This window comes from Amphiura filiformis, chromosome 16, assembly GCF_039555335.1.
Source record: "Amphiura filiformis chromosome 16, Afil_fr2py, whole genome shotgun sequence".
Taxonomy (NCBI): Eukaryota; Metazoa; Echinodermata; class Ophiuroidea; order Amphilepidida; family Amphiuridae; genus Amphiura; species Amphiura filiformis.
The window spans coordinates 17,727,015-17,871,193 of NC_092643.1; the positions used below are offsets into that span (position 1 = coordinate 17,727,015).

A 144,179-nucleotide genomic window follows, 5' to 3' on the forward strand; every position below is an offset into this window, starting at 1 on the left:
GACTAATAATATAGGCACAAAGAAATTGATTTTCATTATCAAGAAATCAGAGCCGTAATATGACAAAATTTGACTGTATTGTTATGATGAATTGGAAAAACAAAACCTGTTATTAAAATTGTCAATCAAAAGCAGCCTACCATGTACAAAAAAGTGAGAAGTTAATCACTTAAATTACGTACTTTCCTCTAAATTTGTACTTCTTCATTTGTCTTCAGTATTCTTCTCCTCGTCCCTTCCCCATTTCTCTTCAGGCTTCCCTTTCTTTTAGTTTCCTCATGTTCTTTTGGCATTTACTTCTTTCTTTGCCATTTCTAACTCCATCTTCTTCTACCATGTCTGGTCTTCTTTCCTTCTTCATATTCTTTAATTCATTCCCCTTTCTTATACTCCTTCCCCCTTCCATTAGTTATTTTGCTTTAATTCCCCTATGCTAAATGCGTTTGTTTTCACTCGAGTTGTCTTCTTCCCCCTCTTTTTCCTCTTTCGTTCCCCTTCCCGCTTTATGCATCCCTTTGTGTTTATTCAGTTCCCTTTCTCTCTCTTGTGTTTACAGCAAATGCGGTTACGCGGGTTTGTGATCTCTCTGCGCTTGCTTTCTGCGGATTCCGTTTTGCGGGTTTGTGATCTTTGTACGCTCGTTTGATGCCAATCAGGCGTAGCAAGCGGGGGGACAGGGTGAACGAAGTCCATGGGCTCGAGGGTTCAGGGGCCCAAGCACAAAAGCGAAAATTAAATAAGGGCTGATAAAGGAGAACAGGGTCTGATTTACAATTGGGCAAAATTGCCCTATGCATCTTTCTTTTAACCCCAATAATAGCATGTTTTTTGGCCCAAATAGGGTAAAATTGTAAAATTGTCCGTGCTTCGCGCGCATTCAAATAGCAAAATTCATGTTGATCTGGGGCAAAATAGTCGGACATTTTTTTTTTTCGCGTGCTTTGCGCGCAAATGTGCTAGTAACATCGGAACAAAATACGGTATGTTAGCCCCTCTATATTATACGTAAACCAAAACTTGGCCACTGACTTGAATGCATATGCCCGCGGCACATGAGTTAGGGGCCTCCAAATTTTGGCCTGGCCCAGGGCCACCTTAAGGTAAATCCCGTACTGCTCCTTGTCCATGGACCCCTGATGGTCTTGCTACGCCCCCGATGCCAATGTGTTGGTTCGCGTTAGTTACCATTTCGCGGGTTTGCGATCTTTCTGCGCTCTTTTGCGGCGGATGCTGTTTCGCGGGTTTGCGATCTTTTTGTGCTCGTTCACGGCGGATGTCGTTTCGCAGTTTGCAATCTTTCTGCGCTCTTTTGCGGCGGTTGCTGTTTCGCGAGTTTGCGATCTTTCTGTGCTCGTTCGTGGCGGGTGCCGTTTCGCGGGTTTGTGATCTTTATGTGCTCGTTCGCGGCGGATGCCGTTTCGCGGGTTTGTGATATTTCTGCGCAATTTTGATTTTCAAATTATCATAATTCAAGAACGGAGTTTCGAAATTAAAAACGTAGCCTAATTATTATGTGGCTGCTTAATTGCTCAATTGTGGCATTAAAATTATTTAATAACTAAATGCGGTACAGTTCTTTCAGAAACATCATACATGTATCTTGGTTGTTAAGAGCGACTGAATCATACTACACAGTACCGTATCCAAGCCGGCTTCGTAGTGCATAGTGCATGTTCGTGACATGGAAAGGGTAGGCTATACTATAGCCTATACAGCGTACTGTGTACATAACGCCAAAGACAGAACAGAATCGGCTAATATTTTGCTAATTAGACAGCAAACCGTGTCCTTACCTTAAAATTTAACAAAAATATTACACACAAAGATTTCCACATGTATATATGACTGACGCATTGTGGAGTTGTGATGCATGACAAGATGGTATATTTTAATTACAATTATGTAAAATTAAAAAGTGCAGGTAATTTACATAACAGATGTAATAATTACACAACCCGTATAAACAAATCTTGTTACATTTAAATAATGTTTACATAATGGTTGGTAAAGTTTTTGACATAATATTGTGTAAACATAATATTATTTTACGTGAAATTTATCTGTGTGTACACCGGATACTTTATCAAAGGAGATCCCTGTCGCGAAAAAAAAACTATCCGTTAGATTTTGGAGCGCTCATGTTTCCTCTTCTCCACTACGGTTCAATTTAATAGTCTTGTCCAGGCATCCAAAGCCTTTCGTACTAATTCACATGCTTACTTCTTTTCTTATTTTCAACCTCGGACCCACAAACCTTCTTTTGCACTTCGCTACGAATCTGATATTAGATTCGAAGTGCATCGTTCAAAAAACAAGCTGGCGATCGTGCCTTTTCAACTACGGTGCCGCACCACCGTCCGTGGCCATGGTGGCCAAGAAAATGTTATCACCTTCAAGAATAAGACCAAGCTCTTTTCCACCGATTAGCTCTTTTACCTTTCTATAGCGCCTTGCCTACTTTGTAAAACTAGGTTTAGAAGTCTTATAGTTTATGTTTATGTTTATATATGAGTACCTCCAGTAAGGAGGAAATATAGCTGGCACACTTTGACACAAATGCTTGATGAGAAGAAGGCCTACAAACCTTAGCCTTTGCCCTTCCTTTCTTCATTAATTCCCTCTCAATCAATGTTGGGGAGAAAGAAAAACCCAATGTTAAGAATGCTTTCATCAATTGCTAAAAGTAGTTGTTTATTTATCTTATGCCAACATTATTTTCCTTGATTGGAGCTCAAGCTCGAGGTACGGTTTACCGTGTCATTCAGACGTATGACACTATCAGCCGACGTACATACCGTACGACTATACAGCTATAACGTTTTACAGGATACACAAACGGCTGATTCAACGGGAATTTCACTTTCATTCAAAGTGTCTGCCGGGCTCTAATAGCACGAGCAAACGCATTTTACATCCATGTTGAGCCTGATGTATCACTTCGTGAGAGACACTCTTTTGTTTTCCTTCGTACCAATAAACCGCAACAGCAGCAATAAGCAATACTTTTGAGATGCATACGAAATGAAGGCCCAGCTAAAGTATACAGATACGGATTAAAACTACTGTTGATGAACATCAATACATTCGCCACTGTATGGAGCTCTATATACAATGGAGTCTGCGAGGTAACAACTGGATCAAACGCCATCCACAAATGGACCACATGAATCGGTAACCACATCAGAATGTAAAATAACACTACGACGAAAACCCATTTGATCGTCTTTTTACGCTGTGCTAAACGTTTAGAATCCTCATTCTGAGTGGCCGAAGTTTTCTTGGTCATGCTAATAGCAATGCCTGTATAGCATGGAATGATTACGATGAGAGGAATGATATACAGAGTAACAGTGGCGTATGTGAAGAATAGACTTTCTCCCCAGGGTTGGCCGAACTCGTTACAACCGGTTTCAGGCGACACTGCGGGCACAAATGCTGTTGGGATCTGTATCACAAATGAAGCTGCAGAAAGAAGAAAACAATTATCATACTTCATCAGATTAAAATAATTAAACCTTGATTAGCGCGATAAAAGGTACAAGTTTTGAGTCAAATATATGATATTCTGTGTTTCGCGCCATTTTAATAACCCAGTCTCTGACGCAATTTCAAGTTAACGATGCACTGGTCTTTTCCTTCAATTCCCAGTGATCGAGTGCGTGTGACAAACTTGTCCGACGGCGCACTACAAATATTACTGTATCCAAATGCTTGTTAAATTACTCGCGCATGCTCCAGCCGCTTGACCAATCACAGTCGACTCAGCGAGTTTCTGCCGATGTTTGCCGAATGACCAGCCGAACTTTTAATCTTCGTGTGTTCGGCACGGGGATTTTAGAAAGGTCTTTGAGGGTTGAATAATGTTTTGAATCTGACAACTTTCTACTCCCATTTAGACAAAATGGCAATCTAAGCGAAGTTTTTTAAACCTTGAAAATCGGTGAAGAGAAAATAATGACATTTTTCAGGGCACGTGTTTTTGATCAACGGAATTTTTAGGCAAGTTGACAATTCTGAAACATTTTGATGTATAAATTTCATCGCAAGATTCACAATTTCTTGGATTTTTTCGATGAATACTTTGATTTTTTTCATTTTTTTTTAACTACACAGTATAACACTGTGCTAGTTTTAACGTGTTACATTTTCGATTTTTGTGTTACATTTAGGCCAAAGTTGGACCAAATTTGAGTAATATTTCGGATTTTCCTGTTTCTACTGCACGGAAGATCATAAGGCCGAATAAAAATAAAACATGTTTCTCGTCCCCTTCCGCTTCCTTTTTTGAGGCCGCTTCAAATTTATTTTCAGTTTTTTAAAATTCAGTCAAAACTTTGGAAGAAAGATGTCTTGGAAGTTGAGATGTTTTCTATAGCCTTGCTAATATGCAAGAAACAATTCTGGATGGTTTTGTGATCACTAGCGGGGGCGTACCTACCAGAACAATAAAATAAAAAGGGCCTCACGCCCCTCTTCCTCCTTTTTTAAACCCGGACGAGAAACATGTTTTTATTTTTACTGGTTAAATCATCCTCAGACACGCTCCAGATAATATTCAAATGCATGGAGTACAATACCAATCACCTGGTATTGATCAAAGTATTTTTTGTACTCCATGCATTAGCATATCTTATGGAGCGTGTCTGGAGGATGATTTGATTCACGGCGGAAGTGCAGGGCAGCATGAGTGAACACGGGTCACTGAATTAGCATAAAGGTCACACAAAACAGCTTCCGCGCAAGCGTGGTAACCTCACAGTGAAAAGTTTGACCTTACAAAGCTGTCGAGTATTTAGATACAGCAGTATATAGTGTGTAAGTTCGTAGTGCGGCGAGCATACTGCAGTTACTGTCCGTTTTCCTATACACAATACACAGTGCTCTTTCCCATTGACGCGTGACCTCTACAAATAGCCCTACGTTAAAAGTATGGGGATATGACTAGTTAACGTCGCTGTGTGAAAAATAACCGGCCAATATTAAAAGTACTCTTCTAAAGTTCTAGAAAATATAGTTTTTAACATGTCCTAAATTTTTAGCTAATTTAGATGTTTGGAAATATTCGTACTTTGGTGTTTTAGTTAATGTTAAAGGTAATAGTACATTGCCTAGTTAACGTCGCTGTGTGAAAAATAACCGGCCAATATTAAAAGTACTCTTCTAAAATTCTAGACAATATAGTTTTGTAACATGTCCTAAATTTTTAGCTAATTTAGGTGTTTGGAGAGGGTCGCACTTTTGTGTTTTAGGAAGGATATGTAAACGACAGATAACACCAAAAATATGAAGAAATTATTTCCAAACCGTGTTAAGTCAACAATCATTATGTTGCTCATTTTCAAGAATGCTGGTTTACAAAAAGCACGCCATTGTCTCATTTCGTGAACAAAGGTACACATACCATTGTTTCCTTTCGTTTCCTTTATAATCGGTTACCCAACTGAAGCTATAATACCAGCTTTATTGCGATATCGCACATGAAAACAGACACTTGTGCACAACCAGAGAAGATCCGATTTAATCAGTTGAGCTGTTTCAATGAGTGTTATCTTGGTTTAATAGCTTTTAATGGGGTTAAGTCCTGCAAAGGTCGAGATGAATTCTACTGTAGACATGACTGCATCATGGCCAGTTAAAAACTTATTAATCACGTGCATGTGAGCAGTTGGTAGAGTATTAACAATAAGTTGAAATCGCAATATAAATGTTTAAAGTCTAATTCGTACTTTGAAACTGATTTGCTCAAAGGTTAACGTTGAAAATTACAACTCAAGTTGTGACAAGTAATAATTGTTTATCTCTAGTATTTCAAAGTTGAAATTCAACGTCTAAAAATTCAAAGTCTAAGCATAGACTATAATGAGTATAGGTTACGAGTTAGTTTATAATTTTCATATTTTATGTTTATTATGAAAAGATTAGAAAGTGCGTTCTCAAATAGAATGTGTAACGTATTAGTCTTGGAACAAGTCTTTTGGATTGATTGTCATAGCATACTACAAAAAAACACCCTTAAAACATTCGTTTTTTGGCCTTTATTTCCAAAAATTGACCAAATATTTAAGTTTGACTATCATTGCCAGTTAGAACTAACCAACATTACATTCCAAGAATCAGCAATCCTGATATAATGTCCACACGTTTATAGTCGTGCTATAGCCAAGGCCTTTTTTTGTCACATCATTTTGGTTACTACGTTGCTGGCTATTCATGTTCACTCAACCTGTACAGTCGAAGGCCGCCCACTTTCATAAACAGTAAGAATCAGTGAGTTTACCGAAGCAAATCATGAGGAATCTAACAAATTGAGGTAGATGTTACTCAAATTCATACACATGATTGTCATTTGGAATTGTATTTGCCATGGTAACATCAAGTTACATCACAGCTACCAATTTGGACTTTCATTTGATCATCAACAGAAAGGGCTGAACGTGTAAGATATTCTAATGTCAAAACAGTAGAAATATAAGCATGTTTGACAACATTATTGCCAGTTCTAATGACTTTACGATGTTAATAGTTTCATGTTGTCTAGTCCGTTCAGGTCTCGCTGAAATTACATGACAAAACGTGAATAAAATAAGTGCGAAACGCATAAAAACAGCCAAGTAGAAAATGTCACAATTCAATAAATTCGACGTAACTTCCAATAATATTTCAAATGTTTAAAGCAGTTTTCTTCGCAAATTTTGTATACAGTATTATACAAAACAGACTTAAAATAACATAATTTGCGAGTGTAGCGAGCAAGAAAAAAATCGGATTTTTTTTTACATCTGTACATCTCAGTACAAGTGCATTATTTTGTACCATTTCTCGAGCAACAAGTGATATACGCATTCATTTATTAACTTCATACACGGAGAACCGCCAAATTCCCGAGATTTTTGCTATTTTTATTACAAAATTGTCACCAAATATGTTGGAAAATGCAAGCAAATATAAATGCATCCACCCGCAAGAAAAATGAACGCATCCGAACGCACCCCCGTACTACGCGGAGTGCGTGGCCTTACAATTGTACAATTATGCACACCTCGTATTTCAGTAACGTTTGCTCTGATTAGTTCTCACTATCTAGGAGTGTATGAATTAATTTTAAGGAATGTAGACATAAATGGTTAAAGATGTTATATATAATATAGAAGAAAGAATTAATTTAGGTCTCAGCTAATATTCTCAGTTTTAGCTTAGATTAACGTATAGCTGCCCTATGAGATTAGTCAACCAGTTGTGATCCTGATACACAATTTGCGGAGGAAATACCGCGATACAAATTACTTTTTAAGCGAGTCATTACCTATCCATATCAAAAACATAATCAAGTAGATTTGCTTGGATGATCTAGTGCTCAAGGATTGAAGTGGCTTCACGATTAGACGGTATCTATCCCATGACAGGAATGCCAACGTCAAGCTAGTTACTTCGGCTACCACCTAAATAAAATGGATAGATAACAAATGAAAACCAAATTAGATAAGTAAAATAGAGATAAAAAAACAAACCTAGATTAATATTTTTATTATGTTTTCAACTTTATCTGTAGTAATTCGAAATTCCTACAAACATTCCTTGAAATCAGAACCATACTAATACGTTTCATAATACTAAAAGCAGTTAGTGTCATTATCAGAAAATAAAGGTAATGTTTTTAGCCGCTGCCGTGCATCTATCGTCTCATATAACACGAGTGACATCAATATTTTAAGTAAAACACCGAGGCGAAGCCGAGTTGTTTTACGCCAAAAATAATGATGTCGTTCGTGTTATATGAGACGATAGATGCACGACAGCGGCTAAAAGCAATACATTTACAAACACTTCAATTCAAATAAAAGTATTAATTATAAGTATACCAAATTTTAATCAAATCCGACATTTTACCTTGGGCTTAGAATCGACCAGTCCCATTGTTTTATGCACCTTATCGCGTCAACCCACACGCTCTGAACCGTGTAATATCGTATCATATCACACGGCTAAGAACCAATAAGGAAGTGTGTAAGAGTATATTATTAAGGCGATCAGACTGACATTGACCTAGCATTGTTGGTACTCAAATATTGAGAAAACTGTTACTAGTTTTGTGTTTTTAGTTTGATACTTTGGATACTTAGGGTGAGTTTTTATGGTGGACCGGAAAAAAAAATGGCATGGGAAATCAAATTTGGGCAGTAATCTGCCGTGCTAGTTGGATTCCTTGCATCATATCCTTTCTGAAAAGGTATACTTTTATGTACTTATCCTCATTACTTTTAAAGATACAGTACAAAACAATGTCTAAAATGGAGTCAAGTTAAGTTTATTACGCACTGAAAGCACCCTGCGGACTAATTCCCCTCTAATAAGGTTGTCATATTTATTCACGCGTAGATCCTTTTTTGTCTGATATCCGGTCACTGAATCAGTTATTCACAAACTGAATTAACTATCCAGCTCATGCAGTCAAGATGTATTTGTTAACCTCACAAGTAATCAATTATGTGGCAAAACATTTTAATGTGAATGTCCTTTTGGGATCCTAATTTAAAAGTAGTATAAATTTTTTGTTACTGGATATTGTCTATGTGGAGTCCTTTTTGTTGTTGTTGTATTCCGTAAAATGTGTCGTTTATTTAGGGATTCGATCATGTTTCACCGTTGTTCATCACCGTTTAACAACGATGCGGCCGCGTCGTCTGCGTGGTTTACTTCGCGAGGGCAGCCCGAGCGAAGTAAACCACGCAGACGCGCCGGACGCGAGTTGTTAAACGGTGATGAACAACGGTGAAACATGATCGAATCCCTTTCAACAACGAAAAGAAGCTAAAGATCGTAAATTCACATGATTATTTTTATGAGGAGTGTCAGTTAATCATTGCCACTCAGCCTTGCAAAGACGTCGATGATTTCACTGTTGATATCCGCAATAAAACCACAGAATAAAACTGCAATGTTTAGCCGCTACCTGAAAAATGAATGAATTCAACTTGTAAAGCTTGCGTACGCACACAGGTTCCAGGCATGACGAATTTTACGCGCTCTCGCGTAACGCGTAGTCTCGCTCGCGTTCGCGTATACGCTACAGTAAAAGTGTGGGTTCATCACGGATTAACAACGGTTGACTCCTGTACAAAGGTATAGGAGGAGTTGTTGAATATTGAATTAGTGTTATTAGGAGATCAAGGACAAGGGGAGATGCTATTTAATGAGACATGTTTTACTGCGAAGTCCTATGGTGGCCACAACATGCTATTTATGCAAAACTCTATGCATTTAACGGAACGCGAAAGACGGGTGATCTCCTAATAACACTAATTCAATAATAAACGACACATTTTATGGAATACAACCACTTGTATCGTTTTAGCGCATTTATCAACAAATTAAGTCGACATACTTTTCGACAGTATTTTTTGTGGGACATGAGAGCACATCAGACATATCGAATTGCATTCTGAATACGAGGAATGTCCATCTGATATCAAATAATTTTGTTTTGTTTTTTAAATTCGCGATATAATACAAATTTTATGACAAATTATTAAAATTTGATATTTTTAAAATTTTTGATATTTAACAGTCCTCGACGTAAACTTTATAAATCTAATGATATGTACTGAAAGTGTATGTAGCTGGGATCAAAAGCCGACGATCAATTGAACATTTTGACCTTTCATATTATTGATATACATTTTTTTTCAAAAAGACCTAATTTTTTTTTTGGTGTTTTGGGGAAAAAATTCCATATCTTCAATACGATAGGTCAACATTTTCAATTGATCGTCGGTATTTCTTCCCAGCTACATGACTTCAAGGACATATCATTAGATTTATAAAAGTTCACTTCGAGGACTGTTAAATATCAAAAATATCATTTTTTAATCATTTACCATAAAATGCGTATTATATCGCGAATTTCAAAAAATCCAAATTATTTGTTATCAGAAGGACATTCTTCGTGTTCAGAATGCAATTCGATATGCCTGATGTGCTCTCATATCCCACAAAAAATACTGTCCAAAAGTCCATACCCCATCCCTTAACGGAACGCGAAAGACGGGTGATCTCCTAATAACACTAATGTAAATAATAAACGACACATTTTATGGAATGCAACCACTTGTATCTTTTTAGCGCATTTATCAACAAATTAAGTCGACATTTTAGGTTTTGTAGGAGCAATAATGTGTTTCATTCGTTTCATTTTACTCAACAAAGTAGTTTCAAACATAGGCGTACTTTCACGACCTTGATAATCACGTTATCTTTCCAGAAATACATTTTTTATCATTTGATGCTCGAAACGTATGTTCAAGAATGAACCAAGCAATTTACCAGCGATAAGTGGTGCTGGTCTTAAAATTCGCTCTCAAGTACATAATTCAGAAGAACGTGCGTATCTTAAAAGTCGTGTGCTTACGATGAAGACCTTGGAAAAGCTTTTATCAAGATTTATTATCACATATTTCAGAACCTTTTCCCATATTCTACTTTGTAATTTGAGATGGTCAAACGTCACAAAGTAGTATTTAATATACACTGCAATACAAAAGTGTAGTGGTCATATTTTGAGCATACAGCGTTTTCGAAGTTATAGCCAATTAAGGGGGTACTACACCCATTGCATTTTTTTTTTTTTTTTTTTGCATTTTGTGAAGAAATGAGAAAAAGAAATTGGACAAAGTGGTATGCAAAATGAAGGGCAAATCTTCTCGTTCAATTGGTGGCATCAGTATCAATGAAGCGTACATGCTTCTAATGATATAAGCCAAAAGGTGGTACATCACTGATGTTTTAAATTCACTTCATTTTGGAAAGCTTACTATCAACGGATTTCGTTAAAATTTTGGATATGTGTTGCTGAAATATTGTTGATATGTAAAATGGGAATAAGCGGTCCCTGATTTCTTTTATGACTTCATGAACTTGGTGCTCCACAACTATCAAAAAAGAACCGGTTAAAATGCTTCTATTTTCAATGTTGAGCTATATTTTGTATTTTGAACTTGCGACACTATTTCACTGACACTTAATTAAGCCATAGGTAACAGGTTACCACAACCACACTACAGCAATGTTGAAAAAGATTGTATTTTTTGTCACCCATACCACCATATTAGGTAGTTTTCCGTAAGCTTCATTTTTGTGATTTTGGTAACTATTTTATATTTATTTGCCCAATTCATCTCAACTAGGCAATCTAAATTGTACTCACCATTTACATCCCAAGGTATTTTAGTATATCCACCTCACATATTTCCATTATATATCCAGTAACAGACAAAATATCAAAATTGATGCCTCATTATGACATGTATGATATCACAGACTACCACATGTTGATGCCTAAATTTGACCTGAACCAATTGACCTATAACCTGACCTTTGATGACCTTATAGCCTTTTTAATCTCTTTTCCTAACACCACCTTATAGAAGATAAGTACATGGTGTAGTACTTATTAAATTGTCTATGTGGAAGAGATTAGGCCTATTTAATTTATTCAGTGTTATAATCAGGGAGTACATTTCTATAGATGGTATAACAAAGGATTTAATGTATTCTATTCATGCCCCCTACTTGAACATGTTGAAAAGAATATATTATGGTTTGTTATGAAACACCATCTAAGTTACCAGGATACATGTAAACAAAAAATATATAGGGCTAAAATGACTTACTATACAATGGTTTAAAAGCACCTTTTTTTATTATTATTTTATTTTTTTCTTTATTTCACATGATCCGTGCATATCGCCTAGCTATAAATGAAAAAATATTTTTTTAGACCAATCAAACCAATACATGGGTGTAGTACGCCCTTAAGGTTCTATTCTCGAAACTTGTGGTCTCTTGTTACACATTAGTCACCCGACCTTAAGTATTGTCATCGTTATCATGTACACTTACACAAACTCAATTACCCATTTTAGAGTCTGTTTTCAGGGTTGATTAATCACTTTTAGATTTGGGTGATCCCCTCTCAACCCGGGGCAACGGCTAAGTTACAAACAGATTCACATGATCTATTGCGCAACCATCTTCGGCTTATGTGAACAAATCCGTAGAAAGCCGGGGTAGAAAGCCACCGAATTGCGTACATACAGAACAGAAATGGTCCGTGCAAGTAATATTCACGTCACGTAATTGGATGAATGAAATCTGAATTGGTAGAAATTGGTTTGTAATTTTGCATTCATCACATCGTCCATGTCTTAACGCATGCAATGAAATGTCAAGAAGAAATAATTATCCTCAACGTTATTGCTTCCCATACTTTGAAGTGTTAAACGAACAGGCATCAAATTGTATTTGGCTTTGTTTGCCATTAAACATTGTTATAAGTAAGAGATCTGTAATGCTTGATCTGTCTGAACGCACGGTTGTGACAGTTGTTCCCAACAAAACCATAAACATGTCAACATTTAGCTTTTTGATATTTTTACAAAGCTGTAAAGTTATCAAATGTTGACAGCTAGTTGCAGTAACAGGTATTGCGTTCCCTGTGTATGCTTGTGTGATATTAAGTTCGCACCAAATAGTCTGGCGATAGACTCTTGTTATGCTCACCTGTGTACAAACGACCTTGAGCACATACAATAGGGAAATGTTTGAGCATATAACACAGAGCAAGCCCCGAAATTCAATGTTATAGCCACGGGGCGTTAAATTTCTCCTTTGCATAACAAATAACAACTTTAATAGAGCCAACGCCCTTTTGAGCAAGAATTGATACCTGGTTTCTCATTTTCATGCTGAAAGCATTTTATGGCCATAGTATGGTTGAATCAGTTATTAACCTCCTACACCTTTTCAGCTATTAAAGATTTTTTAAATAGTGTTTGAGGAGTTATTAGCGTAATCATTTAATGGTATACATTATACCATAATCTAAATTCTACATCTGCCAATATATCCCGGATTTTGTGGGAAGGATAAAGGATAAATAATGCTGGTCACGAATAAGAGCCACACGTCATAGGAATGCATGCTTATGTAATCTTTATCTTCGGGTAATACATACTTTGCTTTCATTTTCCCATTTTACGACTTACAACAGCCGTATACATACAAACTCCTCACGTAAGACATGATTGAAATGGTAATGGCCATTCACTTTGGCGAACTAATTCGGGATACTGTTGAGCAAACCCTTTTAAGGGTTTGCTCAACAGTATCCCGAATTAGGACGTGCAAGTTGTTAAAACAACTTGCACGTAAGCATGGGATATAGTGATAGATGTGAACTACAAGAACTTCCAAAGATCAAACAGTACGACAAGTGCCTTTGATGATAAAATGATTATGATGATGGTCTTGATTTTGGCGACGAAATTCGGGAAAAATACTAAACAAACACAAAAATACAACCTGAGACGAATATTCCAAATTCGTCCCAGATATACGCATGTAAGAGTTATTAGCATAGAAAACTGCAAGACCTAAGATTTCTCCTAGAAATGATGATGATGATGATGATGATGATGATGATGATGCTGATGATGATGATGATGATGATGATGATGATAACGATGATGATGATAACGGTAGTAACGTCAATGAGGAATGCCGAGAACAACATTTGACATTTTTATAAGAACGTTGACACCGGTTTCTCTTTTACCACTAGAAACATATTTCTGCGATTGAACGTAGAATTTATATCAAGTACATTTTAATCTGTGTGTATTTGAATAAAGGTAAAGTGGATCGCTAACTCACTTGACCTCACGGTATTTGTAAATAAAGAATTTTTGTTCAATCGACCATTCCATTTAAGATCAAAATATTGCGCGAGCAACATCTTTCTAAATAAAGTGATGAGTTTCCGACATCGGGTTACAATTTATATCCATTATGGCATAGAAATGTCAATATTGCATAAGCTGTATGCAAAATAAAGACTCCTTACTTTGGGATGGCTTCTTTGTAAAGAAGTAACCAAAATTGCATAACATTTCCCAACATTAAAGCCATAATGTACGATTTCAGTCCGATTATAATTTTGTTATTCTGAAATAATATTAGTAATAACTGTCGGGAAGAGTTTCTGTCCATTTAAGGGTAGACGAGGTATTGTTGGTCGAAGCAGCCAAGAAATCGATTTTCATTATCTAAATCAATATATTATTGAAAATAACACTTCGATGTTTTGCAAAAGTTCATTCTACAAGTCATATACTTAAACTACTTGCTTGATTTGTTGTTGTTAATGATTTATGTACGTTTTGTTGTTGTCTCCGCCCTCTTTACAACATAACTCAAGAACCACAGGACCTACAAAAGTATACCTGTGATATTTGAATTCTTCTACACACTCGCTATGAAATGATCAATGCAATTTTTTTTTTTTTCACTACCATTCGCAAGATGCTGTGAACTACCAAATCGCAACAGTTAAAAATAGTTGCTAACATTAAGCCGACATAACGAGGTAAAATGAACGAAATCCACTGGCTATTCGAGTGGTCGTGGTACCCTAGGGATTAATGTGGATGGCTATTCCAGTTTCCGTATGAATGCCCTGTAATTCTGAAGGCTGATGCTTGACTCAAAATGTTATAATCTACCCTTTGCAGCTCAGAAGAATTGAATTAGTATCAGCCTCAGGAACTCCTTTTGCGAGGTATAAGCGCATGTGCATGTATTCTAAATTTGGGGATCCGAATGGCTCTAAGAAATCATGGGCCAAAATTCTCACCGTAGACATTTCGCCTAATACTCGTAATCAATTTTGGTTTGGGGTTTATTTGAGAAGAAATGTACCTCGAGTACATCATTGAAAGATCATCATTGAAGGAAATTGAAAAAGTTCAGGATTCAGGGCCAAACACTAAGGATTGTTCGAAGGAAGAAGTATTGAGAAGGATAAAAGCAGGACGGAGTTGCTTTGGAAGACATAAAGAAATCTTATGCAACAAAAATATACCCATGTCACTCAGAAGGAAAATATATAATCAATGCAATGTGTCCTTTCAACAATGATGTATGGCTCTGAAACATGGTCATTAACTAAATACTTAGAAACTAAACTACAATCCGCTCAATGAGCAATGGAACGGCAAATGTTAAACATCTCACTGCGAGACAAAGTAAGGTGCTCAACCATCAGACAGCTGACCGGTGTTGCAGATATTTTGAGAAAAATCAAATAATCAAAATGGAGATGAAAGAAGAAATGATAACAGATGGACAGAGAGATTGTTAGAATGGCAACCAAGAATGGGAAAAAGAAGAAGAGGTAGACAGAATAGAAGAGGAGGTGGAGAGATCATATAACATCATATATTGGTGCAACATGGGCGAGAGTAGCAGTAGATGAAAATGTATGGAGTGATCATGAGGAGGGCTACATCCAACAGTGGATTGACATAGCCTAGATCGAATATATAGGTAGTACCTAGACTATGCCATAGTCGATTTTTGATAAATAAAAGCATGTTATTAATGTTAATCATGATGAAAGCATCCAGTTGAACTCGAAATTATACTGATATTTATTACATCAAAATACTAGTTTATATAATTATATTAGCGACAGTAAAAGTAAAGTGTACGTAGGCTTATATTATTGAATACAGCATAATTGTATAGGCACTTCAATACTGAACAATTCGACTATGGACTTTCAATTTTAAACGGGATTTTGAACGGGCAACGTCCCTAACACTCATACTGTCAATCATACTTGTTTATCAATCAAATTTAACCGCAAGCAAATACAAGACGTGCTCATGCACTTACTGACGCGTTCATGCAATTACACAACACAAGGGCCGCATACTTGTGTACCATGTAGTTATTAATGGTAATGACAGGTATCCGGAGGATTTAAACCATAACGAGATCTGGGCGACCAATCACAAGCCAGATCCATTTAAAGATGCATTACATCATGGCCAATTTTAGTAGGCCAGATTTCCGACAATCTCATCCATAGAGGCTCACAGACAGCCGTGTTAAGCATGTAAACCGCAATCCAAAGTCAGTAGTCCACTTGGGAAGCTAACAAACAGAGGGAGTAGGGTGACTGAAAAGATCAGATGTGAAAATCTATCAATTGTGCACACATTAATTAAATCAGAGTTTTAAGCTTAAATACAATATCCAGAGTATGCACAATGGGCAAGTGGACTACGGGGTAGTCTAGGTAGTACCTCGAGTCTCAAAAAACACCGACGATTCAATACTCTGTAGAATGAAATCATGGATTAATATCAGGGATAATTGCAACTAAGTATTATCATGATTATGAAACTCTAAGCTACGAGAGGCATCATTACTGTCATGACTATGATTTACTTGTTGAAAAAGATTACCGAGGTGTGACCTAGTAGTATGGGGCTGAGACTTGGACACTGAAGAAATAGGATGTGTGGAGACTGGCTGCTTGTAGGTTTGGAAGAGAATGGGAAAAGTGAGTTAGAAAGACAAAAAAGATACACGAGAAAGAGTTCAATGCTGTGGGGATAGAGGTCAATAATAAATATCATCAGGAGTAGAAAGAAGAGTTGTACTGGGTATAAGTATTTGAGAACCATTGTACAAGGATGATACGAGGCAAATGACAGAAGGAAGGATGGAAGGGAAGAGACCAAGAACAACAAGTAAAATTGGAAAACAGGATGAGCTAATGAACAGATGGCTGCATGTGGAGCTAAAGCGAAGAACCGAAGACAGATGGCGTAGATGGTAGATGCGGACCTGTCGATAACTAAGGCACAACAATAAGCAAAAGTTCTTTGTCCTACAATAACCATTTATGAAAACAAAAACACAACCTTTAAGTGTAACAGTTTCAGAGCTACAATACCACAAATGAAAGAAGCTACAATCAACGAAATTAATAGTTGGCACACCTTGACAATATGTTGGAACTCTTCATTGCCGCTCTGATAGTTCAGTGAAATTAGTATACATAACATATATGTGACGAGTCATGTCAAAAGCAGACACTTTTGGGCAGCACCTAGGTTTCATTATCATTGAGGTATAGGATTTTTTTATTTTTTCGGAGAAGAGCAGGTAGGGCAACTACTTGATTATATTTCTACATGTTCATACTACATACTCTGACAATTTTAGAAAATTCGCACAAGTCCGTTTTTTTAAATCACATTTTTGTTCCTAAAATGGGGGGTTATAGCGCCCTCAACGGGCACTCTCTCCATAGGGCTACATGTAAAGACCAGTTATAGACAAATTGCCCTAAAATAAAACGGACTTGTGCGAATTTCCTCAAATTTTGCATATGATGTAGATTTAACATCTGGAATGTAATGCAAGTGATGTCATTTTTAAAATGTCCGCCCAGACCAAGGTGGCAGGATCGTAAATGGAGAAATAGCCAAAAATCTGCCCGAGGTGATTTTTCACAATTTGGGTTTGTTGCGAATTTGTGATGTTATTAATGTTAAAAATATTGTCTGATAGTTTCAGACCCGAATATAACTGGCATCTTGTATATTTGAGACATTTTTAAAGGTAATCCTACTCTCAACATTGTCAATAATATTTTAAAAGGCCGATATCTCAATTTCCAATTTTATATTACCATAACTTACGAACTCATTATCTTATCCGCTTAGGAATGTCCGCTTTCATTGGGGAAATGGCGTTATGGAGCAAAATATCTCTATATTTAAGATATGTAAAAATCTCAAAATTTATAACCTGCCCAAAAGTGTCTGATTTTGACATGACACGTCACATATGAGAAGTACATCCCTTTCTTCTTTCACCTTCCTCCCCCAACCCCCCTCAATCAATGTTGGGGAGACTGGAGAGCCCAATGAAAAAAGGATTTTCATCAACATTGAACTTGGGGGAGAGGGGTGGCGATGTACTTATAGTATACCAGAGTGTGCCAACATTAATTTCCTTGAATGTAGAAGTTGACAATGTGATTCCCCCACTAGTTTAAGTTATACGAGATCTACTAGCTTTCTAGGCCAGGACCTTTACCAGTCACTACGAAAAGGCACTGTCAACTTGGCTCTCATGCGACTACATCAAGCTACAAACTAAAAAATGAAGTTAGTAAAATAAGAAGCATACGTACAAGACACAATCGTTTTTCGATTCATAAAACGTCTTTTTTGTCGCGATCAATCAAGTTTAACAAATAGACTCTTCGATTTCTGCAGCCTATTTTGCTTTCAATTTATTAAAAGCACGACCTTTTCAATCAAAAACTCTCTTCGGAGAACATGCTATAGATCCCCGAGGTATTGATCGAATACATACAGAATCTGGTAAAAGCTCAAATGTGCGTGCGAGACAGGGTGTAAAACCTCAAGTAATACGTGCATAAAGAAAGTCAAATTATCCCAACAATTGGATCGTCTTGTCTGAGTAGCCCAGGAGGCCTTTCGCTGCTGGTTAAATTATGAATCTGCCTTTATAGAGCATAAAGGAATAGAGGCAAGATTTATTTCTTTTGCAGAACCATGTGACAAGATCAAATTGATAGGACACTAGGTACAGCAAGCAGCAAACCAAAAATGTGTAATGGCTCATGATATGACGGATGAGGCAATGGATGAGGGAGGCCGTGGGCCTCGCTAAAATTGAGTTTCTTAACAAACTGACCCTTAACCTTTGACCTGGGAATGCAGGTCCCGATATCTTCCTCTATTTTCCTAATTATCTGTTGACTGTTGACTGTTTTCTGTTTTATTTTTCGTACTGAAACATTTAGACTATATACCCTGCCTCGCACTATAGGGGAAAGTGGGGTAATCCCGGGCACCTTTCGTTAAGGCTACACAGGTACAAGATTAAATAAAGTTCATCAGTGAAAATCATATCAATGCAAAGTAGGAGTAATGTTCTAACTAGTAACCAGTTTTCAATAACTCAACATCTATAGTTAATAAGTTATAATTAAAAAACAAAATGGAAAAAAATGATGGGGTAATGCCGGACACGGGGTAATCCCGGACACATGATTGTTGCTAAGAGGGAAAGTGGAGTAGGATGATTACCCCCTGAATGTATTAGGTACTTCTGTTACCTCAAGCATGCAACTATGGGGGCTGTTGTTGTTGTCTATATTTTCGAAATAACAAGTGTCCGGCATTACCCCATCTGTATAGAGACGCATGTGTGTCCGGGATTACCCCTCACGGTCTCGATTTATTTTTTTAGTGCTTGTTCTACTAATCCATTTTTAAGATACCAGAATTCACACATCCAGCTAACAATCAAGTATCAAACATAATTTTCAGCCATACTTAATCTGTGCCCCTTGTCACTTTAACTGTCACCCAGCTAATAAATCACTGTTCAGATAAAAAGTCAAAAATGACAATTTCTGTTTTTTCGTAATTTTCACAAAGAAAGACGAGACCCAAAGCGCTGGTAGTAGTACACGTGAGGTACACCTTGAGGTAGCTAATACCCTAAGGTAGTATAATAGTGCTATCCTTCTCCGTTTAGCTGCAATCGACGTGTCCGGGATTCCGCACAGTCCGGCATTACCCCACTTTCCCCTACAAAAGAATCCAGGCATGAACAGATCTAAAACGAGCTTGTTTTTAACAAAAAGGCAGAGAAGAGTAGAGTAAAATGGATTATGTTATATATACTTACGTATTGCAGATAAATAGGAATAGCACATCCAAGTTTAGCCGACACATTTAATCCAATAGTATCTACCGCAGTTGGTATACCATCTAACAGCAACAATGTCAGATCAGTAAGAGCCAAATTGGCAAAAGAGAAATTGACTAAGGTATGCATGTCTGAGTAGATTGCAACTATCAATATCACCATGGTATTCCCAACAAGTCCAAGTAAAGTAACCATTGTGATAAGGACGGTCAGTGTCGTCTTGGATGTTTGGGAGAACTCATGCTCATAGCTGTTATTTTCCAGTGTTGCCGCTTCAATCATAGTGTTTGTGGTACCTGATAATGTCCCATTCAGCAACCAATTCGGGGTGTCATTAGTGAGTAAATGTCCAGCGTCTGACATCGTTGAAACCGTCATTGACTACACAATGTTGTTCAGGCTACTATTAGAAGATAATTCAAAAGAATTAATGTCATTCAAAACTGAATATTATAATATGAACGGGTATTCAAATTAATAGTAAATTTAAAGCGCAGGACATTTCAAGTTGATGTTCAAAACAAAATTGTAATTCTAGCACTTCCGAGGGATTGATAATTCCGCGTATATTGATAATAGCATTATTGTTCAGGGACATTCCTTTGTGTTATCTTTCTTCCATAACCATTAGCAATCTTCGTAGTAATGCCTCATTTCATTTTAAGTTTCCGGTTTTAGTTTTGGTTATTGTTACGTGGTTTCCCATTAATTAAGCTAAGCCCTTGACTATCAGTTGTCACTGATAGCCTTATCAGCACACATGGTTACAATCCGAAAACATGAAGAATGAATAGAAAGCAAATTTATACTTCTACGCTACTCAAATTTGGTACACTCACCGGAGCGCTTTCACCGGGTCAACCGGCGTCTTCAGCGGATGTTATTGCTCTGAAGATTGTTGTTGCTAGTGATGTAGTACTAGGACACCTCAGAATAATTCATATGTATATCAATATCATGAGAAATATTTGGACTAAAAAATAATTATTGTAATATCACAATTTACTATTATATAAAAAAAGAAGCGGCTGATTTTATTCATATGTTTAAAAACCATTAAATTTGTAATGCTAAATTCAGAGTTTTTTTCTGAGAACAACAACAGTATACGTTCTGTGCATTGAGAATGTTTGAGAACTTTTTTCTAGGTCAAATCTGTCTCGTTCGAAGGAACTCATCGCTTAAGTTGGTTTTTGCGGAATATCAAATTTAAACGTCCTATTTTCTCAAAAAAGGAGTAATTTTCATTGTCTTCATAATATTAGCTTGCCAATGACATGATGTTGTCCGAGCAATATATAACAGACCTTTAAAGGAAGCGGGAGTTTTATGGTAAAGAAAAATATTTTAAGGTAAAGAAGAGTATAAGGTCCTAATTCAAAAACTGGAGAAACTATTTATAGTGTTGTTTCTTTACAACATAAATCAGTATAGGAATGTTCCTACTGTGCCATGTACTTAAAAGAAAAGTACAGATGAAATAGTTCGAACGGTTATCAAATTTTGCAGCTGAGCAGTAACATCAGAATTGTCAATTGCCTGAGGAGCAAAAGTAACTTAAACGTCAAAATTAATAATACTTAGTTTAATATCCTATTCTTAACAAGTATTTCAATAATAAAATTCAATTGTATACATCTGATAAAAGCTACGACAGATATTTTGTAATCATCTAAAATTACCGTTTAGCACATTTCGATCCATCACGCCACTAAATTATACCATAAACGTGGCTTCGAAGAATAAAACAATCGTATATTACAATTTTGCCTTGTACCTGTCATATGAGGCGTCCATTTAGCAACATTAAATCTCACAGGAGCGGGCTAAATCGATTGCAAGAAAATGAAATTGATCGATTACTGGCATCAACAACATCAAGTTATTATTTCTTACATCGTGTATTTTATATATTCTATTCTATATAAAGACTGTACAAAAAAGTAACGCAGCTGTTATAAATACGCCTATAGCTTCAGAACTAATAATTGTTTTCACAATATTTTAACATAGAAAGAAGGATGATTTATATGCGCGCATTTTGATACCACATTCGTCCAATTTCGTTCAATATTCACAACACAGCAGTGTTTTTGAAGACAAATACCCGTACATGTATATAAAAGTTGCAGCTATATGTATTGATTTGAAGTAAGCGCGAAGATAGTTGCGGGATTTACGTGTCACAATGATTGCGTAATAACCATTGATGGATACATGGATGTAAACTGCAACTTTTAAATTCGGGTATCAAACTGCGCGTAAATAAATCATCCTTCTCCCTATGTTAAAATATTGTGAAAAGAATTATTGGTTCTGAAGCTATAGACATATTTATAACAGCTGCGTTACTTTTTGAGCAGACTTTATTTCGTAAAATCGCCTTATAAGTCATTACTTTTCCATGCATTCAAAGGCATAATTATACCATTTCCTTTCCTTTCATTTACAGACTTGACATTAATATGGAATATTTTTCGCAAAATTCCAAGACTGGTCTGGATGGAGAAGTCTGCATAGACCGCAAGGGCTAAACATTAATTGGGTATATCGGGAGATTGTGTAAAATAATTGTTTGATAGAAAATGTGCTTTCCATGTTGACATTATGATGCTCATAATGTAGCGAATTTGCCTAAAATGGCGGATTTAGGGAGGCTGAATTTGAGCTTTGTGAGGGACACAATTAATTTCGGACTTTATGCAACACGGTTCTGTTATTATCAAATTTCCCGGTCACATTTATATGGGTTTGAGGTGATATTTCTTAAACTTCGTCAGCAACTGGCATTCATAAAAGGTGAAATACACTTACAATTTACCAAATTTTTGAACAAAGAGGAACTTTAAAATAGTGCTCTTAAAGCTGTACGTACTCAGAAAGTTCGAATAGCCCCTGGGTCAAATGTTATAAACTTACGGTACAAAAACAACTGTGCGGATTCCTGGTTGTCCAATGAACTCACACTGTTTCTTTGTGTACAGTAAGTTTATAACATTTGGCTCCAGGGGACCATTCAAACTTTCTGAGTGCGTACCACTTTTAAGAGCCATATTTTTTAAAGCTCCTCCCACTTTCAAAACTGGTAGATCACAGGTACATTTCAGTTCTGACGAACACTCATTGGTATTTACGTTTAGTAAAATTGCCTCAAACCTCAATAAATTTGATAATATCAGAATAATGTTGCTCAAATGCAGAAATTTTACCCCCACAAAATTAAATTCAGTGTCCTTAAATCCGCCATTTTAGGGTTAATTCACTACATTATGAGCGCCATAATGTAAACTAATGGAAAGCACATTTTCTGTCAAACAATTATTTTACACCATCTCCTGACACACCCCAATTAATATTTAGCCCGTGCCGTTTATGCAGACTTCTACTAGACCAGTCTTGAAATTTTTGCGAAAAAGTATTCCATATTAAATGTCAAGTCTGTACATTACATTGCATTTTATAACATTAAATTTTATTACATTACATCACATCACATCACATCACATCACATCACATTACATTGCATTGCATTGCATTGCATTACATTACATTAAATTACATTACATTACATTGCATTGCATTACATTACATTACATTACATTACATTGCATTGCATTGCATTGCATTGCATTGCATTGCATTGCATTGCATTACATTACATTACATTGCATTGCATTGCATTGCATTGCATTGCATTGCATTGCATTGCATTGCATTGCATTGCATTGCATTGCATTACATTGCATTACATTGCATTACATTGCATTACATTACATTACATTACATTACATTACATTACAATTGACATGGGAGTTTACCATCTACAACTTCCCAATTACGTTCCTCGAGAATCTGGAGGCTACTTGCACCAAACACTTGAAGCGATGGGCTGGAGTAACCGATGCACCACCAACACCGCCCTGTACCGAAGTAGGAACAGATATGGCTGCAGCTAAAGAGGCTCAGCACTTCTGTTAAGTGCATGCAGGTCACAAAGTACCGTATCAACAAACACTCTATAGATGGAAGCACTCATGCTCTGTTCAAAGATTGTCTCCAAAAGAAGGCAAAGCAAGTCAGGTGGAATGGAGTCAATGAACTAGAGCAGGGAGAACGCCACCTGATACTAGTCAGGCAGATAGAGCAGGCCTTGGCTTTAGAAAGTTCCAGAAGCTAATAAAAGACATGATGCCGAAGTAACACAGAAAGTGCTTGACCGGTCTTGACAAAGATGTGGATGAAGATGATATGCTTGTCTACCTATATGGTTGCGCCAAGCAGGTACAGTGGCTCAAGTGGGACTCCGCCATGCAAGTTGACACATCTATTTATTTATTTATTTATTTATTTATTTATTATGCTTCATCACTGGCTCATATACAATTACAAAGATAAATTTATTATATAAATATTGCGCATACTAATAATCAAGACAAAGTAAAGAATAAAATGCCAGCAAAAAGAATGGGACAAACAGGTGCAAAATCACCTCTAGGACCATCCCACCTTTCGATTTTTGAAAACAAATTATTGGGAAAAAAAACCCCATCACAGCCCCATCCCAAATTAAATAAGTCTGCAATTCAAGCATCTGCAGTAAGAGCTCCAAGAGCATGTTTTCAAAGAACACATTTTGAGTAAAATGAGAATTCAAAAATTCAACCACCCCGGATTTGAAGGAAGAAAAGGAACCGGCTGTCCTTGTAGACAAAGGCAGCTGATTCCAAAGCTGCACAATGCGATTAAAATAAAAAGTCATGTGCGCTTCGGTTTTGCAACGTTGAATTTTGAGTTTAAATGGATCAGAAGATAATCTAGTGGTGGGATGGTCCTTCCCATTCCCTTGGCTGAATTTAACATAATTATTGATATTAATATCATAGTGACCCTCCCTACATCTGTAAAAAAGCAAGAGATCACTTTTGTCTCTCCTGAGAATAAGGGGAAGTAAGTCTAAATTGGTAAGCCTCTCCTTATAATCCTGATCAGGATAATGTAAAATGAATTTGGTAGCTCGTCTTTGGACTCCTTCCAACATTTGGATGTTATGTTTGGATGTACCGCTCTAAAGACAGCTACCATACTCAAGATCACTCCTGATCAGGGAACTATAAAGAGTTCTGGTAATTTTACTGGGGCATTGAACCCTACTGTACGCATGATCATGCCCATCTTACGATCGCACCTTTTGACAACTCTATTAATATGCGTCTCCCAGACAAGTTTAGTTGATATGTCGACACCCAAATCTTTGATGGTATCAATTTTACTGAGAGTTGTGCCATTCATATTGTAATCAAACAGGACGGGTTTCCTGCATCTTGTCAAGGAAATGACCTGGCATTTGGAAGGGTGAAAATTAAGCTCCCAGGTATTACTCCAATTGACTAGTGCATTTAAGTCTGACTGAAGCTGCTCACAATCTGATGGTTTTTTTACATTAATAAAACACTTAGCATCGTCGGCAAATAAAGCAATCTTAGAATGTTGGGCAACACTGGGCAGGTCGTTTATGTATAAAATAAAAAGAAGGGGCCCAAGGATAGAGCTCTGTGGAACCCCGGAAACCAGTGGAAGCCAATCAGATTGGACTCCATCAACAACAACACGTTGGCGACGATTTGTAAGATAAGCTTGAAACCAATTAAGTAGACCAGAATGAAAACCAAAAGACCGGAGTTTGTATAAGAGTAATTTATGACTAACACTGTCGAACGCTTTGGAAAAATCAAGATAAACCATGGAAGAAGCTGCTGTACGTGTGGACACCCGAGCTGTTGTCGTTCCATATCAACGCCATACATGACCTACTGCCAACCCCAACGAACCTAAGATTATGGGGCAAGATCAATCTAGGATACTGCCAGCTATACCATCACAGCAACTGTACACTGTTCCATATGCAACTTCTGCAACTTCTTACTGCAATCGATGAGGCTAATCAAAGGAAACATGGTATGCCAGAAAATACAAACTACATCCCCAGCAAACACAAAACGTTTTCGACATCATTCGCAAAAGGTTATAAAAGGTTGTCAGAAAACGTTTAAATGTCGGGTTATATAAAGGGTACATTAATGGTATAAAACGTTTTCATAACATTAAATAACATTTGTTGGTAAATAGGACAAAAGGTAAAGAAAAAACTCAGCTAGACACTTTGTTCTGAAGAAGTCATAGCTACTCCTTACGAAAGCTTGACAATTCCAAACTTGTCCGACGGCGAACCCGTTGAAAACTTACTAATAGGTTTCATGAGGTTATCTTTCTAAAAAACACAACAACATACGCTAACAATAGGACAAACGGTAAAGAAATAATTGACTTCAGCTGTAGTTTAATCGTTACCTATTTTAATAACCTTGAACATGTAAGTATGTCGGTATGATTATTAAAAACGCGCCATGAAAATAGGGGAATGAAATGTTTTCTTGTTTTGCTTTATAAATAACTAATAATAGTATATGTATGTGACATTGAATTGCGATGTTAGCTTTTGCGCCTGTATGCAATGTTCAAGTAAAATTAAATTATGTCATATGGAAAATAGCTCAGAGTCTTCCTACTTTATTTTTCTCTAAAGTGTTAAAACGTGTCATGGAAATGTGCATTAGTGTATTGGTATATACAAGATGGGTGCAATATCTTCAATGTAAAGAAATATCTACGATCGTATTCTGTAATGGTTGTTGACTTTTGTGTTAGGTAGATAGATAAATACTAAGTAGTCTGGAATGGTGGTTGACTTTTGTGTTAGGTAGATAAATAGTCATAAAATATGACAAGATAGGAAAGTATTTCACGACTTTCGTCAACAAAAGAGGCCCTTCTTCGGCAAAAATAACATTGGATATAGCTGCAAAAGCTAACATCGCATATGAAATGTGATCAGTCACCGTGGTTAATAAAGTATATAGTCTAAACTCTACCGAGTTCATACAGCATTTTGAAGGATATAAATTAGATTTAAAGGTTCGTGACCCGATCGACAGCATCACCCCCCCCCCCCCGATTTTTCTCATTGTTGATGAGTTTTGGTATCATTTAATAGATTATATTTTTCTCATTACCATCCTGAAATTTGACGATCCAATTTGATGTATTTTCGGAGAAATCAAGAAACAAACGGACTATACTGGTAGCCACCTTCAACATTCTGGGTAGGAAAAAATGATTCCGTGAATAAGAGCCGTTCTACTCCCATGCCAATTCGCACAAACGGAAATCGAAATAATGAGGGCGCTATAATGATAAACGCTTAAAACAAAAATAAAGAAATACATAATAAGTGATTAAATAAATACAAAACAAGACCTTATCTTGTTAAGTATGATACGAGGAATATGAAAAAAAAAAATATGAGAAAAAATGTCCCCCACTATAAAAATTAATTAATTAATTAATTAAAAATATTATAAAAAAACCATTTTTTTCATTAAAACAAATCCTAAAATAAAAGATAAGTGTAAAATGTACGTGATGATAATATACAAAATTAAAAGGAAATGTATCAGGGTCAAATTAAAATAAAAAGAATGAGATATTTTGTCACAAGAATGACGAGCGTAGTGGTATGGCGATGCACTCGACGGGAGTGTTATTTCTGGATGCCGGACCACAATGCAATTCATGCGTACCAACGTATTGGCTTACTAATTGTGCTAATTATTCACTTTTACGCTGAAAATGTTATCATTTTATCACAGGGGACAATATTTGAAATTGTATGTAAGTTTGAAGACAATCCATATCCTAAACTGATACGGTTACCCCCCTTTAAGAATACGAGTCTATTTTTTAAAATTTGATTTAATTGATATTCGAACTCCTAACGATGTTAAAGAATATTAGTATTTATTTGCAGCTGCATCCTTAACACTTTATCGGTTATGTGTCATTATAGTAACTTTTCTTTCGTATGTTCAAGGTGGGTGCAATATCCGTTGTAATGATAAATCTACGAGAACATTCTGGAACGGTTGTTGACTTTTGTGTAAGATACGAGGGTTGGTCAATAATATCCCGCAACCATTATTTATCTCCGCTCATGCATGACTTAGATGACTGTTACTTATGATCAATAAAGTTTGTACCTTTGTCTTTCAAAACACACAACAATTAGTATCAGAGTACCTTTAATTATGTAATCTCATTTGCATAAAGTCATTGCTATATGTACACTGACAATTGTCAACATTGGCGGGAAATTTGAATTGTAGTTGAGAAACGTGTAATAAAAAGAAGCAGAAATAAGGACCAAAGTTGTTTACAAGCCTTATGTTTGGTATGAGGTAATCTGAGTATATTCAATTGATAATTGTGAAAGAAGAAATGTATCCGTCAACAGATGAGGAAATGGGCCGTCTTTGAACTTCACCAAAAATAGGCCTTAACTACAAACAAAAAATGTGTGAAAATCATGAGAAGAGAGCACACACGGTGGAGGAAAGAATCCAAATTATCTCCAAAGTAAAACAAAACAAACTAGATGCCACAGTAATGTGTTTTACCAAACACGAATATCTATGCCCGTGACCACACCTAACCCCTTCCCCTAAATAAACGAAAAATTGGTGAGCACCATGTGAAAGCACTTGTTTTAAGCTTTCATTTGATATACATGTAATGCTCATTACACTGGACTGGCCCACACTCTCTCTAATACACTACCAAGCCTTCACTCTCATTTATACCCCCATCAGACCACCACTCTCTCTAAAACACCACCAGACTGGACCACAATCTCTCTTATACCCCATCAGAACCCTCAATCTCTCTTATACTCCACCAGACCATCACTCTCTCTGAAACACCACAAGACTGGACCACACTCTCTCTAATACCCACTAGACCTCACTCTCTCTAATACCCCACCAGACACTCACTCTCTCTTATACCCCATCAGACACTCACTCGCTCTAAAACATCACCAGACTGACCCATACTCTCTCTAATCTAATACCCCATCAAGCCTTCACTCTCTCTTATACTCCATCAGACACTCACTCGCTCTAAAACATCACCAGACCCTCACTCTCTCTTATACTCCACCAGACACTCACTCGCTCTAAAACACCACCAGACTGGCACGCACTCTCTCTAAAACCCTACCAAGCCTTCACTCTCTCTTATACCCCATCAGGCCCTCACACTCTCTAAAACACCACCAGACTGGACCACACTCTCTCTAATATCCCATCCCTTAATCAACCACACCCCTTGTCCCATCATGACAACCTTTTGAGGTGGTCCAAAATCAAAAATCAAAATGCCTACACATTCCCTTTTAAAGGGAGTTTTTGTCAAGTGATCAATTTCCTTGACGTACGATTCAGACCTTTATCATTGCAAACACAGGTAGCTGACAAAATACTACCTATTGCGCTACACTGTGTTAATAAGTCGTACCTATTTTGCTTTTTAAACCCTTTAGACTTTGACCTCTGGGGATGCGGCTAACATAGAATACATCTAGGGTCATGGGTCATCATTGTACCAAGTATGAACCCTGAGGGCGCTGTAGTTCCTGAGCTAGAGCTGTTTGAAATTTTACACATATTGCCCCCTGTAGCCCATGACCTTTGATCTCTGGGGTCGATGTTACTGCAGAAAATATCTAAGGGTCATGGGCCATCGTTGTACCAGTATGAACCCTGAGGGCGCTATAGTTCTTGAGCTAAAGCTGTTTTAAAAGTTTACACATATTGCTCCCTGTAGCCTATGACCTTTGACCTCTGGGGTCGTGGTTACTATAGGTTACATTTAGGGGTCATGGGTCATCATTATACTAAGTATGAACCCTGAGGGCGCTATAGTTCTTGAGCTAGAGCTGTTTGAAATTTTACACATATTGCCCCCTGTAGCCCATGACCTTTGACCTCTGGGGTCAGGGGTACCCTAGGAAATTTTCAGGGGTCATGGGCCAAGTATGGGCCCCGAGGCTACTTTAGTTCTTGAGCTAGAGGAGTGCAAAGAAGTGGTCTTAAGGAGAAGGAGGAGAAGAAGGCGAAGACGAAGGAGAAGACTAAACACAACAAATACAATATCTATGCCCCGTTGCACGGGCATAGATAATATGATTATTGGTATGGTATGAGAGATCAAAGTCAGGACAATAGAATATGTTGCAATAAAAATAAAAATATGCGCATGCGTTGATGGTATGCATGATTGAAAGTACCCAAAATGTATGAAAAAAGTAAAATTTCATCAAAAAAGCGCTAAAAATATGACTAATACAAGGTTTGCGGAACGGTAGCTGTGTGAGTGAATTGCTATACCCAGTCTTATGCTAAAATTAGGCACACCTTTCGAAATTCAAATTTCTTATTCAATCCAGAGCCTCTCTATGGTGTGCTACTTTGATTACAAAAACAAGACCTTTTGAAAACAAGGGTTCATTAAGAAAGAAATGTTTGTGATTTCACCACTGGGACCTCCCTTTTTAATAATCAGTAGATACCCAATCAAACCAGGTACAATTGGTTAAATTTTGTCATCGATTAATCTTTCTATCTCTAATTATGTAAAGAACAATGGGTGATAAAGCTTACTCAAAATTGGATGTATTCAACACGATCCCATTCCTTTAATAAAAATGGTATAGATCTAAAAAGAGTACAGCATCATTTCTATGTTATCGGTCTACAAAGTTGCAAAAACCGCGCCAGATTCCATACTTTTATTCTCGAGATATTTGGAATTATGTAACAATACCTCAATTTGGCGCGAGATTTTCTTGACTACTTTTGACCATAAATCAGGCAGTGCCCATACGCTATTGTGTTTATGCTAATGTCATTACGTAATCAAGTGTTCAGCATCGCTAATACATATTTGTTTTGAAAGACAAAAGTACAAACTTGTATTTAGCGTAAGTAACAGTCATCCAAGTCATGCATGAGCGGAGATACACCCTAGTTGCGGGAACTTATTGACTAGCCCTCGTAGATAAATAGGTATAAATCATAACAAGATAGGAAAGTTCGTCAACAAAAGAGGTCCTTCCTCGGGAAAGACAACATTGCATATAATCGTAGCTGCAAAAGCTAGCATTGCAAATATTAAATGTGATCAGTCACTTTCCCGGTCACTTTAGTTAATAAAGTACACAGTCTTAACTTTACCAAATTCATATAGTATTGGCTCAGGCTGTCGCAAAATGCATTTTTAAAATAAATTTCTAGCTGAGAATAATTGGACATAATAAATGTTAGCTTTTAAATAATAATTCTACATTGTTTTTAAAGGGGTATTATTACTCTTTTAGTAGATGAGGATGCATAGCCCTTTTTATGTTTTATATCTTGCACTTGTACTTTCATCATTATTTTACATTATGAGATGATGTATAAGCATGGGATGCAATACCTGGTAGCCCTATTTAAAACGATTTTTTACGTCTAGATGTGAATTAAGTTTGAGTGTGTCATCAATCATCAGCACCCGTGCAGCTGATGAGGTACATTAGTTGAATTTTGCTGGCATTCAGGTTTATGAATAGGAAATTGTTAGTTTTTGAAAGAAAATATTACTAAAGCAGCTATGATAAGGCTCCTAAAAAATAAACGGTTCCCTCACTGTATACGCGGACTATCTTGCTCATAGTTTCAACATTAGAAAACCTTTAATAGTGCGACGCATAGGTCAGATTGCTCATCTTGGAGATGTAAATTGGATTTAAGAAAACGAACCTATTGTTTTACCATCGATTGCGTGAAATAATGAGAAACATACGTGATACTATGTGAGTGTAGTTAACATTTCATCTTGTCTTTATGGAATCAGGAAAAGATTGACTTTGACGTGCCTAGGGGAAAGGGTGACCATCAAATTTATAACACGATTTCCATTAGGTCACAGGTATCGCAAGTCAATCGATATTCACAATTAGTATAACGTTAATAATTATTCAGTTAGTGTCTAAATGTTATTAAAATATTATTTAGAAATGACCTGAAAAATTACATATATGCTATCCACTTACACAAATTAAAGCCATATTCAAAATCAAAATATCACAATTCTTTTTTTACACGATTATATTGTACTTTATTAAACAAACATACCCTGCAAAAATCAAGACTCTAGGTGCTGTAGTTTTGTCAAAATCAGGCTTCGTCGTTTTATTACTAGGATGGAATTATTAGTCGAACGCATACACGATGTTCATAACACAGTACGTACATAGCGTGCGGGACGGTGATCTACACAACAAAGGATCGTACCATAACACGACCGAAGGAGTGATACATATTGGCGACATCGGCACTGGTAGTAAATTCCAATTTTCTTTGCTTTGCCTTAGTTGTTCGGCAAAGAAATGCAATCTATTTTGTATGAAAATGTTATAATATGGCTTTAAGCGGATTTATTCAGCGTATGTTTTTCGAGTTTTGGCGGGTTGAGTTACAGTTTGTTTTCAATTGCGTCTTGTTTTCTTTTTTGAATAAAAACATCAGCAGTATAACAATTTTGTTACGAAGGAGACTTCGTTTTGAACCTCAATACTGTATTGTGCGATGTTTTTGTATGGTAGTCTACACTCTACAGCGCCTCTGCAACAACTTGTTGATTATAAAACAATTTTAAATTAATATTTTCTAGATGACTTACCTGGGTTTTTTTTCTCTTGCTTGGTATTTTTGTGGCACGTATACATTCCAAGGTTTTCACTTATGACATGTACGACGCACTGCAGTGAATGTATAAATCAGAACCTGTTTTCTTGCTGCATTCATAACTAATCGACTCTTGTGAGCAGAACAAATCATGACAAATCTGAGTACGGATGGCGTTCTCTCTATGGGATGACAGTTATTAATGATGTCTTGAATAACGACTCAATGATTTGAACAGTGCTCATGACCAGCGCCACTGGCATGAAGTCCGTGCCCATGGTTGCATAGTTCGTTCACTGTGTGATAAACTACTATTATTCGCCATGAAGTGACGTAGTTAATCGGATTAACTACCATAGCAATAGAGGAATACGATATTGACTATATCGCCCTGCACTACAACGTTCACGCGGTACCGATGCATTCATTCATTCATTCATTCATTCATTCATATTTTATTTTCATGCGATACATAAATATATGAAGCTAGAATATTAAACACAATCAGGAACCAATAGTATAATCAAGTAGTTATGATTAAATCAATATAATGAAAGTCAATACAATAATATAATAATGCATGCTTAAGCAGACTACATTTTAAATGGCAGTAATGATAATAATAATAATGATGATGATGATAATAATAATAACACTAATAATGATAATACAATATAGTACTGCATGATTAATTATTAAGCAAGATTAAGCAAGCATTAGATTATACAAAATATATGAATGATCATTGATATAATGAATAGTCAAAATTAATACGAAATATGAGGCAAGATTAATGGTATAATTATATATCAATATAATCAATTAGTAACAATTATATCAGTATAATATAAATAAATACAACAACATAATAATGCATGCTTATCAGATTACATTTTAAAAGAGATGATTGACGAGGACTCTGCTAAACGCGGGGCGTGAGGTACAGCGACCTCATTGACACACAAACATACACACCCCCATATCCGACAGAAAGAAAAGAAGAGAAAAGGATAAGAAAGGAAAGAAAAGGAAAGAGAAAGAGAAGAATAGTGAAGGTCATAGCTACTAATACGTCACACACCGTCATCATCCCTATATCTTCGTGTTAAAAATTGCCGTGATAGTACGATGAATCCTCACGTTTTTCAACAACTACGCATGGTGATTTTATTCGAGATAGGCCGTGCAACTCAGGCTAAGCATACAATTTGAGATTTTGAGCGCCTGCCACACTGTTTCTATTCTATGTTTTACGATTTTCGCATGATCAATATATGGCTGGCCGTAACCGCCACAACGTGGAGCTGCTACGCGTAGCTTACTTTTCGCTTCGCGGAGCTAAATTGACCAATCATGTTAGATCTTTTCATTACGCGGAGCCAGTGGATGCATCCTCGTTCCAGAGAGAAAAACTCTTGCCAAAATTAATGTTTACTATGGGGATTTTAAATGAATCGATTGTAAATAAACCACGACCAGTTGTACAGGATCAATACCATTGTTTGATTAGTGTATAGTCAATGTTACCTTGCATGCATGTGTCATGTGTGTGGCGTGTTTGTTTGTTTGTTTGTCTACTGTCAGGCCAGGATCACTGACACCCACGGTACTGATACTCTCATACTATCACGGTGATCATATTGTTGAATGTTGTTGACTTTAAAATAATCATGATGCAGTCATGTCTACAGTAGAACTCACCACGACCTTTGAAGGACTTAAACCCTATTAAAAGCTATTAAACCAAGATAACACTCAATGAAAACGGCTCAACTATGTTACATCAGATCTTCTCTGGTTAAATACACACTGCACTTGTGTCTGTTTTACCTGTGCAATGAGCAATGAGCTGGTATTATAGTTTCAGTTGGGTGAACGATTATAAAGCGAACGCAAGGTAACAATACTGTGGACTTTTGTTTACGAAATGAGACAATAGTCTGCTTATTGTTAACCAGCGTTCTTGAAAATGAGAAGCTTAAAACACGGTCTAGAAATAATTTTTTGGTACAAAAGTACCAATATTTCCAAACACCTAAATTAGCAAAAATTTAGGACATGTTACAAAACTATATTTTCTAGAATTTCAGAGAATACTTTAAATATTGGCCTGTTATTTTTTACACAGTAGTGACGTCAACTAGGCAATGGCCTATACTTCTAACATACACTAGTGTAGAGGTCACGCGTCAATGGTGAGCGCACTGAGTAATGTGTATAGGAAAACGGACAGTAACTACAGTATGTATGGCCTACTACTAGTATAAGTAAATCCGAACTGGTTTGCAGTTTGATGAAGGTCGAATTCCGCAGGGACACCGCGCAAGTTATACAAATTAGCTCCCGGCGATACACTGCAGATCGCAGAACTGTGTGCATAGTTTACCACCACTCTGCCTAGCTATATAGTTATGTACAATACTGTATGAGTTTCTTATGAGTGCATGTCCATCTTAATAATAAGTCAGTTCGTACTTTTCATAAACTACTTTTTGAATCATAACTTTCGTGACCGAGGATATCTTGCAACTACGTGACGCTCGTCTGGCAAATTCTTAATGAATAAATTCGCTTCACGTAATGAGTAAGTCGTACTTAATTAGTCAGTTTTACCTCCGAGTAATGAAAAACTCTAACATGATCATGATTGGTCAATTTGGCTCCACGGAGCAAAAAGTCAGCTACGCGTAGCAGCTCCACGTTGTGGCGGTTGCGGCCTACCATATCAGTATCCCATATGATATTTCTATTGCAAGAAAATTTTATTTGTTGTCAGGTTTTATCTTAAATACACTAACTGGAAATTAAATACACTAATTAGTGAGGACCGGTATTTTGCTGTGGATATGTTTAACTGCAATCTGCGGGTAAAAATTTGAAATCCTGAGTAAAAATTTTGATCATATTCAACTCTTTGAGAAAAAATTTATATAAAAGAATGCATGTAAAATCCAGCTGCAATACAATGTACATTATTGACACACTGTCACTCTCTTTATCTACGGCAATAATAGAATATCGATTTCAATCGAATTGAATACGATGCTCAGTTTTGAGTTTGTAGTTGACTACTAAGCGACCTAAGCGATCGATTGCTAGCCAATCAGATAGAACTCCTTTTCTTGCGTTCGGTGAAATACCAGTCGCCCGTCGCTCACCAACGGAGTATTAAATTTATATTTATCGAATAGGAAGTCGACACTGTGCGTCAAGAGCATAATGGAAACAAACGCCTACGGTTTCTGATGAAGCATAGATGTCAAAAAAGGCTGATCACTCGCACCTGTAAGATTAGTATCTTTGAAAAGAGCGGTATTGTAAACACAGCCAAATTAAAAAGTCTCCAGTAGTTCCGTCCCCATTTAATCAGAGTCTGATGAGTTTATGGCAAGATAATTTGTATAATAATTTTCTATACACTTTCCTTCAAAGGTTAATACCAAATTTGATATCAAAAGTTTAATCATTGTGAGCATAGGAGCCGTTGTTTGGAAATTCGTGCAATTTCAAAAATGACAAATTACGAATTGACCACGCAAAAGTCAACGCATGGTATCAGCTTATTATGTGGCCTGAAGCAACCCGTACAGGAATCATTGTACACTTGCCTGCGCACAATTGAAAGAGCGGGGTATTTGATTTGCATTTTGACATGCATGGGTAAACCTTTAACCTGCCGGCCTATTCAGGCGACGTAATTCTTGGCACTCACGCTAGTTCCGCTACGTGATACAATTCCCTATGTCATTTTTCAAATTGCACGAATTTCCAAACAAAGGTTCCTCTGCTCACGATGATTAAACTTTTGATATCAAATTTGGTATCAACCTCCGAAGGAAAGTGTATAGAAAATTATTATGAAAATGATTTTGACATAAACTCATCAGACTCTGAGTAAATGGGGATGGAACTACTGGAGACTTTTTAATTTGGCTGTGTTTATTCAATCTATGTTTGTTGACATACACAGGTGATTAGTGCAATCTGCTTGTAGTGCAGGGGAATCTATTCAAAAATTGTATTCCTCTATTACTGTAGTAGTTAATTTGATTATGACGTCACTTCTACGGCGAAAAGTCATGGCGCTCTGTAGTTTGTTTGGTTATATTAGCGAAACCAATATTTTTGGCATCCTTACACCTCAAATGATAAACTAGAATTACTAGATTTTTTTATGCTCATATATACTTCCCACGAGGTCCCGAAGATCATAATGGAGACAAACTTTAACATTTGTTCCATTACGTTGTAAGATACCCCATTCCCCTCATTGCTACGAATGAAAAAGTCCGCTGCTTATTCCAAGAGTTATAGAGTAAATTAGGTCATATGTCATATATCTCATGCACGGAGGTCATATTTTCAGAATGTACCGACTCAATCGTAACTTATCTGAAATTACTCTTCTCGGCAAGCAAACTAGGGAATTAATAATTATTTCTTTGAGAAATGTATAGCCTCAGAATCGGATGAAAGCATTGGTCAAAGTTTAATCACGTGCATATTTATATTGCACTTTGGCTGCACTAACTCTTAAGGGGGCAAATTGCACCCAAATTGTACATTAAGTATATGTTTGAGATTTCTCCTATTCAGGTGTGTAATTTGAGAACAGTTGTAAAATTTGACATCTGTGTATGAAATTAAATTTTAGACATATTGAGGGTTGAGAGCCAGAAAACCTTAACTCATTCCTTTGTGAATTGAGGCTTTCTGGTTCTCAACCCTCGATATGACCCCTGAAATAAGCACTGCAGAACAATACGACAATTGATAATGTCATAAACATTACAACAAAATAAGGCGAAAAACATCACCAAATATGACAAAATCGAGTATATATCGACGAAGTTGAAGAAATTATGTACTTAAACGCATTAAATTTCCCGGTGTACCCTAAGTTTATGTAATTGTTTGCTAAATTAAAGGAACGTAGGTTTCGTCAGTGTTGCCCGATCATCTCTATCAATTTTGTGACACAGTAGCCTTCACTGACACATTTTCTGATGGTATGTTCCTACGATCACATGCTGATGGCAGTCTGCTTGAGTGTAGAACTCGCGCACATCATATGGGCATAATGCCTTCTGCAATTATGTGCCAGCTCTCTGGAACCAGTTACCTGTAAAACTTCACACTTCACCTAGTCTGGCCACTTTTAAATCTAATCTGAAAACCCATTTGTTTCCAAACTAAGTTTTTTTATTTGTAATTAAGTTGTAGTGTAAGTTGTACTTTGTACGATTTTTGTAAAGCGCTTTGTTCATACTTATGCTAAGGCGCTATATAAATTCCGTTTATTGTTTGTATTGTATTGTATTGTATTGTATTGTATTGTATTGTATTGTATTGTATTGTATTGTATTGTAGAGTTTTATTTCAACGGGACGAAGCGTTTGTCCTTGCATTTTCTCTTATCCGAAAGGAAATCTAAAATCTAATCTAATAGTACAAAGATGGTCCCAGAACTACTATATAACACTTAGCCATTTGGTTGTAAATATGAGCGTTTTAGCTCACCTAAAGGAGAATTGATCGGCCTTAGCCGCCCTATCCCGGGTATCATTACTTTTGTGTTCAAATAAGCCAAATTGGCATTGTTGTTATTGGTCAGTTTGTGCAGTTTTGGTAAACTTTACCCTCTGACCTATAGGGAAAATTCAGAAAAATTGGGTTTTGTGCGTACAAAATATAATCTAAAATGTTTTACAAGAATGAAAGCAAACCCAAAAACATTATTATTGAATAAATTAATTATTTAAATATTTTTAATGACAGCAGTGACTATAATTAATAATAATTACAGCAATTTCCCGATATGTCAGATATGTCAGATAAGTGTCCCAAAACTGCTCTCAAAAACCGGAAGTTACAATGGCGATTGGGCTTATTAGTGCACAGATGGTCCCACAAGTACACTAATCCATTTGATTGTAAATCTGAGCGTTTCAGTTCACATAAAGGAGAATCTTTAAGCGGTCGCAACTCCCCTTTCGGTAGAAGGCGGTAAATGTATTCTTTTAAAATCTTTAAAAAGTCGAAAGTAGACTGTCAAATTTAATTCCTTTACTTGCATATTACAACTGATTTGGTATCGAAGTGAGCAATGAAACGTCAGAAACGATGCCAATTTAAAACGAGGTTGTTAATTTTGATGGTTTGACCTTTTTAGTAGGTTACGTAAATGAATAGAAAAATATAATGACAAACTAACATTTCCCTCCAAAGTGCATACAGAATCCGTCGCTTTAAAGGGCATTGAGAGATATCGCACAGAATGCCAGCAATTTCAGTCAAAGTCTGTTTTTTTACATATACGCAATGGTTGTACATATACAAATCATAATCGGAAATAGTTGCATCATGTGATTGAGCCATAACGATATACGTTGTTGATGTTGACATGGTACATGGTTGACACACAGCGAGCGAGTGAAAACATTGACATTTTACATACCAATATTGCGATAAACCCAGACCAGGACGTACAATCTGTGTACAACTATTCTTTTATTAGGATTATATGAAAATCCATCTTTTGATCACAAAATAATTGCATTTTTCGCTTGCGATAAAAAAGTGTCATTTGCCCTCAAATATATTCCATCACCTCATCACTATAATAATACAACTACTTTTATATTTTCCTTTTTTTACAATAATAAATTAATTTTGAAAGAGATATAGTAAACTTTTAGTTTTGTGTAATAATGACAATAAAACATTTCTTACAATAGTTACTAATAATTATAATAAAACACCCACAATAACCTTTTAACTTATTACATTTTTTTTAAATGTTATTGCTCAAACTTTGAGTAACGGATCCAGCATGATCTTTTATTGAGTTCTGAGTCGAGTCTTTTATAAGAGTAAGAAGGTGAAATAATGACCAGTTTGAGGGTAAAAACAAAATGCATAATGACAGGATCCAAATGGTCTTTTTCATTCTCTGGTCATGGCCATTTGTATACTTCCTGTATAATCGCATCAGTGCAATAGCCCTTTGAGGCCAATGTCTGGGCAGGAAAAAATTGCTGTCATTAGTATCTGTGTAAACCCCAATGTGTAATAGTTCCAATGCAAAAAGATCCATCCACGTGTCTCTTCACCTGAATAACCAGTTATGGGGCATCGGGCACTTTAAGACTATTGTCTGCGCCCGTACAGGAAAAAGTTGCTGTCATTGGAATTTTTGTACAATGTGTAAATAGTACAAAAACAAAAATATTCATCCATGTGTTTCTTCAGCTGAATAACACCATAATGGGCGGGCCCCTTGTAATGTCTGGGCTGTTATTGCTATAGTCACAAAAGTATCCTCATGAGAGTGATATCAAAGAAGTTTTATTCATGTGTCTCATGAACTGAATAAATGCAACTTAGTCCCCTATTTTTGACCTACAGGCTGCCTTTACAAGCTGTGACAAGGGCGGCAATATTGGATATTGGGTTATTCCAGAAATTAATGGCACCCCCTAAAGAATACATGTAAGTTTGTCCTATAAACTTTTGGGAATTCCCAGACCAAAATTTTATTTAAAAAAATGGAAATTCCCATTTTGACAATAAAATGATAAAAAAATTGGGAATTCCCAGTGTCCTTAAAAAAGACAGTCAAATTTTCGCCAAAATATTTAGGAATTCCCAAGCCTAAAATAAAAAGGTGTCTTTTTCTTGGGAATTCCCATGTCTTCTTTAAGGTTGTGAAAATAATATCCATTTTTTTTGGGGGGGGGGGATTCCCAGAAAAAAAAATGGTGAAACAATTTGGTGTGCCTTTAATCTCTGGAATAGCCCATTGAATCTTGGCACTATGCTATAAACATAACCAGGTCAAAAGCTTTTGTGTCTGATGAGCTGAATAAACTCTATGAACTCCAAGTGTAGTGTAAGAGGCAACACTCTTATCGCAAAACCGAGAACAGTGTCACGTGATTCGAGAGCTTGGTCTTATATACAAAAGGTGATCGTTTATGGTAATGAGTAGACGTAATTAAGTAGATCAGACAACGCTAACAGCCAATAATTTTCACGATGATCTAATTACGTATTTCATAGAATGCCTAAAAACATTATGTAATTGGCTACTTATTTATATTTGTTTATACATTAACCGATTGTAATCCTTGATTCCAACACATGATTCGTGGTTGTGCATTGTGATTGACAGGTGCAGGTGGGTGGGGCTAATATAAGAAGGTGATTCGAGCTAGGTTTAGATTTCAAAAAAGTGATCTGAGATTACATGGCACTATTTTTAGCATCTCTTGTGTCGCAGTTCACTGTTCATTGTACATAACTACCAGTTCCAGTGTCAAATGGACTATTAATTATATAGAGGCGACGGGCAACTCCAGCGAGGTGACACCAAATCCTTATCTAGGCATTTACTACAGAATGTCGAGGGCTTGCACAAATGGGGAATCAGTTACATCAGATGGCATTATTTCAGTAACCAGTCCAGCGTTTTTTCAAATCTTGTCAGCTAAATATCTGGTGAAATACGACAAATTGTTTAAGGGATCTATATAACATTGTTTAACGCTTTACTACAATTTTTACTGCATCATTGTAGAGCCAGTGGCCTCACGTGAACTACTTGTTGTTGACCTTGTCTTCTCCCTGCGTATGATACCACAGAGACAAAAGTGTCCGATGTCAGAGACATGTCTGCGAAAGGACGATCCAGCCAGAGTATACAGATATGGATTAACGCTGCTACTAACATAGATCAACACATTAGCCGCTGTGTGGAGCTCTATGTACAGGGAGTCGAAGCAGTCACTACAGGATGAAAAGCCATCCACATATGCACCACGTGTACTGGTAACCACATTAAGATGAAAAATATTACCACCACAAATATGCCTATAATGGTTCTCTTGCGTTGAGCCACTCGACGCCTTGACGCTTCATCGTTAACTTCGGATGCCGTAAATGCTGACATGTTAATGGCAATCTTTGTGTAGCATGGTACGATTACGATGAGAGGAACGATGTAGAGGGAAAATGTAGCATAGGAAAAGAATAATTCTTGACCCCAAGGATGGCCGAATTCAGTGCAGCTTGTTTCTGGTGTGGCTCCCGGGACGAATGCTACAGGGATCTGCACTACAAAGGAAGCTGAAAGGGAAAAGAATAGATGTTTTGACGAATTTTTAATTTATGTGGAAATAATAATAATAACAACAACAACAACAACAACAACAACAATAAAAATCACTACGTGCTTCTCTCGTTAAAAAATACATTTTTTTATCATTCATTTTATTTATTCTGAATAAAATAGTTATATTACCCAATTAAGTTTGCCATTTGCAGCTAATTGAAAGACGAGAAAATTGTGAAGGTGAAACTAATTGCTCTATTTTTAATAGCTGAAATGATGCGGAACACATTAATTTGTAAAGCGTACGCGTAACATTGATCATGTTGCTATAAAACGCCTTGTTTCCCACAAAAATATATTAAGGATTGATTTCGTTTACTATATGCAATTACATTCGCTTCATAATACCGCACTACATCACAAGCCCAGTGGCAGTTGAGATTGGATTAAGCATATATGCTTTCTCTTGACCCAAAGGCTTAGGGTAACATTGTTCACTTGATTGTTGGGAATGGCTTTATTTTCCTTGTTCTTAATCCTCAAATCTATTTCTCACTTATCTTTCCATGAAAGCCAGCAGGCTTATAGGCTTAAGCATTTTGTTTGAGCCTGGTCCCATCAGTATTCAGTACCAAAGTGTGTCTCCACACGGCGCGACCGTTTTAAACAAACAAACAAACAAACAAACATACAAACAAACAGCTCCTTTAACCATTAACAACTGAATCTTGAATATAATTTTAAGAATTCCAAAAGTGTATTTACAAGTTTGTATATCTCAAAAACACTCTGCTACATCTTAATCGAATTTCTTAAGATCTCCACAATAATGACTATTTTTAAAACAAGGTGTGTGTTTCAATTTAAGGGTCATTGTAAACTACTGCACTTTTTGATCCCAATAATTTAAATTATCTGTGCGACATATCTCAAAGTTAATGCATTACTCCTATTTACAAAATACATATCTAAACTTGTTCATAAGTGTCTTCTCCTAGTTTCAATTATTCGTTTGAAAAGATGGATAGATGGAGGTTTAAAATACAGATGTACCGACGATGAAATGGCAACAGAAACCAGCCCATATATACATTACCACATTTCCCCTGACATATATATAATGTTAATCAGTCCTTAAATACAGTTAGATATTTACCGATCCAAATCAAGAACATGATGAGATAAATACTTTTAGATGACCTGGTGCTGAGGGATTTTAAAGGATTCACAATAAGACGATAGCGGTCCCAAGACAAGAAGGCCAGAGTTAGACTGGTCACTTCGGATACCACCTGCACGGGGAGAGAACAAAAAAAGTTAACTACTTCATCAGAAGGACTCAAGTACTTTATTTGGCATTCATGGTTTTATTTGTTGTCTTTATACGCTACCTCGCCTTAAATAAAGTTTTCTTTGTCACTCTACAACTCAGTCCAATTGTTGTCACTATTTTTCATAATCATGATAATAGCCAGAGGCAGGGCACAGGGCCGGATTTACCTTTTGAGGGCCACAATTTTGAGGCCCCCTAAAACTACCGTGAGGAAGGCATGTGGACTCAAATGACCAAATTTTGGTTTACGTTGAAGATTGATAGTGAAGTGCAGTGTGAGTCAAAAAAAGTGCAATAGAGAAAAGAATCCATTTTTATATAAGAACCGACTTGAACTTTTTAGGTTTTAAAACATTTTATATATGATATATCCATCAGTGACCTTGTGTGAAGAAATCAAGGAATAAGCATTGACTGTTTTGTTTTTATGACACATTATATAGCGCTACCCAATTTCAATGTTTATCCAAGAGACATGTAAAATTTGAATGTCAGCCCACTCTGTGTACGGTAGATTTGGAACAACTGCCATTTTCTTAACCTCATTGGTATTGAAATAAAATGGAGCACCCAAAGTGTTATTGACATTGGTCTTGTTTAAGGAGAAGAAACATTATTTGTTGTTATTTTCATTTTACCTTTACTTAAACGATGTTATTCTCTATCAAAATCATACAAATTTCTAGGCGGCTGTTTCAAATGTCAAAATGAAATGCGCGCAAATTGAAGTGGAGTGAATTACAAAATAATTTCGACATGTTGGTATAAAAAAAAACTGGAGTTGGAGTCATGTGAGGTATGAAGCACTTAAAGTAATGTTAGAAAGTTTGTTTGAACATAAAAAAAGAAATTAAAATAACGCAAAAATCAACCTTATTTAAGTTAAAGTCAGTTTCAGAGCTCGTGCCTTTACCGTGCATTGTGTGCTCTCATTCAAAATACATGGTACCTCGTGGACAAATAACGAAGTTGGGTATCGCAAACATAAGGACTCATAAAAATTAAACGGTAGTCGCGATTCACTTCATATTTTCACAGAAGGTGACTATTGAATGTGGTATGTATAGAATCTTTCAGTAATGGGAAGGTTCGACTTGGTTCTTGCATAAATATCGATTCTTCGCTCTATTGCACTTTTTATGACTCACCCTGTATTATAGTATAGATGGTGACGAGAATATTTTGTTCCGATCTTACTATATGACATGCGCGCGAATCTGGCGAAAAAAATCAATTGCAGACTATTCCAGCCCAAAATAAAGGTGAATATTATTTTATTATGCAAAATTTAGTTTTTTGTTAAAAACAAAACAAAACAGGGTTTGTTTTTTTCGGGCTAAAAAGGAAGATGCACAGAGCAATTTTTGGGTTCCCGAAAATTTGGGGGCCCTGGGCCCGAGCCCAACTAGTCCAATGTTATATCCGGCCCTGGGCCATTATATGGTTAAGATTGGTCAATCAGGCACACACGACAACATTGTGCTGCATGTAGCTCATAATGAAGGAACCTTCGCTTGAGGCAGTTGGTTTTCAATCTTAGTTGTCTAACTACATTGGGATATGCTATAAGCACTCTTTGAAAATATGAGTCAATTACTAACAATTTGGCGGGGGAAAAGTTAAAATATCACATATATTCTTTAATACCTAACGTAAAGCACATCATTAATATTATCATTACTGCGAATGTACAGCCCTATTCCCTAGTAAAAGTGGCACAATTGTGATTTTACCCTTTCGTTTTTAACTAAACATACCTCGAGATTAAAAAGAGCAAATTTAACAGAACAAACGGTATTTGAGAGCTAAGACTGTGCCCTTGACGTTGATGTAAGCATCATGTCACAACGGTATTTTCTAATCGCCAAAGAGGGCGCTTTTCACTTGCACAATTTTTTTTGAGACAGGTTGTATATTAACAAAATTTTAAAAAAATAAGAAAAGAAATAAAACTAGAGATAATTTGCGCTCACAGAGCGCAGACAATCGCAAGGCATGTAACCCTTTAATGGCCGTTTGACCTGACCTTTGACCTTAATGTTTCCCGGGTCACGAGGTTTGTTGTCACTGAAATTAAACCCCCATACCCCTTACAGACAATGAAATTACGGTATAAGATTTGACCCCAGATAACCTTTGACCTGACCCCTGCAAAGTGTTCCAACATATTCCCTGGTCATTAAGTTTGTTGTCACCGAGTTTGAGCCTCGTACCCCTTACAGATGTCCAAAAATGCATTTCTAAAATTTGACCTTTGACCTGACCCCTGCAAAATGTTCCCTGGTCATGAGATTTGTTGTCACTTAGTTTGAGCCCATACCCTTACAGATGTCCAGAAAAGGAAATTATAAGATTTGACCCCAGATAACCTTAATTCCCCTGGTCATTAAGTTTGTTGTCACAGAGTTTGAGTCCCGTACCCATTACAGATGTACAGAAAATGCATTTCTTAAATTTGACCTCTGCATCACCTTTGACCTGACCCCTGTAAAATGTTCCCCTGGTCATGAGATTTGTTGTCACTGAGTTTGAGCCCCTACCCCTTACGGATGTTGAGATAATGCAATTGTAAGATTTTACCCCCTTAATGACCTTTAACCCCAATTCTTTGTACAATTTTTAGACACTGGCTAAAGGCGATGCAGGTATGCAAGTGACGACATTGTGTTATGTAATGTAAAGAAGAAGGATTTTTAGTGAAAATCACATTTTGGCCATAATGACCTTTGGATGAACTTTGACCCCGAGTTGGTCATGTAACATTTGTGCCCCCACCCAATGGTCCTTGTGACCAAATATGGCTACGATGGCTCGTTAAAAGTTTGACAGAAGAAAGAAAGAAAGAAAGAAAGAAAGAAAGAAAGAAAGAAAGAAAGAAAGAAAGAAAGAAAGAAAGAAAGAAAGAAAGAAAGAAAGAAAGAAAGAAAGAAAGAAAGAAAGAAAGAAAGAAAGAAAGAAAGAAAGAAAGAAAGAAAGAAGAACTGACCAAAAACAGAACACTCGCAAATTGGCAATTTGCGATTGTAATCATCGGCAGGTTGTTGCTAATTGGCGCGAGTGGAAAATTTAGAAAACACTGTGAAATTAAAAAGCCAACTTGACATCTGAATAATGTGTGTACTGTTAAACAGGACAGTTATCGGACTGCCCTATACGTGTACGTGGCCTCTCTTTCAATGTCGTTTTGATTAGTTATACCACTCCTAATGACAATAGCCAGCTCGCCGTGAATAAGCTAAATTACAAATATAATGTACAATTGCGTCGGACGTCGTATGTTGATCACGTTTATTTATGTGTTATCCGAAAGAATGCATTCTCAATACAATCGTATGCAAAATTGCACTGCTTAATAAGAGGTATTCGTATAAAAGGCACCTTTGGTGGTATTTTACATTATACAAACGGATACACACATTAACAAAAGATGAAGTTATGCTTTTACACATTATTTTTATTTCAATCACAGTAACCATACTTTATAATGCTTAAATAAACACACGTACAATAGAACATTCACTCATCAAACCTTTGAAATATATTGAAAAACCAAATAACACAGAGACAACAGCAAATATGCATCCAAATGTAACCAGCATAGTACTAACATTCTGAATAATCTAAGTTAATTTACTTCATGTGGATGTTAAAAAACATTGGTAAACTTTAATGGAATTCTAGTGCAGAGCAAAGTAGATTTATTCATTAAACAGACCTGTCAATTCTTCTTGGAAATTTGATTTAGAACAAAATATTGCTATGTAAATTGCACATCGAACCACTTTTATATTTTGATTGAAAAGCACATTGTTTTAAAATTTACATCTTAATTAAATAGGGAAACACGGTTTGTCATTTCTATTGAATTTAAGTACAGCGTACGTGTCCACAATGTATTGATAGCTTCATGTCTCGTGAAATACCGCCAATGAAGGGCAAAAAGGTGTGAATGTATAAAAGGTCATTCAAATCTTTTCCTGTAAACGTTTGACGAGAGTGTATTTTAACATGTTTTTAGCGTACATTGCGTACTTACTGCGTTAAATCTCACTCGTCTCTGATTAGCTGCTGAGGGAGGCGATCTGCTGTTGCCAAGTGGAAATTTGCGCCGTACGCGTTGTTAGCTCCGATTTTGAAACATCACTGTAGTACGCGCTCGTCAGAGTTTTACAGCAAAATATTATAGTAAAATTATTTGGACGTCAATTGTTGTCAAACTGAAGCATATATATTTAATATAATTTAAGCTTTACTAACGCATAATGTCCTTTTACTTTACGCACAATACCATACGACGCGACGTTTCTACAGACCGTTACTAGTCTAGTCGTCACATCATAACATTCTTTGCATTCCACTTAAATAACCAGCACATATTCTTTGTAGTCCATTCAAACAAGTGGAACACACTATTAGCATTCCATTCAAGCAGTTGAAACACATTCGTTGCATTCCATTCAAATACCTTGAAGACATTCTTTGTATTCCATTCAAAATCTGGAAAACATTCTTCAGAATCCATTTAAACACATGGAATACATTCTTTGCATTCTTTTCAAACACATAGAACACATTCTTTACATTCCATTCATTCCATTCAAACGTCATGAAACACATTCTTGCATTCCATTCAAACACATGGAACACATTGTTTGAATACCAAAATCGTAAAAATGAAAGAAATAAAGGGCAAGTGACAAATGAAACTCGATAAAATTAAATGCAAACTAACAACAACAATATGAAACAAACATAGCCACCAAAGGTACTTACATATTGAAGATAATACGGAATATTGCAGCCAAGTTTAGCGGACAGATTCCAACCAATAGTATCGGTCGCAGTTGGGACAGCATCCAAAAGCAACAAAGCCAGATCAGTAAGAGCCAAATTAGCGAAGCAGAAATTGATGAGCGTGTGCATATCTGAGAAAATCAACACGATCAGGATGACCATGGCGTTGCCGAATAGCCCCAAAATGGTAACAACAGAAATTGTAATTGCTAGCGCCATTTTAGACTCTTCAGAAAACTCATAGCCATTGTCGGCAAGACTAGGTGTCGTCATTGGATAAATGATGTCGGTTTGCGAGAAGTTATGTAGCGCTGTAGTTGGATCCATCGTAAAGAATGCCCTGGGTGTCAAAATGTTGGATGTTATCTTTTGGTGTCAGTGAAGATACCAGAGATGTGTGCTACGTGCTCACCTGCATAATGTGAAGAAACAATCAAGTACATTAGAGTACATTAGAAGTGCCCCTGCCTGAGTAATTGCCTTTTTTTATGAGTAAATGGGTCATGTACTGCGCCAAAATTATATAATACATTTGAATTGAATTGAACCAGCCATTGTTCAATGGGACCGGATTTATTACAAAAAGACGAAATAAAACAATAAATTATTTACCTAATCAATTTTATTTCAATATATTGGAAGGGATACACCTTCGCGATTCCCTTCGAAAGCCGGGAATCACTAAGAAAAACATTCGGAAATAGTGAACTAAACTGCAAAATTGTCAGATACTCTTAAGGTGTGATTAATTTAAGCTGAGATGACAATATATGAGGCAATGAGTGTGTAAATTAGATTTATAACTAAGTTTTGAAAAAGAAGCGGTATTTGAATCCTAGCAATTTTAAAGGTGTGTGGTCATATATTTTTATTATGTGTTCTATCTTACATTGAGGCCAACCATCAAAACAATATATTTCCAAATTTTGAGTTATTGTTCCAGCGGTTTTATTTAAAAAGCAAAAGCATTATAAACAACAACAACAAAAATACAAATTATGACCATTTTAGAACAGTGCACCAACAAGTTCCATACTCTTTATCTTGTATCACCCAAACCACTACATTTACGTACTATTTGCCGACATACCTTTATTTGCAGTGGTTTGAAGTTGACAGATTTGCAGTTACGAGTTATTTCGTATATCGTGATAAGGTTTTATAGCATTTCGTAAGTCCATATATTTATATGTTTCAGCTGAAATGAGATGCCCCCTGTCATTCCTTGGGGGTACGCTTAATAACAACGACCATCACTGAAGTTGTCTTTCAACGCCGTATGAAATACCGAGACGTGTCGTCAGAATGGCCAGGTCAGAAAGCCCCTGCACCACTTGCAACTCCTACTCCAAAATGACTCCAATGTCCCAAGACAAACAGAACGACCGAACAACGACCGAACAAGATATAAGTCCAAGTGAGGCCAGACTTAGAAATGCTACTACAGGAGGCCGAAAGTGTAAAGGAACATACAGCCCTGTCCACCTAGTCAAGTCGATATCGTTTCTACTCATTAAATCCCTTGAACCTTCACATGTTTGTTGTAGGAGTTTAATTTAAAAATCAATATAACACTGTTGTAGCGCTAGTTATTAACAATTGAAATTAAATTAAAGATCGGACAACATCGTTCCAGCCTACCCAGGACATACTAAATATTTCTTGATTTACTGCAATAAGTGCCTCCCGATTTATGAGAGGCCGTCATTTGAAATTAAAGAGCATTATGAGATTTAACAAAAATTGCGCCCTCAGTTTTGGTCAAAGTCCAGTTTTGTTGTGTCAGTGTTTGTCCGTATACTAATCGGCGGCATCTGAAAGCTCCTTTCAGCGTCTTTCACGTACAAACTTAGTATTTTATAATAAAGGACCCGAAACTTTATTCCAAAAAGCTGATAAGCTTAACGCGGCGCTCACAATGTGCCTCTTATTTTCAACATTACAGTCTCTAAATTACAACTCAGTAGGCTCTTTGAGTATTCAGTCTATCAAAATAAGGCACAGTTTCTCGTTAGATGTTTTTGCGAAATCCCTCAGAGTCCCTTTAAAGACATACCTTTTATAATGAGGTATAGTTTGATCGAGCAAGCAAAGTTGTATTAAATATGTTGTATCACTTGATGTTGCAAATTAATAACGAAATGGGCAAAAGCATGAACTTGTTACATAAGAAAAGATGATAATTTAATCAATAATTTGCTGTTGACATGAGTTAATTGTTTTATATCTCAGGATTGCATTTAAACTGAAAGTCCCTTGGCACATTACATCAGTAATTGTTGATAAGGGCTTTAGGAAGGATGATAATTTTACTTATTTTGACATTAAATCTATTCGGAATAAGCAAAAACTCAATAGAATGTTCCTTGACTTTCGGATAATTAAATAATTCGTTCCATTAATGGCAGTTGAAAAGCAACATTACTTATACATGTTTTTCTTTGAAGAGCACACGTACACTTTATCTTGTTCATAATGTTGCATAATCCAGTAAAATGATGTGAAATCAAATATGTTTATAAAGTTAGCGGCCAATTTTAGGTACATTCTACGGTTACAGAGGTAATAAATGTTTTAGTGACTCAAGGCCAAAAACACCTTTTACCCAAATTCACTTTAGCATGCACATCAAAACACACTGTTTGATTAATCTGAATTTTCGATGAAAAGTCCAATATGATTTAGTAATATTTTTGCGAGTGAACATAAATACATACAATCAGACACATTGCTTGCTAATATTACTTAACCAGCAGCATTCTTCTTGTTGTTGACTACAAAGTTCTGATGATTCCCGGGTACCCGGTCTGATTGAGCTTTTGTTGCAAAATGTTTGAGCGACAACACTTTGTTTTGGCCTAAAGGGAAACTTCGTAGCTAGTAGCCTATGGGGAGCTGTAATACACACGTAATTCGCAAATTAAATGTCAGAATCAAGTGAAATGTTGGAAATAAGCTTTTTTTCGTGGATATCTACATGTATTGAACCATCACCCATAGTGGGTAGGAGAACATGAAAACTAATATGAGATACTGTATTAGGATCACATATTAAGTATCATGTGAGAGTATACTCTTGTACTCCAGAAGACAGGATCACATATTAAATAAAAATTTGACACCATAGAATATAAAAACTAGTAATTTGATAAGTTAAAATAAGATTTTTAACGGAATAAATCTAAATAATATGATTATGCAGTTTATTCCGTTAAATATTTACCCCATAATTTCCCTCATTCTTCAGGCCCTGCCCTCTATCGGGTGCTAATTTAAAGTTTAAGCTTGATTGCTATTGTTTCTTTGTAAGCCTGCGGCGCAACCTTGAACAATATTGTCCTTGATTGCTATTGTTTCTTTGTAAGCCTGCGGCGCAACCTTGAACAATATTGTCCTTGAGATAACGCCCCGTAGCCACCCCCAGCCAGCCCCATACCTCATTTCAATTTTTAACTTATCAAATTACTAGTTTTTATATTCTATGGTGTCAAATTTTTATTCACAACGTTGTAAATACGCATTAAATACGATTAATAACAACAGAGGGCGCTTTTTCTTTAATATGTGATCCTGTCTTCTGGAGTACAAGAGTATACTCTCACATGATACTTAATATGTGATCCTAATACAGTATCTCATATTAGTTTTCATGTTCTCCTACCCACTATGGGTGGAACCATACACTAAAAAGTGGAAGTTTAAATCACGAAATATACTTTTAAGGGGGGGGGGGTATGAACGTTTGGACAGTATTTTTTGTGGGACATGAGAGCGCATCAGACATATCAAATAGAGGCCTTGCATGTAACATATCATCCCGTAAATATGGCGGACTACTCAAATGCATTCAACAAAAGCATGATTGCAATATACCGTGACAGTTCGCCTCACACACATAACCCTGCACTACGATCAAATAGGTTGATGACAACATTTGATTGAATGGACTGCACTCCGCCATAACTACGGTGAAGGACACCGGCTCAAATCCTTTGTTTGGAGCCAATCGATAATTTCATGCAGGGCCTCTATTGCATTCTGAATACAAATAATGTCCTTCCTCAGCGGCAGTTCCCTCGTCTTGCACCACTGAGGTCCCGGGCTCAAGCCCCGGCCGTGCACAAAGACTGTATGTGCATTTGGTTTATCTCGATTCCATGCTCGCTTTCGCAGGGTTTCTTCCTGCTTTCAAAAAATCGGTGATTAGTTGTTTGGTTATCAAAACCTTCCTTCACCCAATGGAATTTGGGGAGCAGCACAGATAATTGGTGGATGTTACAATTTAAGTGCGGATAGGTCTGCGCCAAGTTCGGCTGCATCTGGCCTAGATGATGCGATCTGATTGTGATGATTCACCATGGCAGAGAAATTACAGCGCTTTGAATCCTTCAAGATATAGCTGCAAAAAGGCGCTATATAAATCCAAAATTTTATTTTTATTGCTTTAGTATTAGTGTTTACTTCTGAGCTGAAGTTGGAGAATTGAAGAAAAGCCTGTTTTACTTAAATTATATTTACCTTCATTTAAATATTTATGACACTTTTATCAAAACAAATATTCAAACGATGATAATGTGTAATATAATAAACGTGAAATGTTAGTATTTTAAGAGTGTTTGTATATTTTAGACGTTCTATGACTTTTGTTTGCTGTATAGAGGCTGAATTGCACATGCGTACTCTGACCATTGAGGCCAGTGACCCGTCAGTAATAGTCATGGGCAAATTGATATCGACATTTTTCTTACTGCTGATTGGTTATACACATTTTGGACTCTTCGATTAATTTAGGTAATAGGGGTGTTTGAGGTTAATACGGTGTACCATTAGGGACATGCACACTTAAACATTAACCAATGATCCTAGAGAGCCGTGATAAGTATGAGATATAAGAGAGATTGCGATTTCCAAACGTACGTATCGAACGTACGTGGAATCTATTCAAACCACTCTCCTGTGACGGGATTTTGAATAGATTCCACGTACGTTCGATGCTACGTTTGGAAATCGCAATCTCTCTATAGTCATTTTTTCTACTTTGTGCATTTAACCCTCTATCTTGTTAACCAAATATACCACAGAGTCGTGCGATATGTCAAACTATTCCTCTGGTCATAAGGAACAAAAAAGTCAGTGGTCGCGCATCTGTACGATCATTGGTTAATGAGATATAGTCACTTTTTTTCTACTTTGTGCATTTAACCCTCTATCTTTTTAACCAAATATACCACAGAGTCGTGCTATATGTCAAACTTTTCCTCTGGTCATACGGAACAAAAAAGTCAGTGAGCGCATATCTGTAGGATCATTGGTTAATGAGATATAGTCACTTTTTTCTACTTTGTGCACTTAACCCTCTATCTTGTTAACCAAATATCCCAGAGTCGTGCGATATGTCAAACTTTACCTCTGGTACATGTACGTGAAGACGGCCCGATTGGCGCGAGGTTCATATTGGTGCGCATGCACCAAATATGTATCTTGTATCAAGTAATTTTGATATTTTGAAATGCGCGATATAATACACATTTTATGGCAAATGATTAAAAAATTATATTTTTGATATTTAACAGTCCTCGAAGTAAACTTCTAAATCTAACGATATGTACTTAAAGTGTATGTAGCTGGAATGAAAAGCCGACGATCAATTGAAAATGTTGACCTTTCGTATTGCAGATATGGATCCCCCACACCAACAAAAAAAGATTTTCAACTGATTGTCGGCTTTTCATCCCAGCTATATACACTTTAAGTACATCATAAGATTTAGAAAGCTTACTTCGAATACTGTTAAATATCAAAAATTAAAAAAAAAATCAAATTTTAATAAGTTTTGTAAATTTGTATTATATCACGAGTTTCAAAAAATCAGAATTATTTGATATCAGAAGGAAAATTCAATTCGATATGTCTAATGTGCTCTCATGTCCCATACTGTCGAAACGTTCATACCAGAGACCTTAAGTGATTAACAATCTTACAAAATATTAAATTTTGATCTATAGTGAAGAATAAAGAGAGGACCGCAGAATTTAAGAGTATAAGAAGAATGAAAATAAAATACGACAGGTAATAAAAAATAATGACATTTAACAGCATTAGAAACACCAAAATATAACGTACTCAGTAAATGAATGAAATCCAATAAAATAAGAGGGATTAATAAAATGAAGGTGAACCTGAAAACAACGAAAGGGAAATGTTGGAAAAATGAAAGGTGAATATTTCAAGTAATAAAAAATAAATTTGATAATAAACTCAAACAATAATATTACTCAACTATGCTTTATACATTGTGCAATCGTACAGACTTGACATTTAATATGGAATATTCTTTCGCAAATTCCAAGACTGATCTGGTAGGGGTCTACATAAACCGCACGGGCTAAATACTAATTGGGGTGTGTCGGGAGATGGTGTAAAATAATTGTTTGATAGAAAAGGTGCTTTCCATTAGTTTCCATTATGGCGCTCATAATGTAGTGAATAAGCCTAAAATGGCGGTTTTAAGGAGACTGAATTTGATTTTTGTGGGGGTATAATTTCTTAATTTGAGCAACATTATTCTGATATTATCAAATTTATTGAGGCTTGAGGCGATATTTACTAAACCTAATACCAATAAGTGCTCGTCAGAACTGAAATGCACTTGTAATCTACCAGTTTTGAAAATGGGAGGAGCTTTGAAAAATGGGTCTTAAAAGTGGTACGCACTCAGAAAATTTGAATGGTCCCCTGGGGCCAAATGTTATACACTATACTGTACACAAAGAAACAGCATGGGTTCATTGGACAACCAGCAATCCGCGCAGTTGCTTTTGTACCGGAAGTTTATAAAATTTTACCCCAGAGGGCCATTCAAACTTTCTGAGTACGTACCACTTTTAAGACAGCTAGAACGCTGGACTACCGATTCTTTAGAAATGCATAGTCGCGCTAAAAGTCGATCGATAAATGTTCAAATCAGCACAATTCAGATATACATCTTTTTGCTACGAAATTAATTTTCTCGGTCAAATATAAAGCAATATTTTTTTTTTCTTCAGTAATGTCAGTTAAAAACATTGTGCTTGGATATACATTTTTTTTTAAATCCTTGTGTTAAAATTAGGTATGAAATTGTGTCGTTTAGTGTAAGATTTATGAATTTTATAGGCCTTACATCCGTCCACGAGCTTTTTTCGGAATTAATTTTTTAGCGTTTCAAACTAATATAATTCGCTAAGGAAAGATATTTCCCACCTCTGTAAAGCACATCGTGTGGGTCTATCTATTATTGTTTTGTCAGAATTTCCGTTTTAATTTCACCTTTATTCACGTCATGCTCCTAAAATCTCAAACTCAGTACTTTATCTCGAAAGCAAGCAGCATAAATAGTCGATAATTCCATTGATCTAATCCAGGTCTCTTCTGCATTGAAAGCAGGATTACTCGACGGGCGATTTTGTAGCCCAAATCTCCCATTTGGGTGCTTTGGTAAATTAAAGTGAATTTTGGATATTTGCTTTCTTGATCATGGTGATAGCCTGCAATGGCAAATATGGTTTCCATGATTATGTCGACCATTTTGTCTGTTTGTTTGTTTACCTAGGTTAGTCCGTATTAAGAGACGCACGTTGTACTGTCCAAACCTAGAAAAATGAGTGTGTTATTATAGGGGATTTTATTTTTCTGTCCCTCCTATCTCCAGGTGAATTTTGTATGACCCCCCCATCGCGGGTTGACATTTTCATTACACCCTTCAGGCTTGTGTTCGGGTTTGTTTTTAATCAGTGACATGTAGGCCTATTTGTCATAATAGGGCTATACTTTTTAAATGTATAGCTATAACGTGCTCCGGGAACGTGCTATATAAATATTATTATACCGGTATGTAATATTATGTAGGCCATATAGGCCTATCGGGCGTGGGGTGGGTGCAGAGGTGTGTGAGGTGGGTAGTAGGGGGTGTATATAGGGAAACTTAGGGGTGGTACTCAACACATTTTAAATATGACTTTCAATGCAAGGCTCATTGTTGCCAAAAATGTGTTTGTTTTTTTCCTTTAGGTTATTTAATAGGTTTTTTTTTATAAACTTCCATGTTTAACCTTGTATTCCCAGCAAACACAAAAACGTTTTAAAAACGTTTTTAATAAGTTATATTTTGGCTTTTGGTTTACATAAAAACGTTTTAATAACATTAAAATGTCGGGTTATATAAAGGTCATGAAAACGTTTTAAAACGTTTTGTATGAAAACACACTACAACAATATTTTTAAAATGTTTTCAAGAATGTTATTGTAAACTATTTTTGCAAACATTTTTTGCCAAATATTTTGTCAACACTAACATAACATTATGTTAAAATATTTGCACCCTGGAAACACAGAAATGTTCTTAAAATGTTTTTTCAAAACGTTTTAATAACATTTAAATGTCGGGTTATATAAAGGTCATGAAAACGTTTTTAAAACGTTATTGCAAATATTTTGGGCAAACATTTTTCGCAAAATATTTTTTCAACCCCAAAATAACATTCTGTTTAGGATGTTTTGTATAAAGTTTTCAAAAATGTTTTTGAAATGTTATTAAAACGTTTTTATACCCTTTATATAACCCGACATTTAAACGTTTTCTGTAAAACATTTTTTGTTTGCTGAGCAGTAGATTATCAAAAAATGATTTTTAATGTTATGAAAACGTTTTATACCCTTAATAGTCCAGGAGCAAGATCCCACAGGGGGCCTAAATAAGGACTTGGTTCACCCTCCACTACATACAAGGTTTGACACCATAGTGGTATCACTTTTTTTTTACAGGTCATTTTATGTATAGACGTATAATCGCATAAAATCACCAAAAATAGGACAAAATTAAGGGGTAGGGGAGATATAAATTCCCATAACTCAACTTTTACTCGTGATTTTGAATTCATTTTGGTATCAATATGTAGCTAAATGATTTTCCTAACTTTCTAGTATTATTTTTAAACAAAAACTGGTTTCATTTGAGCATATTTGGAAGTATATAGTCCATAAATGAGTGGTAATCTGATTTTTTAAACCATATGTGTAAAGTTTGATATTGGCCTCAAATCTCACAACTATACCACTTTATATTTTCAAAATTGATTCAGTTTCCATTTTTAATTTTTTAATTTAAATTTTAATGTTTAATTTTGTTTTTAATGTTAAGCATATCAAGGGAAACATTATTGTAACAGTTCCAATCATTATAATATGTATGAGTTCGTTGGGGTGTCTGTGGGACGAGGTGTGTGTGTGTGTGTGGGGGGGGGGGTGCTGGGTGTACATAGGGTATGTGTGGGGGTGAGGGGATGAATGTGTGTGTACATGTCTTAATATGTCACTTCACTGCACCAACTTCCATTTACAAAATCCGTTAAAAGTTTCTATTGATGTGAATATTTATGTGTAGGACGTGAGTAACCACTGGGAAAAAGACAAAAAATGTTTAAAAAAACCAAAAAACCCAACAAAAACTGATGTTGATTTCCCTCGTATATCAGCATAACATAGAAAAATATTACGGGGTAGGGGAAAATAAATCATCAGAACTCAATATTTCACTCATGATATTGACTTCATCTTGGTATTAATTCTATTCAATTCAATTTAATATGTATATCTAATTGATTGTTCTAACTTCTTTGTATTATTTTAAAGCAAAGCGACCATTAGTTGTCAGGTAGATACACAGAAACTGTGAGAAAAGGGTACGTTTTCTATGTCTAACAGCGTAAATATGACAATATTAAGGGGTAGGGGAAATATAAACTGCCATAACTCAACTTTTACTCATGAAAATGAATTCATCTTGGTATCAAAATGTATCTAAGTGATTGTTCTAACTTTCTAGTATCATTTTAAAGCAAAGCAACCATTAGTTGTCAGACAGATATACAGAAACTGTGAGGAAAAGGTAACTTTTCTATGTCTAACAGCGTGAAGATGACAATATTACGGGTAGGGAAATGTAAACTGTCATAACTCAACTTTTACTCATGAAAATGAATTCATCTTGGTATCAAAATATATCCAAGTTATTGGTCTAGCTTTCTAGTATTATCTTAAAGCAAAGCGACCATTATTTGTCAGGCAGATATACAGAAACTGTGAGGAAAAGGTAAATTTTCTATGTCTAACAGCGTAAAATGACAATATTAAGGGGTAGGGGAAATTTATAACTGCCATAACTCAACTTTTACTCATGAAAATGAATTCATCTTGGTATCCAAATGTATCTAAGTGATTGTTCTAACTTTCTAGTATCATTTTAAAGCAAAGCAACCATTAGTTGTCAGACAGATATACAGAAACTGTGAGGAAAAGGTAACTTTTCTATGTCTAACAGCGTGAAGATGACAATATTACGGGGTGGGAAATGTAAACTGTCATAACTCAACTTTTACTCATGAAAATGAATTCATCTTGGTATCAAAATATATCCAAGTTATTGGTCTAGCTTTCTAGTATTATCTTAAAGCAAAGCGACCATTATTTGTCAGGCAGATATACAGAAACTGTGAGGAAAAGGTAAATTTTCTATGTCTAACAGCGTAAAATGACAATATTAAGGGGGTAGGGGAAATTTATAACTGCCATAATTCAACTTTTACTCATGAAAATGAATTCATCTTGGTATCCAAATGTATCTAAGTGATTGTTCTAACTTTCTAGTATTATTTTAAAGCAAAGCGACCATTACTTGTCAGGTAGATACACAGTATTTGTGAGGAAAAGGTAACTATTCTATGTCCAACAGCATAAATAAATATGACAATATTAAGGGGTAGGGGAAATATAAACTGCCACAACTCAACTTTTACTCATGAAAATGAATTCATCTTGGTATCAAAATGTATTTAAGTGATTGTTCTAACTTTCTAGTATTATTTCAAAGCAAAGCGATCATTAGTTGTCAGGTAGATACACAGTAACTGTGAGGAAAGGGTAAATATTCTATGTCTAACAGCGTAAATATGACAATATTAAGGGGTAGGGGAAATATAAACTGCCATAACTCAACTTTTACTCATGAAAATGAATTCATCTTGGTATCAAAATGTATCTAAGTGCTTGTTCTAACTTTCTAGTATCATTTTAAAGCAAAGCAACCATTAGTTGTCAGACAGATATACAGAAACTGTGAGGAAAAGGTAACTTTTCTATGTCTAACAGCGTGAAGATGACAATATTACGGGGTAGGGGAAATGTAAACTGTCATAACTCAACTTTTACTCATGAAAATGAATTCATCTTGGTATCAAAATATATCCAAGTGATTGGTCTAGCTTTCTAGTATTATTTTTAAGCAAAGATACCATTATTTGTCAGGCAGTATATACAGAAACTGTGAGGAAAAGGTAATTTTTCTATGTCTAACAGCGTAAAATGACAATATTAAGGGGTAGGGGAAATATATAACTGCCATAACTCAACTTTTACTCATGAAAATGAATTCATCTTGGTATCAAAATGTATCTGATTGGCTGTTCTAACTTTCTATAAACAAAGCGATCATTAGTTGTCAGGTAGATACACAGAAACTGTCAGAAGAAGTCATTTTCTATATCTAGCAGCGTAATAGACCGTTCACAAACACTTGTAAGGGGAGGGGCCTGATGCAAAAACAAATTTCATCGCAAAATATTCTTTCGAGCCCCCCTTTACAAACCTCAAAAATTGTAGGGCCCCTTTTGACATGAAAATTATGGGTCAACCCCATAGAAAATCATATAAACTCAATTTTTCCAGGAAAATTTTTGATCATTTTTTTTCCCCCCCCCCCCCTTAGGAGGGTCACAAATTTTCAGACCCCCCCCCTTTTTGCATCAGGCCCCCCTTACAAGTGTTTGTGAACGGTCCCTAAATATGACAATATCAAGGTAGGGGAAATATAAACTCCCATAACTCAACTTTTACTCTTGATAATGAATTCATCGAACGTTCTGGTATCATTAGTTGTTATGTAGATACAAAGGAAATGTGAGAAAAAACTTCCATGTGTAACAGTGTCAAATATGATAATATTAAGGGTAGGGGAAATATTACCATAACTCAACTTTGGCTGCATTAACTGTGAAGGGGAACACAGGAATACAAATCGTTGCACCAACATTTGAATGTAGTATACGATTGAGGTTTCTTACGTTAATTGGTGCAATTGGACCATTTTAAAAATTTGACCTTTATTTATGATATTGATATATTCGACGTTATAACCCCTGAACTAAGCTTCGTAGAACTATGACAATTGTCTTTTTAAAAATTCTTAGCGATGAGAGGAACAATTTGAGATTACAACATTACAACATGATAGGATAATTTTTTAGTATTGGCCCCATTATGACCTTCAACCCCTCGTGGGAAACTTAATTGCTTTTAAAATAATGCCAGAAAATGAGAACAATCAAATAGCTACATATTGATGCCAAAATGGAATTCATTTTCGTCAGTGAAACCTGTGTTTTGGTGATTTGTATGTCCCTTACCCTTAATATTGTCATATTTTACGCTGTTAGACATTGAATATTAACATTTTCATACATTTTATGTCTATCTACCGGACAACTGATGAATTTTAAGTTGCTTTTAAAATAATACTAGAAAGTTAGAACTATCAAATAGCTACATATTGATACCAAAATGGAATTCATTTTCGTCAGTGAAACCTGTGTTTTGGTGATTTGTATGTCCCCCTACCACTTAATATTGTCATATTTTACGCTGTTAGACATTGAATATTAACATTTTCATACATTTTATGTCTATCTACCGGACAACTGATGGCTTAATTGCTTTTAAAATAATACTAGAAGGTTAGAACTATCAAATAGCTACATATTGATACCAAAATGAATTCATTTTCATCAAAAGTAAAACTTGAGTTTGGGTGATTTGCATTTCCCCTGCCCCCATCGTGTTCTCCTATCTTACGCTGTTAGACATTGAATATTAACATTTTCATACATTATATGTCTATCTACCGGACAACTAATGAATTTTAAGTTGCTTTTAAAATAATACTAGAAAGTTAGAACTATCAAATAGGTACATATTGATACCAAAATTAATTCATTTTCATCAGTAGAACTTGAGTTTTGGTGATTTGTATGTCCCCTTACCCCTTAATAATTGTCATATTTTACGCTGTTAGACATTGAATATTAACATTTTCATGCATTTTATGTCTATCTACCGGACAACTAATGGCTTAATTGCTTTTAAAATAATACTAGAAAGTTAGAACTATCAAATAGCTACATATTGATACCAAAATGAATTTATTTTCATCAGTAAAACTTGAGTTTTGGTGATTTGTATGTCCCCTTACCCCTTAATAATTGTCATATTTTACGCTGTTAGACATTGAATATTAACATTTTCATGCATTTTATGTCTATCTACCGGACAACTAATGGCTTAATTGCTTTTAAAATAATACTAGAAAGTTAGAACTATCAAATAGCTACATATTGATACCAAAATGAATTCATTTTCATCAGTAAAACTTGAGTTTGGGTGATTTGTATGTCCCCTTACCCCTTAATATTGTCATATTTTACGCTGTTAGACATTGAATATTAACATTTTCATGCATTTTATGTCTATCTACCGGACAACTAATGGCTTAATTGCTTTTAAAATAATACTAGAAAGTTAGAACTATCAAATAGCTACATATTGATACCAAAATGAATTCATTTTCATCAGTAAAACTTGAGTTTGGGTGATTTGTATGTCCCTTACCCTTAATATTGTCATATTTTACGCTGTTAGACATTGAATATTAACATTTTCATACATTTTATGTCTATCTACCGGACAACTAATGGCTTAATTGCTTTTAAAATAATACTAGAAGGTTAGAACTATCAAATAGCTACATATTGATACCAAAATGAATTAATTTTCATCAGTAAAACTTGAGTTTTGGTGATTTGTATGTCCCCTACCCCTTAATATTGTCATATATTACGCTGTTAGACATTGAATATTAACATTTTTCTCATTATTGTATGTTTAACTACCTGATAACTAATGGTTTAATTGTTTTTAAAATAATGCCAGAAAATGAGAACAATCAAATAGCTACATATTGATACCAAAATGGAATTAATTTTCGTCAGTGAAACCTGTGTTTTGGTGATTTGTATGTCCCCTTACCCCTTAATATTGTCATATTTTACGCTGTTAGACATTGAATATTAACATGTTCGTACATTTTATGTCTATCTACCTCACAACTAATGGTTTAATTGCTTTTAAATAATACTAGAAAGTTAGAACTAACAATTAACTACATATTGTTACCAAAATGAATTCATTTTCATCAGTAAACCTTGAGTTTTGGTGATTTGAATGTCCCCTACACCTTAATTAATATTGTCATATTTTACGGTACTACACATGAAAAATTGACATTTTTAAACATTTTATGTCTTTCCAGCTAACAATTAATGGTTATTTTGCTTTAAAAGATTACAACAACCAAATAGCTATATATTAATGCCAAAATGAATGAATTATAATGAATAAATGTCGAGTTACGTTGGTTTGTACGTCCCCTAACCTTTAATATTGTCAAATTTTACGCTGTTACACATTGGAAAATTAACATTTTTATCATATTTTATGTCTATCTTATGGTTTTTTTGTTAAAAATAATACTGGAAAGTTAGAACAATCAATTAGCTACATGTTGATACCAAAATGAATTCATTATTATGAGTAAAGGTTGAGTTATGGTGGTTTTTATTTCCTCTACCCCTTAATAATGCCATATTTGACATGGTTATACATAGAAAAGTAACCTTTTCTCACATTTTATGGCTATCTACCTGACAATTAATGTTTGCTTTGCTTTAAAATAATACTAACACGTTTGAACAATCAATTAGCTACATATTAGTTCCAAAATGAATTCATTATCATGAGTTGAAGTTGAGTTATGATGGTTTATATTTCCCCTACCCCTTAATATTGTTACACACGCTGCTACATGTGGAAAAGTAACTATTTTTTTACATTTTCAGTCTATTTTCCTGACAAACAGCGGTTTATCTCACCCACACATATAAATATTCAAAATATTACATGAATGGCAACTTAACAAACAAATTTTGTTAATAGAACTTATATAGTTCAGCCGAGTGACATATTAAAACATGTAAAACACCCCAACCCTGAACCCTATACACACCCCTGCACCCACCCCCACATACCCACACACACCTACCCCAAACCCACACAACACAAACCAACATGCAAGCAAACATGCACATACATAAATATTTGAACCAGAACATCAAAGTTTGCCTAGATATGCTTGGTATTAAAAACAAAATTAAAAAAAGGAAACTTAATTAATTTTGAAAATAGAAATTGGCACAATAGTAAAATTTGAAGCCAATGTCACAAAAACACCCACCCTGCGCATTGTTGTGAAAAATCTGATTTTTCACTAGTGTATGGACTGGCCACTTCCAATCATGATCAAATGAAACCTAGGTTTGCTTTCAAATAATACTAGGCAGTTAGAACAATCAATTAGCTACATATTCATACCAAAATAAATTCATTATTATGAGTAAAAGTTGAGTTATGAGAATTTATATCTCCCCTACCCCTTAATTTTGTCCTATTTTTGGTGATTTTATGCGATTATACGTCCACACATAAAATGACCTGTAAAAAAAGTGATACCACAATTTGAGTCCACTACCTACCTAGCAGTGATCTAGAGGGTCCATACTAACTACCTATGGTGTCAAACCTTGTATGTAGTGGAGGGTGAACGAAGTCATTTTTTTGAGGTTGCTGCTCCTGTACTATAATATACCCTTTATATAACCCGACATTTAAACGTTTTCTGACAACCTTTTATAACCTTTTGCGAATGATGTCGAAAACGTTTTGTGTTTGCTGGGTTGTTATTCCAAAAGCAGTTTCAAACAAACACAAACAAAAGGCACCATACCCAGTCACCTTCATGACAATTGAAACACTAGGTCAAGTATTAACATCCAAGTTATTCTGTTTTTAGGCAAGCACTTTTAATTAATTGCTTGAACAGGTTTAAGTTAACAATGATAATGAATGGTTCTTATAAGGCACAATATCTTCCGATGAGGAACTCAAAGCGCGTAAAGCACGAAATTGACAAACAAACATAAAACCATCAATTTACAAAAATTGGTTTTGAGCTGGCGTTTAAATACGGTAACGAAAGTCTGGGGATGTTAATACGAAGGTTATTTGGACCCGGGTATTTGGAAGTGTGTTCCAAACAGTTTATAAAATATACAGCGTAGTAGGGCCTATTTATGTTTTGTAAATGAAAGTTTTGTTTAAAATATTGCCCAATTGCATGTAAGATTGTTGATTTTTTTTTTACCAAATGCTGGGCAAAGTTGTTTTGAGGAGAAGCAAATTTCAACACATTGGTCTGCTAGGCCTGGGAATTTCTTTGCTATATTGAAGTTCTGGCAACACTAGCCAGGCCGGTCTTCATATCACTGCATATGGCACCCGGGGATATCGATTTACAATGCCTTGGATTTCACGCGTTGATTTTGAAAAATTTTCAGCCGGCAGTGAAAAAAGGTGGAATCAAAACGGAAATTCTGACAAAACTATGATATATCGCTCACAGTGATGTGCGTTAGAAAGTTGGGAAAAATCCTTCGTTAGCCAACTATATTACTTTGAAAAGCTAAAAGCTTGATCCAAAAAAAGGCTTGCGGGCAGAGTTGAAGCCTATCAAAATCGAAAATCTTACACTAAATGATTGAATTTCACGCCTAAGTTTAAAACTAAGATTTGAAAAAAAAATACAGTATCAAGCATTACAGTTTTTCCTGACATTTACTGAAAAAATGAAAATTATTGCTTTTCATTTGGCCGAGAAAAAAAAATTTTACACTGAAAAGGTGTAACTCAAAATTTTGTTCATTTGAATACCAAATTCGATCGTTTGTATTGCCTCATTAAATGACTGAGTGAGCCTTGCAGAACAATAAGAATCGGTAGTCCTGCGTTGAGACTGAAGAGGCCTATTTTTAAGCTCCTCCCGTGTTCAAAAATTGGTACATTGCAATTGCATTTCAGCTGTGATGAATGCCAATTGCTGACGAAGTTTAAGAAATATAAAATCAAACCCATATAAATTTGATAATAACAGAACAATGTTGCATAAAGTCTGAAATTGTGTCCCCCACAAAGCTCAAATTCAGCTCCCCTAAATCCGCCATTTTAGGCAAATTCGTACATTTTGAGCACCGTAATGGTAAGTACATTTCTATGAAACAATTATATTACACCGTCTGCCGACACACCCCAATTAATATTTAGCCCATGCGGTTTATACAGACTCCGTCCAGACTAGTCATGGAATTTTGCGAAAAAATATTCCATATTAAATGTCAAGTCTGTACGTATATTGCTACATGACTCGCTAAATAATATTAATTTGAGGAAATTATAAGACCCAAACTGGCTATGTCCCCTTGAGATTGAAAATAAAGTTGAATACACAATTTTGGTATACATACACGGATAGACGGACGGCAGTTTATGTGTATGTGTCATTTCAAAAATTTAAAATTTGCTCGGATTTTTGAAAGATTTACATTTTTTAACTCATATTTCTGAAATATTTTGACATAGTCAGTTCGGGTCCATGGTTGTAAGTCCTCCACCTCCAATGGAGTATCATGATGACGATTATACAATATAATGTGGGTCTCGTGCAGCTTATCCTGGAGCAGGTTAGCTACTGTTTCACAAGCGTCTACTGAAGTCCTTCGTTACACTGTGGACTCACATCCATGACATCAATGCGCTAATTTGTCGAATAAGAATATTGGGCTCCTAAAGTGCATTATTATACGGTATGTCATTACAAGGAAAGGTTATCCTTTATTAAATACTACGAGGCTTTCCACAGTACATGCGGTATTGAGTATGATAAATATAAAACCATTTCAAATATGATGAATTATATGCTTCTTTTTCTTTCAATTGAACCTTTGAATTTTATTTATTTTATCGATAAAGTTGTACATTAGTCAACCTTGGAAGAGTTAATAATTCTTGTAAGAGATCATGAAAGACCACCCGAAGCCGTCTGCATTTTATCATCAAGTTGTGTTCTTATCTTTGTAAAGAAAACACATGTATAATTTTCTTTTTGCTTTATTGCTTATGCATTTTGGATTTGTAGTATTGGTGAATATCTGCATAAATATCTGTACCAAGACAAAATATGATGACAGTTTGTTCATTTTTTATTATTATGAAATATTTCTTGTATAAAAGGCCCTAAAATAATTTTTGAAGTATTCCACAAATTGATATGACCACAGGACATACCATATGCTTATATGGTCGAATCCAACGAAAAGTGTTCACGGCATGTTCAGAGCCATAACTTAAAAGTATTACACAATTGGCTTTCGTTTTTGTATTGTGTTTATTCGCCTTGATCATACGCTTCGCGCCATATATAATAAGACCCCCTTCTGTGAAAAACTTAGACACAGAGACCCCAAAACATGCTATTTTGCCCATTTTTTCAAAATATTTCTTAAGGTATTTTTAAAAACATCAACATCAGTTATGAAAAGCAGTCATTGGATTGAATCTAAATTGATTTCCTGAAAGGTGTGTATTCAAAGATTGCCTGATCAATTTTTCACATATTTGTACATAATTATGAATTTTTTGTGATAATTTTTTGAGTGGTATTTTTTTACATTACCTACGAATACAATTTTTCATAGCACTAGATATATCTTTAGAAAATGGAAATCACTAATAAATGTGCGATTGATACCAGCTTTGATATGTCCAATACTGAAATGCATTGCATTCAGACATCTTTATTATTGTGTTTAGCTGCCAGGAATTCTAAATGGCACAAAGGTAGGTTTGGTAAAAAATATGCATTACCTCCGAATACATGTTAAAAGCTCTGTCATTTCCACAAACTGAGAGAATAGTAAATTATATTTAAGCAATAGGTGCAGGGTAATACACTCTTTAATACTACCAAGTTTTAATAGCCTGTATTTAACAATTTCTGAGATATTAACAAAATAAGTAAGTATTCGTAGGTAGATTTCGGTAGCCGAATGTTGCCTACAAATACAATTTGACATCATGACCCTATTGTGAAACACCGCCATTCATGCCAATGCCCATATCGGTACATAAAGAAGGCCTGTACGTTCGCTATCAAATTATATGTCAATGAAAGTTGCGAATTCACATACATGCCTGCCATGCAAAACTGAATACGGCTTAATTGTTGAAAATATGTACTGAAATAGACGACGGTATGCTCATTTGAAAGAAAAATCAGATTCGATGAAGATTAGAAGGGGATAAATACTTGGATTTGTCAGCTGTCATGTGTGCTTCATTTTAAACATTTACCGACCTTCTGGTTTCTGAGTAATTTGTGTCCAAATTGATTTATTCGCAGGTAACTTTTGACGTTTTCGCTAAGGTAAAAACGACTGTTCTCATTGTCTCATGATCTAAACAACACAGTGATGGACCCTGGTATAAAGCTAATTGCAGTTGCCCTCAAACGAAAGGCCACAAGACGTAACTGACTCCAAGATGGACTGTAATAACGGTTTAAGCGATTCGTGTGCAATTAAGCAAATTAAAGTCATTTTAGTTCCTTTTTTTGGACATACCATCTAAAAGAGATCTAAAAACTGCCATTTTATTCATTCATTATCATAATAGCAAAATTTAATCCTCTAAACTCAATATAGATATTGTTAAATCGCTCATGTTACCTACGAATACCCGGGTTTCTTCGCCTATCCTTTTATAAAGCGTTAGGTGTATGCGTATAATTCATAATATTCCTGAAAACAGATATCCCACTCGTTCTTATACAATATGTAAATTGATTCATACTCATTTGATAAATAAAATATAGAAACTGACCTAAACTTCATTTTCAAAATTAGCATAAATTGACTAAGATCATATTGATCGCGTTATAAAATAAAAACAAATATTTTCTGGTTGAGCTAGCATTTTCCTGACACCCTGTGGTCTACATTACACGAAAAAAGCGTTAATGGGAATATTCCATTTGTTTTAGGTTGATTAGTATTGTGATAGTGAAAGCATCCTAGTGGTATTCGTAGGTAACATTGGGTTTTGATGTCACATTTACTATCACACGTCCTGGATTTATTTTTCAAGATTAGTGATGGCACTTTTGGTTCCTATAAGCCCAACATGCCATCAATCAATGGGCAAAAGGAAAAAATTGTGGATACATTTTTATTTTGGACTTTTATTTTTGGCCCGTGGACACTTTTGGTTGGATTCGACCATATATATACATTGAATCAATTGCGGAATAGGCAAAAACTCAATAGAATGTTCCTTGACTATCGGATAATTAAATAATTCGTTCCATTAATTGCAGTTGAAAAGCAACATTACTTATACATGCTTTTCTTTGAAGAGCACACGTCCACTTTACCTTGTACATAATGTTAAGCCAGTAATATGATGTGGAATCAAATATTTTCTATTAAGTTAACGGTCAATAATAGATACATTCTAATGTTACTAAATGTTTTAATGACTCAAGGCCAAAAATACCAAATTCACTTTAACACTTGCGCAACAAAACACACTGCTTGATTAAGTTAACAATATCTGAATCTTTGATGAAAAGTCCAGTATGATTTAATAATATTTTTTGCGAATGAACATAAATACATACAATCAGACAGAATCAATCAAATACACTGCTTGCTAATGTACCTTAACCAGCAGCATTCTTCTTGTTGTTGACTACAAAGTTCTGCGAGGGGTACCCGGCCTGATTGAGCTTTTGTTGCAAACTGTTTGAGAGACAAACTTCTGTTTTGGCCTAAAGGGACACTTCGTGATCCACAACCTCAACTCCTAACTTACTAAGTTGCGGTTTTTTATACCATCAAAACCTAGGACTACATCACGATAGTGCATAAGCTTTCTTGACAAAGACATCGTCCAATTTGTATTTTCAGACCGAAATTTCTACAGAGTACTGTAATTACATGTAATTATGCGTAATTCGCAAATTCAAAGTCAGAATCAACTGAAATGTTAGAAATAAGCTTTTTTCGTGGATATCTACATTTATCCAATCTCAAACACCACTTAGATAAAAATTCGTATTACCTGCGTACTCCACATTAATCTACAGGCAGGTATTATTTCCTGTAGATCTGCGCGTCTGCGTAACATGACTCGCACGATATCCTAAGCTTCGCGCGTATACTTCACGCGCGGCATGGCTGCACTGTTAAAAAGCATGGAAGAACTGGCCTACCTTATTATCAAACCAAATTCCTTCAACAAAGTTTACGAACAAGTCGGAAGATAATATAATTCGTGTTCACTAATGTTCCTCCACCTGCAACACTGTCAATTAAAGCCCATGGCAGTTTCAAAAACGAATGCGGAATGAGGTTTTTTTTTAAAGATTTGTTTTTTTTAGATTATTTTTAAACAAAATTATGAACTAAGATGTCATTTTCGAGTGTTCAAAAGTACACAGTATGAAATTGTGGTTGATTTACACAATTAAAGTACAAACATTAATTGTTTTATACCTAAACAATGAGCGTATTGAATCAAGTAACATTTCTTCCAAATTTGTCTCAAAATTTCATGATTTTACGGCAAAAAACTATAAAAAACTTTTTGAAAAAATAAAACATGAATTTGCCGTTTCAGCTGACATGGACGCGCTAAGAAAAACGAACGCGCGCGTGGGCTTTGAGACATAACCTTTTTTTAGCATTAGAAGTGGACAGAACGTGCCTGATAACTGCTTATTCTAAATCAATGACGTAGCATTATGGCGAATAGGTCTCGTGTAACTTATCCTGGAGCAGATTGGCTACTGTTTCACAAGCGTCTACTGAAGTCCTTCGTTACACTGTAGACTCACATCCATGACATCAAAGCGCTAATTTGGCGAATAAGAATTGGGCTCTTACGTGCAATATTATACGATATGTCATCACAAAGATTTATTAGATATTATGACCACAGTACATCCGGCATGTAAAACCATTTCAAATATGATGAATTTATATGCTTCTTTGATATTCATCACAGAAATTAATCAGCTTAAAAGCATCAATACATTACATCATGACATTATTTACATGTTTACCATGATCTAGTACAATTTATACTTCAGTGATCTAAACTAAAAAGCTAAATAGACATTAGATTGACAAGATTTGGATGATTAATTTAGCTAATTAATCGGTCTCTTTTAAGGGCTGGGGTATGAACGTTTGGACAGTATTTATTTTGGGACATTAGAGCACATCAGACATATCGAATTGCATTCTGAATACGAAGAATGTCATTCTGATATCAAATAATTTTGATTTTTGAAATTCGCAATTTAATACACATTTTATGGCAAATCATTAAAATTGATATTTTTGATATTTAACAGTACTTGAAGTAAACTTTATAAATCTGATGATTTATACTTAAAGTGTATGTAGGTGGGATGAAAAGCCGACGATCAATTGAAAATTTTGACCTTTCGTATTGAAGATATGGATTTTTTCCCAAAACACCAACAAAAATTAGGTCTTTTGGGGAAAAAAATCCATATCTTCAATATGAAAGGTCAAAATTTTCAATTTACCGTCGGCTTTTCCTCCCTGCTACATATACTTTAAGAATATATCATTAGATTTATATAATTTACTTCGAGGACTGTTATATATCAAACATTTGAAAAATATCAAATTTTAATAATTTGTCATAAAATTTGTATTATATCGTGAATTTCAAAAAATGTAAATTATTTGATATCAGAAAGACATGCTTCGTATTCAGAATGCAATTCGATAGGTCTGAGGTGCTCTCATGTCCCACAAAAAATACTGTCGAAACGCAATAAACGCTCATTTTAGATCCCTTAATTTTATACGGACTCATTCGTAGTTTACCAGCCAAAGAGGTTTTACTGTATTTTTCCACAATTATTGATGTATTTAAAGTAAAAAGGAAAGTTGGTCATACTTACTTCCGTCTTTAATTATTACAATTTGTATGGGTATCGTAAGTGCAGCAATTACAATATAGTCTGGCACTCACTCATAAATGAGCATAGAATGCAAGACTAAAATCGTTTTTTTCTTATCTTGAGAAGCAATATCCATCAAGAACAGAACTTTTTAGACGCCAACATATACTATTATGGCCAACAGCCGGACTACAATTCAAACTTTGACGGAAAGTGGAAATTGCAACTTTTGAATTTGTATCTTCAGTTGGTTTAAATTTAACAGTGTACTTCGGTTATATATATAAATGCGCTTTTATAAACACGCACGTGACCACCTCCGCGCTGCCATAACAGCTCATAGACAGTAAGTCTCGAAGCGACCTTCTACATAGCGAGTGGTCTTTCTATACATTTGAATGAAAAGGCGGAACAACATGAGACTGCTGTGCAGCAAAATCGTCTATTTTGTTCAACTTTGTGATTATATTGTAAACGTTTCCGTAGTTGAATATTTTTTTCCGTCGTCAAATACTTTCAAAATGTTGTTTTTGATAACATATTACAAATTTGGAATTGCAAAATGTGTAATAATTTTGCAATTCAATTAATACTTAAATTTGATGATATTTATCTACAGAGTTCCTATCCCTTGCTGTACAGTGATCAATGCATGAGGATTTGGTCACGCTTGTTGGTCTTGGTATATCGTGCCCATGGGTCACGTGCGTATTTATAAAAGCGCATTTATAGATATAACCGAAGTACACTGTTTATAATTAAAGACAGGAAGGAATAGCAGCAAATGGCGAAAAATTACGTACTTTTACAAGGCAAAAAGCAGCTTTTCTAGGCATTGTTGACATGGTGCCTTCGCCAAAGAAAGTTTCCTACTATAAAGACTTTTGAGAAGGTTTGCATGTCGAAAGGTGCAAAATTAGCAATAAGGCGCCCGGTCATAAATCTGCGTTCAGCAAGTCATCATCACGACACTTGTAAACAAACCGTGCTGAATTTGATTGACAGGTGACGTCAGACGCGATAAATTGTCTTTATCTTTGTCTTTCATTATAATAACTTGGTTGTTTTTGTTTCATTTGCCACCACTGCTATCTCATAGGAGCAAAGACATCCTCGTAATCATTATTTTTGACCCTCACTTTGGCTTAAGGGGCTATCATTTTTTTTTTCGGAGGGGGGGTAATAAATTTTGGAAAGAAAATAGGGGGGTCATAAAATATTTGATAACCAAAATGTAGGGAGTCACAAGATGACCACAAATAGTGTGTTTATTTTATTCAAAAAGATGATACAATTTTAACCTATTTATGGGTAACATGTGGTGTGGGGGTCATAAAATTTTTGTTGTCGAAATAGGGGGTCGCCAACTTTTGGTAAATTTGGGACCCCATTCCCTTCCAACGAAAATAATAGCACCCTAAGGTCATGATGGGTGAGCTGCTACTTTGTTTATCGTGCTGCCTGTAATGATGGACGTCAAGAATGTTGACAATTGTCTGCAGCAATATTACTTGTTAGCATACTTTTTTTTCAACAGCACACGACCTGCCTTTGTTCGTGATGTTGTTATATGCTCCAGTTAACAATGAACGACAATTAAATAAATGGGATGTAAACTAGTTAAACTTGATCAAATTAGCCACCCGATATAAATACCTTGGGCAATAAACATTGAACCTGTAAAAAAGATGAAATTTCAAGATAGTGACAAAACAAATGTTATAATCAGTAGGAATATTTTTCATTAAAAACAAACGTACATATTTTACAATAGTACATAATAGATCAAACTAAACGTTTTACTATGTTTTTAAGAGGAGGCGGAGGGGTCATACATTGGAAATGGGACAGCACCATCGAAGATCTAAAGAGTAAAAAGAATAAAATATGCTTCACCACCGGTTTCGAATCAGCATCAAGCCCGTACCAAGAGCTTGATGCTATTCGCTGTCGTAGTGCACGTTAGAATATGACCGTTGCTAGGTCAATTGGATCACGCTTTCTTTGTTACGAACCACTGATCGAGATGATCACAACACAGAGTCTATGGCATATCAAAATTCGGAACAGTTGTATGAACACAGGCTTGGAGCAGTAACCAATGGTTACTAACGTGCACTACGACAGCGAATTGCCCTTAGACAAGGCTCTTAATCTCTTTTGTCTCTCTACGCCCAAGTTTATAAATCGGTACCGGCCTATGGTGGAAAGGTAAAAAGACTCGCATAGTGCAGGTATGTCCACGGCAAATTCACCGTGACCTTTCCAGCCATAAACCCCTTAGTGAAGATTAAACCTCCCAGATATGCAGTACTAAACCATTATAGTAATCGATTGTCCAATGCAAATTTATTACCACGTGATAATATTAATCCAATGAGCGATCGAATTGTCCGCTACGGTCGACTAATCCAATCGATAATGACGCTATTGACATGTACGGGCGGAGATCCACTGACCGAGTTTTGGGGTATTTTTCACTGGTTTGCTGTCATTTACTCATCAAGGCGGTCCCCCGTTATTATAGGAATATGCTAATGATTTAAAGATTGACATGTAGAGAATAAACCATACTCGATTGACAGAAAGTACTACACGTGTACTTATTACGGTTTCGTGACACCCCTCTTCCAAATGCGACCAAGCCAGGGTCGCAAAATATGCATTGGAATAACACGGGAGTTTGGATAGATGGTAGGCTTTCTTTCTCATACAAATGTATGGTCCCCCGTTATTAAAAAATTCAAATTGAATAGAGCAAGTACTAAAATCATAGCATTTATACTTTTTGCTAACTAGTTCATCTTCTATATAAACAACACAGCGCTACCAGTAGTGGTCAATTGCCTATTGTGAGTGCCCCTGTGTTGTGTGCATACATGTAGGCAACAATAACTGCATGATGGTTGTTCGGCAGGATTGGAGGACTCCCACAACACGTTAAACTACATTATTGACGGAGGAGTGAGAGTCGTTTTGAAAGACAGAGGGACACTTCAGAATACAGGCATGAACCTTTACTTTACTTAATTCTAAGGGGATTTGTGAATGATTAACATCCCTGAATCGGAAAATCTGACCATTTCCATTCTCCGTTCCAAACGGGGTAAACAACATTTATTTTCATTTTAGACTTTTTTATAGTCTATATTTTCTTCATTTCAGCTTAATTTAGCAGTTGTCATGGTTGTGTGCAAATTCCTATTGCTATTAGATACGCTGTAATAAAACATGATTTTAAACATTTGTATATTACTTTTCTCTGAGGGCTTGCAGACCTCGAGGCCTCCATTCAACAAGAAAGTTAACCTGTTGTTATAGAAGGACATGCATTTATACCCAATACACTCAGAGGTCAATTTATGAGTGCAAAAACATTATAGGGTCAACAAACTGTGTCTTTATAATCCGAATAACATGTGACATATTTACAGCAAGGGCCCGTGCCAAGGCCAAATTGACTTTTACAATGTTTATTGAAGAGATAAGATCGTCGCCAGAGTGCTACACTATCGTAAGTGCAGTTCGATCAGTTTTATAGGAGGAGCATTTTTGTGTTTAGCGTAGCCGTTTGTTTCCAAGTAGCCATAAAATGACATGGAAATGTAAAGCAATTCGATTTTAATAATATAAACTATATAAATGGTGTTAAAGTTAATAAATCGATGAATTATTTACTGATTTAAATGTCGTAAGTGCCACATACGATAGTGTTGCACTCAAATAGAAATGAGTGTAGAGTGCAACACTATCGTATGTGCCACATACGATAGTGTTGCACTCAAATAGAAACGAGTGTAGAGTGCAACACTATCGTATGTGCCACATACGATAGTGTTGCACTCAAATAGAAATAGGTGTAGAGTGCAACACTATCGTATGTGCCACATACGATAGTGTAGCATTCATTGCTAAATTAGGATATGCGTAATATCGGCTCAAATGTCCAATATTTTGTCATTTTATGTTTCTTAACAAGTGTTAATTTATTTTGGCACATAATATTTACAATATCAAGACACCTTTTACCGTAATATTATCTCCCAAGATTTATTACTGAATCTTAAACTAAAAACACCGGATTTAACGTCTCTATTACCAGTTATGGGAGCTATGAACTTAGCCAGCATGATGACAAAACATACAGTCATTCAGGGTCACAGCCTGTGATGTGTTAGAGACTGTTTTGCACTTACGATGTTGTAGCATTCCGTGATTTTGTTGTTTAGGCCCAATAAAGTAGCGTATGTGGCACATACGATGGTCTTGCAGCAAATGAAAACAAAATTAGCGTGCAAGACTATCGTAAGTGGCACATACGATAGTCTTACATGCATTAATTAAAATTGCTTTGCACTTACGATATTTTATTTTATTAATTAAAAAATAATTAAGCAATTTTGAAACTTAAAACCTGGTTTAAAATGTGTGTTTTTATATGGCCTTCCATTATTCGTCAAAATCTCATTTTGGCCAAAAATGTCACTTACGATAGTGTAGCACTCTGCCGACGAGATATGCATAATCTCAGTTTGCGAGTAGATAAGAGGTCAAATTTTTCCATGTTAAAATAGAATTACATGCTAGGCATGTTTGTTCCTCTTTTCGTTGGTGTATTAATCATCATCATCATCATCATCATCATCATCATCATCATCATCATCATCATCGTCATCGTCATCATTATCATCTTTGATTTGATTTGATTTGTTCATCATCATCATCATCATCATCATCATCATCATCATCATCATCATCATCATCGTCGTCGTCATCATTATCATCATCATCATCGTCGTCGTCGTCGTCGTCGTCGTCATCATCATCATCATCATATCATCATCATTACCTGACTACTAGCCACAAACCCATACCAAGGAAGATAAAATATCAATTTTGCTGCAAGCCCTCAGAGAAAAGTAATATACAAATGTTTAAAATCAGGTTTTATTACAACTAATAGTAACAGGAATTTGCACACAACCATGACAACTGCTAAATTAAGCTGAAATGAAGAAAATATAGACTATAAAAAAGTCTAAAATGAAAATAAATGTTGTTTCCAGATGTGTCCAAATTTGGAGTGCATAGCTTAAGATCAGGGGGCGCATCAGCCGCGGCAAATGCGGGCATCCAAGACAGGTTGCTGAAGAAGCACGGTAGGTGGAAAACTGATTTTGCGAAGGATGGTTATGTCAAGGAAAGCAATGAAAGCTTGTTTTCAGTCTCTAAAGCTCTTGGGTTATAATCCCTGATAGTATGAGCTCGTAGTTTGATAGTCAAAATAAAAATTGGATACTAATGTGCTGTTGAGCAAATTTTAAGAAGACAATTATTCATAAATATTGGTGGTTGCTCTTCCAGGGAGGGTTAGTGAAAGAACGGATAATGCAGGGTGGCTGGAAATTGGAATAATGGTATCTGCCATGAAGTTATATTGCATAGAGCAGATCTACGGTCTCATCCTCAATTTTTGGCCTGGGGTGAGTTTACGTAGCAGGCGAGTAACGTGTTCAATTTTCAGGGTAGGCTGCCCCACTGTATTAGTGTAGGTTCCGTTAAATTATATTTGTATGAGTTCATTTGAGATTGTGGAACTTTCATTCCACCAGTCGCTCTGGATGCCGCAATAATACTGGCCTAGACCGCATAAATACTGTGTGTGATGTCTTTCTTTTTGTGTATGTTGGGTGTGGGGCCTTGAGAAAAGGTAGTTTAGGGAAGAAGTTGACATATCATGTGTTCGGGAAATCACGTGGCAACATTTTAAGATTTCAGGCTTGTTTACTAGTTAATTGCCATTTGTACTCTTTATTATTTATCTTTGTTAATTAACATATATTTTAAATGCTGATAAATCGTGGTTGGCTACCAAAAATATCTGTTAAATTCAATGTTTTATGAATATAATTCTACCACGCAGAGGGGGTCACGCAGCAGAATTTCACATCACCTGACTTAGCTACATTTCGAAGCTATGCTCTTCAAATTCATGTAAATTTTCAAAGTTTATACATTTAATATATTTAATATGATACTAATTTTTTGTTATAACCAACTGGTACACGAAATATACTAGCTTATTACCTATACAGAAAGGTGATTATCAGCCTTCACTCAGCAAATTGACATGCCCGGCATATGCAGCCATTCTCCGTCTGGATAACATGACTGTCGCCCTCAATACGTCTGGGCACAAATTTAAATAACAATACGCTATTTACATATTAATGCGGCCTCATGCTAATTAAAGCTGCCCCATCCAGGAGATCATCCTTGGTTATACTAAGATGTGTAAGACTTTCTGACACTATATTCACGGTTGTTCTAATGGCTATTCAAACTTATGACAAATTTGGCTGGTTTGCGTTGTTCAATACCATTTCACCCTGATGTGACAGTGACGTCACATCCGGGGTCACGTCAGTATAAAGCTGGTTTCATACTACCCTGCCGGTTGCAATGAGCGGCGTGGCGCACGCGCATTGCAGACAAACGGACACAATCAAGGCTCATTATAAACTATCAGAGGACAAACTCCATAGACGCAGTCAACTTTATAATAGACCACTCATGCATGGTATTTTTAGTATAGGGAAATTGTACATAGCATGTTTTTGTCAACTCGTAGAGAGCTCCACAAGCAAAGTTGTGCAAAAAAACCTGGATTTCCAAAATCTGTAATGCCTTTTCTCAACAACCATACAACATTTTATAGAAAAACTGAACTTTTTACCACCGTACCTAGCCATTTTTCTGTTTATATATACCACACTTTACTTGATCGAATGCTCAGTTTACTACAAGGTCACACACTAATGACCATAGACTTTTCATCGATCCTATTCCGAGGTTGCACAAACCCTGGATGTGTGGATTCTTTTGTTATTCAGCTATACGATGTTCATTCATAAAAAAACCTGGTTCTACTATTTCAGTCGACCATCTCCTATTTTCGAGCTTAATTTTGGTATCATTAACAAAATTTCCATACCCATCAATATTCATAAATTTTGACCGATCTGCAAGTTGATCGAAACATCGAACCAAAATCAGTTAACAATACAATGCTTTACAATAGCCACTTGACCAGTCAAGTGAATCGATCAGTGAGTGTCTGCGTGATACATACACAGGGTTTATTCTTATTGGCTGAATGCTCTATTGAGCCATGACATCATACCTAATTATCAAATGTCCTCATTGCAATAGAGATAGTTTGTAATGCTTGTCATTGGTTGAAACGCTCTGCCGCTTGCCGGGTGTTCGTGATCGCGCGCCATTATCGTGATGATCGGGGATTCCTTTTTTGTGATGAAGGCACCAGCCGAAATGTCCGTTTTCCAGAATGCAATGAACATAACTCCCCCCGGGGAGATGATGTATTTTGCGACACTCATACCCCCTGGAATAGTGCATGGTGGGAAAGAGGGAAAAAGGTCTATACGAATTTTATTAGGCGCAGCATCACTCGCTGGAGTTCGATGGCGCTGGTGTACATACGCACGCGCTTAAAGACACCGCATAGATGCGCGAGCGAAACAGCTGTTCACAACGCGTTGACATCACTGCCACATCGGGGTGAAAAATGGTATAGGTAATAGATGACTATGAAACCTCAAACTCGCCCCTCGATAAAGGTTGGCAATTGAAGCAGGCCTCAGTTTAGCGAACTTTGTCTAGTTTAATGCGATGCGAGTGCAAGCACCGCTCGGACTGTGAATGTTTCTGAATACCGAATATGGGTTTAGATTAGGCCTATATCATGTCCTCTAGGCCATATAATTTATTTTGGAAAGGAAAGTCTATCTCGGAGCCTATTCAATTGAGAAGGGACTGGATTTTGTCATAATAATATAAAAATTAATACTTGTCGTCCATAACAAGAAATAATGCCTCGCGATTTTTTTGATATCCAGCCATAGTATTTTAATTGATTAAACTGAACATGAAGCTATATCTTTACTAGCTTCATGCACTAATTTGCAGACCCACCCGGCCTTCTACATGTAGTGAGTACCACATTAGATTATGTTTACAAGAAATAATAAGCGATGCCTCCTCGAAATTTCTTATGCCATCAGCTTTGATGATTAAATATTATCTACAACTCGGCACCTGTGTTCAAGGCCTTTCTTTTATCTATTGACCTCAAAAGAAAGGATTAGAATGATCAGAATGCCGTCCCTGACCCCTTTCCACACATTAATAATGAGTCGGTAAGGGAACGTGCTACCGTTATACTTCAATGAGTACGTATGGCTACTACGCAGTTCAATGGCCTTATTGTGATCTGGCGGGCGTTTTAAAAGCACGGTCCCTGACTGCGTGGGCATATTTCCGGACAAGGAACAATAGAGACCAATTGCCTGGCAATTCAGTATCAAAGTTACGTAATGTTACTATGTCAACGGGATCACGCTCTTGAGTAATGAACCACGATCAAAACAATCACCACACAAAGTATATGGCACTCGAAGGCATACCAAAATAGCGTGATCTGGTAACCAAGAGGATTACGTAACCACTTCGATGCTGAATGACGTCACATGTAAACCCAGTCTATAGTGTGATTAGAACATTATAGGCTGGTGGTCACATATAGTACGATCAGTACGAAAAGTCCAATGCGATTATTAATGTATTTTCTAAAATTAAAAGAACCACTTTTTAGCGGGAATTTTTGTAAGTTACACAGCTGAAGTTGTGAAAGGGTTGAAAGACTACAATATTACGGCATAAACAAGAATTTCTTTGTTTGGTCGTTATTCCTATAGGCTCATCCCTTAAGTGACTAAGAGAACAGTATTTACCATGATAAAATCATTGACATGCACATGTTTTTAATTTTACAGCAGAATGTGAAATATTTATTTATCTTTTAATCTGTTTTAAGTGGAAAAAGAGAATGATTATTCCTGTATCATGATAAAACAGTAAAAACAGTAAAAAAAATTGTATTGTGTAATTGATGCATTCTTTTGATTAATAAAAAGCTGATAACAGATTTCATATATTTACCTGTATAGTAGTCAAGCCTGATAATTTCAACCTCAGCTACACTAAATATTCTCTCACAATAAAATACGTTACTTCAATCTACCGCGGCGTCAACTAAAATGCGGCGTAGTCCCGATTGTAATAAAAAGCTGATAACAGATTTCATATATTTACCTGTATAGTAGTCAAGCCTGATAATTTCAACCTCCGCTACACCAAATATTCTCTCACAATAAAATACGTTGCTTCAATCTACCGCGGCGTCAACTAAAATGAGGCGTAGTCTTGATTGTAATAAATAATAGTTCCATTACACAAATTACTCCCGGAAGCAATTATCTAAAATATAGTGTGTCTTAAATACAGGTATATTTTGCTTTAATATCGCTGTTTACACATTAACATATATAATGAACCACTTGATCACTAAAGTGAAGTAATTGGATTCCTTGCCACTATAATATACATAACCTTCATTACCAGTGTGTAGTTATTTTTTTTTTTTTTTTAAAATTAGTCACAAAATTTATCAGGGGGTGTAGTACCACCTTAATGCGAATGTTATTGACGGTTTATACTGGATTGATTTTTCCCGTGATTTTTGAATGGAATGGTGGTAGACCTGCATATTTTCGAGACGCACTACAAAACTAATTTATTATTGTAAAAGAAGTCATAGCAAAGTTACTGCAGCCATTGTATCTCTACCATTATATAGTTTTACTTCATTGCTGATGACACTGTACTTTTTGCTAACTAAATTTCGTATACTGAACTCAAACAACTCTAACTCCACTATCTTAGCTGATAAACAATTCTCCTTCATACCACAGTAGACCAGCCTTCACCATTGACCTTCAAAACAGCTCTCAAATCCGACCCTGCAATTCACACCAATTAGACCACTCTCTCCGACCTCCAGTTAAAACTCTTTTTGGAGTATTTAGGAGGAAGCACTACCAAGTACCAAGTACTGTGTTTTTAATAACTGAGGGACTCAGTGTTAAATATTAACTTCAAAACCCAACCCTTGTCATATTATTTTGCCTGCAAAGTGTCGAGACACACTATATTTGATTACTTTCTGCTGTGAATGGATCTCAGCCATTAGTCATACATGAGTGCTGATGGTGCACTTAATGGCTGTATGCTTCTACCACCGATAATTATAATGCGTATTTAGTTAATTGAGATACTCCATTTTAATTACTTTACTTGGAAACTAATTATATCGTAAGGAAGATATGAAAGAAAAATACTGTTGATATCACGATCAAATAGGTATTCGACCAAAATCATTTCAATTAGATAAAAAGTTCTGAGCAATTCAAAATTGGACGTTGCAACCTGCCAATGTTACCATCCTTAAATCCCCCCCCCCCCAATATTTTGTCAGGGGGTAGTCCATACAATCATCCACCCAATGCCTGTATGTGGGTTTCTGACCAAATTATCCTCATATTTGGCCATTTTAGCCCCCAAAGTGCACTTTTTGCGCACTTCGCGCGAATTTATTCCACTTTTACACCTTATTCACTAATTTAGCTTCAATATGGCAAAATTTTTCGCGAGCTTTGCACGCATATTTACCATAAACTTATTATGTCGCCCAAAAGTGCTGGATTCATTATACTTTTCCAACCCCATCCCCCCATGTCAAAACAAAAAGAAATCTACGCCACAGATGGCCTATCTCTACATTAGGAGGATTTGCCTTCCGTGTATATTAATTATAAAAAAGTTGTGAACACAGACTGATCAGTTATACATCAAGTGAGTAGCTTTTTGTAGCCATTTTTGGATTTTCGGCCAAAAAGTTGACTTAAATTGACTGAAAGCAAATTAATTAAAAAGAAATGTTTATGCTATAAATAACTCAAGTTAAGCTGTTCCTGATTTAGGTTTCACACATTCCAAACAATTTTTTTAAAGCTCGGTGATTATTTTTATAAAATTTCATGATGAATAAACAAAAGTTGCACTTTTATATTTTGGCTTTTGTATTCATTGATTGGTTTAAACCTTTTAGTAAACATTTCTTTATTAAGACTCAACTTGTTAGCAGACGAGTAATGGACAACACCAACTTACAGGACCACACATCCATGGTGGGCACGAGCTGTCAATCGGATCACCCACATGATTTTGTGGTATTTTTGATTCTCTATTTTCAGCAAGTACATCAAATTACATTTTCTAACGGTTGTTTTATTTTTACGAGCATGATATCCACCTATATAATTTACTGAGCTACGCCTTTGCTTGTGCTAATTTATTGTCCATTGTATTTTATTTGTTTAAAGTTCGATGAACTGTCCATTATCACCTCGTAATACAAGTTTGTATCTAGAAACACTGACCTTATTATCTGGATAGTTGGAAGTACACTCGCAGAAAACAGAATCTTGGACAACTATCCAGTTACCGCGGTAGAATTGCTTTATTCCGTGTGGTTGTAACTGGACAGTGTGATGTGCCCTGAGTAATTTAATTTAATTTTTGTATACAATTTAAAGCTATGTAATGGGAGAAATGAGACAATGGGAAAACCCTTGGAAGTAATCATGCAAGAGTTTGTATGTTATGACATGTTTGAGAGGAAACCCCTTTGGTTAGTAAACAAACTCAATCAGAGTTATTAATAATCGTGGGAAATCCCCACTATGCCGGAATGTTCAGTGCATTGCCTAATGTTATTTGGGAAACCCATTGCTAAAATAAGTAAATGTGACAGAATGGTCTATTGATAGATTGTGGGTTTTTGTGAGTATAAGAGGTGAAAGCAATTTAGTTTGATAGAATATGAAGAGAGTTTGTAGGCTTTCGTAATGTGCTATTAAAACAGCAACAAAGGAGATTTTGAGCACACGAATGTGCTCCTCCTCCCCAATGCAGTTTAAAATTTCCGCCAAGGCCGAATCATTTCACATTTTGTGTGCATTGTAGCCGACGGCTACCCAACTAAAGGCTGCTAGTCAGGTGTAGGAATGCGTGTATTTGGATTCGTCTATAGTGCAATATCACTGTTTTTATATATCATTGTTGTTTGTATGTAAATTTTATGCCTAGCTGGTCTAGTTTTTGATTGTATTCCTAATTTGGTTAAATTGTGCAATCTGATATATGCTTATGTAATGTATTTTAAAATGTATTGTTTATTTTTTGATGTGTTACGTTTGACCCCTGGGCCAAACTGAAAAACAGTGTTTACACTGAGTTTTGTTACCCAGGCAAAAGAAGTTTTAATAAATAAATAAATAAAGGATTAAAATTTCTGATGTCGTCTTGCTGGAATCTGGTTTATAAAACAACACATCTGTCAATAAAGTAGATCATTACAGAAAGAAGTCTGTATCCTGGAGGAAGAGAGTGATTGGTGAAAAATTCATCATTTTTGTCATCTGTGCGAGGATTTGAGTGTTTGTAGAAAGCAGCACCATTTCTGTGCGAGGATTTAATACACAAAGGATATATAAATGCAAGTGTACAGTGGACTTCCCTGAACAGTGATTGTCGCAGGACAAGTGAACAAGGATATACATCAGCCGTTCAGAACATTACAACAGAACTATATAATCAACAAGAAGAAGACTGCCGGTTAAGTAATGATTAGTTAAAAGTGTGATTATATTGTGTGTGCATTAATTGTTCATGTATCAATCACATTTTACTTCTAATTAAAGACCAGATGTTGTTAACTTAAACAGTGTGTTATTGTTGCGCATTCGTGTGAATTTGGGTAAAAGGTGATTTTGGCCTTGAGTATCATACCGTAAATATGGCGGACGTCTCAAATGTATTCAACAAAAGCATGATTGCAATCTACCGCGACAGTTCGTCTCACAAACATAACAAGTGCACTGCGATCAAATAGGTTGATGATAACATTTGATGAATGGACTGCACTGCGCCATGATTATGGTGAAGGACACCGGTTCAAATCCTTTGTTTGGAGCCAATCGATAAAAGCATGCAGGGCCTCTATAGTTGTCCAAGATTCTGCTTGCTGCCCAACAAACTTTAGACCTGATCTACACATGCACTATTTCTGGTTATGCATCCTGTATATAATAATACAAGTGCCACACCGGCTTACGGAGTCAGAAACAATTAGCAGGCTTGTTTAGGCCTACCTTCTCAAAATGGTGTTGTCAACTTTCCGTAATTTTTACGTAAAAACTATGAAAAATTTTTACGTAAAAACTATGAAGCTCAAAACCATTGCCATCTTGTGACTCTACCCAAACTTTATGTAACCAATTTGCTGAATTTTATGAAAGCAAAGTTGCCAAAATTCGTGATGGATTGGATCAAGAAAGTCTTGACCACCATGACTTGGTATCCAATATGTGTTCTTCATCCCTCACTGACTTTGAATGTGTGTCTGAAGATAAGGTTCTTAAACTTGTTATGCAGTGTCCAACAAAGACCTGCAAGCTTGATATCATCCCCACCTGGCTGCTCAAAGAGCATTCTGAGGTTTTTGCTCACTGTCTCACTGTTATTATAAATAAGTCTCTATCTGAAGGTGCATTTCCAAAGTCATTGGGCCAAGCTATCATCACCCCTGTGTTAAAAAACAACCATCTCTTGACCAGAATAATTTGGCCAATTACAGACATGTGTCAAACATATCATTTGTTTCTAAACTAATTGAGAAAATTGTTTGTAGACAGATTACTGAGTATATTCATGTAAATAATCTAGGTGAAAGATTTCAATCTGCGTACACTTCTAACATGAGCACGGAGACTGCGCTCATCAGGGTCAAGGGTGAAATGTTAGATGCCTAGACAGAGGGGAGGTAGTTTTATTAGTCCTTCTTGATCTGTCTGCAGCATTTGACACCATTGACCATGATGTGCTAATGTCCCGCCTAGAACATAGATTAGGGATTTCAGGTACTGCATTACAATTGATACGTTCATACCTCACTTGTAGGACCACGCAAGTTCACATCGACGGTTTCTTCTCAGAAAAGCGTTCACTTGACTACGGTATCCCTCAAGGCTCGGTTATCGGTCCACTCATGTTCATCATCTATACACTGCCCATCGGTGAGATTATACATTAACACAGACTCAGTTACCATGAATTCGCGGATGATACGCAACTATATACATATCGTTTAATCCTAGGGATCTTAACGCTTACAAGATGGCTCTTCACAAACTTGAATCCTGTATCTCAGAACTCAAAGACTGGATGTGCGTGAACAAATTGAAGCTTAACAACAATAAAACTGAATTCTTCATAGCCGGTACTTCTCAAGGTCTTAGTAAACTTCCGCCATTGCAACTTAATGTGGAACTCGCTCATCTGGACCCGTCACAAGATCCTCTATGGATACCAGTCTTCTGAACACTCACATCGGTAAAAATCGCAGTGGTGACAAGTCTTTTCGTTCTGCTGGTCCAGCGTTGTGGAACTGCCTCCTGCGTAACATCAGGGAGGCAGCCTTGGTGTCAACATTTAAAAAATCTCTTAAGGCTCATTATTATGCTTTTTGACTCTTTGCTTTTGTTCATTCTCTTGTTTTTGCAGTGTATCACTTAGCGCTTTGATCTTTTTGTAATAGCGCTTTAAAAGCTCTTATATGTATGTATGTAATGAATTTTGGGGTTTAAGGGGTGAAGCTGGTAAGGTGACGATCTCCGAAAAGTTTTTCGATAAATTCATTAATTTCTCAAAAAGTAAAAATCTCAGTTCAATAAATAATGGTTAAAATGAAAGCCAATATTGGGGGCCTAATTATCGTATCATTATAATAGGTCTGGCACCAATGCAAGCATTTGTTTCGGTGTCCCAAGTTCATAGTCAAATATGCTGACGCTATTTTTTACGAATCGCCTGGAATTGCATATTTAGGTTTCAGCGATTGCTGAAAAAAGATGGGTATGTTTCTGAAAAGCGTTTCCGCTTGGAATGTAGATGGCTATTGTGGAGCTTAATGTCCGTGATTTTAATTTATAAGCTCTTTCATTGACAATTTGTAACGTCTTTTGCACAGCATGCGGGTCGCCTGCTTGAATCCCGATATTTTAAAAATTATGTTGTTTTTAACCAAACAACCAGCCAAAAGAGTTCTCTAAACTGTCCTCTAACCGCAGATAACATTAGATCGACTGTGCTATCGGTAGAATTTAAACGAGAACCAAAAGTGTTCGCCAAAGTCATGTAAATATGGACTATCGCGGAATATGGCGTTTTAGTAAAAAGTTGCATTTTTGCCAGTGCTTTTACTGTTCTTGCTATGAAGAACATTATGAACTTACCTCCAACGTAGAACATAGTTGGCAAATATATTCCGGTTCAACTATGACTTATTCTAGATCCTTGATCTTTGCTATTGGCAAACTTATGAGCATATTTGTATTTTGTAAAATGGCGAAAATATTGCAAAATTGCGCACTCCACCAGTCATACGTTAACATCTAGTTACAACGTGTCAATATGTTGTCCTTTCCGATTCTGACAGAATGCACTGAGCGTATTGGAATTCTGATTCTTGCCCATATATTGATTGATTTTAAACAATTGATTCGAACCAACGTCCTTGATCCTACTGTAATGTCTGTGGTAATGTGTTCAGAAGTTTTGGGATCTTGACAGGCGGCGAGTGGCATGATAGAGCCGGCAACTTGTGAAACCGCCCGGCCGTATGGTATTTTCCATATACTCGGTTAGTTTTGTGGGGTTCATTATCGAACCCCAACAGTTTTAGCATGTATTTATATTATTTATTAACATAGGCCTATTTGTTTGTGATATTTCAAGCGTTTTAAAATTTCAAAATAATCCTATTCAATTACACGGTTGACTATGGAAATTTACTGAATTTAGAGAATGCACAGCGACCACCACCTGGACCTTGATCAATTTTGCAACAGCTGTGCTCAGTCTGGCGTAGGCCCTATAATAAGCGTCTCTTTGTTATTTACATTAGATAAATGAATGGGAAAAAAGAGAGTTTATTATCGTGAGTTATACCGTAGGTTTGTTGGTTTAGGAATATCGCTATGTACAGCTCCAAGATATTGTATAGTGCGTTTTATTTTTTAATTTATCCCATTATTTTGGCTGCAACTGGACATAAACCATTTTTTACAGTTATTACTTAAGGGGCCGTCCATAATTTTCGCCATTTTAAGTTATGCACAAAGCGTGCATAAGAGGGGGGAGGGGTAAAAAATTTGGGCATGTGTGCATAAGAAAAATGGCGATTTGTTTCAGCAATAAAAAAAATATGAAAGTGTAAAAAAATGATATTTTCTCATTCATAGCTTAATATTTTAATGAAATTGTGTAACAAATTCTATAATATACCAATAGTACTCCCGCACCAAAGTTGCATCGTATACGCCTGCACTAAGGTATCCATAGAGTATTTGGATCAGTAGTAGGCCCCTACTCATGGAAAAATGTTCGCCATTTTATTTGTGCATAACTCGAGGGGGGGAGGTGGGTAAAAAGTTATGCACGCTTTGTGCGTAAGTGAAAATGGCGAACATTATGGACGGCCCCTTATATTATTTCTTCATTTTTGGTAAACCGAAATAATAAACTATAAAACCATTAACTGATGGAATATATTTCCTATAAGGCGCGTGAAAGTCGATTCCGAGTTTATCGTCCCCCGCCCGCGGCACTTTTTGGAAACCAAAAATTAATACCCGCGTCAAATTTTCAAAAATGCCTAATAAATAATTCATTATTTCCAAAGTATCAGTGTTTTCACCAGTTTTAGCATTATTGGAAACATATATTTTCGTTTGTAAAACATATATTCATAACTTGGATGCAAAACCAGGCTCTTTTCTAACTTTTCTAGTCCTAACCCATATAAAAAACATGTTTATAAATCAAATGTATGAGTTTGGCTTTAAATCAACACGCATTTTAGGTCAATAATGAGATCTGATGAAATAATGAAAAATGAAAAAGTCACCTCACCAACCTGGAAAAAAAAGTGACGATAAACTCGGAATTTACTTTCATGGGCCTAATCTATACTGTCATGTTGGTGCAAAGTAGAGCATTTGAGATTGTTCATCAGGTGGTAAAAGTTGTTCCTGAGAGCATCCTATGTCCCGCTGCCTTCAAATTTCAAGCCGTAACAGTGAAATGTTGAATGATACCAGGCAGCTGTTATCACCCACCCCTCCCCCATAAACACAACACACGCCCTTCACATCCACACACCTCGCTCTGCTTTCACTTTGCAATGGAGCTTATAACTCCCCATTAAGAACTCACGAAATCATTTTGTATTCTTACATGTCAAAACTAAGCATAAGCATGCCATTATCTTGCTATTCGGGGGAGCACTTCAATTATATGAGAATGAGGCCTACTAATCTCAAAAGACTATTCGTATTCAGCAACATCATTAGTGATAAATATCATTAATAAAAGTTGTAAATGATCCAATAAAAGCGTCTGAATTAGGATGACGATAGATCCAATGGAAAAAAGTGTGTGTTGGGGAGGGGGAGAGGGGTACGGTGGTGGATGGCAAACCATGTGTTCTGTGTGATGTTTATGAGTTATTCAGTTATATCAGCGAAAGTATAAAATGGTAAAACAAATTTAAATTGTATATAAAATGCCGAAAAGTGAAGGATAAATCATTAAAATTGTCATTAGATATTTTAAAACGTTTTGGCAAGAACCGAGGAAAGCAGCAGTAGGCCCTATTGATAAAGTTGAAGCCCCGTTCAAATGCATGTAGCTAATTTCTCTACTGAGTAGAGAAATTACAGATTCATGTAAAATAACTTATTTTGTCTTTAATACAGGGATTAATGTTTGCGCATCGAAACTAACAAAGGTGCTGGGCAAGGTGCTAAAATCTAAATTTTGCTGATTCATGGATTTCTACATTCTCCGGATGAAATCACTGAACAGGTTTTTTACAGCCTATACATAGGCCTACTACGCATCAGTCACCTTCACCATAGACCCTAGAAAATAACGCCACTGAGCGCCCCCCGGACAAGACAAATTTCAATACCAGTTAGAGGTACTTGCCACTGAAGCATGATTAATATTAGCTGCTAGTATTGCATAATATTGTATCGTGTGCACAGAAGAAAAAATATTACTATAGTCTGGTCAGTACTAAAAGCGCAGAGTGATTTTATTTATTGTATTTTTAATTAAAAGAACCACTTTTTAGGTAAGTTACACAGCTGAAGTTGTGATAGTATTGAGATACAACAATATCATGGTATAAACAAGAATATGTTACTTTGGTAAAAATTTCTATTGTCGCTACCCTTAAACATCGGGTCGGGTCTGTGGTTTAAATAATCACACGAATATGGCATGCATTCGATGTTCATTTTCACGTGCTTTGAATGTAAATTTTGGAGTCTATGTACTGCACGTACAGGCTAAATACGCATCAATGGGTATGACCTTGCTCAATCCATTCCAAGATTCATTCAACTGGAAATATTAATAGTTGCCGAGTCATTGAGTTGAGCTTTACCGGTTGCTTTCCTACGCCGTTACTGAACCAGGAGGGTGAAAGTGCATAGGAACAATGCCGGAAAATACGTCACGCTATTGTTCGACCTAGGCTACATCATTTTTAACGCATGCGTGTTCGTCAATACAGCTTTAGACTCCTCCACCTTCGCAACACGGTATGTGGAGAGACTGGAATCACACTGACGGCAGAGGAGAATACTAGCTGGTCAAACAGTTTAATTCTATCAAGCATATAATACCTGAACAATCATCGTCATTTGATCTATTTACTACAGAATATATTGTATACACAAAATATAATTTTAAAATAGTAAACCTGTTAACTTATATATTTATGTACTAAAATATAAGGACACGTGAATAAAATCATGTCGAAGACAAAATGGCCGCTAATCCGCCTATTGTGAGACCTAGGATACATATATCAAAAGAGGGCAGCAGACTAGGATGCCTATCCCTTTGTCTATTATTCCTGACTGAACTTATATTCATGCTTGTCAGTGTCTACCCGGTGTATGCCTACTAATCACTGTTGTTGCCTACGCCGTAACTAAAAAGCTCTAAAACACTACAGTAAACGACGTAACTTTTCGAGGAACTTCCTCATCGTCAGCCGATGTTGTTAGCGTATGGTTCAGAAGGCCAGTCACTGATTCAACTTGACGCATTTATAGATCTTGCGTGTCCATTTTCAAAAGTGGTATTCTCGACATTGAAGGAGGTTGCAGCATCGGCTGACGACGCACACCGACACCGCCTGGCTAATAATTATTTGGTGGAGCAGAGACACTAAAATGAATACACGGGATCCATACACGTGAATTGCTATGCACGATTTTGATATCAGACGAAAATCTTCGAATACTGGGTTAGAAATTGATGAATATCTCCCGCAAATGAATTTTTCTCAAGAAACCAGATGTGGTCTCATACACTTGAAAATACGTGTTGAACAGATATGATAGTCGCTATAATGCGCTTTGAAAATTGGCCGTGCGCTTTGAACTCAAAATCTGACCATTTTATATTGCGTTGGTCCTGTAAGATTTCACACCACCAAATAGAATTATATCGCTGTGCGCCCTTAATTTCACTTCTTAGAAAAACCCATGGATTCTCAATTTAACATTAAAATGAGCAGAAATTTGCATAATTTTAGCCAAATTTGGATTGGTCATGATTAGTAATATTATTTCCTGCAAGTGTACCACAGATGGGCGAGATCAAATAACTTTTAATGATTTTAAGCAGCCTTTTCTTTACAGAAACACTGGCATGGTTTTGCCTGTAAAATAGGCAATTCCCAGACATCGTAGACTTCGAGGGCCAGTCGTAAAAAATAATGACGGTCAACCTATATTTTTCCCAGCCAGAGGGATCAGGCAAGGGCTGATTTCAACCATCATAGCTGTCGCTTAAAACTGAGTCGCTCCTGTGAAGAAAAAATGACGTTTTCTTAAGGCAAATTTAGCACATATCTCTATGGGACTCTGATTTGGTGGTGTGAGATCTGAATGGAGCTGTGTGTGTGAGTCTCAACTTTTGATTGAGCAAGTTAGCCCTGTTCCAAATTTGCGTTTGCATCCACCGAAGAAGTGCATTGACTGAATTTATGTAATTAAAGGCTAAAATTGAAGAGAACTGCAACATTTGCTACAAATATACCAGTGCTGAGGTGAGTTATGACCCGAAATGTGTGTTTGAGTGAAAGATTCCATTTCGTAGAGTGACTAAGGCCCATGCAATGTTTACAATCATAATATTTTGTAAGCTTACATCATCAATGGCATGCAATGACTCAGTGCCAGATAGAGAAGACATCAGTATGGTGCTAGGGTACTGGTCGGAACTCATGAAATAGGCGAGTGGATCAGGTAAGCTTACGGTGTGTGTGTGTGTGGGGGGGTAGGCTAAGCTTATGATTCCACTACTGATAACCCATGTAATGTTTACAATCATGATGGTATGCAGTGACTCAGTACCAGATGGAGAAGACATCAGTATATGGTGGCACGTGGGCTAGGGCACTGGTTGGAGCCCATAAAATGTGCCCATGGCATGGATCAGGTAAGCTTATGGGGGGGGGGGGGGGTAGACTTAAGATTTCACTAATAGGCCATATAATTCAACATTTATAATTCAGGCATTGTGGACATGTTCTTCTTTGTTTCTGCGTGTCTGCCAAGCTTCTTGTCCCTCTTGACTGTAAATTGCTGAAAGGCTAAGTCTTGGTGAACTTTTAACTTGGTAATCACAATGCTATCTTCAGTAGATAGCAGATGTCAGAGACACAATGATTCTGCTTGAAATTTTTTTTTAACCAGCTTCTTGCTCAAATTATGCTAAAAATAACTTAATTAGATTAAAATAGTCTGAAATTAAGGACAATCAGAAACATGTTGGATCATTCATGGAGCTGTGTGTGTGAGTCTCAACTTTTGATTGAGCAAGTTAGCCCTGTTCCAAATTTGCGTTTGCATCCACCGAAGAAGTGCATTGACTGAATTTATGTAATTAAAGGCTAAAATTGAAGAGAACTGCAACATTTGCTACAAATATACCAGTGCTGAGGTGAGTTATGACCCGAAATGTGTGTTTGAGTGAAATATTCCATTTCGTAGAGTGACTAAGGCCCATGCAATGTCTACAATCATAATATTTTGTAAGCTTACATCATCAATGGCATGCAATGACTCAGTGCCAGATAGAGAAGACATCAGTATGGTGCTAGGGTACTGGTCGGAACTCATGAAATAGGCGAGTGGATCAGGTAAGCTTACGGTGTGTGTGTGTGGGGGGGGTAGGCTAAGCTTATGATTCCACTACTGATAACCCATGTAATGTTTACAATCATGATGGTATGCAGTGACTCAGTACCAGATGGAGAAGACATCAGTATATGGTGGCACGTGGGCTAGGGCACTGGTTGGAGCCCATAAAATGTGCCCATGGCATGGATCAGGTAAGCTTATGGGGGGGTAGACTTAAGATTTCACTAATAGGCCATATAATTCAACATTTATAATTCAGGCATTGTGGACATGTTCTTCTTTGTTTCTGTGTGTCTGCCAAGCTTCTTGTCCCTCTTGACTGTAAATTGCTGAAAGCCTAAGTCTTGGTGAACTTTTAACTTGGTAATCACAATGCTATCTTCAGTAGATAGCAGATGTCAGAGACACAATGATTCTGCTTGAAATTTTTTTTTAACCAGCTTCTTGCTCAAATTATGCTAAAAATAACTTAATTAGATTAAAATAGTCTGAAATTAAGGACAATCAGAAACATGTTGGATCATTCAGATTTCACACCACCAAATAGAATTATATCGCTGTGCGCCCTTAATTTCACTTCTTAGAAAAACCCATGGATTCTCAATTTAACATTAAAATGAGCAGAAATTTGCATAATTTTAGCCAAATTTGGATTGGTCATGATTAGTAATATAATTTCCTGCAAGTGTACCACAGATGGGCGAGATCAAATAACTTTTAATGATTTTAAGCAGCCTTTTCTTTACAGAAACACTGGCATGGTTTTGCCTGTAAAATAGGCAATTCCCAGACATCGTAGACTTCGAGGGCCAGTCGTAAAAAATAATGACGGTCAACCTATATTTTTTCCCAGCCAGAGGGATCAGGCAAGGGCTGATTTCAACCATCATAGCTGTCGCTTAAAACTGAGTCGCTCCTGTGAAGAAAAAATGACGTTTTCTTAAGGCAAATTTAGCACATATCTCTATGGGACTCTGATTTGGTGGTGTGAGATCTGTAATACCCTGTATGGACTACAGCGTGTAGTACAGCTGCACTCACTGTAGGCAGTATAAAAGTCGATGACCATTGACCTCAATGGAGTATACAAGCTTATTCACGCACAACCAAGATCAATAACCCGGCTATTGTGAGTAGCCTTAGTTATGTCCCTCGACTAATTATTAGTTCTAAAGAGCTTTAAAGGTTTGAACCAAATGGCTAATCGTGGCTGTGGATTCAACCTACCATGGCGATTCCTGCCATGAAGATATAGGGTCGATGACACTGTGCGACGAGGAAGTTTCTCGAAAGCGCTCCCGGTAAGCGCAATAAACAAGTAGTGTTGAAGTTTAAATTACTTTCATTATTGTATGAATCTGCAATTCTATAGCATGCGGTGTCGCCTGCTAGCATTATAACGTGGGTTCGGTGTACTTCTTTCACAGAATGGCGAATAAACAAAAGAATAACTTCAACATACTAATGCAACAGTGGCTAATAATATACTTTGCATGTCAAGTATGTGCTCAAGTACCTATACCAAATCGACCATTGGGTTTCCCGTATGGTTCAGAAGGCCAGTCACTGATTCAACTCGACGCATTTATGGATCTTACGTGTCCTTTTTCAAATGTGGCATTCCCGACATTGAAGGAGGTTGCAGATCATTATGGAGTGGCAAATCTTCGCCTTAATGTTGTTCTCTTCCCGCCACCATACCATAGAAGCGCGTGGCTAGCAACGCAGGTAGGTAATGTCCCTGTCAGACTTTCCTGCCACTTACCGCTGCGGCAATATGACGTATCAGCCAATGACAAGCCGATGCGCATGCATCACGCCTCTCAGCGGTAAGCGGCATTATAGTATGAAACCAACATTAGGGTTAAGTGCGTTGGGTGGCGGACAGGAGGGGGGTTATTACGTGCATGGATTTCATATAAATTTGTAAGCACTCTTTAACAAAGTCATGGTTCATTGAATTTACAACTTTTTGCACAAGATTTGCAATTTGAAGACAATTGGCCATGGACAATATAAGTGTGCTTTTTCATTTCATTTTCTACAGATTTACCACATTCGCCTTGCTATAAAGATTGAATTGGGTTATCTGTTGACGTATTGAAAAAAGGTATTTTTAGGGGGAAGTGTTAGCTTTCGTTCGATATAAAAAAATTCTGATTGGATGAAGGGAACACTTGAGGTTTTGACAAAAAACAATCACAGTTGCATATTTTCCACTAGATCTCACACAGCTCTTATGATGCTATGCACTCAACCGTGTAGTATAAACACAGACTGCGTAGAAGCTAGACTCGCTGTGCTTGGATATATCTGTGTACGCGGGTGTATCGAGGTGTAAACCGGGTGTGGAAACTGTGCGTAGAATCGTTTTGAAGCCAAACCTTTTCATATGTTGCTATGTTTCTTCGACGACAATGCCTGCGCGATGTTGACGTCACACGTTGGTTTTGTGTGCGGAAATTTAGTCAAATTTCCTATTACGATCATTAAACCGTGAGCCATTTAATGCTAACTTGTTTCTCCCAACTTGACACTTACAAACTATTCAAAAAATGGCATTCCTAATAAAGATTTAGATGACTGAATCAAGTTACCATTTAATATAAAGTCTGCACAAAAAGTAACTCAGCTGTTATAAATACGCCTAAAGATTCAGAACAAATAATTGTTTTCACAATATTTCAACATAGAGAGAAGGATGATTTATTTACACGCATTTTGATACCCCATTCGTCAAATGTCGTTCAATATTAACAACACAGTAGTGCTTTTACAGAAAAATAACCGAATTTAAAAGTTGCAGTTTACAGCGATCAATGGTTATAATGCCAGCATTGTAAACACGTAAAACCCGCCATTATATTCACGCTTTCTTCAAATCAATACAAATAACTGCAACTTTTAAATTGGGGTATTTTTCTTTCATAACACTGCTGTATTGTCAATATTGAACAAAATTGGACAAATGGGGTATCAAAATGCGCGAAAATAAATCATCCTTCTTTTTATGTTGAAATATTGTGATAACAATTATTAGTTCTGAATTTATAGGCGTATATATAACAGCTGAGTTACTTTTTGTGCAGACTTTACTAAGGCGCCGGAAGATGTTTATAATACAAGCAAAGCCCGGCACACAGAGTCCCGGCCGGGGCTGGTGAGTTGTAATTAGGGCCTGGCACCTGATATGATATTTTCTTCTTTTTTTAAAAACAGAGTACTTTCATCATACAGGACATGGATTCGTCAGTAACATTTAAATGGATGGCGGATTTTTTCGCTGTTCAAAAAAAGTTCTTCAACGACCCAACACGGAACAAAAGTAACAGTGAAATAATGAGGTATAACCAATTATACAACGAATGAATAAATAAATGAATTAGTTAATTAATTCTGTACCCGGTATGATACCCGACGTAGTCGGTAACGAATTAATTAATTAATTAATTAATCAATTAAATACTTTTTATATTTATTTATTTATTTATTTGTTCATTTGATTTTGGTAATATTTCAAGCTTTTTTCCCTTTGTTTCTTTTTTCTTTCGTACGTTCTTTCTTTTATTTATTTATTTATTTATTTATTTATTTATTTATTTGTTTGTTTGTTTGTTTGTTTGTTTGTTTCTTTGTTTGTTTGTTTGTTTGTTTGTTTATTTGTTTGTTTGTTTGTTTGTTTCTTTGTTTGTTTGTTTGTTTGTTTGTTTGTTTGTTTGTTTCTTTGTTTGTTTGTTTGTTTGTTTGTTAGTTAGTTAGTTAGTTAGTTAGTTAGTTGACTAACTAGTTAGTTAGTTAGTTAGTTAGTTGACTAACTAGTTAGTTAGTTAGTTAGTTAGTTGACTAGTTAGTTAGTTAGTTAGTTAGTTAGTTAGTTAGTTAGTTGACTAACTAGTTAGTTAGTTAGTTAATTAGTTAGTTATTTTCGTACTATTTCAAGTTTGTTTCCTTTGTCTCAGTATGATAGCCGACGTAGCCGGTAACGTAGTTGACAGGTCAGCATTTCTATCAAAGCTTGAAGAAGATGAAGGTGATAGTGACGCAAGAATTATGTGGAAATACTCCTGCTATAGTAAGTTACATTTTGACTACTCAGTGCCAGAAGTGGGTAAGTGCAATAGCTACTCTGTGAACATTTGCCAGTTTACGCACAGTATATTGTACTCATCTACACATGGCAGCTGTTACCCACTTTAGGCACTGAGCAGTTGATTTGTCGTAACGAATTAAGCAAACTTATATAATGAACCACCTGTCTTGAATCACTGAAATTTCAGTGAAGTAATTGGATTCCTTGCCCCTATAATATACATAACTTTTGTTACCAGTGTGTAGTTATTTTTTTGAGAAAATGCAAAATTAATCACCAAATTTATCAGGGGGTGTAGCACCACCTTAAGAACAATAGTTTCTACATTTTCTCATAGTCTACAAAATTACCCGTTATGTATTATTTAGTTAAAAGACCAATTATTGGAAATCAAATTTGGTTTGGGTAAAAGACACACCACATGTTGTTGAAAATTACTGACTGAATTAGGTTTAAATGATTTTCTGTTCCAAACGACAAGCTTGCTATATACTTTTGTGTGTGCTCATGACGTGCAAAAATCAGTTTGCGAAATGAAATTCTGCAATAACTTCAACGGCAAGGGGTTTAAGTTCCCGTATAAATGTTTTTTTTTACTAGAGCGAGCATTATAGCATTGAAGTAAATGTGAGCAAGAAATTCAATCGATGTCGTGGAAGTTACTTCATTTTGAAAACTCTATATTATTTGAATACGCCTATTTCTAAACATACTTTACGTATCTTTGCATTATTCTCACAGGATACATGAGTGGAACACCCCAGTTCCTTGTCAATGGCGTCACCTTAGCAGCAAGTTCCTCATGGACATTAGATGATTGGAAATCGATTATCGATCCATTACTAGGAGTGGACGTCGGTAGCAGGGAACAACATACCAAAGAGACAGGAAACTATGTTATGCCACGAAACTATGTTATGCCACAGTGATGTTATTATTAACGGGGTTCAGCTACCTATACCAAACCATTGGTACATGGTACTCGACATTGCGAAAGTTGTTTAAACAATTAGCCAAATTAAATAGAATTTGATTAAAAAGAGTAGAAGTATTTAGCTACAAACCCAAGCGATATGAAAAGATCACGATTTTTTTTCACTTGAAACAGTAAAGCTGAATTTATACTCGATCGCTTTAGCAGAAAAGCGAATTTCACGCATGCTCAATGTTTACTTACATTTCCAGAGCGTCACCAAGCCGATCAATCGATTCAAAAACGACGTCGCTTTTGCAAGTTGAAGAAATTTCAACTTCCCAGCGATATCGCTTGACACGTGAATGCGTCAACCAATCATATTATACAACCAACTGGATCTATTATTTGGCTATGATTAATTTACCTTTCTCGATTTTTAACTTTTGGCGATGAATTAATTCAAAGCAATAATTATTGACAGCAACTGATGTTTTAAAAATGTATTTTGTGGCATTTAGAATATTTTAATTGTCGTCTGCAATCGCTACCGCCGTGATAAGTATAAATGCAAAAGCGACGGGCGATGCATTGCAAAATTCGGTGATTGCAAATCGCTTTTTCAAAAGCGATTAATCGCATCGCTCGGCGATCGAGTATAAATTCAGCTTAAGATAAATAAATATTTCACCTTCTGTTGTCAAATTAAATACATGTACATGTCAAAGATTTTATCATGGTAAGTACTGTTCTCTTTGTCACTCAAGACATGTTAAAAGACAAACAAATATTGCACTCTGTTGTAAAATTAAAATCATGTCAACGAAATATTGCATATCGTATACGTTATTGAGCAATTGTTACATAATCATTTCTAATCCTACAAAATGAATGTTCTTTTATTAACTGTACTGTGCAGGTATTTAGATATAACATTCTATTCAATTTTCTGTATAAAAAGTGGCACAAAGGGTTTTCATACATTTGTGTTTAGTGAAGCAGATCTCTGGATTGCCTAAACCACAATGAATAAAACAAACGGTATTTGAAAGCTAGGACTGCCCCCTTGACTTTGATGTAAGCATCATGTCACAACAGTATTTTCTAATTGCCAAAGATGGTGCTTTCCACTTGCACAATTTTTTTTTTTGAGACAGTTTTATCTCTTAAAGACAACGCAGTGAATAAAGAAAATACTTTTAATACTGAAATGCTGGTAATGAGTTTTTGGTGCTTTGAATAAAATGTTACTGTTGTGCCCGCGGGACCACTCACATTATATGGCCTGTACGCATGAGTGACCAAAAATAAGTAAAAAGGGGTGTCTTTTAAGGCAAGGCAAGTTACGCACGTGACGCATTTAGGGTCTAAAAAACACTGATTGTCAAGAATAAGGGTAGTTGTCTGAAAATAAACAACTTGCTTAGGGTACTTTTATCATTTTTGGTAAATTACGAGTCCAAAAGGGATAAATTTTCTTCATTTTTACTAGCCAAAAACTCATGGGGTAAAATCTATATTAAATTACCTTATTAGGGGGCGTATAAAAATTTGGTCACGCATGTGTACACTATCATACTTGAGTGCCCCCCCCCCCCCGGGCTGTTGGGGAAAGAAAAGGTTTTAAATGATTATTTTCAACTATTATACCTTTTAAAAGAGTGATAATGAACTTTATAAAAACTTATCAATGTGTGTTTACCAAAGATCGTTATTTTTGATTGCTGCTGAGTCATTGGAGATTATTGTGTATCTGTGTCACTCCATTTGGTTGATTATTATACGTTTATTGATTGGACTTGACTGCACAACAACCTTTACGGACTAAAGTGGCTAAACTAATCTTCCTACAGCGTATTCAGCATGGCTAATAACAACAGCTTACTCTTCTGTTACATTGTCTGTATCTGCTTTGTATGTGGTCAAATACCTATACCCAATCGCCCGTTAGGATTCCCGTATGCTCCAGCAAGCCAATCATTGGTTCAACTCGACGCATTCTTGGATCTTACATGTCCATATTCTAAGGCTTCGTTTCCCGTATTGAAGGAGGTTGCTGATCATTATGGGTCGACTAATCTTGGTCTGAATGTGCTTATATTTCCCTTACCGTATCATAGGAGTGCATGGCTAGCTGCACAGGTGAGTACGCCCCAGATATCTTACTCTTCCTAATGTGCTTATATTTCCGTTACCGTATAATAGGAGCGCATGACTAGCTGCACAGGTGCGTACACCCAGATATCTTACTCTTCCTAATGTGCTTATATTTCCGTTACCGTAACGTAGGAGTGCATGACTATCTGCACAGGTGCGTACACCCAGATATCTTACCCTTCCTAATGTGCTTATATTTCCGTTACCGTATCATAGGAGTGCATGACTAGCTGCAGAGGTAAGTAGACCCCAGATACCTTACCCTTCCTAATGTGCTTATATTTCCGTTACCGTATCATAGGAGTGCATGGCTAGCTGCAGAGGTAAGTAGACCCCAGATATCTTACCCTTCCTAATGTGCTTATATTTCCGTTACCGTATCATAGGAGTGCATGACTAGCTGCAGAGGTAAGTAGACCCCAGATATCTTACTCTTCCTAATGTGCTTATATTTCCGTTACCGTATAATAGGAGCGCATGACTAGCTGCACAGGTGCGTACACCTAGATATCTTACTCTTCCTAATGTGCTTATATTTCCGTTACCGTAACGTAGGAGTGCATGACTAGCTGCACAGGTGCGTACACCCAGATATCTTACCCTTCCTAATGTGCTTATATTTCCGTTACCGTATCATAGGAGTGCATGACTAGCTGCAGAGGTAAGTAGACCCCAGATACCTTACCCTTCCTAATGTGCTTATATTTCCGTTACCGTATCATAGGAGTGCATGGCTAGCTGCAGAGGTAAGTAGACCCCAGATATCTTACCCTTCCTAATGTGCTTATATTTCCGTTACCGTATCATAGGAGTGCATGACTAGCTGCAGAGGTAAGTAGACCCCAGATATCTTACCCTTCCTAATGTGCTTATATTTCCGTTACCGTATCATAGGAGCGCATGACTAGCTGCACAGGTGCGTACACCCAGATATCTTACTCTTCCTAATGTGCTTATATGTGACCGTACAGCACGAATGAGCCGTAAATGTCCTCAATTGTATTCTGAGTTACAGTGTAAAATGGGCATGAAGGTCGTATTCATAGGTACCTCAATTTGGTGCTACGTGTACCTCATTTAATGAGATACACGTAGCACCAAATTGAAATACCTATGAATATGACCTTCATGCCCATTTTACACTGTAACTCAGAATACAATTGAGGACATTTACGGCTCATTCGTGCTGTACGGTCACATATTTCCGTTACCGTAACGTAGGAGTGCATGGCTAGCTGCACAGGTGAGTACACCACAGATATCTTACCCTCCCTAATGTGCTTATATTTCCGTTACCGTAACGTAGGAGTGCATGGCTAGCTGCACAGGTGAGTACGCCCCAGATATCTTACCCTTCCTAATGTGCTTATATTTCCGTTACCGTATCATATGAGTGCATGGCTAGCTGCACAGGTGAGTACGCCCCAGATATCTTACCCTTCCTAATGTGCTTATATTTCCGTTACCGTATCATAGGAGCGCATGACTAGCTGCAGAGGTGAGTACGCCCCAGATATCTTACTCTTCCTGATGTGCTTATATTTCCGTTACCGTAACGTAGGAGTGCATGGCTAGCTGCACAGGTGAGTACGCCCCAGATATCTTACCCTTCCTAATGTGCTTATATTTCCGTTACCGTATCATAGGAGTGCGTGACTAGCTGCACAGGTGCGTACACCCAGATATCTTACCCTTCCTAATGTGCTTATATTTCCGTTACCGTAACGTAGGAGTGCATGGCTAGCTGCAGAGGTGAGTACGCCCCAGATATCTTACCCTTCCTAATGTGCTTATATTTCCGTTACCGTATCATAGGAGCGCATGACTAGCTGCACAGGTGCGTACACCCAGATATCTTACCCTTCCTAATGTGCTTATATTTCCGTTACCGTATCATAGGAGTGCATGGCTAGCTGCAGAGGTGAGTACGCCCCAGATATCTTACTCTTCCTGATGTGCTTATATTTCCGTTACCGTATCATAGGAGTGCATGGCTAGCTACACAGGTGAGTACGCCCCAGATATCTTACCCTTCCTAATGTGCTTATATTTCCGTTACCGTATCATAGGAGTGCGTGACTAGCTGCACAGGTGCGTACACCCAGATATCTTACCCTTCCTAATGTGCTTATATTTCCGTTACCGTAACGTAGGAGTGCATGGCTAGCTGCAGAGGTGAGTAGGCCCCAGATATCTTACCCTTCCTAATGTGCTTATATTTCCGTTACCGTATCATAGGAGCGCATGACTAGCTGCACAGGTGCGTACACCCAGATATCTTACCCTTCCTAATGTGCTTATATTTCCGTTACCGTATCATAGGAGTGCATGGCTAGCTGCACAGGTGAGTACGCCCCAGATATCTTACCCTTCCTAATGTGCTTATATTTCCGTTACCGTATCATAGGAGTGCATGGCTAGCTGCACAGGTGCGTCCGCCCCAGATATTTTACCATTCCTAATGTGCTTATATTTCCGTTACCGTATCATAGGAGTGCATGACTAGCTGCACAGGTGCGTACACCCAGATATCTTACCCTTCCTAATGTGCTTATATTTCCGTTACCGTAACGTAGGAGTGCATGACTAGCTGCACAGGTGCGTCCGCCCCAGATATCTTACCCTTCCTAATGTGCTTATATTTCCGTTACCGTATCATAGGAGTGCATGGCTAGCTACAGAGGTGAGTACGCCCCAGATATTTTACCATTCCTAATGTGCTTATATTTCCGTTACCGTATCATAGGAGTGCATGACTAGCTGCACAGGTGCGTACACCCAGATATCTTACCCTTCCTAATGTGCTTATATTTCCGTTACCGTAACGTAGGAGTGCATGGCTAGCTGCACAGGTGCGTCCGCCCCAGATATTTTACCCTTCCTAATGTGCTTATATTTCCGTTACCGTATAATAGGAGCGCATGACTAGCTGCACAGGTGAGTACACCCAGATATCTTACCCTTCCTAATGTGCTTATATGTCCGTTACCGTAACGTAGGAGTGCATGGCTAGCTGCACAGGTGAGTACACCACAGATATCTTACCCTTCCTAATGTGCTTATATTTCCGTTACCGTATCATAGGAGTGCATGGCTAGCTGCACAGGTGAGTACACCCCAGATATCTTACTCTTCCTAATGTGCTTATATTTCCGTTACCGTATAATAGGAGCGCATGACTAGCTGCACAGGTGAGTACACCCAGATATCTCACCCTTCCTAATGTGCTTATATTTCCGTTACCGTATAATAGGAGCGCATGACTAGCTGCACAGGTGAGTACACCCAGATATCTTACCCTTCCTAATGTGCTTATATTTCCGTTACCGTAACGTAGGAGTGCATGACTAGCTGCACAGGTGAGTACGCCCCAGATATCTTACCCTTCCTAATGTGCTTATATTTCCGTTACCGTATCATAGGAGTGCATGGCTAGCTACAGAGGTGAATACGCCCCAGATATTTTACCCTTCCTAATGTGCTTATATTTCCGTTACCGTATCATAGGAGTGCATGGCTAGCTGCAGAGGTGAGTACGCCCCAGATATCTTACTCTTCCTGATGTGCTTATATTTCCGTTACCGTATCATAGAAGTGCATGACTAGCTGCAGAGGTGAGTACGCCCCAGATATCTTACCCTTCCTAATGTGCTTATATTTCCGTTACCGTATCATAGGAGTGCATGGCTAGCTGCACAGGTGAGTACGCCCAGATATCTTACCCTTCCTAATGTGCTTATATTTCCTTTTACCGTAACGTAGGAGTGCATGGCTAGCTGCACAGGTGAGTACACCCAGATATCTTACCCTTCCTAATGTGCTTATATTTCCTTTTACCGTAACGTAGGAGTGCATGGCTAGCTGCACAGGTGAGTACACCCCAGATATTTTACCCTTCCTAATGTGCTTATATTTCCGTTACCGTATCATAGAAGTGCATGACTAGCTGCACAGGTGCGTACACCCAGATATCTTACTCTTCCTGATGTGCTTATATTTCCGTTACCGTATCATAGGAGTGCATGACAAGCTGCAGAGGTGAGTACGCCCCAGATATCTTACCCTTCCTAATGTGCTTATATTTCCGTTACCGTATAATAGGACTAGCTGTGCATGTGAGTACATCCCACGTCACCTTGAGTATGGGTGGCAGATCGTGTGCATGTGCAGATGTATCCTTTAACGTATCATATGAGTCCCTGGCTAGCTGCGCACGTGAGTACATCCCGTGTCACTTTGATTATAAGTGGCAGCTCGTCTGCATGTGCAGATGTTTCTCCTAGCGTATCATATGAGTCCCTGACTAACTGCGCATGTGAGTACATCCCGTGTCACCTTGAGTATAAGTGGCAGCTCGTCTGCAGGTGCAGATGTTTCTCCTAACGTATCATATGAGTCCCTGACTGCTCTGCGCAGGTAAGTACATTCCATGTCACCGTGAGTACGCAAATAGTCGAGTCCGATATTTTAAAACTCATAGCGAGACCAATATATATTGGACGTAAAGCATCAAATTTTAACATTATTATATTTGGATCCAATATTTTCTCACCCTTGGATATATCAAAACAGCAAAACATAATAATTACAGAAATTGAGTTTTGGATACATGCCTATAAAATACAATATGTTGTGTGCTTTCATACCATCACCTTCCTTCCTGTTATATCATAATTTGTACATTATTTTATAAAATCTTAGGGAATTTGAATTAAAGTGGTTGTAAAAACCAGGGGGATTGTTTCTATTTCATATTATATTCTTTAACAATTTAACCAAAATTAAACTGTTGATAAGCCATTATATCAGTAAGACTTGCTTTTAACTAGTAATGCTGGAATACAGTGCCAACTACAAAAAAACGTTTTTCTCAAAATGTTTAAAATGCACGGAAGAACTTTTGCAAATAAATTCTTCTTAATTGTTGTTACAACAACAACAAACACACAATGAAATACGCAGCAAATCCAATTCCTTTGTTCGACCTATTTTGATTGGGAACAACCGTAATGTAGGAGTGCATGGCTAGCTGCACAGGTGAGTACACCCCAGATATTTTACCCTTCCTAATGTGCTTATATTTCCGTTACCGTATCATAGAAGTGCATGACTAGCTGCACAGGTGCGTACACCCAGATATCTTACTCTTCCTGATGTGCTTATATTTCCGTTACCGTATCATAGGAGTGCATGACAAGCTGCAGAGGTGAGTACGCCCCAGATATCTTACCCTTCCTAATGTGCTTATATTTCCGTTACCGTATAATAGGACTAGCTGTGCATGTGAGTACATCCCACGTCACCTTGAGTATGGGTGGCAGATCGTGTGCATGTGCAGATGTATCCTTTAACGTATCATATGAGTCCCTGGCTAGCTGCGCACGTGAGTACATCCCGTGTCACTTTGATTATAAGTGGCAGCTCGTCTGCATGTGCAGATGTTTCCCTTAGCGTATCATATGAGTCCCTGACTAACTGCGCATGTGAGTACATCCCGTGTCACCTTGAGTATAAGTGGCAGCTCGTCTGCAGGTGCAGATGTTTCTCCTAACGTATCATATGAGTCCCTGACTGCTCTGCGCAGGTAAGTACATTCCATGTCACCGTGAGTACGCAAATAGTCGAGTCCGATATTTTAAAACTCATAGCGAGACCAATATATATTGGACGTAAAGCATCAAATTTTAACATTATTATATTTGGATCCAATATTTTCTCACCCTTGGATATATCAAAACAGCAAAACATAATAATTACAGAAATTGAGTTTTGGATACATGCCTATAAAAATACAATATGTTGTGTGCTTTCATACCATCACCTTCCTTCCTGTTATATCATAATTTGTACATTATTTTATAAAATCTTAGGGAATTTGAATTAAAGTGGTTGTAAAAACCAGGGGGATTGTTTCTATTTCATATTATATTCTTTAACAATTTAACCAAAATTAAACTGTTGATAAGCCATTATATCAGTAAGACTTGCTTTTAACTAGTAATGCTGGAATACAGTGCCAACTACAAAAAAAACGTTTTTCTCAAAATGTTTAAAATGCACGGAAGAACTTTTGCAAATAAATTCTTCTTAATTGTTGTTACAACAACAACAAACACACAATGAAATACGCAGCAAATCCAATTCCTTTGTTCGACCTATTTTGATTGGGAACAACCGTAATGTAGGAGTGCATGGCTAGCTGCACAGGTGAGTACACCCCAGATATTTTACCCTTCCTAATGTGCTTATATTTCCGTTACCGTATCATAGAAGTGCATGACTAGCTGCACAGGTGCGTACACCCAGATATCTTACTCTTCCTGATGTGCTTATATTTCCGTTACCGTATCATAGGAGTGCATGACAAGCTGCAGAGGTGAGTACGCCCCAGATATCTTACCCTTCCTAATGTGCTTATATTTCCGTTACCGTATAATAGGACTAGCTGTGCATGTGAGTACATCCCACGTCACCTTGAGTATGGGTGGCAGATCGTGTGCATGTGCAGATGTATCCTTTAACGTATCATATGAGTCCCTGGCTAGCTGCGCACGTGAGTACATCCCGTGTCACTTTGATTATAAGTGGCAGCTCGTCTGCATGTGCAGATGTTTCCCTTAGCGTATCATATGAGTCCCTGACTAACTGCGCATGTGAGTACATCCCGTGTCACCTTGAGTATAAGTGGCAGCTCGTCTGCAGGTGCAGATGTTTCTCCTAACGTATCATATGAGTCCCTGACTGCTCTGCGCAGGTAAGTACATTCCATGTCACCGTGAGTACGCAAATAGTCGAGTCCGATATTTTAAAACTCATAGCGAGACCAATATATATTGGACGTAAAGCATCAAATTTTAACATTATTATATTTGGATCCAATATTTTCTCACCCTTGGATATATCAAAACAGCAAAACATAATAATTACAGAAATTGAGTTTTGGATACATGCCTATAAAAATACAATATGTTGTGTGCTTTCATACCATCACCTTCCTTCCTGTTATATCATAATTTGTACATTATTTTATAAAATCTTAGGGAATTTGAATTAAAGTGGTTGTAAAAACCAGGGGGATTGTTTCTATTTCATATTATATTCTTTAACAATTTAACCAAAATTAAACTGTTGATAAGCCATTATATCAGTAAGACTTGCTTTTAACTAGTAATGCTGGAATACAGTGCCAACTACAAAAAAACGTTTTTCTCAAAATGTTTAAAATGCACGGAAGAACTTTTGCAAATAAATTCTTCTTAATTGTTGTTACAACAACAACAAACACACAATGAAATACGCAGCAAATCCAATTCCTTTGTTCGACCTATTTTGATTGGGAACAACCGTAATGTAAATCAAATATTGTAGAAGAAAAGGATTATTAATAAAACGTTATAGTCCAGTATCTATCACGTTTTAATGTGCATCCCCCAGGACTCTACCAAACCAACTTTTTTTAGCTTCCTTTTATGGTCCTATAACACGTTCAAGATGTTAACAAAAAACATTTCCCGGCACTCCGGCCATATTCAAGGTTAAAGGTCAACACAGTGGTCAAATTTCAAAGTTGCTAAAATCTGGTTAAGCACACCAAATTATTCCTCTCATTGCAAGGATTCAGAAAAAGTATAGTTTGACCTACCTGCGACATACCGTTTTTGAGTTATAAGCAAAAAGGTCAAATTTTGTATGTCTGGTTTTAAATAATATGCGCACTCAACTCTAAGTTTTACTATCACTCTTTATTATTTTGTTTTGTCTTTTCTCTCACTAAACATTTACTGCAAAGAATATGCATCTTTGCAACAGAATGCATCTGCTGAATTAGTCTTGTAGACGTCTTGGGGTCGATTATTCAGGCATACCAACAAAACATATTGGGTTTTTAAACAAATTTGATAAAATATGGAATTTCAACTTTCATTCCTAGTTATGCCAAATTAAACTCTATGTTCTATGTGGTAAAACAGAGTATAATGCATTGTTATGATTGCTATTATAAACATGTCCAACCATAACTTCATTTAACATTTGCGAAAATTTCAATTCTACTTTAACCAATTTAAGTCCCTACTTTGACTACAAACTTTTATTTTTTTATCTCCCTCTCACCTCCCCCTCTCCTCCCCTTCTCTCTCTCTCTCGCTCTCACCCTCTTTCTCTCACCTACGTATTTGTAGAGTACTTACATCGTCAATGGCATGGATTCATGGATTAAGTGGATGGCAGACTTCTTTGATGATCAAGATAAGTTCACAACAGACGCAACAGTGGACAAGAGTGACAGCGAGATTATGAAGTAAGGTCGTATTCATTTGTGAAAATGGGCTATTCCATTTAAAAACCACACTCACCCTGTGGAAGATTTTGGAAATACCTGCATGCCACAGGGGGAGTATGATTTCAAATGGAAATAGCACATTAGACAGATCAATTTGAAACTCACCCTCCCTCTGTAAAAAAATTAGGTTGAATCTTTCTCAGAGGGTGTATGAATTCAAATGGAGCTGCCTAATGAGCTAATTCCATTTGAAATTCATACTCCCACTGTGGCAGGTATTTTCAAAATCTTCCACAGGGGGAGTGTGGATTTTAAATGGAATAGCCCAATGTCCTTAATATGCAGAATGTCTTTGATGTTGTAGTACTCTAAGAAGATCAATGCTGAAACACAAATTACATGAAATGTATGCTATGTACTGGCAATTTTAAATGTATATATTATAGATGGTTGACCTCAATGTTTTTCAACAAAGGCAAGGTACTGGTATATCGATATGCTTGAGCGAACTGCATACAATCACTACACTGTTCAATAGCCTTATTGTGATGTGGCGGGAATTTTAAAAGCACGAGCTCTGAACAAAATATGATGCGCGCATACTGCCAGGCAATGACGTCATAAGTCAACTCATCGATAGATGAGTTGACCTCAATGTTTATCAACAAAGGCAAGGGACTGGTATATCGATATGCTAGATTGAACCCCATGCAACCACTACACTGTTCAATAGCCTTATTGTGATGTGGCGGGAGTTTTAAAAACACTTTTAAAAACACTAGCCCTGAACAAAATATGATGCGCGCGCATGCTGCCAGGCAAAAAACAATGGAAATTGTGATGATGCGTGCGCATGCTGCCATGCATTGACGTCAGAAGTCAAGTCATCTATACTACATGCACTTATCATGTTATCTTGATGTTGGTACGTTATAATCTGCTTTACCCTTTAGCAGTATGCGTATAGAGTAAATACAGTCGAAAGTCCACTGAAGGCATGTAGAATACATTGTAGCTGACTGGATCAGGGACGGATTCATTTTTAGATGGGGTGCTCACGAAATAATATTTTTCCTCCTCGCTTCACTGGCCCAAATTTTACCGTAAATTCGATTATATTAGGGTAGCCGAGGATTTGACAATTTTGTTAAACTTTTTCAAAACAAAATCGCCCACAAATGTGTTTCTTCACCCTATTAAATCGGTTAAGTCGTTCGGACAGACAAGTGATAATATTTTTGACTTGACAGGCCGGCAAAGAATCGTGTCGGAGAACATTTTCAATTGCTACTTCTTTGTGCCGGCATACTTAATGCGCTGGGCGTTTCCGTTAAACCATCTTTCAGGGATTCCCACATGTTTGACATATTTACTAATTCACTAACATTATGGACTACAATGGCCTCATCCCAATGACATAGTTCAATAACCTCAATTAAACAATCGTAGTGCCAAATTTGACCTCAAGTGGTAGAGTATGAGTTCTTGTACCCAAGTTCATTCAATAAATGTACAAACGTATTGGGGTTAAAGAAATGTGCCCTGATATACATGTATGAGCATGTTGTGAATCCTAGTGTAAAATACATTCCATCTGATTTGCCATTAATATGAATACTGACGTCGTTCTATGTTTACGTACGTCTTATACAACTAAATATTTTCTTTATGCATGGCTTCAACATAAAAAAGTTTTAATACCACTACTTTTTATATAAATGTAACAAAAGTAGAATAGCAGTTATATTTTAATAACTGTTTGAAATTATGTTCTAGGTAGACACCCGTTTTAATGTTTGGTGATTAGTCAATAAAACTGAAAAAAAAATTCACGTTGGCAATCGGTCATTTCAAATATTGAGTTTTAGTTTTGGTCACGTGGATTCCTATTATCCTGCCTAAACTCTTGAGTGATGTCATTATCCATATCTTTGTTTGTACCCTTTGTTAGAAACTTATAATTTGTAGGAAGCTGTTCCAATTTTCATTTGAGTTTGTTATATAATTGTGCGACCACAGGAAATCAGGTTTGAAGTTAGCTTCATCAAATTATTTAAAATAAGTTTTAAAACTTCGCAGTACAATATTCACGAGCAGAGAAGTCGAACAAGTCAATCTACATTTGAAAGTATTGATTTAGTTTGCGAAATAGCCATAGCTTATTTCACTGTGAAAAATATAGACCATCGAAATATTTCCACCGACATTACAATAGACAATTGAGTGATATATACACTTATAAACATTACTCTATTTATGTGAATGTCGCCTAACGGAAGAACAATATGATAGACTTTTATTCAATTTATTTATTAATTTGGGTATCGCATGATGTCAAGGATGCCCGGTATATAGGCCTAGACTTAAGACTAGAGAGGAGATCGAGAGGTAAAGAGGGCGTGTGTGGGGGTGTAAGTGGAGGGAGAAACAGAAACAGAGGGGAAGAGAGCATTGAAAGTGGGAAGGGAAGGAGGGGAGAGGAGAGCTCAAGAGTGGAGTGGAATAGTAGGGGAGAGTCGCTATCGAGTGTGGGGAGGCGGGGGGGGGGTATATAGGTGGGGAGGGAGCATAGGTATGGGTTGTGCTTTCCGGAGAATAGACTAATTCATAATCAAATCATGTCCATCATTATGCATCGATTATACAAATAAACAAAGCACCCCATCCCCTCAATATACGCGCATGATTTCTAGGCCTCGTAGAACTCGAGTGTAATTATACGGTGACATGAAAGTATGCCCCCTACGACAGGGAGCATCAACTGTCGCCCGCGTTGATAGATATCCGATAAAGAAAATGTTAGCACAATGGACCATTATATACTTACAGTTATAGGCCATTATATACTTATGGTTATATACCTTCTTGTGTCCTCCCAGCACAATAGTGTTATGATTGCAGACCACCCAGCAAACACAAAACGTTTTCGACATCCTTCGCAAAAGGTTATAAAAGGTTGTCAGAAAACGTTTAAATGTCGGGTTATATAAAGGTTATATTAAGAGTATAAAACGTTTTCATACCTTAAAAAACATTTTTTGGTAATCTACTGCTCAGCAAACAAAAATGTTTGACAGAAAACGTTTAAATGTCGGGTTATATAAATGGTATAAAAACGTTTTTAATAACATTCCAAAAACATTCTTGACAGCTTGATACAAAACTTTCTAAACAGAATGTTATTTTGGGGTTGAAATAATATTTTGCGAAAAATGTTTGCCCAAAATATTTTCAATAACGTTTTAAAAACGTTTTCATGACCTTTATATAACCCGACATTTAAATGTTATTAAAAGGTTTTGAAAAAACATTTTAAGAACATCTGTGTTTGCTGGGTTCAAATGTTTCAACATAATGTTATTTAAGTATTGACACAATATTTGGCAAAAATGTTTGCAAAAATAGTTTACAATAACATTTTTTGAAAACATTTCAAAATATTGTTGTAATGTGTTTTCATACAAAACGTTTTAAAACGTTATCATGACCTTTATATAACCCGACATTTTAATGTTATTAAAATGTTTTTACCTAAACCAAAAGCCAAAATATAACTTATTTAAACGTTTTTAAAACGTTTTTGTGTTTGCTGGGCAGTTCCACTTCATCTCCACTTTTTAATCCAATGATTTTTGGTTTCTGAACAAAAGAGAAACCAAAACTTGAAATGAGAAAAATATCAAACTGTTTATAGAAAAAAAAGCCATGTTTTTTTTCTTCAAAAATAACACATATTTGACCACACATTATAAAAAAACTAAAACCATTCCAGCCCGACAAAGATGATTTTTTTCAGCTGGCGGGTTGTGTTCTAAGTCTATTACAAAAGGCAGCACTCTATACACTTTTATTCCGAGAAAATCTAGAATATACAACGATGCCTCATTTCAGCCTCTTATAAACAAAAAACGACTCATTTTTAGCATGTGACTGTAGACCATTGATTTTATGCTAATGCTGTTACGTGCAAGTGTGTGATTTAATTTTTACATTGTCAGAAAGACAAAGACAGTATTTATGTGATCAGAGAGAAATACCATGACAATAATCCATTATGGATCTCATTACATACTGATCGACCCTCGTATGGTCATGGAAATTTACAATTTTTAAATTTTTAAATATTAACAACTAATTGTTTTCTTTGTTTAAGAATGATTGCTGACGTAGCTGGTAAAGTAGTGGAGAGGTTAACATTTCTGTCAAAGCTTTTAGAAGATGAAGGTGATAGTGACGCAAGAATTATGTGGAAATACTCCTGCTCAAGTAAGTTACGACATAGTGCAGAATCTCGCCGATGAAGTCAACGTCGTCCGGAGCATTTCGATGGCTCTCCTGCGACTTTCATTTTCAAGACGAAGCAGCCACTACCTGTACTTTTTAGCTATGATACAAGACCTTGTTGAAATTGGTTGAGAAATAAATTAACGGTGATCTAAAACCTAAGGAGGAAACGAAATCAAAAGTTGCAATTTTGTGTTCTTATCAAGCACGACGCTAGTTTAAACGTGCTAATCAATGGAAGCACGGTGCTTGTTCTCTTGTTCGAGAAAGCCATGTGTACAAATCAATAGGGCTTGGAATGGAGCAAACTGCAACTTTTAAATTGGCATCTTCCTTGGGTTTTTGGATGTCGTGTCTTTATTTCTTGAACGAGATCTTAAATTCGAACTAAAAGACGCAGATATTAACTGCTTATTATTCCAATTATGACATTGTCTTTGTTTAGGATATACAGGGGTGAACATAACTGGTACCTTATTTTTTTTGGCTTACTGTAGTATGTTTAATTCTCAGCATAGCTGCATAGTCTATGGGCCAGCGTCTTTGGTTCCGGGTACGCCGATGAATTAGTCGGCGAGATTTTGCACTAAATTGCATTGACGAGCCATGTTGATTTGTTTATACTGATGAATAATAGAGAGTTTGCGGAATGAAGTTACTGGAACTTTAACGGCAACTTCAAAAATATTGATTGGATTTCTTGCTCAAATTCACTTCAACGCGAACGTCAGATTGGTTTCTGTACCAACAGCGTCTTGTTGCTTAAACTCGGGACATGTGTATCAATGTGCGTTCAAAAGAAGGGCATGTGTAAGAGCTTGTTACCAATTACATCCAAATGTCTCTCTTTTGTTTAGTCAAATGGTTATTAGTCCCACTTCAAGACAAAAGACTCTACCTTAAGAGCTTCGTTTGAGTAAACATGAATGAACTCGCGATACCACTCAACATGGATTATGTCGGGACCCAGCGTTAATCTCCTTATCATATTATTTTGAAACTAGCTAGGCCCTATACGTTTCAATTAATATTCTTACGATAGTTATAGGCCTATATATATATAATATTATTTAATAAAGGCTCGTCAGCTTTGTCAATTCCATATTACTTCGCAAAGCCTAATGAAATACATATTCTTTATTTCTTTCCCCTCCTTCTGAATCTCTCTCCCCCTTCCCCTCCTGTTTCCCCTTCCCTACATTCTCCTTATTTTCCCCTCCTTCTCCCCTCTATCTGTACTCGCTCTCTCAAACTTGACCCTCCTATAATTACCCACTCGCACTCCTGTTTCCCCTCCCCAGTGATTTTGTCAGGGTTTTTCTGTTAGGAGGGCGTGGGCCGATTCTCAAAGGGAAACGTTTTTACAAAATGGGCTTAAAATGGCAGAAAAAGGCCTAAAAGCGTAAAATATCACGGCGGCCAGCATCCAAAAGGGAAGGGTCAAGAAGGAATAGAAGATGTCCCACGGGGGAGCCCCCCCCCCCTTGGCTACCAGCAAAGCACCTCCCTGTCCATTTCCAATGCCCTCCCTCTCCTCCTCCCTACCCCCCTCTCTCTCTCTCTCTCTCTCTCTACCAGGCACAACCTATGACATGTTATATCTAAAAATGTTATGCACCTGCTTTACTCTTCCAGAAGTATCGTACACTGCTGGCTCAAGTAAAACCAGACCATTTTACGGGAACTTAATCCCTTGGCGTTGAAGTCAAGCCAAAAACTTGGTTCCGCAAGCTGATTTGGTGTACGTCATGAGCACACACAAAATTATATATCAAGTGTGACGTTTGGAACAAAATTTATTTTGATTTAATTCAATCAGTAATTTTCAGCAACATGTAGCATGTTTTTTACCCAAACCAAATTAGATATCCAATAATTGGTCTATTAACTAGATAATACATAAGTGGTAATTATGTAGTCTATGAGGAAATAGGCAAACTATTGTTCTAAAGTATGACGTATTTCATCATAATTTACGGCACACTATAGATTCTCGCGTTAACTTTAACTTCAAGCGGCTTTAATGGCATAGTGGTTTTGAATACATAATCCTCTATAATCCTCTAGACGTTAAAGTTAAAGTTAAAGTAACTTCATTCCGCAAGCTCTCTACTAACTGGTAACTGTTAACCGGTCCATTGCATTCTATGTACACCAAACGCCCTATTAACCAGGACGAATTACATAGACACAAATATTAAGTGAAAGTAAGAATAAACAATACTATTATATATAAATGTGTTAAGCAAGTCTTCAAAACAATAAACACTGATGGCTTTCCTAGAAAATGTACTCTGGAAGCAAACTTTCTTTACATTTGGGGATGGTGAAGCTAAAATGGTGAAATATGGAGTGTAAAGTTTATAAATAATGAAGCTGAAATGGTGAAATGTGGTGCAAAATTGGAGCAAATTCGAGGGCAATAATGCACATTGTAGGCTAAAATGGCAAAACATGAGATTAATTCGATTAGGAACCCACATACAGACGCGTCAACATGGGGGGGATTGTATTGATCATCCCCTCCCTTATGAGAGAGGTGTGTGTTTGATTTGAATTAGTTTGTGAGGGGTGTGTCTGGAGTGTGTGTGGGGTGAGTGGATGCAGTGGCGTAACTATGGTTGGTAGCGCCCGGGGCAAAAAAACAAAATTGGCGCCCCTTCCCCCAGAATATCTTAGACGCGGGCAGTGGCGTAGCTAGGGGTTGTGGCACACAGGGCTAAGGATCATACATAATGGCGCCCTCCTCCAATTCTTGAAACAATTGCGCGCGGTGCGGGCGAAATTTTGGACCGAATAAGGCATACCACTAATTAATTTTGGTTACTAGAAGTTGAATATCGGTCTTGAAATATTCTTTCAATTGATTTTGTGCTGAAATGCGAGCGTAGCACGCGAAAATTTTGACTTTCATCGCTTGGAGGGGCGCAGAATCGATGCTGAATTGGTCAATTTGGCGCCCCCTAAGGGTGGCGTCCAGGGCACGTTGCTCCACCCCACCCCGTAGTTACGCCACTGAGTGGGTGTGCGTGGGATGTTCGTTGGTTTTTGTATGTGTATGTGCGTGGGGTGTTTGTTGGTTTTCGTACCTGTAAAGTGTGCTGAGGTTTGTGGATCAACGTCTAGGCGTTGTACCTGTGCGTGACTATAAATCACTGCGCTTTTTACGACGTATGTGCGGTGGAAGTTTGTTTGTTTTTAAAGGAACAGTCTCCGGCACGCCTCAGTTTCTTGTTAATGGTGTCAGCGTAGCAGCAAGTTCTTCCTGGACCTTTGATGATTGGAAATCGATTATCGATCCATTACTGGGGAAGAGGTTTATCACAAAGGTAATTAAAAGTTTTTGATTACTTACGTGGTCCGTCTTTACAATTGATATAGTTAATTTTCCTATTTAAGACCCCAAAACACCTTTGATTCAGTGGAACACAATATAGGTCTACAAACAATACATGCACCCACTTGCTCAATAAGTATTGGGTGTGTCTGATATTTAATTACAAAGCTATAGAAAGAGTTTAAACACTTTAAAAACACATATTTTTCAAGGTATGCATATTAAAATAATCATAATGAATGTGTATATTAATGCGACCTGCCCTAACAGACCCAGGAACAAGTCCCTTATTTGATATTTTCAGAATTTTCATATAAATGCAAGTACTCATGTCCTATACCTATACCTATAGTACTATGAAACAAAGGTGTAAAATACCAATTTTGCCAAGATTTCTGCTTTACGTCTTGCATTTTTTATGTCGTTTGAAATTCTGTACTAAGGATACTAAAGTCAGGCCTTTAATCTCTCAGAAATGTTTATAATTGTTTCCATTTGAGAGTTTGTGATCCTTGGACTTGTGCATGATGGGATATAATAATGTATTTCTATCGTTTTCTTTGTTTTGCTTCCAATAGTCATTGATCGGACCTAATTGCGCCAATGGAACCAAATCATGCATGTATCTACCTGGAAAATACGAGTGCTGTACTGCTGGGGAGAGTTGTACGCCTAATGTTGGATGTAGATGTTGAGCAACATTAACACTCGCCACGCGGGTGTCTAGACGACAAGTTTCATTTTTGAATTAAAATAGATTCAGAATTATTGTATATTTTCATGACCATATTTGCACTAAAATGAGTACAAACAGGTCTGGTATTAGTTCAGTGGTTCTTATAGCTCTTGATATTTTGAGAAAATATCTCAAAACTTGGGACTTTTTATGTTGAAGCCTGTGGGTTGCACACAGGGAATTAATACCATTGCTGAGAGGCCTTTACCGTTACGAACCTGTTATGATACATTGATACATCACAAAATGTGATCTGCTACCACGAAATGAGCGTCAAGTCGCAAGTTGGTAGTTTCGAGACGCTTGTTTGTACACATTTTAATGCATTTTTCATGCTGATTCCAAATATGAATTTGGAGAGATTTTTTTGAAGAGATTAATTGTAATTAATGATCAATGGACACACTGTATAGAGTTGCAGTTTAATGTCTTGATAGCAAACATTTCAATCCAAGTGCCTGATATTATTGGGCATATCATACTAGCAGTCGCCGCGTGCGATTTTCGCTCGTGAGCATGCGTAATACTGTCGGATTTTGCCATCAAATTTAATAATGTTATAAAAGCATCACGCTCACGAGCGACAACAGAACGCTGTGACTGCTGTGTTTAAGTGTATAACGCCAAATTTTCCACACATAGCACCAGATATTTTGTATATGAGCAACGAATGCTGCAGTAAAAAGCAGCTGATATAGAAAGGCTGAAATATAAACTCTCCGTATATCTTTACCGCTATTTTACTACTTTTAAAGATATGAAAACATCAATATTACTTACTGTAAAAGCAGCTATAAGAGATTGAGAATATAGAAATTTACCAGAAAATTTACCAATTGGATGGCGTGGCGGGAAAAACCTCATAATCTGAAATTCGCATGTGATAAAAAAGTAGGCTTAATTTCAAAAACCTAAAATACGTGGAATCTGGGTTTCTTAACTGGAAGTCAGGTTGATCAACATTCTTTCCCACAAGGTAAAAGCCGTAATGCAAAACAATAGTAGAGCTCGAAGGTCAATCCATCTCCTTTGTTATACAAATTTTACAATATATGCATTGTATTGTGGGAAGAAATTTCGGTCAAACTGACTTCCGGTGGAGTAATCCAGGATCCGCGTATTGCGGTTCAACGACAGGACACCCTATGCTCATTATGAGTTCAAATTTATTTTGAACTTCATTACATTCGCAAATTTCCAATTTGCGAGTGTTCTGTTTTTGGTCAGTTCTTCTTACAATCGCAAATTTCCAATTTGCGAGTGTTCTGTTTTTGGTCAGTTCTTCTTTCTTTCTTTCTTTCTTTCTTTCTTTCTTTCTTCTGTCAAACTTTTAACGAGCCATTGTAGCCATATGCTTTAGGCCAATGTAACCATATTTGGTCACAAGGACCATTGGGTAGGGGCACAAATGTTACATGACCAACTCGAGGTCAAAGGTCATCCAAAGGTCATTATGGCCAAAATGTGATTTTCACTAAAATGCTTCTTCTTCCACAAATTACATAATACAATGACGTCACTTGCATACCTGCATCGCCTTTAGCCAGTGTCTAAAAGTTGTACAAAGAATTGGGGTCAAAGGTCATTAAGGGGTAAAATCTTACAATTGCATTATCTCGACATCCATAAGGGATATGGGGCTCAAACTCGTTAACAACAAATATCATGACCAGGGGAACATTTTACAGGGGTCAGGTCAAAGGTCAGCAGAGGTCATATTTTAGAAATGCATTTTCTGTACATCTGTAAGGGGTACAGGACTCACACTCTGTGACAACAAACTTGATGACCAGGGAATATATTGGAACACTTTGCAGGGGTCAGGTTAAGGGTTATCTGGGGTCAAATCTTATAATTGCTTTTTCTGGACATCTGTAAGGGGTATGGGGCTCAAACTCAGTGATAACAGATCTCATGACCAGGGAACATTTTGCAGGGGTCAGGTCAAAGGTCATGCAGAGGTCAAATTTTAGAAATGCATTTTTGGACATCTGCAATGGGTACGAGGCTCAATTTTGATGACAACAAACCTCGTGACCTGTTAAACATTAAGGTTAAAGGTCAGATCAAAAGGTCATTAAAGGGTTACATGCCTGGCGATTGTCTGCGCTCTGTGAGCGCAAATTATCTCTAGTTTCTTTCTTTCTTTCTTTCTTTCTTCTGTCAAACTTTTAACGAGCCATTGTAGCCATATGCTTTAGGCCAATGTAACCATATTTGGTCACAAGGACCATTGGGTAGGGGCACAAATGTTACATGACCAACTCGAGGTCAAAGGTCATCCAAAGGTCATTATGGCCAAAATGTGATTTTCACTAAAAATGCTTCTTCTTCCACAAATTACATAATACAATGACGTCACTTGCATACCTGCATCGCCTTTAGCCAGTGTCTAAAAGTTGTACAAAGAATTGGGGTCAAAGGTCATTAAGGGGGTAAAATCTTACAATTGCATTATCTCGACATCCATAAGGGGTATGGGGCTCAAACTCGTTGACAACAAATCTCATGACCAAGGGAACATTTTACAGGGGTCAGGTCAAAGGTCATGCAGAGGTCATATTTTAGAAATGCATTTTCTGTACATCTGTAAGGGGTACGGGACTCACACTCTGTGACAACAAACTTGATGACCAGGGGAATATATTGGAACACTTTGCAGGGGTCAGGTTAAAGGTTATCTGGGGTCAAATCTTATAATTTCTTTTTCTGGACATCTGTAAGGGGTATGGGGCTCAAACTCAGTGATAACAGATCTCATGACCAGGGGAACATTTTGCAGGGGTCAGGTCAAAGGTCATGCAAAGGTCAAATTTTAGAAATGCATTTGGACATTTGTAATGGGTACGAGGCTCAATTTTGATGACAACAAACCTCGTGACCTGGGAAACATTAAGGTCAAAGATCAGATCAAAAGATCATTAAAGGGTTACATGCCTGGCGATTGTCTGCGCTCTGTGAGCGCAAATTATCTCTAGTTCACATTCTATTAAATCAAAAACAAAAGAATGCCACAATGCCCAACAGGCGCCAGCTCACTGAGAAGGCACCACTTTAAGCTAAGCAGAAATCACATCACTATGTCTTCGTTGGGCAGGAAAAACCTCTTATGTGTTATTGGGCCCTGGACATGCTCAAAGCAAAACTTTCTATGTAACCTATTGTCAGTTTTGTTTTCAATATGTTCAAGGACCACAAGTATCATAGGAGGGTTTTTTCTGTCCGATGACAATGTCTACTTAATAATGACTGCGCATCAATTGTTTTGAGGGCATTATGAAAAACCGATACATTTTGCTTTTGGAAACGAGAAATATCATGCGGGGTGCAGCCTAAGGGAGTGTTCATTAATACTTTGGTAGGGGGGCTGGTCTTCCTCAAAAATTTCGCTCGAAAACTTTTTGACCCCCCTCGATGGACCACTAAACTTTTTGACCCCCTCTTTTGACAGACAAAACTTTCTTGACCCCCCCACCAATTATCGTATAACAAACATTATACTTAATAATGTTGTTTCCAGTGGTGTGGTATCTGGTTCACATGTCATTGAGGGAGGCAAATGTTTGAAACATTCCCGGTGGGACAATTCGTCGGCTGTATTCCATAGTGGCGTATAGTGATTTTTGGTCATTTTTTTGAAAATTGGCACATATGTTTTTAATGATGTTCTCTTTCATATTTTCTAAGTCTCATTAGTCATAATTAGCTAATTAATTAGTAATTAATTAATTAAATGTGGCGTATAGTTACAAAGTGACATTTTTCGTATTCCATAGTGGCGTATCGACCATAAGCCACTTTTTATACACATTTTATAATTATGAAATATCGGCAAAAAATGAAAAAAATCGTATGTCATAGTGGCGTACACGTATCGGACCTATACGCCACTATGGAATACGAACGACGAAAAGTAACGCCATAGGGATTACACGCGACCGAGGTGGCGTACGGTTAACGTTAGGTTAGGGTATTGCGTTTTGTTCGTTTTCCATAGTGACGTATAGTTTTATTTTCAGTTTGCCAGCAATAGTATGTATTTATTTCTTTTGAAAAATATATAACAATAAAATCTATTTAGTTTACTACAGAAATTTCACATCATTTACAAAATATAATGAATGTCTGATTTACACAACTCGATTTTAAATTGGCATTTCTTCAAACCCGATTTTCTCGAAAAGTTGTTTATTCGCGGCGCCCCACTATACGCCACTATGGAATACGGACGACGAATTGCGCATGAAATACAAGCACAAGGAAATTTTCATTTTATACTTAATTTAATAGATTTGCCCCAAATCAGGGTGTTTATCTGATTTTACAGGAATAAATGAAATAGAGGATTTATTTGGAGGTTCATAGGCACATCAGCTTAATTTGGATCCGTGGCTATTTAATGATAGGCCTAGTAAAAAATTTGGCCATATTGAAGCTTGAACGGTCAAATATTGTTAAAATTGGAACTAATTTATGCAAAAAGCTAAAATGGTCAAATATGAGATTAATTTGGTCACGCAAATGTACACAGATATCAGTTTTGGCCCCCAAAGACCCCCGGCAAAGACCGTGGCACCAGGCTGTCAGTGCCCACCCTCCCCTATGCTAAATCTACCCATGGGCCTTTGTGTACAAAATAATTTTGCAATGAGAAATAGTAAACTGAAGTGTGCAGTTTACGTGCAAAGAAATCCAATTTATTTGCAATATTTTCTTGATTTAGTCGTATTTTGATCAGATTGGTACATAATCATGTTTGTAGCTTACTTTGAAGAGATATAAAATTCTATGATAAAAAGTGGCAGTATTTCTTAGACCACCCCAGATGTTGCATGTTGCTGATCATCTTTAATGTTATATTAATTTTAAAATTAATAGATATATCATGTGTACACTAAGTGCCATCATTTTTTCAAACAAAAGCACTTAAAACGCAAACTTGCCCATGTTAAAAGTGATATAGAGGGTTTCAATGCGCGCGAAGCGCGCAAAAATTTTGGGTATTAAAGCGTAAAACTTTTTTGGCCCCCCTTTCCTACCACCTAAAACTATTTGGTACCCCCTCTTTTGAGGTCCAAAACTTTTTGGCCCCCCCTCCCTTTTACCAGCCCCCCACCAAAGTATTTCTGAACACTCCCTAAAGGATATGTCCTCTGTCATTGCCTGTGTTGTCCGGCCCCTGCCCACTGAACATGCTGAAAGGGGAAGCACCCAGGCTGGGTTTTGTTGGGCTGAGGACGGTTAGGCTTATCGTTGATATGGATAAAACTTTATAATTATTTAACTATAAACCATTCGAAGATAATACTATGTTCCTCGAATAAAGATGAATTTTCTGTGTTGCGTTTCTTGATTAAAAAGACACGGTATTCTAATACAATACTTTCAGCCCATGTATCCATTTCTTTCGTTTTATTCATTTATCTATCAGCAACGATTGCGCCGATAAATCAAAACGCCTGCCAGTATACGGTCAGGTTTTTTATGTTGGGCACTGGTAGTTGCGTTGCATGTGTATATTTCAAACAAATCACATGCTTTTACAGGATTGGATTGGTACTATAACTTGAAAAGTTTACATTAGAACCCAATAAAAGTATATATTCTGAGAGCATATACTCAGACGATTTCAGAAACAATACAATGGGAGTCATTATACAGGGTGACCCATATAATATATAGGGTGTAACAAGCAAAATAAGGATGAAAATATTAATTCAGTTAGGGGTGTCACCCCTCGACGTACATTGATACTGTTTAATATAGTTAACTTAATTGCCCACCCAGCCATATGGAACTTTTAGCGGTCAAGTACTTCAATTATGGAAATAAGGGTGGTCAAAAATCTATCAATAGTATAAATTTCTTCAAAACACCACTTATCTGGCACTGGAGATGCAAATTTTCATGATTGAGGCATGTCACTAGATGTAAAATAAGCTCAACAATCCAGTTTTGAAAGTTAAAAGAGAATTCGACAAAGCGTTTTCGTAAAAATGGACTTTTTGGATCAAAAGTGAGCATGAGGGCGCTCTTTCAGATTTGTCCCGCAGACTTTCTTTGTTTTACTAGTTTTTAGTTTACTGAAGTAAAGAGGATCACAACCAAGGTATCATGTTTCGTTTGTCCATAGCACCCTTTTGAATGTTGCCTACATTAAATCGCTATTCAAATACATAGAGGGCAACGAACTTTATTATTAAATGTAGCAACAAGTAATTAGTAATTTTTAATGGTCTAATTAACACATACTGAGGCAATGAATGCTAAACATGATATTACTTGGCTGAGATCAAGTACAGATAAGTAGAAATCCATCAATAATGTTTATTGAAGATCATGTGGCGGAGGATCACCATTGTACAGCATTGTGATCCTCCGCCACATAATCCTCCGCCACCTGAGCCACCCCTGACTAATTAGACTTAACGAGTTACAGTAATTAGTACATATGCGCTGGAGTGGCTTCAAGTCGGATTGTGTTTGTTGCCCTTAGCTCCTATTCAAGCCAAATGCGTTCGTCGTGTACACACACACAAAAAAAATCAAGACAAAGGACACATATGTGCTCTGTTTACTTAACCATGAACTTTACTTTATTTTACTCCTTCGACTTCCAACTTCAATACTTGCTACCCTTTACTTATCTCTGACTTATCTCATGAACTCTTTCTGCTGACATCTCAATACTTGGTGTGCCCATCACTGACTGGATTCGTCGTCACAGTACAACGCATTTGGCTGAATAGGAGCTAAGTGCAACTTTCAAAATCCGACTTGAAGCCACTCAAGCGCCCATAACTCGACCAAATGATATCGTAGAGCAACAAAAGAGGTATCAAAATTCGCAGGAGAAAGTTGCGCTTTATATACATTAAATAAGTTTTTGCTATATATTTCAGTTCCGATATATCTGACCATCTATAATCGTTTCGATTCTTTCTGGGTTGAGTTTATTTACCCTCCCTCATAACATGTCAAAAAAAGAATTAGTGCAGAATACGGTATGCAAGATACAACATGATGATTTTAAATGTGTCAATTAATAAACAAATGAATAATATAAACATTAAACAGTGGACTTCGGTATATATATAAATGCGCATATATAAATGCGCACGTGACATCTACAAGTCGCCATACCGTGTTCAACGATGTAAGGTACCCGGATGTGCACAAATTCCACACGCAAAAGTATAGGCGAAAATGACAGGTTACAAGGAAAATTGGCTTTGCAAAATAGTGGCATTGATTGCAAAGGGCAAAATAATTTGACCCGAAACATAAACTCTTTATTTGGATTTTCCATTACGGAAAAAAAAAATGATGACGGAAAAGCTAGATATAGCTGATTTAAAAAGTTATATTTCATTATTTCCGTGCTAAATGGGCGTGGCAATTGGCCATATTGATGACGAAATGTGATTCTTACTGGCATTAAGGTCAGAACTGGGTACCTGCCGATGATGTTATTTGATAATGTTTGCACGTAGGGAACTTAGGGGCTGTCATTTTCTTCGGAAGGAAGGGGTCATGGATTTATTTATTTGGGAGTCAAGATAAGTACCCACCCCCCGTAGTGCCGCCAATGAACATAACTCTGACCCTAATTTTAACTCTAATTATAACGTAAATTGAGGAAACTATAACTTTAGCCCTTTTCGGTATAATGACCCTCTCAAACTAATAGGCTAGATGTCTCCGCCCGACCTCCTCAATTCTAATTTACTCATTCGCTCGCAAATGGACAAAAAGCAAATTCAAAATGTGTTTTGAAGCACCTTTTGTGTCCCCATGCTAAATCGGTAATCTGTACACCCTTTGTCACCCTTTGACGTACAATTTAGAGTATAAACACGTAGATGACTGTACAATCATGATCTAATCATCCCGGCTGGAAGATGTTGAGGAAGACTCGTATACTATACATCACGCTCATACGTTATATGACAATATGACGTACAATCACGTATGTGATGCATGGTTTGAGGTTTAGTCAGCTAGTAAGTTAGATCTCGTCATACACATTATTGTCATGGTATATTGTAATAATTGTATACGTCAATTTTGTTCAGTTTGATTCAACCGGCTTATAAAGTTTTACTTTACACGGAAGGGAAAGTTAGCAAAAACAATTAATTTATGAGTGTAAAAGGGAGAGGGGTGGTTTTGGGGGAAGGGGGGGACAAATAATATTTATAAAATTATAAGTAAGGCGAGAAGAGAGAAACCCTGTTCTATGGGCGAACGTACCTTTCAAGTAGGGTCGGTCGGTCGGTTGGTATTTAAAATTTTTTTTTTTAAATAACCCCAAAAATCACAAAAATCTGTAAATAAATTTCAATTTGAGAAAATACAAAAAAAAATTGTCCTGAAATTTCCGAAATTTGGGGTCGGCATTCATTTGTACAGGAAAAATTTGTTTCCCAATTTGTTCAAAATAGAACAGGGTTTTCGTTTTTCGTCGCATAAATAAATAAATAAATAAATAAATAAATAAATAAATAAATAAATAAATAAATAAATAAATAAATAAATAAATAAATAAATAAATAAATAAATAAACAAACATACATTAGTTATGTTTGTACATGGGGGGTTGCTGTGCAATAATCATGATCCTTTGATATCCATGATTTATCCTTGCATATTTATAGCATCGAACCTCCAGCCAATGTTCCTTGCCAGAAACAAGGTCACAACTGTAGCCACTCCTTCAATGGTCGCCATTTCAGTGATTGACAGTGATGTAATGCAAATATGGCGCTGGTCACGTGCGCATTTATAAAAGCGCATTTATATATACAACCGAAGTCTACTGTTAAATGAAACCTACCCTTCGCAGTAAATCAAAAGGATTTTTTTTTATTATCATGACATTTTACAGATATTAATTTCGTGCAATTGTAGGCACCTGTGTGCATTTTATGCATTTTTGCATAGTTTGTATTCAGTTTTGCATATCAATACCATAAACTTAATGACATAAATGATCCTAGTGTGTACTTTCTTGGTAATCAAAAATAATGACAAGTCAATTAAATGAATTAGTCAAATACATTAGTGAACCAGACATGTATAAATTTTAAGTGCATATCATTAGATTGATAAACTTTACTTCGAGGACTGTTAAATGTCAAAAATATCATAAAATTTGTATTATATCGCAAATGTCAAAAATTTAAAATTATTTGATATCAGTTAAGGCTATTCCTCGTATTCAGAATGCAATTTGGTATGTCTGATTGATGTGCTCTCAGCTCTCAGCACTTAACGTCAAAAACGAGTCAGTAAAATGCGTGATTTGTAAAAGTTTACAGAACTCGGGGGACAACCCCTCTGCCAGCAACCCCTTCCCCTCATGCTTGTCTCCGCTAGCTGATCTTTTAGATTTACGTTTGCTAACGTGCAATGACTTTTTTTTCTTCTAAAATACATTCCTGAACCTCGTCCTCGTTAACTTGGGGATGATCCCCATTGTGGTCTGTACACCATCCGCGATAATAAAAAGGCGTAAAAAGGGTAGTTTTTCGTGGTTAGGCACGATACGCGCGTATCGTGTTTAGGGTGTCAAAAACATGAAAAATCGGAAAAAAAGGTAGCAAAGTTGCAATGGCAAATACGCGGAAATGAAATTTAGGGTAGGAAATGTGATGCAAGGAAAGACTCCCAGTTTAGTGCGTGAAAACAGGCGCTGTTACCTGTTTAGTGTATCGTTTTAGCCAAAGGTTAAATCCTTGTTTAGGGTGCTTTTCAAAAGTTGATTATCGCGGATGGTGTACAGGCCACGATGGGAGTGACCCCCCGGGGGGAGGATGTGAAGTGACCGCCAATTATGACCGTTTGATATTTATTACCAGCAATGTGAAAAAGAGGCATTATGCAGCACCAAAATAAAGTATTCCACAAACCATAACTCCACTTCTGGTATGATATATATTTCTAAACACGAAATAAAACAAAATTGACCAGGGGCCGAATTTACGAGCGTTTCGTGGTGGGTGGGTCACATTATCCCCAAAAAAAAAAATCCCCGGGAAAAAATCAGGTTTGAAAAAAATTAACCAATTTCATATTATAAGATCGTACATTATGGATTTTAAGAGGCATTATTACTTCCCATTCATCATTAAAACACATCTGATCTGTTTTCATTTTGGAGCTCCAATATCTCAATATCTAATGAACACAGATACTATGAGCGTGATGAGCTGGTTATTTAAGCTTGATGAGATGTAAAAAACGGATTTTCATTATCAAGAAATTAGAAAATATGACAAAAAATTTGACTGTATTGTTATGATGAATTGGAAAAACAAAACCTGCACTTGAAATTGTCAATCAAAAGCAGCCTACCATGCATAGGAAGGTGATTAGTTCATTCACTTAAATTACTTCCCTCTAAACTTGCACTTTTTCGTTTGTCTTCAGTATTCTTCTCTTCGTCCCTTTCTGGAGTTTCCCTTCCCTTTTCCTCTTCAGGCTTCCCTTTCTTTTGGTTTCCTCATGTTCTTTTGACATTTTCTTTTTTCTTTGCCATTTCTATTAATTCCATTCTGCCCTCCTATGTCTGGTCTTCTTTCCTTCTTCTTCTTCATCATCACCATCCCTTCAGTATCTCCCAGGAGGGGCTGGACATACTGTAAGTACAGTGTGTGCGGCCGTCCCGGTTTCCTCTTCCCATGTGGTGGAATATAAAGCGCATATTCTTTCACAGGCTCGCCATCTTCAAGACGCAGTATATGGCCGAGAAATTTGAGTTGATGAATCTTGACTTTGGCAACCAGTGGAGTGGTGTTGGTCAGGTTGTAGATGGTTTCATTTGGAATCCGATCCACACGCTTGATGTTTAACATGACTCTGTAGTAAGATGTTGCAAATGCATTGATCTTGTTTGCCATGTCCTTGGTAATTACCCATGACTCGCACCCGTACAGAAAGACAGTAACACACGTTGTCTGGAACAGCTTGATTTTTGTTTCGATTGGCAGGGACGGGCTTCTCCAAAGGCGTTCCAGTTTCCAGAAAGCTGCCCAGGCTAGTGCTTTTCTTCTTTTTTAGGTCTCCAACACTAGAGCCCATCTTGGAACCCAAATACTTGAAGTATGGTCGTGTGTCTTGAGCTCGCCACCAAAAAAAGGTGGCGACGTTACATTTTGCCAAAGTCGACTCAAAACAAATGATGATATCTCTGTCAAGCAAGAAGGTATTGTCATGCTTGTGGTCTCATTTAATTGCTAAATAAAATGCACTTTCAACCCTGTAAAAAGAAATACTTGAACTTTTTTAATACTGACACTGTGCTTCATAGAATCCAGAATGGGCAGGGTGGCGGTGGTGGGGGATGTGGTGGTGGGGGATGTGGTGGTGGGGGATGTGGTACACACAAACTCTATGGGATTGGTATTTTTAGTGCGTAATCTGCTTCTGTAAAGGCTGTAAATTGGATTTGGACTCTATTTAGCATCTAAAACACTCATGGCCTTACAGCTAAACAATTCTACTAATTGTTTTTAATAATTTATGATTGGTTTAGTCCAGAAAATACAAACTTTTCCATAAAAAACTACCCGTTGTCATATTAAACACTGTAGTAAGTAATGCAGATGTCTTCAAAATCTAAAAGTTACTGTAAAATTTTAATTACTTATCCTATCATAGTCAAAGTATAGATTTTCTGAAGGGAAATTTGACGAGGAATCTAAATATGGACATATTTTTTCTGTATGGGTTAGGGGAAATGTTTAGGTTCAAAATATGTTGAATTGTAAAAAATCTAACCCAGCAAACACAAAACGGTTTCGACATCTTTCGCAAAAGGTTATCAAAGGTTGTCAGAAAACGTTTAAACGTCGGGTTATATAAAGGGTATATTAAGAGTATAAAACGTTTTCATAACCTTAATACACATTTTTTGATAATCTACTGCTCAGCAAACAAAATGTGTTACAGAAAACTTTTAAATGTCGGGTTATATAAAGGGTATAAAAACGTTTTAAAAACAAACCAAAAACATTCTTGAAAACTTGATACAAAACATTCTAAACAGAATGTTATATTGGGGTTGAAAAAATATTTTGCGAAAATTGTTTTCAATAACGTTTTAAAAACGTTTTCATGACTTTTATATAACCCGACATTTAAATGTTATTAAAAGGTTTTGAAAAAACATTTTAAGAACATTTCTGTGTTTGCTGGGTTCAAATATTTTAACATAATGTTATTTAAGTATTGACACAATATTTGGCAAAATGTTTGCAAAAATAGTTTACAATAACATATTTTGAAAACATTTAAAAATATTGTCGTAGTGTGTTTTCATAAAAAAACGGTTTAAAACGTTATCATGACCTTTATATAACCCGACATTTTAATGTTATTAATACGTTTTTACCTAAACCAAAAGCCAAAATATAACTTATTTAAAACGTTTTTAAAACGTTTTTGTGTTTGCTGGGAACATACTTTGGGACACCTATATTCCTAGATTACCAAACAGCTGTGATTTTGGTTTCTTCCAAAGTCAGTTGGCTCTCCATATCCTCTAACCAAATGAATGTTGTTTACTTCCTGTTTATTACTGTAAGTTGGTAATAAGCAATGCATTGAGTGACCCATTTTTTATCCAAATCTTTTTTATTCCACCCTCTATAACCTGCAGGTCACCCTGTATAATGAGTTGAAATGTATATATTTCATAAATGTATACTTTTGCTAGTTTAGGGTTGATGCTTGTCGAGATAATCTAATTAGAAATCCGGTTGGTGTAAAAATTCATAATATTTGTCATGTAACGCTAAGGGACACATGGCCGTTCAGGACACATGGCCGTATGTGACATGATTGATGGTACTACCATAGACTTCAAGTGCTGGTTGGGCGTTACAGTTTGCAGTCATATATTCTGTCTTAGGTGCGCTGATGACAAGGCCTAGATCTGCTGCTGCAGTTGCAGTCCTAGTAAGCTGTGACTGGGCCCGGGCTATGGAAGATTCCAGCAGGGCAATATCATCAGCAAAATCCAGGTCATTCAGCATCTTGGCAGGATACCTGCTTGACCGACGTGGGTAGGTAACAATTCCAGCGTCAATTCCAGAAGTTGATTTCTTCAGAAGGTAGTCTACCAAGATAATGAACAGGAATGGTGCCAACACATCACCCTGAAGCACTCCAGTTGTTACTTGGAAAGGCTCTGAGATACTGCCATCTATCATAACGGCACTATTGGAGTCTTTGTAGAGCACCTGGATGGCATTGACCACAACCTTTGGTATTCCATAATGCCGCAGCACTGAAAACATGACGGACCTGTTGATGGAGTCGAAGGCTTTTTTTTTTCCACAAAAGTGACTGTTAAGGGAAGTTGGTACTCCTTGAAGCCTTCCATGATCCTCCTCAAAATGTGTATTTGCTGAGCACAGCTGCGACCCGATCTAAAGTCAGCCTGGTTGCTTCTCAGTAAAGGATCAATGTGGGGTCGGATCCTGTTCAGAAGGATCTTGTTGTACACTTTTGCGGCAATGGACATAAGTGAAATACCACGGTAGTTTGCCATGAGAGAGAGGCGGTCACCTTTCTTTGGAAGAGGAATGATTACATTCGTAACCCATTGACGAGGCGGTGTCAGCGTTGAGAATACTTCCATACAGAATTCGAGAATCATATCAATCATGCTATCCCTCCTCCCTGAAGTGCTTCTGCAGTTATAGCACAGTCCAATCCTGCTGCCTTGTTGGTCTTCATGGCTGCTATTGCTTTGACTACTTCTTCACGAGTTGGGGGCTCAGTGATAATAGGAAGATCTTCAACAGCTGGTGCAGGAAGTTCTGAAGCTGCTGTGCCACTGTCGTTGTTAAGGAGTGAGCTAAAATATTCCTTCCATTCCTCAAGCAGTTTATGGTCACTGGTTGGAGCTGATCCATCTCTTTTTAACTTTCACCTCTTTTCTTGAGTTTTTCCCAGAAAGCGAGTGTATAATTTTCCAGGTGGTGGTATAATTCCCCATCTCGTCGGCCAGCTTCAGGTCTTCCATCTGCTTATTGAGGGTAGCAAGCTCATCAGATTTATAAGAGTTGTTAAGGCTGGTGTTCAAGTTCCTCCATCTTTCTCTAGATTGACGAGACTTTGAAATGGAGTACCGCTTTTTTTTTCATCCCTTTCAAGTTTAAGTCTGATGGTTGCATCTGATACCCAGCTTGGTAGTCCGCATGGCTCTTGCGTTCCAATAACTTTCTCAGCAGCTTCACGGACCGCTGTTTCGAAGGTCTCATACCTATCAGAGATGGGTGTGGTGTCATCCATGCTCAAGACCTGGAATCTGTTTGATAGCCCCAGCTGAAATTCCTCCTTTGTAACCGGATCTTGCAACTTCTTCCAGTTGAAGTTTGGTTCCTTTGCTAGTTCGCAGACTGGCAGCTAGACGGATGCTCACGATACGATGATCGGAGTCCACTTCTACCGAGTTGTATGCTCGACAGTTGCGGAGAGAATTTACCCATTTGCTGTTTATTAGTATGTGATCTAACTGTGCATGGGTTGATCCAGCTGGATGGGTCCAAGTCCAGAGACGGTTCCTGGGTTGCGGGAATCTCATCTGGGCTGGTCTGAGATTGTACTCCTGGCAGGTGTTGACCAGACGCTCACCATTGTCATTTGTTGAATCATGGTAGCAATGTGGACCAATGACCCAAGGATGGGAAAGATGACTGTCTGGTCCTATTCTGGCATTGAAATCGCCGAGGATGAGATGGATGTTGTGCCTTTTCATACCATCCAGGTGGTCAGATAGAGATGAATAGAATTCCTCCTTGTCAGAAGATGTTGCGCACTCAGTGGGTGCATATACAACAGTGATGCTGAGCTGAGGGTTGCCATGGAATGTTACAAATAGTATCCTCTCGGAAACAGCTTCAACACTCTTAAGACATCTGTGAATGTGCTTGGACATGACCAGACCAACTCCTCCGTGCCTTTGCTTGGTAGCAGAACTGAATAATAAAACCCAGTTTCTATCATCTGACCAAAGTTCATCGGTTGGGCTTGGTGTAATGAGACGATGTTCTTGAATTCCGGCAATGTCAATACCTGCATCAGCACAGCCCATGAATAGCTGATGCATTTTCCCTTGTTGATTTACAGTACGGACATTATAAGTAGATATTACAAGAGGTTTGAAGGTAGACAGGCGACAATAATCAGGGCCAACAGTTTGTGATGGTGTGCCGAGTTCCCGCTGGTCCGTCATGAAGTCAACAGTAGACTGCCGCTCATCTACCCTCTGTATTTTCGAAGATTTGCTTGTAGTTTTCGTAATCATGAATTTTGCTGGGAATTATTTTGGTCCAGTCCCAGCAGCTTTACGGGTGATCAGCCCTGTTTCGGCTTATTTCTGGACACACAGCAGCCGAGATCTACCAATATGTAGTAGTTCGCCCCGGATCTGGCCAGTGTTGGAAGGTTGACCAATGATGACATGTTCAACACCAGCCTAATGACCGTTGAGAAGTAAATCTTCCTCTTCCGCTCTTTGGCCCATGATGAAGATTTAGAGCCATTGGGATAGGCTACTCCAATATGAAGAGAATCACCGTCCTTGACCCCTTAGAATACTCAAGAAAATGAAGATGGAGTTTTGATGTTCATGGCAAGGGACCTTGGAACTAAACTAGCCCTACCAGAAAAACAGCACCCGATCTTACCGCACTGTTCTCCAGCAGTTTAAGGACAAAGTCCGACCGGAACATAACTCACAAGTGCTCTTGAAAGACCTGGTATTAAACCTGGTATTAAACCTAACCTAACAAATGTCATGAACACCATAATATGAGTAACTGAATGACGTTTGCAGCAATAGAATCACCAGACAATGTGTTATCAAGAGTGACTCCCAAATACTTGACAGACGTAGAGTTATCAATAGTCTCACCATTGCATTTGACAGAGAAGTTATCAATAGTATTGAGCTTCCTTTTAGTACCAAACAGAATGCACTCTGTCTTACCGAGATGAAGGGAAAGTTTGTTATCAATCAACCATTGTCGGCAAGACTCCAATTCTTGACATAACTTATCAGCAACAAAATTTGGATCTTTATGTGAAACCAGCAAGGCACTGTCATCGGCATATAAAAGAAGTTTGCAATTGACACTGATCGCCATGTCATTCACGTAACAGAGAAATAAAAGAGGGCCAAGTATACTACCATGAAATTTCCAGTAGACCAGAATCAACCTGATTGGCATTAACAATTTGACTCCTACCACTCAAATAAGATCTAAACCAATCCACTGAAGAAACACCCATGGCCAAGTAGAATGACATGGTTCACAGTGTCGAATGCTTTTTGAAGATCAATTAAAACCATACCAGTAAAATTGCCCCTTGAAGTTTGGTTATGAACATAGTCAGTAAGATGAGTTAAGCAGGTCTCTGTTGAGAAGGATCCTCTAAATCCAGACTGAAAACCATAAAGAATATTTTCTCTCTCAAATAGTTCTCAAGCTGGACATAGACGGCCCTCTCAAGCAGCTTGGAAGCAACACTAAGAATACTTTACTGGCCTATAATTACCAACTTCAGGACGATCTTTCTTTTAAACAGAGGCTTAACTCGGGCAGTTTTAAAGTCATTTGGAACAGAACCAGAACTAAAGGCAAATTGACAATATGAGCAAGGTGATCTTTGAGAACATTAGCACCATCCCTGAGGAATCTAGCTGAGATTCCATCCAGCCCAGTACTTTTGGATAGATTTAAAGCACATAACTCTTTATACACAAAATCGGTAGTAACAGGTGAGAGCTGGAAAGAATTAGGAGAAACACCTTTATCAGTATAGTAATTTGCAAAAACATCTGAATCTGTACAAAAATTTCCCTCTGATGGAGGAAGATTATTGGCCAAATTATCAGCAACATTTGTATAGAATTCATTAATATAGTTAGCCACTTTGCTTGAATTTGCACATTTCACCATTAATATTCAACACAATTCAACACAATTTGAGACTGATCTTTGTTCTTCGTGCTGTACCCCATGGATTGTTCTTTCCAAAGAGCTTTGGCGTTGTTTTTGTTTTCCTCCATCTTATTAGCAAAATTTGTAGCTTTTGCCTTCTTAATATCTCTTTGCACTTTATTTCTGAGTTTACAGTAACTGGAATACAGCTCAGGGTCTTTCTTATTTTTTGTTAAACATGTGCAAAAACTTGTCCCGAGCTCGTATATCAATAAGAAATTCACTGACATCCAAGGCTCAGTTCTGTTTTTCAAACGAATTTCCTTAAGGATACGATACATGATTTACCGACAAGTGTCTAATTTATGAATGTGACATGAATTTTGAAGGAAAAAAAAGTTTCCACAGGCTTCGTTGGGATTCGAACCAGCGATTCGGAACTTCCTTTGATTACGCGTCTAGCGCTTTACCGCTCGGCCAAGGTGGCAGTTGAGTGGAGGAGTGTAATGATAAATGATAAATCTCAAATGCCATCTTTAGCCTTTTGTTTACTAAAAAAGACGCGTATTGTAAACTAATCAGCCGTTTTATGCATAAAGAGCACGAACGTTTGGGAAAGGTTTCAAACAAATAATAAAGACACTGATGTCATGATGAAATTGCATAAGTCGAGAAATATCTGCGTCGCAATGTTTTTTTTTTTTTTTTTTAATTTGACCTTAAAAATTACGACTTCATGACATTCATTCGAAATCAACAAAAGATATTTCACCAGTATATAGCCTCATTCTTTCTCTAGAATGTTTTGTACATGTATGTGAAATAGCTTCAACAATGGTTCGCTGCATAATGGTAAAACAGCCTTGACTCAAAAAGGGCGAGAGGAACCATATTTACGGATGCAGGCTAAATTTAAAATTGATATAAAACGTTTGTTTTTGATCGATTACAAAGATTTTTGTCATATAAAGAATTTGTGTCTGGCGTGAATTACACTACAGTTTTTTATTCTTAGGGCTCTTTGACTTCTTCAAATGATAGAGTGAATCCCCTGGCCCTCTATAATTACGCAAAAAGATCGAGTCCCCTTAATGGGAGCAATGGTGCACAGTGTCAACAGCCAGTATTATAAATATAAACTTAATACTCCGTTGGTGAGCGACGCGACGGGCGATTGGTATTTCACAGAACGCAAGAAAAGGAGGCCTACCGTATCTGATTGGCTAGAAATCGATCGCTTTGTCGCTCAGAGGTGTAGTACAAACTCAAAATGGAGACATGTATTCAATTCGATTGAATCGATATTCTATTATTGACGCAGATAAAGAAAGTCGATAAATGTACATTGTATTATAGATACCGCACCTGGGTTTTACACGGGTTCCTTTGTATAATTCATTTCTCAAACAGTTGAAAATATCACAATTTTTACTTTGGATTTCAAAATCTTTACTTATAAAATGCAGTTAAAGATATCCACAGCAAACAGCAAGGCCCCGCTAATTAGTGTATTGCTTTTCGAGTGAGTGTACTGGAAACAAAACCTGCGTTTTACCTGAAAACAAATCGAATTTTCTATAATAGTAACACCATTTGTGGTACTGATCATGCGCACATCGTAGAATAGAAACTAAACGGCAGGCTCTATGGCAGGGCTATGGTATCTCATATCATTTAAATGGTATGCTTAGCCTGAGTCGCTCGGCCTATCTCGAACAAAATCGTCATGCGTAGCTTTTGAAAAACGAGAGGATTCGACGTACTATCACGGCAATTTTTGACACGAAGATATAGGGATGATGACACAGTGTGGTGTTTAAAATACTCAAGAAGGTTTCTTTAAAAATATTCCAGGCTATATCTACATCACTACAATACACATGTGACCAGTCGGCCACGGTCAGTGCATCCAGCAGGACATCTTATTGTAATTTTTAAGAGATCGCACCTTGATCACGTTATGCCTATTGAATTGCACCTTACTGATCTTCCTGGTGCAATAAATGAGGAAATGATCGCTGAGGCCTACACTGACCGTGCCTGACTGGCAGATATTATTCCAATTATTACAGACAACATGATCAATAATTGTAGAACTAGTCTCAGTAACTCTGGTATATGAATCAATCAACTGCTTACAATGAAATGATTGTAAAACTTGTTTCATTTTCTTGTTTTGTGAGGCACAATCAACATTAAAGTTGCCGAGAATAATGAGTTCTAATTCGGGTTTCTTAGTCTTGAGTCTTTGTAGGTGGAAGGGGAGGGTCATAAAATTTTCGACCCAAGATAGGGGGGGAGGGGTGGGGGTCATAAAAAAATTTTGCCCGCGATAGGGGGTCATAAAAAAAATTTACTCCGGTCACCTACATATTCATGACTCCCCCGCCGAAGAAAAATGACATCCCCAAATCCTAACCAAACCCTAACCCGCAAAACACAGGGTGCACAGGGTAAGCCAGAATTATACCTGGGTAATAATAATAATTCCTATTCATGTTTTTTGAGTCGAAGACACCATGTTTATCATCCCCTGTTCACCATCTTTATTAACCACTGCCCGTTTACTAAACTGCTCCTGTCTACTCTACTAGTTCCTGCTAGTTTTGAATAAGATAAACACACTATCTATGGTCATCTTGTGACTCCCCTACATTTTGGTCATCAAAAGTATTATGCCCCCCCTGTATTTTTTCTTTCCGAAAATGTATAAACCCCTGTATATTTGGGACCCCCTTCCGAAGAAAATGATAGCCCCCTAAGAGGTATATGGGTTCAAACTCAGTGACAACCAACCTCACAACCAGGGGAACAATTTACAGGGGTCAGGTCAAAGATCATGCAGAGGTCAAATCTTAGAAATGCTGCATTTTCTAGCCATTTGTAAGGGGTACAGGGCTCACACTCAGTGACAATAAACTTGGTGACAAGAGTAACATTTGGGAATATTTTGCGGGATCAGGTCAAAGGTCAGCTGGGGTCAAATCTTCGAATTTCAATATCTGGACATCTGTAAGGGGTACGGGGCTCAAATCTCGGCGACAACCTCATGACCATGTTGGAACATTTGCAGGGGTCAGGTCAAAGGACATCATTCTGGGGCCAAATCTTAGATTTGTATTATCTGGACATCTGTAAGAGGTACAGGGCTCAAACTCCGTGACAACTCATGACCAGGGGGAATTATGGAACATCTTGCAGGGGTCAGGTCAAAGGTCATCTGGGGTCAAATCTTCGAATTGCATTTTCTGGAAAAGGAGTACAGGACTCAAAACTCGGTGACAACAAACCTCATGACCAGGTCAGATACCTCCAAAACACCAACATGCCCCAGCTAGGTTTGTGGTCTATGACCATCATTTGCCACTATTTTTGCAACGAATTTTGTTTAGGGGTTGGTTTATTTAGACCTCATTGGCTTTCCGTTTTTTTTCTTTGCTGTTTGTTTTGATGTAAAATTTTTACATATGTATATGTGACCCCTCAGCACAACTGAGCCCGGATGTCGCCAGTGCCACTATTGAGATATGCTCCATCGAACTTAACAATAAACAATAGGAAACAAAGGATTTATTGACTGTTTTATTGAATTTTTACTACTTAAATGTCAAGTACTATAGACATGATATACATCATTTTAAAGCTAATTTCAAGCAGAATATTTCGGTTGAATATCTCAAAAATGATGATTGGCGACTTCAGGGCTCAGTTGTGCTGAGGGTCACATATGTATAATAAATAAATTTGAAAGGGGGAAAACATGAGCGATCCTCATTTAAAAGTTGGAAATGTTGTTGATGTTTTCAATCCTAAAAGTACCCCCTCTTTTGAGTAAGAAAAATTAACATTATTTTGGAAAAGATATTTCAAATAATATGAAACCGATCAAAGATTTGTAAAATTGTTTTAGCTGTCCACAGTGAGAATTATTTGATCATTATTGTGGAGAATCATATTTTACACTTTTATATTGATACACGCAACATTGATTTAAAATGAGCACTACATATGTTCTAAAACATTATAAATGATACATGTTACTGTTGTAAGAAGCACGAATCCAGTCACAAACGACACGCTCCGAAAAATCGAGCGGTACAACGCCACTGCGCGGTTTGCTCAATTTTAGCATATTGGGCTAATATTTGGTTGTGGGTAGCGGTAGGTGGCCAGGAGAGATCGATGCAAGTTGCAAAAGGGTTCAAGAAATTGTGGCTTGCAGCCGCAACGGCACAATCGTCATCGAGATGATGCAGATATTTGAGATAGTATTTTTGAGTAAGTGGTCCACATGTTTGTCCATAGCCCTCACAGAAAAAACGGGGAAACTCTCCACCCAGATCGTTTACGCACTTTTTGACAATTCCAGGGATGGTATCATGTATGATTTTGATGACGTGTTTTGCCAAGGGGTGGGTTGATTTTAAAAGTTTCTGGTAGTAGATGTTGTTGCTTTGATAGGTGGCCAAACTGCGTTTCGTAATACTATAGTACTTGTTAGTTTTAAACACCACGTCTTTAGTATCTGGATCTAACGCCATATAGATGCTTCGTTCGCCACGACCGACGACGGTGCTGTCGTTTAACGCGAAGGGAAACGGCGTGCTAGAGTCTTCCCAAAAGGCGTAACCGTCGCGATATTTAGCCCCGATCGTCAATCCATCAGCGTAATCTTGTAAGCACAGCATCGCCTTGGCAAAGTTCCAGGTTTCTGGATTGGTGCGCATTATGGTGGTACCAAAAACCTCAGATATAGAAGTGGTAAAGCAAACCGTGGTGTCGGGCGTCAGGGCATATTTCAGTCCAGGGCACGTAACAATTTGTCCTCTTGCCATGCTAGAGAAGCCCGCTAAAACGAGTCCTATGAACGGGATGAGTGTGCTCAACATTTTCCCCGCTCTTTTCTGCCAAAAGTTTACGTTGCAGCCGGTTAGATTAATAGATTTCCTTCCGATGCTACTATACTACCGCAATCACTATAACCTTACCACCGCTTGCACTGTATCAAAATACACACTGCTTGCACAAGTCATAACAGGACGGCCTTATCAAGCGAAATGCTACATACGGGTACCGTGTTAGTCTGAGCTACAGACCGAGTATCTATTTTACCATTGAGAGAGAAACTACTGGGAGCCACACACTCTCGGAAACAACTTACATTACAGGTAAATAATATAACGGGAAGCTAACCAATAGAAATACACCCCTGGCGCGAATCTGCTGTTATTGCCATTATTAAGTTGAGCAAACGTCGACCCAACATCGACTCAACCGTAATATACAGATGTACGTTGGGCCAAAATCAAATCTTTGATGTCGGGCCAACGTTATTAATCCATCCATTAACCAACGTTGATCCAACCATTAGCCAACGTTCCAATGAGACAAAAATCATGAAAAAAATAGTAACTTGTGTATACTGTGCTTAAATTGCATGGGTCTCTATTTTACAACGAAGACAAATTAACTACCGTAATTCTACACAGTGACTTACCTTAAGTTACCTACCGGGATTCAACCAGGGATCTTACTTCAAGCTTGATGGTCTACCAACTGAGGTAATAACAGGGATTATATAGTTGAACAAGTGTTTTAAGTTAATGATAGCTATATTTTGATGACTAAACCTGCCAAAGTGCATCTTTTTAGGGATATTGACGGTATAATATTGATATCATTTAATGTTGATTTAATTGAAATACTCTGTGGACGAGGAGACACAGTTCATCTATGGTCACATAGAGCAGAGACAAGAAAGAGAGGAAAGAAACAGTGGAACGGTGTGAAAGAGCTGCATGAAAGAGAGATACATCTTTTTATCAACGAGCTATGCAGAGGGCAACATGGTCGCCAGGGCCTGGGCTTTATCAAGGGTCAGAAACGCCAAGAGCAAATGTCTAAGCAAGAGCATAGGAACACGCTATCATCCATTACCAAAGATGTCTCAGAAGAGCACCTACTTGTCTCCTTATATGGAATGGCAAAACAAGATCGCTTCCTCAGATAGGAAACAGCTATGCACATGCACACAAGATGGAATAGTCTGAGATGCTGAAATTGTACCTCAACTCAATCCAAGACACACTACCCTTACCTGCCAACTTAAAGACCCGGAACAAACACCCATTAGGTCAGTGTACTCTCTGTCACGTTTGTTTGATGTATATAGAATTGGCTTCATTATTAACTAAATGCAAACTATAGATGACGCTATTTATCCTAAATCATATTTCTTTATTTGTAAGGGTTAGGTGATTAATACCGCCACTAAAACAGCTAGAATAGGTGAAACAAGCAACAGGAAATTTTTATAAACATAATTTATTTTATCAAACAATAAAAGGAATAATGTATTAAAAGCTTGAAAGGGTAATTTCCAGTTACTAAATAGCGCCACCAATTTTGTCATTAATATATACATTTTATATCCGACAAAGCTTTAAAAATACTATAAAAGTGAATAATTTTAGTGAACGAAGTACAGAAATGTAGCATGGCACAGAACCCAGAAAGACAACATCATCCAAAGTTGTGAGGACTGGCAAGTAGTGTGGGATGAAGACAATCGCCCAGCTATGTTCCCTCCAGAGATAGTGACAACATCGAAAACACTAGGCCTTCATCATAACTATAAAATAAAAGACAGACAAATGAACACGAAATAAGAAAACAAGGCAAAAACATGAAACAAAAACATGAAAAAAAATACGCAAAATATGGAAATCGGCAGGTGGATCCGTTCTAAAGGGCAAGAAGGAAGATGCAAACGGGCGATCGCATTAGGGGCGCACCATTAGATTTCCAGGGGGGGAGTTTTTGAGAAAAAAAACTTTGCCCACTAGTGAGACGAAAAAAAAAATTTTGCCTCACTAGAGACGAAAAAAAAAAAAAAGTAAAAAAAAAAAATTCCCCACCCAACTTTGTAAAAAATTTACATTAAAATTGAAAAAAATACTTCGCCGCCGAAGGCGCGAAAAAAAAAGATTTGGTGCTCTCGGAGGCAAAAAAAAAATCCGCCGGCGGCAAAAAAAATAAATTCTGCCTGACCCAAACTCCCATGCCCCCCTGAGAATCTAATGGTGCGTCCCTTAACAGCATTAACAACCTGCAGTTTAAAACGGATACACTTACTGGAGGGGTACTATGATGACAGAGCAATTAAAAAGCTCAAACAATGTACAGCGAGATGATATAAATAACCTTGAAAATACACTACATGATATACTACCTCATCATAAACCAAATATAAAAAGCGATGACTAGCGATACACAATAAGCAGCATTAAATAGATCAAATAATATGAATTAGATGGCTTACCTAAATACTGAAACACGCGACGTCGATGTGATAATAGAGACCTTGCGAAATGAAGTTACTTTAACTTTAACTTTAACGTCTAGAGGATTATAGAGGATTATGTATTCAAAACCACCTTGTGAAATGAAGTTACTTTAACTTTAACTTTAACGTCTAGAGGATTATAGAGGATTATGTATTCAAAACCACCTTGGTTTTGAATACATAGTCCTCTATAATCCTCTAGACGTTAAAGTTAAAGTTAAAGTAACTTCATTTCGCAAGGTCTCTAATAATGAAAAACCCGCTAATCAGTCAGGTGATCAAAACATAATTATTATGACAGTGCAAAACGCTAGTCGAAATGAGGGCGCGAGAGCGCAATAACGGAGGCTGCCTAAATGGTGGTGGTGGTGGGGGGTGGACGAGGAAAACGAGAAATGCAACAAAAGGAAACTACGGGTCGACATTAATGCCATGAGGAATTAAGGTTTGAAGTTTTCTTATCCAGACGGATTCCCTGTGTAGAATGATTTGTTCAGATTGAGTGTGAATTTTCTCAATTCCCTGCAGAGAAGCATCTGAAATGGTGTGGTCTGGGAGGTTGAAATGATGGGCGATGGGAAGAGTTTTGCCACGATCAGTTTTGTATTTTTTAATGTCAGAGCGCGTGTTGTTGAAGCGCGTATACAGCGTTGTGGTGGTTTTTCTAACGTACTGTTTTTGACATTTGGAAAAGGTGATCAAGTATACCAGCCAAGTGGATTTACAGTGTAGATGAGATGTTATAGGAAATTCCTCACCAGTAACAGAACTTGAGAATTTAGTGTTTGCGTTGACAAATGGACAGACAGAGCATTTTTTTGAGGTGCATCTGGTGAAGCCTATGGGTTCGTCGGTGTCAACACTGGTCACAGGTGGTAGGGCAGCGTTCACCAACAGATCTCTGAGGTTCTGAGGGGTGGATCTGGGAAGGCAGTTTGAAGGCGGGCGGAAGTGTGGAGGGTTGGCATATGTTTACGAATGAGACCAGGGGTGTTGGCCAGCTTAGGGTGATATGTCGGTACAAGTGGGACGCGCGTGGTCCTTTCTTTTTCCTTGTAGGTGAGGAGATCATTGCGAGAAACGCTGTTTGCCCGTTCTGTAGATGTTTTGATAGTGTCTGTTCAGTGTTGGATAACCGCGCTTGATAAGATTTTCAGATAGGTTCTGAAGATAACGTTTAGTGTCATCAGGGTCTGAGCAGATGCGCTTTATCCGGAGGCTCTGACTGTATGGTATGCTAGTGAAGGTATGCTTGGGGCGACATGAAGTGGGTAAAAGGTACAAATGAGCATCAGTTGGTTTACTGTAAAGTTGGGTGGAAAGTCTATTGTCTCTGAATTCTACAAGCGTGTCAAGGAAAGGGACTTGACTTTGGGATGACTCAAAAGTGAACTTGATTGTGCTGTGAGACGAATTTAAATGAAGTTGGAAATTAAGAAGATCATCTTCAGAACCTGTCCAAAGAAAAAAGCAGTCGTCAATAAACCGTTTCCATGTGATGCAGTAATTTAAATATATATATAAATATTGCACAGTGTAAGCCTAAAAAGGCACGATTGATCAAACTGCAATTAACCTACATTATAAAACACGCAAAATAGCAAACAATGCACACAATACATATTGCACGACATAATGCAAGAAGTCATGCAATATGCATTATGCAAAAATTAAATAAGAGAAATGTTACCGCAATACGCACTCACAAGTGAATAGGCTACATCGCACGGAAACAATAAATGCCTTGGAATGCGATTGCAATTACATTTCACAAATCATACAATAAGATATATGAACAATGTTTGAATTTACAATCTTAAAAAACATACAAAAACCAATATATTAAAACCAGTTTAAAAAGACAAGCAATATATTGCACAGCGTAAGCCTAATAAAAATTCCTTTAAAAAAGGAATGGGGCGCCCAATGTGAGCTTGGACGTGATATGGTGAATTCCATGGCATGGTGTTTAGATTTGATATTATAATGATTTTTTCTAGGGAAGAGTAGAAGATGATCATATGCAAATGTGTTTGATTGGGGAAGGTGTATCACAGGACCGTTTTGGATGAAATAAATTGAATTGGAATGAAGCTGTCGTGTCAATTTGCATTTATGTGGGATGGGGAGTTCTGTTTTGGGGGCATATTGTAGTGATGATATTGCTTTGGATATTGAATATTGTTGAATTTCGTTATGCATGGGGGTATATGATGGATAGTATAGAAGACACAAGTAAGTAAGCTCCCCTGGCAAAATATTGGGGGGTTTCCCCACCCTGGATCTACGCCTATGTTGACCAAAAGAAGAGTTTTGATGAATGTATAACGTCTGTGATACATATACATCATCTACTTGCTAATACACTGAAAATCTAATAGAGATGAAGGATAAAAAACAATTACAGAACATTCATTCTTCATAAAAGTAGCTATATGGGTATACAATGTTTACAAGATAAGAACGTTAATGTTTTGTACATGAACGTAACGTCTTTAAATACATAGTTGTTAACACACTGAAAATCTGACTAGAGATTTACAATTTGATGATATCCAAAAGAATACTTAGCATTGAAGAATTTAAAAAAGTTACAGAACTTTCATTTGTTAACATACACGTAGCAACAAAATTGAAAATACAAACGTAACGTTTTGTTCATAAACGTAACATCCTCGACACATCTAGGATCCTCATAATATGTTGATTAATGTCATAAACAGTCACAAAAGATTTATGGTCTGATCATTTTATCATTTTAAGGGGGACCCGATATTGCATTTGGAAGAACCAAACTTTTCTAAAACTATCAAAACTGCTGGGTACCAAACTTTTTGATACAGCTTGTATAGTAATTTCAATTACACCATGCAGATAGATAAGACCTTGGTAAGATAAGCATGTTGATTGTTATGTCACTATCACTATCTTGATCTTGATAAGTTGCCTACTCATACACTGTACCCTGCTGTCTGCTTATTAAACAAGGACAGCTATACAACATACATGTGTACATTCATTGAATGACTTTGAAACTTTGGGTACAAAAACTCATACTCTGCAAGTTAGGTCAACTTTTGCACTATGATTGTTTATTTGAGGTTATTGGACTATGCCATTGAGATTAGGCTATTGTGGTCCATATAGTGTTGGTCGCCGTCTATCGGGTTCTAAGAGGCGGTAAACTGGTTTAAGCCCGTACAAAGGTCACGGGTTATTTGGTGTTTTTATAAGTCCATTAATTTTGTATTTTAAACAAAGAATATACGCACAAGATTTTATCCCATGCATATCAGAAAACAATAATAAAATAAAATCCAAGCAAATTGTGGTTTTATTTCTGAGCTGGGCATAATTTTAGCAAAACAATTGCGAAGTAAATCTAGCAAGACTGAAATTAGAAGCTTTTTGCAAAGTCAAGCCTAATAATGGGGCCGCCGCCGTAGCGGGCGCCCAAAAAAGGCACGAATGATCAAAATGCAATTAACTGTGAAATATACATCATAAAACCACTAAAATCAAGATCTTGCAAGTAGATTTCCGAGGGTGCACGATAGACCCTTCTACCAACTGAACTAATAACCTAATGAATCTATTCAACGCAATTAATTTGTGTATCAAATGAAATAGTATTTTCTACACTTTTTTTCATATCTCTATTGCACTGTCTGATCCATCGCGTAAAATAGCATTCACGCCTGCAGTCACGCGATGCTACGCAGGTTGATCGATCGAATGAGGTGCTGATGTGATGACGTTCAACTAGCCAATCAGAACATGACTTCATGAAAGTGCGCCAAATCGGGCAATGCGGAAGAAAAGGTGTTTACTATAACAATTTTTTAGGCCTTTTTGAGAAAAAAATGTATATTTTCAATACAAAAGATCAAAAGTTTCAAATGATGGACACCTTTTCCGCCCAGCTACATCATTAGATCTAGGACTGTATAATATCAAAATTTAAAAAAATATCAACTTTTAATAATTTCATTTCAATAATAAATTTGGATTAATCTCGAATTTAAAAAAATTATATTGACATCAGAAGGACATTCCTCACATTCAGAATGCAATTCCACATATCTGACGTGCTCTCATGCCCACATAAATACTGTGCAAACGTTGCTATCTGAACCCTTAAGAACCACAAGACGTACGGAAATATAACGTACACCCAACCCTGCTTTTTGCTATCGGAAGTTAAAGACGAAACAAAAAAGAGAGAAGATAAACAAAGAAGTCACTTGGCATTGGCATCCCCGGGATTC

General features: G+C 36.9%; 4 protein-coding genes across 5 annotated transcripts; 2 read left to right on the plus strand and 2 right to left on the minus strand.

Annotated features, from left to right (window-relative positions):
• Window positions 1–2,908: 2,908 nt before the first annotated feature.
• On the minus strand, window positions 2,909–20,006 carry LOC140136368 (G-protein coupled receptor 54-like). The gene is made up of 3 exons (XM_072158095.1): window positions 19,579–20,006; window positions 7,304–7,439; window positions 2,909–3,462 (listed from the first exon to the last, which is right to left on the minus strand). Exons 1-3 carry the CDS (start codon window positions 19,975–19,977, stop codon window positions 2,909–2,911), a joined length of 1,089 nt encoding a protein of 362 aa, XP_072014196.1. The 5' UTR covers window positions 19,978–20,006.
• Window positions 20,007–38,602: 18,596 nt separating this feature from the next.
• On the minus strand, window positions 38,603–79,702 carry LOC140135668 (G-protein coupled receptor 54-like). Its single transcript, XM_072157252.1, has 4 exons — window positions 79,569–79,702; window positions 47,438–47,870; window positions 42,488–42,623; window positions 38,603–41,345 (listed from the first exon to the last, which is right to left on the minus strand). Exons 2-4 carry the CDS (start codon window positions 47,783–47,785, stop codon window positions 40,981–40,983), a joined length of 849 nt encoding a protein of 282 aa, XP_072013353.1. The 5' UTR covers window positions 47,786–47,870; window positions 79,569–79,702; the 3' UTR covers window positions 38,603–40,980.
• Window positions 79,703–89,518: 9,816 nt separating this feature from the next.
• On the plus strand, window positions 89,519–98,407 carry LOC140135669 (uncharacterized). Of its 2 annotated transcripts, none has more exons than XM_072157254.1 (5): window positions 89,519–89,615; window positions 93,241–93,541; window positions 95,033–95,157; window positions 95,773–95,885; window positions 96,645–98,407. In XM_072157254.1, the coding sequence occupies exons 2-5, from the start codon at window positions 93,242–93,244 to the stop codon at window positions 96,830–96,832; spliced, it is 726 nt and encodes a 241-aa protein (XP_072013355.1). In that variant the 5' UTR covers window positions 89,519–89,615; window position 93,241; the 3' UTR covers window positions 96,833–98,407. The 2 variants fall into 2 exon arrangements, with proteins under 2 accessions (XP_072013355.1, XP_072013354.1); XM_072157253.1 differs by lacking the exon at window positions 89,519–89,615 and adding an exon at window positions 92,034–93,114.
• Window positions 98,408–98,679: 272 nt separating this feature from the next.
• Window positions 98,680–115,657, plus strand: LOC140136369 (uncharacterized). Its single transcript, XM_072158096.1, has 5 exons — window positions 98,680–98,958; window positions 107,154–107,272; window positions 111,408–111,520; window positions 114,743–114,867; window positions 115,454–115,657. Exons 1-5 carry the CDS (start codon window positions 98,680–98,682, stop codon window positions 115,568–115,570), a joined length of 753 nt encoding a protein of 250 aa, XP_072014197.1. The 3' UTR covers window positions 115,571–115,657.
• The last annotated feature ends 28,522 nt before the right edge of the window (window positions 115,658–144,179 follow it).

Excerpts from the sequence above, each read along its gene's own strand:
- LOC140136368 (XM_072158095.1), bottom strand. The coding sequence starts at position 19,977 with ATGACGGTTTCAACGATGTCAGACGCTGGACATTTACTCACTAATGAC. Across the intron at positions 7,440-19,578 it reads TTCCTATTTATCTGCAATAC|GTGGTAGCCGAAGTAACTAG; the intron begins GTAAGTATATAT and ends CATTTTATTTAG. Across the intron at positions 3,463-7,303 it reads TATGTTTTTGATATGGATAG|CTTCATTTGTGATACAGATC; the intron begins GTAATGACTCGC and ends TTCTTTCTGCAG.
- LOC140135668 (XM_072157252.1), bottom strand. The coding sequence starts at position 47,785 with ATGGATCCAACTACAGCGCTACATAACTTCTCGCAAACCGACATCATT. Across the intron at positions 42,624-47,437 it reads TTCCGTATTATCTTCAATAT|GTGGTATCCGAAGTGACCAG; the intron begins GTAAGTACCTTT and ends CTCCCCGTGCAG. Across the intron at positions 41,346-42,487 it reads CATGTTCTTGATTTGGATCG|CTTCCTTTGTAGTGCAGATC; the intron begins GTAAATATCTAA and ends TTTCCCTTTCAG.
- LOC140135669 (XM_072157253.1), top strand. The coding sequence starts at position 93,074 with ATGACACTGTGCGACGAGGAAGTTTCTCGAAAGCGCTCCCG. Across the intron at positions 93,115-93,240 it reads GTTTCTCGAAAGCGCTCCCG|AATGGCGAATAAACAAAAGA; the intron begins GTAAGCGCAATA and ends CTTCTTTCACAG. Across the intron at positions 93,542-95,032 it reads GCGCGTGGCTAGCAACGCAG|AGTACTTTCATCATACAGGA; the intron begins GTAGGTAATGTC and ends TTTTAAAAACAG.
- LOC140136369 (XM_072158096.1), top strand. The coding sequence starts at position 98,680 with ATGGCTAATAACAACAGCTTACTCTTCTGTTACATTGTCTGTATCTGC. Across the intron at positions 107,273-111,407 it reads AGTGACAGCGAGATTATGAA|AATGATTGCTGACGTAGCTG; the intron begins GTAAGGTCGTAT and ends TCTTTGTTTAAG. Across the intron at positions 111,521-114,742 it reads GTGGAAATACTCCTGCTCAA|GAACAGTCTCCGGCACGCCT; the intron begins GTAAGTTACGAC and ends TTGTTTTTAAAG.